Here is a 142367-nt window from a genome sequence, read left to right as displayed (position 1 = left end):
CCCCTCAGTTGTGTCTTCCCCTGCTGGTGCAGACCCCCACCCTGACCGAGGAGAGCCGCAGACTATCACACACCCCTCTGGCAAGCTCACAGTCTGCGACCGCTTCTTTTCACCTGCCAGAGACGAGGTCTCACAGAGAGCAGTACCGCACATGGAGATAAAAACTCCTCGGTTCGAAACTCGACGTTACCACCTGTCGACTGGGCGCCATCTAGCGGGCGTAATTGGCAGTGCCTGCAGCAGACACGTTTCTGCTAGGGCGGGATGACTGGACTATGTGGGCGGATAGATTGGCAGATAGAGAGGCGCCTGTGCAGAGTGCATGGGTGAAACAGGGTTCCGCTAGGAGCTGCGCATGGGTCAGAGGAGGCGTGAGCAGCAATATACCCACCTCACCTGCAATCAGGGATCCACCAGCTGCAGAAGACAGATTGACTGATAAATTGGGAGAAAATGCAGAAATAAATTGGAAAAAACACTCACGGTGAACGTTCCGGTTCATCCCAAAAATCATGGATTTTATGCACCTCTCAGCTGTACTATTGACCTGCTGGTCGTCCACACAGACACTACCGGCTGTGTCTGAGGAGGGATGGTTGCTGGCTGGTCTAAGGTGGTTGGGGGATGGTTCTTTCACGCATGGCAGTGTCTGTGTGGACGACTGGCCGGTCGATAGCACCGCTGAGAGGTGCATAAAATCCATGATGTACAAAACCCAGACCTCAACCTCACCGAGCGTCTTTGGGATGAACTGGTACGTCCACCGTGAGTCCGGCCTTCTGATCTCCTGTTGTTTTCCACGCCGTGCAGTTTCAGTATCTCAGTGAAGCAAATTCGTGATAAATTCTGGATAAATAAACACAGAAGTGATTCAGGCTGTTTGCTCGTGTGTTGTTTCTGTTTCTAGGTGATTCACAGGAAGTCGTGTAACTTTATCACTGAGGAGGAAAAAGTCCAGCGGTGCGGCGACACTTCGTGTCCTTTATCGTCCACTAATAAATGAAAATCAAACCCCCGTCTGATCCTGAAGCCTCGTTCTGCTCTGACTCACTTCAGTTCAGTGGACTTTGTCCAGTCCAAGGTTTTATATAAAACAGAGAACAGCCGGGAGGGACTGAGGGACTAAAGGACTGAAGGACCCGTCGTAAAGCTACTCAGATTAAAAAAGGCCTGACTTCAACTCTTTGAGATGAATTAGAATGCCGACTGCAAGCCAGGCCTTAGAAATTACTAAAAGGCCACACATTCTCACAGACACAGTCCAAAATCCCATGGAAAGCCTTTCCAAAATAATAGAAGCTTCCTTAATTGCAAAAATGAGATGTACGACAAGCTTCTGATCAGGTGTCCACATACTTATGGCCATGTAGCGTATGATGAGAAGCTAGCTGTTAGCAACCCCAGTGAACACCTTTGGGATGAATTGGAACGTCGATTGCTACAAGCCTGGCCCCCTCGTTAACATCAGTGCCTGACGTGGATTATTAAAAAAAGAAGATTCGAGTCTGTTGATGCATGCTCAATAATCCAGGTACACAAATCCACAAAGTTGAATCAGTTTATCTGGACACAAGTTTGTTGTAGAGGTACGTTTCATCACTCAATCCGAATGACTTCTTCAGGATTCTAGTCCCAGTGATCCAAATCTCAGTGATTCCAGTCTCAGCAATTAAAAAGCTCAGAGATTTGAGTATCAGCTATTTGAGTCTCACTGGTTTAAGTCTCAGCAATTCAAAACTCAGATATTTAAGTTTTAGAGATTCTAGTCTCAGAGATTCAAGTCTCAATGATTCAAATCTCAGATATTTAAGTATCAGAGATTTGAGTCTCAGAGATTCGAGTCTTTCTGTGTGCTGTTTATTTACTGTGAAATCCAGCTTGTAACCTACACCACATGTAAAAAGCTCTTTTTATTGTCAGGCACCGATGTTGGATGAGAAGACGTTCCAATTCATCCCAAAGGTGTTTCATGTGGCTGAAACCACCACAAATAATGTCATGCTGGTAAAGGAATTGAAAGCATTTGATGTATTTTATATACCTGGTGTTAGCTATATATATATATAACTGAAACAAGAGTCCACATATTTTTGGCCACTTTTGAGGTTTAGTTGAAGCAGAACGGCTTATGACACACAGCAGTAGCTCAGTTCCTCATTAACCTCGCCTCACATTTCCCTTTCTCATCAGCTCTCAGTTCCTCTATTACCACCGACCTCCAGCCGGTCTGAGCCGGATCTGAGGGCGTGGACGCCCGTCAGCTCTTCGCCTCACCATAGAGACACATACAAACTCTGGGAGCGAAGCAGGAAACGGGCGGAGTGACAGCAGACGAGTGGACGAGGCAGGAGGACACATTCGGCTGTTCCAGTACAAGACAATCTGAGACGATCAGAGATGATCTGACTGCCGTAAAAGGGCATAAGAAAGAAATGAAAGCTACACAAGGGCACAAATTCCCACACACACACACTCCAAAATCTTTAGGAAAGCCCTCCCAGAGGAGTCGAGGCTGCCGTAGCCGAAAGAAGGAGCCAGTCCAACGTGATTATAGTCAAGTGTCCACATACTTTTGGCCACATGGCAGACTGAGTATCTGACTATCTGACTTCCATAAACGGACATAAAACAAAGTAAATAAAGGCTAGACTTGGAAAGATATGGCCAAAAGTATGTAGACATCCCTGATAAAGCAAGTTGGGTGTGGCTCATTTGACTAAATGGACACACATTTCCCCACACACTCCAAAATTTTAAGGAAAGCCTTCAGAGAAGAGTCAAGGCTGCTGTACTCAAAAGAAGGAGACAGCCTAATGTGATTATAGTCAGGTGTCCACATTCTTTTGGCCACATGGTTTATAATAAATAGCAAAAAGAGACAATCAGTGACTATCTGACTTCCATAAAAGGACATAAAAAGAAGAAATAAAGGCTAGACTTGGAAAAATATGGCCAAAAGTATGTGGACATCCCTGATAATGACTCACAAAATGCAAACAGCAAGTTGGGTGTGGCTCAATTTAATTATATGGACACAAATTCCCCCAAACACACTCCAAAATCTTTTGGAAAGCCTTTACAGAAGAGTCGAGGCTGCTGTAACCAAATGAACGACACGTCTGACAGATCATAGTCAGGCGTCCACATACTTTTGACCACATAGTTTACATTAAATAGCAAAACTTGTGGTTTTGGAATGGGACGTCCATCATGATCACACTCAGGCGTCCACATACTTTCGGCCACGTGGTGTACACGGTCTCGGTGCTAAATGTAACCTGTACATGACGTTCACTGTATTTCAAGGCGGTCAAACGTTCTTCTTCTGTGACTGAATTGTTTGGTTCTTTTGCTGAATGGAGGCGAATCCCCACAGTCATGTTCCACAATCTATGCCTAACAGAAGAGTCTGTGCTGCACTGTCGTAGTGGGTCAAACTTCTCATTAATTAATGCACGATTAATCCGGTCCGAATGAGACGTGTGAGAAAGGGACAGAGAAAGCAAGTTAGCTAGGTCGCTAGCCCATGACGACTGATTAGCGGTGAAGCTAACGGCTAAAAATGAAATAGAATTAGAAATAAGAGTAAAAATAAAAGGTAGAAATATTAAAAATAGGTCAAACACATCACAGGAGGAGGAAATAAAGCTCCAGCAGGTTTACTTTAGACCATTTACTCCACACGATAAATATTTATGAGAAGCAAATGACTCAGGTAAATTTCGTCTCCTCTGGCGGTCAGATGACGCATTTAAAACCGCCCAGAACCGGTTTGCGCCGGCCGAGCGGCCACCGAAGCGACCGGCTTAGCGCTGTCCGCTAATCCTCTTCTAGTGTTCATCACTCGGGCTCTAATCCCAAACTAAAGCTCAGAACTGAGCTCACAAACCTGAGCTGGCTAATCATTAGCCATAGCAGCTAGTGTCATGTTAGCTGGTTAATATGTGGGAACTAATGCATAAATAAATCCCAGTTGGCCCACTGTGGGCTTCCTGTGGGCGTCCTGTGGGTTTGGAAGATCCTATACAAACCCCACAGAGCTTAAGGGACAAAACTGCACCACAAAGCTGCAACACCTACACACATAAGCAAAGTGCTAATGTATTAACATGTGGCGTCCAGGTACTTTCGACCACTAAAAACATTCTTTAGTTCAGATTCAAAGCTACAAAAGTACGTCAAAAGATATAAATACATTAAATATATCAATCTGAAGCAGCTTCATGCGCTGAAAAAAACACAACATTGCCAAAAGTACATGGACACCGCTTGTAATGACTTCAGCCCCAGCCAGGTCAGGTGTCCACATACTTTTTTGGCTAAATAAAATATTAAATAATTATATTAAATGAAAAAAAAAAAACAATGTAAAATAGTTGCTTATTTTCACTGTACGTATTTCATTTAGCGGCTCATAAAACATTAATTATCATTAAGTGGCTCAGTAGGAAGTTCTGAGGTAAAAAAGTCCTCACAGTTAGCCTCAGTTAGCTTCCTGCTAACTGGTTAGCACCAGTCTGCTAGTCTCCATGTATTAAACAACAAAAACTGAACTTGTTATTGCTTATTTTTGCTGTATGGATTTTATTTAGCGACTCAAACCTATGAATCTAACTGGAACTGAATGAACTATGATTATTGTCAGGTGTCCACATACATTTGGCCATATAGTTATATATATTAAATAGCTAAAACCAAAAAAAATTTTAAATAGTCGCTTATTTTCGCTGTATGTATTTTATTTAGCAACTATTTATCATCTTTTTACCTCAGGAAGCATGCTAACCGGTTAGGACCAGTCTGCTAATCTGTACCGCAGTTCTATTATTTTGAAGGCTGAACCCCAACAAAAGAAAGCAGATCCTCCTCAGTTAGCCTCAGTTAGTGCTCCTCTCATCGTGAGCGAGAACAGCAATGAAATAAATACCCACAATCCCACAGAAACCAAACAAACAGCAACGCTACGCTGACGTTAGCGCTTCAGTTTTCAGCCCTGCTAACGGGGAACGTCCGTACGGTTCTGAGAAGCTTCGGCTCTAAAGTTACAGAAATAACGTTTCTGTTCCTGAAGCGCTCCGGGAACCTGAGGAGTTCATGAGCAAACACATCGCACGGCCAAAAGTATGTGGACACCCAGCACGAAGCATCGTGTTCTTAAGCAGATGATTGTACACCGAGATTAAAAGGACTGTTTTAAAGTCGTGTTTTTTTTTTTTATTTATTATTTATTTATTTAGTAGGAAGGAACCGACACTAGTGGCAGTAAAAAGATTCTGTGGAAGAGTTCAGGGTTCGAGTAAAAATTCTGTTTTGACTGGAATAAAATGCAGTAATTACTGTTTAAAATCTGTATTTATTTATATTATATTTATTATGTATTTAAGTATAAACGTAATGGCTGGTTTAATGCATGATGTGTCCACATTAAAGACATTATACACTATATGGCCAAAAGTATGTGGACATGTAGCATTAAGCATCATATTAGTATTGTTGGTGTAATTATTATTATTTATTGTTATTATTATTATCATTATTATTATTATTATTATTTATTGTTATTGTTATTATCATTATTATTATTATTTATTGTTATTATTATCATCATTATTATTATTATGATTATCATTATTATTATTATTATTATTATACCTGTTATTATTATTATTATACCTATTATTATAATAATAATAATTATTATTATTATTATTATACCTATTATTATTATTATTATTATTATTATTTCAATTATAATTATTATTATTATACCTATTATTATTATTATTATTATACCTATTATACCTATTATTATTATTATTATTATTATTTCATTACATTACATTACATTTTACATTTTCAGCATTTAGCATTTAGCAGACGCTTTTATCCAAAGTGACTTACACAATGACCTGAACACGATGAGCAATTGAGGGTTAAGGGCCTTGCTCAGGGACCCAACAGTGGCAACTTGGTGGTGGCGGGGCTTGAACCGGCAACCTTCTGCTTACTAGCCCAGTACCTTAACCACTGAGCTATCACTGGCCCAATTTCACAATAGCTTTTATAGCATTCCAGCATTAACAGGAGCAGCTCAGATGTTCCCAGAGTTCAGCGGGTCTTTATCTCGACCGCGTGTCCGTCTGAAGTTCCTGAGCTGTTTCACCATGCGTGAAGAGGACACGATGACATCAGAGCCATGATGTAATCCAGGGAGCTGCAACCATGACAAAGGTTGTGTCGGTTTACCACACGCATGGGCGCGTCGACGGCAGAGCCTGCGCTGAGTAAGACTTTCTGATTCTGCAAGGTCCTTTAGGGTCGATTCATCAGCGCCGTCATCATTAACTTCGTTTACTTTTCTGGGAAGCCTTGTTACAAGACTTTGGAGTGTGTCTGTAGGAATTTGTGCCCTTTTAGTCAATAGTCAGTGAGGTCAGGCACTATTGCTGGAACAGAGTTGTCTTGTCTTTGTAAACCTTGCTTTGTGCTTGCTGTAGGAGGAAGGGGACTTCCCCAAACTGTTCCCACAATGTTAAAAACTTATCATTTCCTACACACCTGTAAGCAACTAAATTCAATCATTAGGTCGTGTAGATTCTATATGGCCAAAAGTATATAGACACCCCACCTGCTATGGAAAGGATTTCCACAATATTTTGGACTGTGTCTGTGGGGGTTTCAGCCACAGCTGTTGGACAATATGCCTGGATGGCAAATGACATTCCAATTCATCCCAAAAGTGTTCAAAGTGCAGGGTACAGGGTACCATCATGTTGGAACAGGATGAAGCCTTTCCAAAGCCTTTGCCCCAAATGTATAAGCTTTTATTTATAGAATTAAATGCTTGTTTTTTTTGTATAATTATAGAATTATGTACAGATATTAACAGCAGGTTTGGCTGAAACACTTGAGCTCAGTAATTAGGAGGGGTGTCCATGTACTTTTGACACTATACTGTAGTGTATTTTGTACTAGTTATGTTCCAAATATTATTAATATTAACTTTTAATGTAGACTGCATATTTGTTTTAAGAATATATTGACTATTTTTACACGAAAATAAATAGATTAATAATTTTCTTCTCTCTTCTTTAATTACACCTGTAATAAATAATAAGCTCATATTATTATACGGATATTTAATGTAAGTCAAAGAGGTGGTGAATATTAATTAAACTGACTTTCAGCGCTGCAATAATAATGAATAAATATAAATATTATTGCATGTGGCTTGTGCTGATTTGCCAAAATGTTTGGACACCCTTTAAATATAGAAATCGTCTACAGGGGGACAATTATTCTCTAAATGTTGGTGTGCACTGGTTTTGTTAAATTACCATAATTGTGCACCACAGTGTGCAGATGTGCAGAAGCATGTTTTTTGGACCAGGGGTGTCAAAACATTTTCACAACCTTTAAATACAAAATGCATTTAAATAACAAGGAACGAGGCAGCAATTTAATTTAATCGTTTATTAAAGATAATAAATGCATAAGTGCATTTAAATAAATATCAATGACACAAATACTTCATGTTGAAAATGTCCACCAGTCCAGAAATGCATCTGCATGCAGTCCTTGCATCTGTGTGCAATGCACGTGCAGGAAAAGTTCATTCCGGTGCTGCTGCTGCTGCTTTGTTCTCCACGTGCGTGGCATCATCGTGGCATCGACGTGGCATCATCACGGCATGGAAGTCGACGGTTATCGAGCGCCACAGTCACTGCGTGCGCGCTCCATCCCTGTGCGACCACTTCGTTCCAGAGTCTCGGGGGTTCGGTGTCCCGCGTCCGTGACCGTGTCTGGGTGCGTGTCACGCGGCTCTCTCCACCCGGAGCCGCCGGCATGCGCTCGGCGTTCAGCGCACGTGCAGGAAGGTGCGCACGGTGCGGATGATCTGCAGGAGCTTGTCCTTCTTGCGCTGGCGCAGGGCCATGAGGGCGCGCGCCGTCTCGTCCGGGTCGTGCGCGCACGAGAAGATGCTGCGCACGCGCTCCTCGGCTTTCTTGTCGCCCGCCTTGCGGAAGAGGCGCGCGAGGGACTCCTCGCTCACCTGCTCGAAGATGTGCGGCGAGGCGCGCTTGCGGCGCGCGCTGTCGAAGCGGTTGGCGCGCGGGCTCGGACTCACGCGCCTGCTCTCGGTTCTCTGCGCCATGTCAGACAGGCCGGGTCTTCCTCGTTCTCTTGGTGTCTTTGTGGTTTGTGTCAGTGCGGCTTTTCCTCGCCAGATCGCTCGTGTCCGCTGGAGGCTCGCGCTTCTCCGGTTGTTTGAGGATGAGCGAGCCGGCTCCGGTATTTATAGCGCGAGGAGCCTCCGCCCATCCACCCCCCCTCCCAAACCCTCTATCCAGAGTCCTGCGGTACATGGTGTGATTTAGGAAACTGATGGAATGCAGATCTGTTGCGGTGGTTGTTACGCTTTTATGAAGCCAGTTTTTGTTAAATATCAAATTATTTTAGGATTTTTAAGTTGTGACTCATTTATTAGTGCAAAATTACAGATGCAGATTTTTCTTTTATCTAAAATATGAATAAATATAATAGATTCATATATCACTCACTCACTTTCTGAACCGCTTATCCAATCAGGGTCGTGCTGGAGCCTATCCCAGCTTTTCAATGGGCGCAAGGCACACAGTGACACCCTGGACGAGGCACCAGTCCATCACAAGGGAGACACACACACACACACACATTCACCTATAGGGAAATTCAGTGTCTCCAATTAACCTGACTGCATGTTTTTGGACTGTAAGAGGAAACCCACGCAGAAATGGTGAGAACATGCAAACTCCACACAGAAAGGACCCGGACCGAGGACCTTCTTGTGAGGCGACAGTGCTACCCACTTAGCCACCGTGCCACCCTATGAATTTAATGTAAAATTATTTATAATTAATTAATTTATTAATGGGGCGGCACGGTGGCTCGGTGGGTAGCACTGTCGCCTCACAGCAAGAAGGTCCTGGGTTCGATCCCCAGGCGGGGCGGTCCGGGTCCTTTCTGTGCGGAGTTTGCATGTTCTCCCCGTGTCTGCGTGGGTTTCCTCCCACAGTCCAAAAACATGCAGTCAGGTTAACTGGAAACACTGAATTGCCCTATAGGTGAATGTGTGTATGTGTGTGTGTGTGTGTCTCCCTTGCGATGGACCGGCGCCCCGTCCAGGGTGTTACTGTGTGCCTTGCGCCCATTGAAAAGCCGGGATAGGCTCCAGAATCCCACGCGACCCTGATTGGATAAGCGGTTCAGAAAGTGATAATAATTAATATTATTAAATTGTTATAAATAATATATTAATTAATTAGAAAAGAATAATAATATTAGAAAAGAAACGTCTGCTGTCAGTATAAAGGGACCCAAAACTAAACCTTGTGGGATGCCTTTATTTTACAGTGTTATAATGTGTGTTTTTTATGTAATAGTTATATTCTGGGTGGCACAGTGGTGGCGCAGCAGGTAATACAAGGGTAGCACAGCATATGATTTAATTAAATTAGATTTTATACACCTGTTAGATGGGAGTGTATATATTTTTTGACCATATTGGGTATTTTGAGGTAATAAGGGAATGTTTTCGACTCCAGGACCAAGTGGGTCAGAGTTCGAGCTAAATGTGGTACCTGTGATGAGAAAATAGTTCCAGTTGAACGAGGGGAGCTATAAATACGTTAAGCGAACGTTAGGCATAACTGCTCAGTTCCTGTCCGCGTTTTCTGTAATAAGCGCCTCTTTATGCTAACGGGCACAAATATGGGTGCGACTCGGCCCCTCTGGCCTGCAGCCGTCTGACTGATATAAACAACATTTAATTCACCTCTCAGGAACTTCTGGACTTTTGGCTTCTGGACTTGCCAGTTGACGCTGCCAAGTGTCGGGGGAGGAAGGAGGCGGGGGGGTGTTTGGCTGCATGCTGTCCAATTTAATCTGGCAACCGCAATCTAAACAGCTGAGCGAGGAAAACAGCTTCAGCCAGATGTTTTGTCATTTCCACAGAACGACTAACGGACGCCCTGCAGCTGCCCGAGAAATGTGCCATTGTTGCAACAACCCGAAGGAACGCGTGGCACTCGCCATCCATTGTCCAAGAAAAATTCTAAACACGTTGTTCTGCTTTTTATCTGCCCCGAAAACCCTCGTCTCCCCCCCTTACCCCCCACCCGGGCCCATTTACAATTCGTCCTCAGCCCTGTCCTGCTCTCCTGCTCTGACCGGAAGGAAACGCTGGCGCTCAGCTTGTGAGTCGGAGCCAAACGGCTTTTCATTAATCATAACAATGCTCGCCACTAAATTTAACTGGGGTCAAGGGGCACGGCAAAGAGGCGTCGCAGATCCCTCACAAAATTGTGTCTCTATTAATACAATTTAAAAAATCCGCTCCTGTTCCTTATCTACGTCTGAATGATTAACACAAGGGTTTATTATAGACCTGGTTTGGTCGTGCCTATAACACCAAGCCAGAAGCTTCACAGTGGGAAAGTCTAGGAAGCTCAGATCAAAGTGCACTCACTTTACATGTACAGGTCATCTCTAGAAACCACCTTCTGTAAATTTAGACGCATGGAACAGTGGTAGGTCGGACAGAAAACCTAAACCGTGCCTAAACCTTAAAGGAAACTGGGTGTTCCACCAAAAACAGGCCTGCCAATCCATTTCCCTCCCCTGTTCTCCCAGTTTCCAATCCAAACTGGCCACAGACTAGCACATGCACTCTCTAATACATGTGAAATTGGTGGCTTCTTTACACCAGCCGGCGGTGCCTTCTCACAGAGAGCTGTAGCTAGTCGAATCATCTTATAAAACCAGAAAGGCCCTTCCCCATACTGAAGCATATATATAACAGTTGTACCTTACCATGGGCTTGGAGGACGCCCCATAGGAACAAAGCTCCTGCTCCAAAATCAGCACCATAAGGGTCACCGAAAGTCTGCTGTTGATCACATGGACAAGGATGAAGCTTGCTTGACCTTTGGACAGCATCACTCATGTTTAAGAAGCTTCAAATTCATGACGGACCTGTTTTTGGCTGGTTCTTGGATTACATCTGACCATCTAGCCAATGTTTTTGCTCAGTATAAGACGGCAGTTTGGCTTTTCCTTCCAACCTTGCCAAGGAGGCCATGTTCAGCCAAACTAGCCCTATTTATATGAGTCAGCCATAGTCATATATGAGGGTCTTCGAAGCCCAACCATTCAGAACACTTGCAGAAATCATCACCACCCAAACACCCTCCAGCTGCAGCGATGCGTAGCGTGAATCCGAACCCCTTGCCAGAACCCGTCAAGAAAGCTCCTGGCGATCCCGATTAGCCGGATCAGGTGTGTTAGATTAGCGCCAGAGCTGAGCCCAGCAGGGGGGCGGCTCCTTGCCACACCATACGGATGTGTGTACCCACCGAGCAAAACAACAACAAGCCCTTACCAGAAAGAAAGATCGAAAGGGGGCAAACAGGAAACTGCAACATAACAAGTCAGAAATGTGCCCGTCAGGTAGGAGTGGGTGCAGGGATTTCGGCTGCACAGTCACCGCCTATAATTTCCTTTTACAGGAAAATATGAGGCAGGAATCCTAATGAGGGTTCTGCTCCGGGAGACGCGGCGGGTTGCACAACCTGAAGTACAAAGGGTTGTTTACTGAGATTTAAAAAAAAAACGCTGTCTACAACAAACAGAGACGAAGTAGCTTCACCGAAATGAAGGTCCTGAGTACAGAGGTGCTGTGAGAGGAGTGGAAGGTAAAGACCTTTATCAGGACCTCAAAGGGACCCAAGGGACAGGCGGACATGGGGTTCATGGGGAGATTCCTAGGAAAAGGGTCAGGGATTATTCAGTCAGGGGGTTCCTATCTGACCCCTCTTATAAAGGTCTACGATACATGGTCAGAATTAAGTTGACGCCTCTTTAAGATACAATTGGGTAACTGGATCTGACTAGATTGGGAGAAAACCTTTCCATATAAAGCAGCAATGGGACCAACGTTGTGTTAATGACCTTGGTGGGACCTTGTAACGTTTGCGAGTTGGGTATCTCTGACCTTTTGTCCATGTACTCAGCATAGATGACCCACTTATAGTAAGAACAATTCCGGTAAAACAAGTCCTACAGAAGAGCAAAGGCATCCAGCCAAGATGATTCATCAGTTATTGAACCTCATCCAGACTGAAATGCCACTCGTACTCATCTTGAGGTTTTGGGTTTTGGCTCAACACCAGGCAAAGTGAGTCTAGTCTGTTCTGGGAAAAGAACCCCTGTAGACATCCTTCTTCATACATTAACCAAGCTCTGTGCAACCGTGGAAGCGTTTGATCAGGTTTAATGTTTTGCTAAGGTGCCGTCGGGTAAACCTGGTAAAAAAACGGCAGCAGGATGTCTCACGGTTTACCGGAGCGTCCTGAAGTTGTTTAGGAACGTGTGATTAGGGAGATGGTTGTCATCCACGCGACGACCGCAAGAGATCAACAGGAATGCCGCCTGATACCGTGGGTCATACTGATAGGACAGCGTTCCGTTTTTGTTTTGTGTCACCGTCACGAATGTTGATGGGAAAGCAAAACAGAAGTAATCCTCCTCTCATCTCAGACCTCGCATTAGCGTCAGACAGATGGCACGAGGGTCGACAACACACGACAACATGCTGTCACTTGAGCCGCGGGTGACTTTTGCTCTCAGCTGGCTTATCGGATCTAGAAAGGTCCGTGCGGGCGGATTAAGTGATGCATTACTCTGCAGCTACTCAAAACAACCGCTCAGATAAACCAGTCTGAACTGGCTACGGTGACAGGGCTCCCATCATCTCTCAGCTTTCGTAGATACTAGAAACCTTCTCCAATGTTTTCCACTCAACTAATTACTCAGCAGAGCACAAGCTGTGTCACTCCACCTTTGGGCGACTGTTCCAGCAAGGGGTTAACTGGAGAATTCAATCAAGTCTTAGTCGTCTTCGTAGATACTAGGTGGTCGCAGATTAGAACCTTTTTCAATGACCTTCTACTCAACTAGATGGAGAACCCAATTAAGTCTTGGTTGTCTTCGTAGATACGAGACGGTCACAGATTAGAACCTTCACCAATGACCTTGTACTCAACTAACTGCTCTGCAGAGCACAAGCCGTGTCTGCCCACCACTGGGTGACTGTGCCAGCAAGAGGGGTTAATTGGAGCACTCAAGTCTTGGTCGTCTTCGTAGATACTAGGTGGTCGCAGATTAGGACCTTCTCCAATGACCTTGTTCTCAACTACCTGTTGTGTCTGCCCACCACTGGGCGACTGTTCCAGCAAGGGGTAAACTGGAGAATTCAATCAAGTCTTAGTCGTCTTCGTAGATACTAGGTGGTTGCAGATTGGAACCTTCTTCAATGACCTTATATTGAACTAACTCCACCACTGGGTGACTGTGCCAGCAAGGGGTTAACTGGAGCACCCAATTATTTCTTGGCCACCTTGGAACTTCAATCATTTCTGCAACTGTTCTTTTTTCCAACAATCCAAACAGGGCTTGTTTAACTGCCCCAATTACAAAGCACAGTGGCCTTTAACCACTGTGGACCAAATTGGACCCAAAGTGTCTAACCTTAAATTTCCCAAGCTACGCAGAATAATTACGGGACACCCAGCAGTTCTGTCAGACTCACACAATGTACTGGCAGTAAGATGGTACGCTGAGTCAGCTGGCAGAGCCAATCACATTCTGTTACAGTCTGTATTTACGTGCCCTTCAGGGATTCCGACTCTGTTTTGTAAACACGAGAACATGCCTCGTCTATGCTCGCCCCGCTCTGTTTGTCTCCATGGCATTATCGGAGCGTGGGTACTTCTGGTGCTGGAACTCCAGCCACTCTGACCTCAACCCACTGATCTGGCACCGGACCAGGATCCCTTCTGGTCACCAGTACTAGACGTTGACATTATCGTAACGCTGGGGCAGCTTTTCTTAGCTCCTAGGTGTTGTAAACATGACCTTTGCAATGGCTGCTACCCAACTACCTCCCTGAGAGTCGTGTTTCTGGTGAGAATCTTATGCTGGAAAGATCAAAAACAACATAAATCAGATCCCGCAGCCCCACCGCAGCCTAACTCTGAAGTCGGAGTCATTCAACAGCGACCCCTGGTGTCTGGTCTGCTGACTCCACACTGCTGACTCATTAGCCACCTCAGCTAATGACTAAGCTCACTGGCTCAGTGACCTCACTGCCAGTCAAAGTAGGTGGTACCACGATAAGTAAGGAGTCTGAAGTCTGGAGTCCAGAGTTAGCTTGTTGGCGTAGATGGTTATTTAGAAGTGACTGCTTAAAAAAGCACCACCTGGCCAAAAGTATATGGACACCCAACAAGGTCTATGAATCTTGTGATAAGTCTTAGTAGAAGACTGAAGTGATGAGTGTTATAGACGTATTCATGAGCATGGTTTTGGAATTGGTTGTCCAGGTCAAGGTCAGCTGTCCGTAAACTTTTGGCTACACAGTGTTCATCTGCTGATAAATGACAGGAAGAGCCTGCAGACAGCTGCCAGTGCTCTCCTCCCCGGACTGAACGGGAACTCCCTGAGCTTTGTGAGTTCTATTGTCTCTATCTGTCTGGCTGGATCTCCGAGCGACTCCCTCTCGCTCCTTCCAGAGACTTTGGGAGCGACTCTGGAGCCAGAGGAGCTATTGTACACCCCGGCTGGCAGGGGATCAAGGTCAGGGCTTTAAGGGCCGGCCAGCGAGTTTTGATCGAGCCACACGCACACAAACTGTCAGCGTTCAGAGACTCGAGCCAACGGACTGTTTAACGAACTGCCAATGCACAATGCTAATGCTACAAGCAGTCAACTGGCGTTATCGAGTGCCCGCTATGTTCCCCCTGCAGTGGCTGAGAAGATCCATCTTGTGTCTGTGGTCTGGGCTTGCACTGAGCTCTTTGGGATGAACTGGAACGTCGACTGTGAGTCAGAGCCCGACCTCACAAACGCTCTTTGTACTGAAAAGCACAAGTTCCCAAAAGCACACTCCAAACCCAAAGCCTGACCACGCCCACTGTGCAAAGTGATGCGAATGGCAGGTATTGTGTGTGTGTGTGTGTGTGTGTGTGTGTGTGTGTGTGTGTGTGTGTGTGTGTCAGAAAGTGAAAGTACGAACTCCAGTAACCCTGCGGCTGGTTGCAACCGGTCAGTGCTGCTGGAACCGGAGAGGAAGTGATCCTTTGGTCAAGCCAACACACACCACACACACACCACACACACACACACACACACACACACACACCACAAAGGGACTTTAGATTTCATCAGACAATGAGGACAGAGGGTCAGAGAGCAAAACTCACAGAACATTACCCACACACACACACACACACACACACACACACACACACACACACACACACAGACTTATTACTACATAAACAGTTGTTACTACACACACACACAGATACACACTTATTGTTAAACACACACACGGCTACTTATTACACACTACATACACACACACATACACACGCACTGCATACACACCGATACACACACACACTTATTACCGCACGCACATACACACGGCTAATTATTACTACATACACACACATAGATACACACACACTTATTACTACACATACACACACACTACATACACACTTATTACTTCATACACACGCATAAATACACACACACTTACTACACATGGACATACACATGGCTACTTTGTACTACACACACACACATTCACAAACACACTACATACACACAAATACACACACACACACACACAGCTAATGATTACCTCATACACACACATAGATACACACACACTTACTACACATGCACAAACACATGGCTACTTATTATTGCACACACACACACACACACAACACACTCTTATTACCACACACACACACACACAGCTACTTGCTACTACATACACATACACACACACACACACGTCTTCTTATTATTACAAACACACACACACATACACACACACATACAGCTACTTCTTACTACACAAACACGGATACACACACTTATTACTACATACACACACACACATACACACAGCTACTTATCACTACATACACACACATGTATAGGCACACACTAATTACCACACACACACACGCACACACACACACACACACACACGCACACACACACACATGCACACATCATAAAATAATTTTAAGATTTTATCAGACACTGAGGACAGAGTGTCAGAGAGCAAACTTACACAACAAATACAAAACAACACACATTTACAACTTAGGAGACACAGACACACACACACAAGTACTTAGTACTACACACACACACACACACACACACATTAGAGACCAGAGCTCGGTGCAGACCACTGAAGTTCCTAAACACACCCAGCTCCTCAAACCATGTCATGGACCTCACAATAATTAGAAGGAGTGTCCACATACTTATGGCCATGTCGTGTTCGTGTCTTTTATGAGAATACTAAAGTCTGTTCGGAGGTCTGACAGATCACAGTATTGTGCTTTATGCAGTACAATGATGTCATACTATAGAGACTTTACACTTATGATGTCATAAAGGAGGTCAACATCAAAGGAGCTCAGTAAAACACAATACAGTGGATTGAAGCGCCAACATCAAAGGCTTTGTGTGCTCCCGTACACACACTGTGTTGGCACCAGAAGGCCTCATTGTCTGCACCAGTGCTTTTTAACTCCTGTGCAGGCCTCCCACGGTGGCGCAGAGGAACTACTAGGGAGCTACTGGGGAACTACTGGGGAACTTCCATAGCACCAAATAAATACACATAAATAAATAAAAACCCAGTCACAGACACAAACACTGTCCAGGGCTGAACATGCAGTGCATGACTACACACGAGCGTCTCTGGGTAATACCAGAAGTATCAGGACTGGATTTTAGAGTCAGAAGGACCTCTAGTGGCCAAAGCGATTAGCACATTTAAAAATTTAAAGGAAATTTACAGTCCTCTTTTATATTGGCAAATCTATACACACAGTCTAAATACGACCAAAAGTATGTGGACACGTCTTCTGATTATAACGTTCAGGTGTTTCAGCATCAATTATTGCTAAAAGATCTAAATCTAGGATTAAAACAATAATAATATAGACAGAACGCCTGTATTGGTTATATATACATATACAATGTACAGTACTAGGACATTTCTTTCAAACTCCTTTGGAAGCTGGGGTCAGACAGCAGGGTGAGGCTTAAGGGCCTTGCTTAAGGGCCCAACAGTGGCTCTCAGTCTTTCAATTAATAGCCCAAAGCTCCACCCACTAGGCTACCACCGTCCCAACCATATGCCAGCAGATCCACGATGAGTTTGGCATGGAGGGTTTCACTGGCCTGCACGGAGCCCTGACCTCAACCCCATAAAACACTCGTCCGATGACTTACTGACTTTATAAAGTTCTCCTGACTGAATGGCCACAAATTCCCACAGACACTCTAAAATCAGACAGAAAAGCCAAATTCATATTAATATTCCTGGTTCTGGAACGGAATGTCCACTTACACACACATGCCTGCAGAAATGCATTAGAAGCTGCTGAAACACAGGTGACACTGTCCACAGCCAAGCAAGCTTCATGCACTTGGAGACTGAACGTTTAAGCTGCCATCCGTGACGTTTGAGGTTCTTTTGGATATAAATATGAGGTAAGACAGAGGTTAGGCCAAAGTCATCAGCATGAGATAAAATTAGGTCTTTCCACCTTGAGATTCGAACCCAGGTCTTGGAGTTTCATTTAAAAGCAGATGCTTTTATCCAAAGCACAGGGTTGAGGGCCTTGATGAGGGTCCCAACAGGGGCATCTTGGCAGTGATGGGGCTTAAACCAGTCCAGTACCTTAATAGCAAGTTAGTAGTCTTTTTTTTTTTTTTTCAAATTTGAAGAATAAAAATGAAATTAAGCCAGATTTTCTACCATTCGCATGTTTTCTGGTACAGGTATTTTTTCTGGTAAGTGTGCGCCACCTAGCGTTACATCCCGACCACACCCAGTGTTCCTGAGCAGGACACGGTATAAAACTGCCACATTACTGATCTGACAACAGGGGGCGCCAAAACCTCATCTTTCATTCATCACTGACAAGTACAGCAACACAATGTAATCAGCAAACCGCTGGATACAATTAGCCATGAGCTAATTATTAGCATTTCTATATGTGAGTTTTAAAAGCAGCGTGAGGGACGAAGTTCCAATTAGGCCAAAAAAAACGGGAAAATTATAAAAAGTGTGTAAAAATAACGGTAGCTCATCCAACATGAACCAACAGCTTTAGCAAAAAGCAATAGTTGTCACCAGTAAATAATAGTGCACATTAGGGCTGCACGATATTGGAAAAAACTGACATTGCGATATTTTTTTTTCCTGCGATTATATTGCGATATTAAAAAAATGCAGGAATTTTCACCACATTATTAATAATATTAATAATGCATGTATCTTACTCTAAATAAGGGGCTCATCTGTGAAAAAGCGTGGTGCCTACAAGGGATACAAAAGATTATGACCAGCTACATCTTTGTACTCGGTTGAAACTGAGCATTAAACTAAGGAAGCTTCAATATCACATGAGGGAATTAACAGGATTGACAAAATTGGTCATTTAAAATTTTATTTCACAATCAAAAACTCTTCAAGTAGTAACATTATTTTAAAAAAACTATACAAACAAAAGAGCAGCTGTACACCTGTTCCAAATCCCAGATTTCTTAGTTACTTAGATGCCTTAGTTACTAAGCACAATGCTGAGGCAGAACGAGTGAGACTCGAAAGCATCCTTAGTGATGAAGTCAATCCCAGAATACACTGCGGCATCTCTTCTCTCAAACGTAAATAAATAATTATTAATTTTTAACGAGTGTTTTTCTTTGCAAGTTTGGGCTTGTCAGCAAATGTAACAGTTTTCTGTACACGAATCGAGATGTTATGTTGACATGTTAGCGCCGTCCCACCTCATTCCATTGGTTTTAATGGCAAGATGCTAAATGCTAAACACGAAACCCGATGGAATCGGGCGCGTTCCAATAACCTGCCTTCTAAGTCATTGACTTATTAGGATCCTCTCTACTGTGGCAGCTACCTATGTAGGTAGTAAGACAGCGAGGCAGCTCACTAGGTTGTTGAACACACTGGTAGATGTGTCATGGAAAATGTGAACGGTGTGAATTTTCGTTTTGTGTCAAGCAGCGAAAAAGTTTTAGCATGACGTATTTGATTTAATTTGCATTAAGTGACATCGCATGTCCTGCGATGTGACTATCGTGCATGCACACATCGCGATGTCGATGCTGAAACGAAATATCGTGCAGCCCTAGTGCACATTAACTTACCAAATCTAAAGATTTAAAGCAAAAATCAAGGGCCACAACCCTTCCAATTCCGAATTTCCGATTTCTCCCCCTCAGACAACTTCACCGGTATGAAACACCCTGTTTTTTGTTGGATTGGCAAAGTTTTTTCATGCAACCATGTGGCCGATTTAAGTACTTACTGGTGATGGTGGATAGTTTTTCTAAATGGGTACGAGCCTTTCCTACTGCTACGAAATAGCCGAATAGATACCTCAGTGAAAATACTAGCACAAGAAATCTTTCCAAGCTACGGACTACCCACATGTATTGACAGTAATCAAGGTACTTTCTTCACATCACGAGTAACTCAAAAACTCTGTAAATATTGACAACTAAATTAGCATTTTCACATTCCTTATCACCCGCAGTCTTCTGGTGTGGTGGAAAGGATGAACAGGACCCCAAAGGAGAGACTGTGTCTCAAAAAGCAATGTTGGAAAGTGGAAAAACGTGGCTGCCAGCAGCACCGGCAGGAATCAGAATGATCACAAGTGTAACCACTAAACTCTCTCCTTTTGAGGTTATCTTTGAGAAACAATTGCCCTGTCTGTTAGGGAAGGGAACTGACCAATTTTATTCCCCAGGTGATCTGGGCATGGCCATATGTGATGATTGATAAGTGAAATGATTTGCAGACTAAAGTTCGTACTTTTTTTGCCTGTTTCATCAGAAAACCCAGTGACGAAGTGCTGCTCCGAACCCTTGGAAGGTTGGCGAGGCACGGTGAGAGCCGTCAACCTCGGTGGATTCACGCATCTCGACTGAAAAAGAGTCTAAAGGCTAACACCCACGCTCATGGCACCTCTGTGCCCAACTCGGCCTGCGGGACGAGCTGCGAATGCTGTTCAGACCCAAGACGAGAATATTGATGATGATGATGATGATGATGTTTAAGACCTTCTTACATCATATTTCACACACATACTGTATTTAGTCCATGATCACATTAACACATCAGCTTAATATCTTACTATTCGTGTCTGACATTACACTCAACCTCTTGTGATCCCTCAAACTATGGATGCTCTTATATTTAAGAGCGTCTTCACACACTCACACACACACTCAGGTCATGATGCCCTCTGTACTTACACACACATAGCCAGAACAGGAAGCTCTGTCCTGTTAACAGTTACACACACAGACACACACACTCATCCTCAGCCTTGCTTATCTGTTAGCTCCAAAGCACAGAACTGTTTTGGTTTAAGTTCTGTTCTTCATCATGCACTTTTGGTCTGTACAAACCTCACACACGATCTCTTTGTACACCTGTGTCTCCAGTTCTTATACAGGTTCTTCTTCTTACGGACTCATTGTTTGGGTAAACTGCAAACAGCCGATCCAACAGCCACCGTTAACAAACAAGCCTATTGAAAGCTGAGGTCATATCCTCCAGCTCTTCAGAAGTTTCAGCAAAACGCTCACACGGCTGTTCCAAGTCGTCTGCGCTTTTGAGTCTGAGCAGCTAAGAAATGCCTTTCTAACCTTCCCAGACTAACATACTGCACATTTTTCCTTCTGAATGTAGGATGGTGTTCCTGTGGGAACTTTAAGGTGACTGCTTATTTTGTACTAGGCACTCCAGGTAACTCCAGCACCGTAAGGAAACCCAACAAGCTGCTTAATACCATGGGTCGTTTTAACATTTTCTTCACAGGATGTTGCAGGATTCGAACCTACCACTAAACATTCCCACGTTACGCTTGCAGTGTTGCAACATCGTCCAAGTTTCACAGCTGAAGCAGCGGTTCACCATGAAGCGGAAATCAGACTCGAGTCGCCTACTGAAACTGAGGAACTTCCACGAAGACGTGATGATATCTGACTTATCACAGGACGTCAGCAATCAGGCCTGATGTGACGCTCGGCAGATGTAAATTAGTGTATTTCTGGAACCGAGGCTCACAGTCTGACTCCCAATGAGGTTTCAATTTACACCAAAGTTGTTATTTAACAAAAGTATTGGGACATCTGACCATGAACTTGTTGGACATCCCATTCCAAACCCCCCGCCATGTCTTATAACTTCATAATTATACTTGGCCCTCGGTTGGCCTCCCCATCTAAGACTCCAGACCAACAACATGGGTGTTGAAACCTTGACCTTCTAAGGGGGCTGGTGGTAGCCTAATGGGTAGAGCTTTGGACTATCAAACTAAAGGTTGAGAGTTCGAATCCCAGCCATTCTGCCACTGTTGGGCCCTTGAGCAAGGCGCTTAACCCATTCTGTGCAACTCTTTGTACGTGATAGGTCTGGCTTTGGTAGTCCACCACTGATGGGTGAAAAGAAGCAGCCTACGCTACAGCTGAGGAACTGTAAGTGGAAATTGGCAATGACTAAATTGGGAAAAAAGGGAGGACACCCTAACACCCCCCCATAAATAAATAAATAAATAAATACATGTACATTTTTGGCATTTATTAGACGCTTATAACCAGAGCGACTTACAGTATACAGTACTAAGCAATTAAGGGTTAAGGGCACAACAGTGATTACCTGGCAGTGGTGGGCTTTGAACCAGCAACCTTCTGATTACAAGTCCAGTACCTTAACCACTAGGCTTAACTTTTGGCAGCATCGTGGTTACATTTTGTCCCATAATTCTAAGGCGGTATTTGCCTTGTGGTTAAGATACTGGACTAGTAATCATAAGGTTGCTGGTTCAAGCCCCACCAGTGCCAGGTTGCCCCTGTTGGACCCTTGAGCAAGGCCCTTAACCCTCAATTGCTTAGTACTGTAAGTCACTTTGAATAAAAGCCGGACGCTCCTGCCCAAAGGGTAATGATGGTCTCGCTGTATGTGGACCCCTCCTAATTATTGACCTCATGTACTTCAGCCACATTGATAATTACCTATTCAAATGTGCCGGACAGTTTAGGGAAGACCTTTTCCTGTTCCAGTATGGCCGTACCACTGTACACAAACCAAGGTCCGTAAAGACGTGGTTTGAGAAGCTTGCTGTGGAGAAACGCTGGACATCAACCGCAGTGAACGACTTTGGGATGCATTGGAACATCAGCACCTCACGAAAGCTTTTAAACTGGCCAGTCAGACGTCAACACGAACCAGAGAACGACCTCCACGCTTCGTCTGCACCTCCAGCGCTGTGTGGTGACGGAAAACCCTCACAATGGACGTCCTTTCATGGCCCTCGGTGCTCCGGAGGGCTGAAGAATGCAGAGTGGGTGAAAGTGCAACAGCTGTGAGGTTCAACATCTGTAACGTTCAGTTCAGCTCAGCTCAGTTCAGACGTTGAGGAAGGAAATGACAACATCTGAGCTGTGGATGTGAATCAGTCGTGAGATCAGACTGAGCTGCGCGCCTGATCGGATACGAAGCGCCCAGCGTCCGCGGGGAGGATCGGACAGAGCCGAGAGGGACCGGATCGGGAGGGGGTCTCACTGCACAGGTAAGCACATGTCAGGCTCTCAGACAATCACAGGAAACTAGCGAGTAAATACGTGAACAAATGCAATAAAACTGGCGCACTCTCTAGGAGTGTTCCTTCCTGCACCAAGTGCTTACAGGTAGTCCTGGTCCCACTGAGATCCTGACCAGTCTAGGGTCCAGTTTTCTGTTTACTGTTGACCTGTTGATTTGTCTTGTAAGCTGTCTATCCAATCTGTCTGGCAAAAACCTTTCCATCCCTTTTGGTCTTGGACTGTGTGTCCATTTGTCCTTCTGTCTTCATGTCTCCCTGTCCAACTATGTGTCCATTTTTGTCTGTAAAATTGTCCATCTGTCCCCCTGACCAACCATGTGTCCAGCTATCTGTCCTTGTCTGTATATTCATCTGTCTGTCCCCCTGTCCAACTATGTGTCCATCCTTCCATCCTTGTCTGTATACATGTCTGTCTGTCCCCCTGCCCAACAGTGTGTCCATTGTATCTTGTATGTGTATATATTTGTCCATTCAATGCTGTGTCCAAATACATGTCCATCTCAGTCTTTATGTGTTTGTCAGTCCGTCCCTGGTCAAACTACCTGTCCATTCTTCTACCTGTGACCGTCTGTCTTTGCGTCCATACTTCTGTCTTTGTCCAACTGCTTTTATTGTCTGTTCAATTATCTGTCCACTATCCACTATCTATTTTTGTTTGTCTCTCTGTCTGACCTTTTTTTTTAGCTGTCTGTCTCACTGCACAACCCCTCTGTCCCTTCTGTCTTGGTCTGTGTATCTATTTGTCTGTCCATTTCTCTGTCCAACTACTTGTCCATTATTATGTCTCATTGTCCAGCTACCTGTCCATCCTTCTGTCCCTGTCTGTCTGTCTTCCCGTCCATCCGTCCTGCTGTCCATCACACCGTCATGCATCCTTAAGGTCATTCTGTCTGTACCATGAATCACCGAATCAGTGAATCACTGAGTCACTGAATCACAACATACTGTATCTTGTTCATGTTAAGTGCGAACGTGAACGTTACATCTTGGCTGAAGGTTCAGGACGTTCCCTCAGAACAGAAACTCCTCACCGAGCTGAATATTCTGTGGGAGTGTCCTTCACCGCGGTGTTATCAGGAAGCACAAGCGCTGGGCGGCGTTTGTTTACGCCGTCACTGCATACCTGCACCGAGAGGCGTGTTATGACAAGGCCGTGCTGAGCTCTTCACTTCCTCGTAGGCAGATCGCTGGAGTCTCGGGCGTGGCTTGGAATTCAGGTGACCCATAAAGGGCCGAGCTGAGGACGGGAGGAAGATCTAGTGTTTCAGTGGACATGTGTACACCAGCGATGGCAGATGTCAACCTCCTGCCGTGGCTCCTGCTCCTCTCTGTGTGGACCGGACAGTCAGGTAAGACACTGGATACCCAGTGAGATCAACAAACTGGTTTATTTATCACCTGCTGCTGCTGTAGCTGGTTTATTTATGGGTTTGTTTACCAGGAGGTTGTTTAGTTTGGAACTTGATGGTCTGAATGATGAATGTCTGGCAGTTGCTTTGATGTGAGCTTTTATTGTTAATTTAATGGAGCAGTTGAATGATTTTTGGATTATTCTGGATCTAAGTGTGTGGAAGACGGACCAATCCAAAACCACGAGTGTCTGTGGCTATACACACAATCTGTGGGAATTTGTGCCCTCCAGTCAAAGCGTGTCCCTCACAGGTGTATGTAAACTTTTGACCACGTTCACACTTGGGTTTTGGCGTCCGGGCCCACGGTTTACACGGTTCGAACGGGAAATGAAATATTCATCACGTGTTAGTCAACTGACCACCTCATTTCGTTCCACCTCCTGGCCGTCGTACCTGAGTAAACAAGATAATCCGTTATCAGTCTGGACTACCAAGCAGGAAAACAGTGACACGCCCTTTTTTTACCTGCAATAAATCTGAAACAGTTTCACCATGCGAGTGTTTACGACCTTAAAAACACTCACGGCTTCAGCTGACTGACCTTATATGGCCAGAGCAACTAACTGAGTTCCTTGAGGGCCGAACAGCGGGTGCCTGGAATGCAGACGACAACAAGTGGAGGTTTAATGCAATGCGAGGGATTGGTGAGACTTTACAGGAGAGGTTGGTGTAAGGAACACTCCTGGACCCTTGAGCAACTGATAGAGAATACACTACATGGACAAAAGTATTGGGACACCTTATCTAATTATTCATTTCAGATATTTTATTTACATTACATTTACATTTTTTGCATTTAGCAGACGCCTTTAAACAAAGCGACTTACAGTACCGTGACAGTATACAGTCTGAGCAATTGAGGCTTAAGGGCCTTGCTCAAGGGCCCAACAGCAGCAACCTGACAGTGATGGGGCTTGAACCAGCGACCTTCTGATTACTAGTCCAGTACCTTAACCACTAGGCTACAACTGGCTACACCCATTTACTATCTACACCATTGCGAACAGCTCTGCATCTCTGCCCTACTAAACACATCTGAGACGAACCGGAACATCTACTGTGACCCAGGATATATTATAGTTCCTCTTTTTGACTAATTCGGCCAAAGTTCCTTTAACCTCATCACATCTGAACAGTTTTGGGATGAATTGGGACGTCTGTTGAGAGCCAGGCTTTGCAACAAGCATCGGAACCTGACCTGGCAGACGCTCGTTGGACTAAATGGGCAAAAATTCCCACAGACATGCTCCAAAATCTTATTTATGAAGAAGAAGTGCCTACGGAATGTAAACGTCCAACAAACTCAGGTGTCCGTATACTTTTGGCTGTGTAGAGTGCCGTTTAACATCCTTATTTGGATCCGGGAATTAAACTCTACCTCACAGTCTGCACTCCAGAACTGACCGAACCTGGTGATCCGTGGAAGGAGCTCGTCTTCATTCTGGCATTTGCACCATAGGGTGCGCCTGAGGCCGCGACCATACGAAGCTACGACTGGAACTAATGGGTTCCAAGAAGTCTCTTACAAGACTTTGAAGTGTGTCTGTGGGAATTTGTGCAAAAGCCTCAGGCGATGTTCCAGTTCATTCCAGAGCTGTTGGGTGGGGCTGAGGTCACTGCAGGACACTGGAGTTGCTCATCAAGGAACAGGAAAGGGCCTTCCCTAGACTGTTGCTGCATGTTAGAGGCATATAATTCCCTCTTTATAACTGATTTATTACACCTGGCTGAAAAACATGAATTCATAATAAGAACGGGTGTCCTAATACTTTTGTCCATGTAGTGTATTTTTTCAGTTGCTCAGGGGTCCAGGGTTTGTGTTCCTTACACCAAGCTTCCAAAACGTCTCCTGTAAAGTCTATCAATCCCCCTGAATTAAGCTTCCACTTCCTTGTAAGACCGATGCGTCTGCATTTCAGGAACCTGCTCTTTGGCCCTCGCGGATCTCCGTTAGTTGCTCTGGGTTGCAGATCGAAACCCGATTGTTCTCGATCACCGAATGAAGGAAGTTCAAACACAAGCCGATAAATCAAACCTCCAGCACATAAACGACCGTAGTTAAACATTTCCCAGCATTAACCACAAGTACGCAGCGTGGTCAAAAGTATGCGGACGCCCTCCTGTACCAGTGTACACAGAAAGTCTGCGAAACATGAAGATCAAAGCAAACTTCAGAGGCACTTTGAGGAACACGTTCTAGGAAGAACACGGAGTGCTCAGGACTGATCTCTGATCTCTTCAGGAGTGAGCGTCCTGCCAAGATCACAACAAAAACACGGCACTGTTACTTCAGGTAAAAAAGAACGCCTCACATTCTCACATTCCAAAAAAGGGGCGTCGCCACAGCACCTCGTTCTGGTCCTCATACCACACTCGGCGTCTGTGGACCTGCACCGATGAGCGCACCTCCTAATGGCTAGATAGTTTCCATCTTCCTTTTTCTTCTCACAGACAGTCAATCGTAAAAGTGTGTACGCCCTACCGGACGATAGCACTGCCACCTGAGATTCGAATAACTTGAGCGCTAACTGTTCTTCTCCACTGCAGGTTCTACAGGTTCCTTCACCCTGGACGGAGTGAAGGTCTCCGAGGTGGTTCGACCAATCAGACTGCACGACCTTCATAAGAGAGATATAGAGGTGAGATGGCCTGGCTCACAATCAGCATTCCGATTCATCCTAAAGACGTGTAATGGGTTGGGGTCAGGACCCACCGCAGCAAACTGGAAACTTAATAAAAAATATAGGGTGTCCACATACTTTTGGTCTTAACTTTTAGTCCTCATTGCAAGTTTTGACCTTTTTCTTTTGTCTTTTTAGTCCTCCAGGCCTCAGAAGGTGAAATATGCCATGACGCTGGGGGGCAAAGACATCGAAATGCATCTAGAGAAGAACGAGTAAGTATGATCGCTCATTTATAGAGTATAAAAAATACCTCCTTGTTTCTACACTCACTGTCCATTTTATCAGCTCCACTCACCATATAGAAGCACTTTGTAGTGCTACAATTACTGACTGTAGTCCATCTGTTTCTCTGCATGCTTTGTTAGCCTCCTTTCATCCTGTTCTTCAATGGTCAGGACCCCCACAGAGCAGGTATTATTTAGGTGGTGGATCATTCTCAGCACTGCAGTGACACTGACATGGTGATCTGACTGTGGTGGTCCTGTGGGGGTCCTGACCATTGAAGAACAGCATGAAAGGGGGCTAACAAAGCATGTAGAGAAACAGATAGACTACAGTCAGTAATTGTATTGTATTGGTGTATTTTCCCATAGTTGCCCAATAAGCTCAGCGTCAGGTGTCCAAATACTTAAGTATATAATGTGTTTAAACAAATCCTGCGGTATCGAGTCCGGAAGTGAGAATATGTCGCAACTCGGGGGTTGTTTCGTTTCCTCAACCACTTACTGCTGAACATCATTTATGACACAAGACACTGCGGTTGTTTCTGCCTCAAAAGAGCTGAACAGAGTCGGATTTTTAGGGAAAAATGTTTTGTGTTTTTATTTTATAACCTGTAGTGAAAAATCAAAGATAATCGTGATAATTCAGAGGCAGCCGCTGTCCTGTTGAGGTGCTAAAACAAGTAGCAGGGCATAGTGTAACCCACTGTGAGAATCCACCGCTGGCTGGTGTAAAGAACTATTCAGAGGGGTGGACGCTGGTCATGTCATTGGTCCATTTGTTCAAGGCTTTTGCTCATGGTACCACACCACGTAAACCTTTTGGTTGCTTTGATCCTATACTGGGACCTTTGGTTCTGAAACTGGTGCATTTGGTAAAAGATCTGAGCAGAATTGAACCCTTGGTATTCGAATACTGCTTTTGGAACAGAACCCAAAGTCTGTGATTCCATTAGGATCTTGGGTGCTAAAGGTGGTGCTTTAGAATGAATGTTAAATTCTTAAGTGTGAGCTTTTGGTAGTGGAACTGGAGAAAAACACCTGGCCTGGGTTCTGTGGTACTTGCTTCTCCTAGAGCAGTGGTTCTCAAACTGTGGTACGCGTACCACTGGTGGTACGTGAAGCAGCACGAGGTGGTACGCCAGATAATCTCGGAAAAGTGCACCGAAAAAAAAAATTATAATAATAATAAATAAAAAATAACAAAATGTGTAAATTACTAATAAAATTCTTATAATTCTGTTTTAATAAAATCAGTTGAATTAAAACAAATCGTATTAAAACTAATGTGTTATTTAAAATATTCGGGGCTACGCAGACACCGTACTTCATTACGTCTATACTTCACGTTCGCGGTTTCCATCTGGAAATTTCCGAAACGGTATCAGTAAAGTTATCAGTAAAGTTATCAGTAAATCTCTCGCTTTTATCAGATCAGATCTGCGTTTGAAGCTCACTGATCTCGTTCCTGGCTGCTCCGCTAAACAGACGCATCCCATTAACTCACATGCCGATTCTATTGAACGGATCTTTGAAATGAACGAAAGGAGCCGAGTCTTTTATTTCTGCACAATTCTTATCGGCTGTAATCCACCCATTCAGCTTCCATCAGTAAAGGGGAATTAATCGTAAATCGTAATAAAGGCTGTGTATTGTCGATATTCAAATCCGAAACACTTTCAGTATTGCGGAGAACGAGACACACACACACACACACACACACAGAGAGAGAGAAAGAGAGAGAGAGAGAGAGAGAGAGAGAGAGAGAGAGAGAGAGAGAGATAGTAGTATAATTACAAATAATTGAGAAATAAACTATGAACTTGTTTAATTCTGTTAAATCTGATTATTTCATTGTGCTTATGTTTTAAAGCAGAAACAAACACAGTCACATCTCTGTACAAGAGAGGATTTTTCTGAAACTTAATGAAATGCAACCACAGTCTGTCTCTTCCCTGTAGTTTTTTTGCTTTTTGAAATGAATCTTTCTCATTTAAGTGATGTTTGAATTAGGCCTACATTTAATGCAAATTTGATGTTAATATCGAGGGTGTCTTATAGTTTACCTAGTAGCGTGAAGTCACTTTTTGAACGGCTCCTTGAAAGGAAAAAAAAGATCCAGCTCCCGTCAAGAAGCCATAATTCCCATCACTAATATATATATATATATATACACACACCTAATTAATGTGAGCCTTATGTGGTTCTGTGATGAGAAACATAGGTGGTACTTGGAAGTTTCGATTTGATAATGGGTGGTACTCGGTCTAAAAGGTTTGAGAACCACTGTCCTAGAGTAATAACTAAAGAGCTCCTTGGGTCGATAGATGGATCCATTTCTCTAACATTTGTACCTTTGTTGGATTCCACAGTGATTTCTTAACGAACGACTACACCGAAACGTTTTATCTGGATGATGGAACTCCTGTGACAACCAAACCTGATGAGCTGGTACGAGAACTTCCTGCATTCATGACATTTTCCCCAACACACAGCTTCATTAATCTGACAAGGAAATGTCTTGCTGTTTTAGGATCTCTGCTACTATCATGGAAGGATTGCGAACGAAAGCAGCTCAATGGTCAGCGTGAGCACCTGCGATGGGTTACGGTACGTTCACGAGATGTTTCTTCTCTACAGGACATCATTGTGTGTTTACTGGAAGTTCTCAGTTCCAGGGATTAAGTGACGTCGCGTGTATATACAGGGCCTTTTATGGTAAAGGGCAAAACAAGACAAGACCAATGACCATAACACACTACACAAGAACAAAACCAGATCCAACTTCAACCAAGATGAGAGAACAAGACCCAACTAAAAGCAATAATCAGACCAAGACTTTTTATGGTAAAAGGCAGGACAAGACAGGAACCAAAAGACCAAAGACCAAAATGTCAACCAAGACCAAGACAAGAAACCAAAACTAGATCCCATTTAAACCAAGACAAGAACAAGAACCCACACCAACCAAAACCAATAATGAGACCAAGACAAGACCAAGACTTTTTAATGGTAAAAAGCAAGACATGACAAAGGACCATATCAACCAAAACCAAACCAAAAAAAGAATCCATGTGAACCAAGACCAGAAAACCAATAACAAACTACACAAAGACAAAACCAGGTCCCATTTAAACCAAGACCAAGACTCATACCAACCCACACCAACAATCAGACCAATCAGACTAAAGACAAAACCAAGGACCAAACCAACCAAAACCAAGATGACCAAGACCAAAACAAGAACCCATATTATCCAAGATTAAGACAAGACCAGAACCCATGACAAACTACACAAAGACAAAACCTGTTATCATTTTACCTGAGACCAAGACAAGAACAAGAACCCACACCAACCAAAACTAATAATGAGACCAAGACTGAGATCAGTTCCTATACCAAGCTAAACCAGGACAGAAACAGGGCCTATACTAGCCAATACCCAAACTTTTACTGGTCAAAATCAAAAACCAAGACTGCTGCAGAATAAACATGATCTGTCTTTAAGCATTTTTATTAAGTCATCACCACCCCAAAACTACAACAATAAAAAACTATTTGATGTTACAGGTTTGAAAAGTGACCATTCCAGAGCGAGAACTGATTTAGGCTGCGTCCCAAACTGGTCACTATTAGTCAAAACTAGTTAACCTCATTATTTAGTCCCTTATGTGTGGTTTAGTTCAGCCAGCTACTTTTTAAACCCAGTTGATGCGACTGGACCCGGGATTCCGCTCATCCCACAGCACGTTGTTTTCCAGGGGCTACATCCAGACGGCGGAACAGAGGTTCCTCATTGAGCCTCTATCTGAGGACGGCGACCACGCGGTGCTGAAGTACGAGGACGTGAACGGAACTCCAGCTGTGTGTGGGGTCACCAACACCACCTGGGACCTGACGGTTGAGGATCTTCCTCGAATCAGCAAGTCCAGATCTCGCGCTTCAGTAAGAAAACTTTGATATTGCTGATAAATTGTGTAAAGTGTATATGGCCAAAAGTATGTGGACACCCGTCCTTATAACAAGTCCAAGTTTGACAAAATGTACTAAAACAAATGTCCTAATCCATTGTTCTTTTTCCCATGATCAGGGGCCGACTATGCTTCAGCGGAACAAGTACAACGAACTGTTCCTTGTAGCCGATAACAGAATGGTACGTAATCGCCTGAAATACGATCCGCACCCACTCAAATTTCCTTTAATCTGGTGCTAAATTCCACCTGTGGCTGAAACTCTGGTCCAGTGGGTGAATAAAAAACAATAGTGGAACCACAATGGAGGCCACGTTAATGCTGCTAATGACCTATTACATCACATTTTTCACACATGATGATTAGCGGTAAATGAAGCTGGGTTTTAATGCCCAGTGGCGCAACTGGCTGCTCGAGCGTCAAACAGTCATGGACAATTTTAAAGTTGTGGTTAAATGTGAGAATGATTAACCACACGGCACTTCGGTATCAGGAAATAAACCGCCGCTAGTTCAGCACGTTGTGGTTTAATCGTCAGGTTTCAGTGAACTCTGGATCACCTCCTGTTTCTGTTCCGACAGTTTCTGAAAATGGACAGCGACGTCAACAAAGTGAGAAACAGAATCTTCGAGATCGTCAACTTTGTCAACCTGGTGAGTCACAAAGCTCATGTTCAAACATCTACTCGTGATTCCAGTTAAGAGTCCGAGATTATTAATAAAAGTAAAAACGTCAACACGAAAAGTGAGAGAAACCAAAGTTAGCCAATCGTTGTTCATGCTGCCGCCCAGCCCAGTCGGAAAGGCAGAGCTGAGATTCGATACGATGTATTCGAGACCCCAACTCTGGTGTGCAAGCGTACTTTACCGCTGCGCCACCTGAGCGGCTGACAAAATCCAACATTTGAAAAAGTTGCAGGGACAAAGGTTTAGGGGACAAGCTAAGTATTTCAAAAGTAAATGTGGGGACAAAACTGAGCCTTTGAAAAAGTTGCAGGGACAAGATTAAGCATTTCAAAACACATTGTGGGGACAAAACCAAACCTAAATGTGGGGACAAAACTGAGCCTTTGGAAAAGTTGCGGGGACAAAGAAGATCATTTTAGTTCTGAGGACAAAATCTAACATGTGAAAAAGTTGCAGAGACAATTAAAAAAATACGTTCAGGGGACAAAACCAAACCCCTCAAAAGTGAGGGAAACCAAACCCTTTATTTACAAAATGTTCAGGGGACAAACTAAGGATTTCAAGAATAAATGTGGGGACAAAACTGAACCTTTGGAAAAGTTGCAGGGACAAAAAAATCATTTTAGTTCTGGGGACAAAATCCAACATTTGAAAAAGCTGTGTGGCCAAAATTAAGCATAAAAAAACCACATTGTGGGACAAACACCAACACATGAAAAGGCTGCAGGGACAAAATGGGCCATTAAAAAAAAAATGTTCTGGGGACAAAATTAATTGTCTGAAAAATGCTGAGGGGACAAAACCAAACCCATCATTTAAACAGTTAAACAGTTAAAGTTGCCGGGACAAAATGGACTGAACATGAAGATGATTCACGGTGTGAAACAAATCCCAGTCTTGATGTCTGCTTAGCAATTAATCCTCCGAGCTAACGCGAGTCCCTCCACAGGTGTACAAGCCGCTGAACACCTTCATCGCCGTGACCGGACTGGAGGTGTGGACGGACGCCGACAAGATTCTGGTGACGCCGCCGGCCGGCGAGACGCTGGACAAGTTCACCAAGTACAGGAACGAAAATCTGATGAAGAGGAAGAAGCACGACAACGCTCACCTGCTGACGTTAGTAATGTGCAGTATCACATGACTGAGGATGAATGAGAAGGCCAGGCTCACGGTCGGCATCCCCGTTCATCCCAGATCTGTGTGGACCCTTCAGATGTCAATCGTGAGCCTGGCCTTCTAAAACACCCAGGCTCAATATTTAAGAATGATGTCCATATACTTTTGAAACGTATGGAAAATAATCATGTTCCTTGCTGTCAATGTTTCAGTGGGATCGATTTCGAGGGTGCCACCGTGGGCCTGGCGTTTATCGGCACCCTGTGTACGGGCCATTCAACTGGCGTCATTCAGGTACCGTAATCCCAGAAAGCTTCTCCATCTCATCCTGTTTGTGTGATCAGATCTCACGTTGGTAGCAGAAGTGCCAGTACAGCTTGTTCATGCCAACGTCTACATGCAACTTCCTGTATTGGTTAAAAACACGTTACACCACGACAGTGCCGTTTAATTTAACGGATGTTGTGGCTTAAAATCAATTCCTCTGCAACTTCTGGAAACCTAGTATGGTGTGTTTAATGGTGCTTTGGCTTAATTATAATGGCAGTGCAATAAACCATCATTTGGACTCTATATGGCCAAAAGTATTTGGACACCGGACTGTCAGCTTGTCTTCTAGCTGTTTTATCCCAGTCATCCTGTGCAGACCAAATTTGAAGTTGTCCACCCTTAGACGGATTGAATACCAGGAGGAAAGCCATGTGGACACGCCAAACTCCTTACTGAGGAGGACTTATGCTGCCGTATGCCATTAGCCCTACCAGCTGTGCCATGGTGTTATCCATAGACTTTGACTTAAAGCTGCCCCTACCCCTGCACCCTCAGTCCAGCTTTTGGGGACAGAAGGAAGCTGGAAAACCTGCTGTGTGCCACTGCCGTCAGCTGTGCCATCCAGTTACTAACCGAATGTCTTTCATATGTAATTGTCTGTTTAAAGCTTCTGCCATGTTCTACAGTAATTCCAAACTCAGTGTCCACTGTTGTGCTCCTCAGAATCACAACCCTCGTGTTATAGCTGTAGGTGCCACCCTGGCTCATGAGATGGGCCACAACTTCGGTATGAACCACGATACCAGCTCGTGTGTGTGCACTGAAGCCAGCTGCATCATGGTCGGTGCCCTCAGGTAAGTGTTCAGCAATCAAGTCATCTTTGATTAGTTTACCTTTTTCCCCCCTTTTTTAATCAATACAGTCATGGCCAATTGGAGTTTATCGCTCTCTGCTGATCACTTATTTTCACCTGCCAGGGAGCGGGGTCTCATGGAGCGCAGTATCGTGTGGGGAGAGCCACGCACTGCCATCCGTGATGAGCCTCCCCCAGTGCAGACGCTTCGACTGCTCAGCAGAAGCTGCACTAGCATGAGAAATGAAGAACCCTGTTTTAGTCCTTGTGTCTCCCCAACAGGACTAGCCTGTTTATCTTTGCGTTTCTTGCGAATTTCCACCAAAAACTGTGTGAACAATAAGCATCGTTAACTCCTGTTGAGAAGTCCTGGCACTTCGGTTTCCCTCCACCTCCCAAAAATACAGAAGATGGACTGGCTGCTTTTAAATGCCCCTAGGTGTACGTAATGAAGTAAAAGACCCTGTGCCCTGGCCCGGATTTGTCCCGGTTTGCTCCCAGAGTTTCCGGGTGACACCAGACCAAGAGAATTCCTGATCAGAACTAATAAAACATATTTTGGTTTGATGGAACAGGCGATGGACTCAACACCACAATTCTTGACTTTTTGTTGCCTTCATGTCCGCAGTTACGCCATCCCACAGCACTTCAGCAGCTGCAGCATCGCCAACTTCGAAACCTACCTGAACACCCGAAACCCAGAGTGCCTGCTGAATAAACCCCAGCCCGAAGAGCTGCTCACGCTTGCCGTGTGTGGGAACGGATTCAGAGAGAAGGGAGAGAAGTGCGACTGCGGATCTGTGGAGGTATTTAGGGACTTTTCCAACTGTAGGCTGACCTCTCAGATCCCCCATCTCTAGACAGTCAGAGTTTATCACGTCCCAATCGACTTGTAGCGTCCAATGCTGATAAAACCTTGCCAACCGCGCCATACTGAGGACTTTAGCTCCCCGATCTTCTACATTTGGCCTTATGCAGCATATACACTGATCAGCCATAACATTAAAACCACCTCCTTGTTTCTACACTCACTGTCCATGTTATCAGCTTTACTTACCACTTGAGTGGATCAGACACAGCAGCGCTCCTGGAGTTTTTAAATACCGTGTCTACTCACTGTCCACTCTATTAGACACTCCTACCTAGTCGGTCCACCTTGTAGATGTAAAGTCAGAGACGATCGCTCATCTATTGCTGCTGTTTGAGTCGGTCATCTTCTAGACCTTCATCAGTGGTCACAGGACGCTGCCCACGGGGCGCTGTTGGCTGGATATATTTTTGGTTGGTGGACTATTCTCAGTCCAGCAGTGATCAGTGCTGCTGTGTCTGATCCACTCATACCAGCACAACACACACTAACACACCACCACCATGTCAGTGTCACTGCAGTGCTGAGAATCATCCAACACCTAAATAATACCTGCTCTGTGGTGGTCCTGTGGGGGTCCTGACCATTGAAGAACAGCATGAAAGGGGGTTAACAAAGCATGTAGAGAAACAGATGGACTACAGTCAGTAATTGTAGAACTACAAAGTGCTTCTATATGGTAAGTGGAGGTGGTTTTAATGTTATGGCTGATCTGTATATAGTAGAAGCTGGAAATATGTTCAACCTCCTAGCTGGGTTTGTTTGGACAGGCCAAATATGCGCTTTACTCAAGAAAGAATTTTTCCCCTGAAAAAACCAAGAAGAAGATGAGGCGTGTCCCATCATGCCTCGGAGATAAGCTAATTCAGCGTGTGGTTTAAATCAGTGTGGTTTAATGTGCAGTTTAGATCCCAGAGGGCTTAAAAAAGCGAATTGAAACAGGCTGCTAAATTTGAGAAGTGCTGATCTGGAGGATCATGTTAGTGCAATCAAAACTGTGCTGTCAAGTATCACGTCCAACAAGCTATCACGAGGGCAAAACCACAAAGAGTCTTGTCTGGTTGCTGGCCTGTTGACAAGGTCTGTTTCGCTACAGTAGACGCTCAGGTGGCGCCGTGATCTCCTAGGCTAGCTAGTCCACCACCGGGACTGAGTACAGACTACTACACTGAATACAGAACAAGCCTTGCTCAAGAGCTTAATAGTGACAGCTTGACGGTGATGCAATGTAAACCCTTGACCTTGTAATAAAAAGTCAAGAGTCTTCATCGCCAAGCCATCACCGCCCTGATGGTGCTTGCACAAATGTAAACATGACCTGACTCTTGTAAGGCTTAGTCATATTTACATTTCTGCATTAATCCCGAAGACTAGCAGTCGAGACAGAATATAATCCGAGTAACTAAGGGTTTATGACCTTGCTCCGGGGACCAACTGTCACAGTGTACCCTGGACACGTGTCAAACTCAAATCCGGCCCGCTATGTCATTTTATGTGGCCGCGAGAGCTCGCCACTAGATGGCAGCGGTTCCACATCAGCATTTAACTGAGGCAGTTTTCCAACAAGTGATGCTGAGAAATATTTACAAATCATCTCAACATGTACAAGAAAAGAAAATTGAAGCAGAAGGAAAAAAATTTTGTGCTTTAAGAAGAGAAACCGGTGCGTCTCTTGTGTTATGAGGCTGTGTCTGTGGTAATGGAGGACAATATAAATGTAGATATACATTATCAATATACAGAATAAATTTGACATTTTGACACCAAACACAGAATTTAGCCTCCCAGAAAAACAACAAATTGTCCAAGTCTTAAAAGGAGACTGCAATCACAGCAGGATACGTTACAATCGTGGGCCAAATCCGGCCCGCCGTGTCATTTTATGTGGCCGTGAGAGCTTAAAAGACGTATATTTGTCTTAAAATACGCTGTAAAATCGTACATGAACTGCATCCCGCCACTAGATGGCAGCGTTTCCACATCAGCGTTTAAATGAGGCGGTTTTCCAACAAGTGATGCTGAGAAATATTTACAAATAATCCCAAAATGTGCAATCGGCCCTTTGAGGGCCACCGTAATGCAGATGTGGCCCTCTGTGGAAATGAGTTCGACACCCCTGACCTAGGACATTCAGATAGAAGTAAATCTGAAGTCAATTCCAACTCAATTTCAGTCACTAGACTATCAGAGTAATAGAAAAGTGTGTTCCCCCGTTTCCTCACATCACACCCCTCATGCACCCGAAGTGATGTTTACTGATGGGTATCTGTCTGTATTTGGGCAGGAATGTACCAACCCATGCTGCAACGCCACCACCTGCGAATTTACTCGGGGCTCGCAGTGTGCTGAGGGAGAGTGCTGCCAGGACTGTAAGGTAAGACCACGGTTTTATCGCTCATGCCAGTAGGTGAACCATAAGAGGTTTTAACACCGATGTAAACCTCACTCGCACCCCAAAATAAAGCCAATTCTCTCGGTAGATTGTCGACGACACCCACATGTGCCGCACCAGAGTGGACGAGTGCGACCTGCCGGAATACTGCACGGGCAAATCCAACTTCTGCCCCGAGGACATGTTTGCTGTAAACGGTGGGCCATGCAAGAACGGTAAAGGTTACTGCTACAACGGGCAGTGCCCACAAAAGGAGGAGCAGTGCGTTAAAATGTGGGGTTCAGGTACGTTTCGTTTCCCAGGATGATAAATCGTCATTATTACCACACTGATTTATTAAGTTTAAAAACCAATAACTGGTGCTGATCTTAGGTGCTGTGGTGGGAAGTGACTACTGCTACAACCAGAACTCGAGGGGAACGTACTTTGCCTTCTGCTCGCGTCCCACCAACGACCAGTACATAGGGTGCCAGAAACAGTAAGACCCCAAGAATTTTGCATTAAACTCTGCTCAGTCCAGCTGAAGCTATTTCTTGCCATTCAGCCCTAATTTAATTCTATTTTTTGCTTGTAGGGACGTAATGTGCGGTAAGGTCTTCTGCGAAAACGGCCAGGGCGATCCGAACTACGGACGCCTGGTCACGTTCGGCAAATGCAAAGCCACTTTCTACGGTGACCGCGAAAACGACTTTGGCCAGGTGGACACCGGAACCAAGTGTGGTGATGGGATGGTAAGCTCTCACGCTTTATAGGAATAGTTATAACCCTAGCTTCCATACACGCCCATGTCTGTTGCATTCATGCAGCTCATCTTGACCAGAAGCCTAAAATAGGTCATTAATAAACGTTTGGTGTGTGAATGGTTTCCCTGGGTAGACCCTGGGTAGATCCTGAAGAAATCTAATACTCGGCTGTTTCTCAAATGCAGGTGTGTAGTCAGAACCAATGTGTGACCTTGGATGATGCCTACAAGGCTACCAACTGCTCAGCCAAGTGCCAAGGCAATGGGGTAAGTCTGCTGTCTACAAGTTCTTGGATCTTGAAGCCAACCCATTAATATTGAATGAGATAAATCAGACATGTTGGAGTGAAAAGACACTGTCTGGGAACTGGAACCACAGCCAGGCAGTAAACAATGGCATTCTTAATATACCTTGCTCAAGAGCCTAGACGTGAGATACAGCACCCATGGCTATGGTCATGACAATGACGACTATATTGTGTGGCTCTTTCAGGTCTGCAATCACAAGCTGGAATGTAGCTGTGAGCCTGGTTGGCTCCCACCTGACTGCAAGAGACCATCTAATTCTGCCAACCTGCCACCTATTGGTACGTAATACCTTTTTTTATTTATTAATATTGTAGACTCTAGGTACAGAAACATCTAGATACCCATCTCTCTACCAGTCTACAGAAGATACCAGTCAAATTGCAGTCCCATAAAAGCTATAGTTCGTAGCTTCAGATACCATAACAGAGTTCTAAGGTCTTAGTTGTGTTGGCAATCAAAGTGCAACCCACATCAGCCATAACATTAAACATTAAAGCCACCTACTTGTTTCTACACTCACTGTCCATTTTATCAGCTCCACTTACCATATAGAAGCACTTTGTAGTTCTACAATTACTGACTGTGGTCCATCTGTTTCTCTGCATGCTTTGTTAGCCCCCTTTCATGTTGTTCTTCAAAGGTCAGGACCCCCACAGGACCACCACAGAGCAGGTATTATTTAGGTGGTGGATCATTCTCAGCACTGCAATGACACTGACATGGTGGTGGTGTGTTAGTGTGTGTTGTGCTGGTATGAGTGGATCAGACACAGCAGCGCTCCTGGAGTTTTTAAATACCGTGTCCACTCACTGTCCACTCTATTAGACACTCCTACCTAGTCGGTCCACCTTGTAGATGTAAAGTCAGAGACGATCGCTCATCTATTGCTGCTGTTTGAGTCGGTCATCTTCTAGACCTTCATCAGTGGTCACAGGATGCTGCCCACGGGGCGCTGTTGGCTGGATGTTTTTGGTTGGTGGACTATTCTCAGTCCAGCAGTGACAGTGAGGTGTTTAAAAACTCATACTCATCCACCACCTAAATAATACCTGCTCTGTGGGGGTCCTGACCATTGAACAACAGCATGAAAGGAGCCAACAAATAATGTAGAGAACCAGATGGACTACAGTCAGTAATTGTAGAACTACAAAGTGCTTCTATATGGTAAGTGGAGCTGATAAAATGGACAGTGAGTGTAGAAACAAGGAGGTGGTTTTAATGTTATGGTTGATCGTTGTATATACTACAGTAAACCCCAGTTCTAGTCTCAGATACCAAACAGATCAGTCTGGATGAGTCTGAAACAGAGATCCACGTGGATGAAATTGCACCTTTCAACCCTTGTCTTTCCTTTAGGTATTATTATAGGCATCAGCATGGGGATCTGCATCCTAATAGGAGCTTTTCTAGTTGGATTCGGCATCTTTTTAATGAAGCGCCGAAAGAGTCGCCCACAGCAAACTTGGTACGCATGAATACGCCCATCTGCATTTTTTTTTTAACATCCAGGACGATGCCATGCATTTCATTTGAATTGTAAAACACGTATTCTTGTTCTTCAGGATTCAGAGCCAGGTTCCAGCCCCCGTCACGAGCGCTCAGTTCAGCCAGCCGAGAGCAAACCCTCACCAGCAGAGCACCTTCACGGTAACTCTAAACCTCACTTCTCTTTGTAATCTTTGTAATGTGTAACTTATTCATGTTTCTGTTATAAGAGAGTAATAATTTACATTAACAGTGATGTATTGTTCTTCAGGGAATTCGCCCCAAAGGTCCGCCACCACCACCTCCTGCTAAAGCATCCGCCCCACCCAAAACCCTGCACACTGACTTCAGAACAGCCCAAAAGGTATCACCTGTTTTACGAATGATCACATGCTGGTGGTGTTGACTAGAATTAATCATTCAGCAAACATGCTACAACACACAATGTTAAAAATAAACATACAGCAACCTGGATTTCTACCGTGGTGGTGTCGAAAGTTCCATAATGTCGTTTACCTTTGGGGCATGGCTTACATACTTATATACAGAGTCCACTGTATATAAACATGGCTAGCTTGACTGCACCTATTACAAAGCATTTAGAATCTTGATCTCCTGCTAAGGTTGTGGGGGAAAAAACCATGGTCATCCTGTGCTTAGAAGAAATTTGTTTAAACCATCACAAACTGGTCACACCATAGAAGCTTGAGGAACATAGTAAGCATGGTCCACAGTTTGCCATGTGCTTAGATAGGCTACCATGCATAAAGAAGGCATCTAGTAGGTCTTTTTTTGCACAATAGCCTGTGAGCCCATGATGAGTTTAAGCTCAATACCAATATCAAACGTTTACCCTAATCTGATACCAATCCTGCCATGTGTTTTTCTTCTTTTAGGCTCTTCGACCAGTTCCTCCTCTCCCAAAGGTGTGAAAATCGAACCAATTTGGGAGGGGGACGACTATACACAACCAGCACTGAACATGACTTGAAAAGGACGGATGCTAGCTTCTTCAAATCTACTGCTCTGAAGAGAGAGGCTGGATTTGACCGTATTCATTTCAATACAGTTTTATTCATTGTGCTTGCTGGAGAAAGCACTCATCCTAGACCTAGACATCCCTGTGTTCTGTTTAAAAGGCTTGATTGCCCCCCTTAACTCTTTTAAAACCAAAAATACTGAATATCTGGACCTGAAAGCATCTTGCACTGGTTTGGGCGCCAGTGGGTTGGAGCTAAACTTCATCAGAAGAATCAGTCACCAAAGTTTTTCTAATGGTGCCCTCTATAGACCGACTCATGAAGCACAGCTTACTGTTTATCAACGAACAAAGCAGAAAATGGACCAGCCTTCACCGAACACAAGCCTGGCCTGACTTACTGGATAATACCGTACTGTAAATGTTGTTATTGTTCAGTTTGGAATAGGACGTCTTGAAATTGGTGGTGAATGCCAGCTAGTTTAACAGTGAGCTCAGGGCACTAAACCCTGCTCAGCAGTATATTATTTTCATAAGATCCTTGAACTGTATATAGCTTTTTTAAATCGAATTATTTATTTTTATATGATGGAACAGTGCCATGAATAAGTGAGTAAATGGAAGTGTGAATGCTTTTAATGATTATGATGTTTTCTTACGTTACTGAATATAGGTGGTAATAAATTGCTTATTTGGTTCATATTTTGCCGTCAGTGAATCATTCATTATCAGGGTTTTTCTTATCTTACGATGGTTACAGATTAAATGCCAAACAGAGGTCGAGTTAAATCGTATACATTCAGTTTAAACGAAGCTCTGTGACGCTGTTATTTAACATTTAGGGGAAACTGAGTCTTTGCCCTAGTTACTGTTGCCTGCGGGAAAAGTTGTGACGTAATAACACAACACGATCTAAATGCACTGACCTAAAACAATAAAACTGTCCAACTTCTACAGAACATTTTTCGAAAATGGGACAAATCCAAAATCTGATTTTCACTTTCGAGTCACTTTAAATCCAAATTTCGTGTTTCAATTAAAGTGAAATAAACTGCATAGCTTATAAAATAGGTTGTTCACTGTTTAGGAATCGAATCTTTGCCCAAGGCACCTGACTGGCACAATCCATCACAGAGTGCTTGGCAAGATTCTGTTGCAGAGCAAGATTTTGACTTAAATTTGGTCATTTTGCCAGCAAAAAGGAAGAAACCTGGAACTGAAAAGTAGTCAAAAAAAAAGAAAACCTTAAATAATCCATTAATATTTATTAATTTACTCATTTCTGTAAATAAAATCTGACCAAAAATGGGCAAAAAAAGACTTTATATAGACTATAAGAAAAACATACCATTTTTTGTTTAGTTGTTGTAAAGAATAGTATTTTTTTATATTTTTAATGTCACTTCAGTAATTTATTTAGCAAGAATATGAATTTAAAATTAAATTAATGAGTGGCACAGCAGTAAATTACCGTAGCCCACTACTATTTGGATCCAGTGTTTAAATCCGTTGCTGTGCTATCAACCGTTCTGGCATCTATATACAGACAAGATTGGCCATGTCTGAGAAAGGTGGGGAGGGAGACAGCAGTTCTACCGTGACCCTGACCAAGATAAAGAACATAAAACAAACAAACCAATCATAATTTTTAATGTTTCATGAATTTTATTTTATTACTTTTATATATATTTTTTTTTTCAAGTGACACATCTACATAAAATCAATACTTAGTCAATAGTTGTGGCTTCACAAGTACTCCACATCAGGATTCGTTTATATTTATTTAATATATTTAAGATTTTAATCTCGACTGTGTAAGACTCTTGGCTTCCAACACTTCCTTCATCCTGCATCCTGTAACTAGATGCATTAGCGAACATTTAAACATGACTAAATCCTCTACATGCACAATTCATCAGAGAGAACAAACCCAACCCAGTTACAAATCAGATGCAAATTCGAATGGTCCTAGGAGTACAGAATCAAGGGCACCACCAGCACTCAGACTTCTAATACGATCCAGTCCTGCATGATAAAACCTCTCTGACTTACAATGTGAACTCACCTGGAACTGTATAGGTACGTGAAGTGAACCATGTGGAACTTCAACTGGATCCTGGTCATAAAATGTAAAGTTGCTGTAAATTGTCAGAATACAATACGACCAAATGGTGGCCAATAAAAAGACACCTACATATGTACTCCAGGGTATACACCGATGAGGCATAATATTATGACCACCTTCTAACTGACTGGACTGTGTATTCTGACTCCTTTCTATCAGAACCAGCATGAACTCCTTCAGCAGTTTGAGATACAAAAGCTCGTCTGTTGGATCGGACCACATGTGCATCAATGAGCCTTGGTCGCCCATGACCCTGTCGCAGGTTTACCACTGTTCCTTACTTGGACCACTTTTTGATAGTTACTGTGAATACCCCACAAGAGCTGCAGTTTTGGAGATGCTCTGACCAAGTCGTCTAGCCATCACAATTTGGCCCTTGGTAAACTGGCTCAGATCCTCACGCTCGCCCATTTTCCTGCTTCTAAACAGTTGATTAAAGCAGCTAAAATGATCAGCTGTTTCACCATCCATTCTTCTGTACAGATCTGAAGCGATTCCCTCAGCCCAACAGCAGGGAGAGCCACCACCTCATTTTCCAACCAAGTACTTCACAAACATGCTGCGTTTCAGACCCATCAGGCGAACTCCCCAAGTCATTTATAACAAGAACAAGGTCAACCTGCTCTGTTAATGTTTCACACAAATTCCACATTTTAATGATAAACCACAGATTCCCAGCTCCTTTTCCCAGTCCACTAATGGAAAATACTTGAGGCAGGTATCTGAGTCTTTACACAAAGAGGTACCTTTGTTTAACATTCAGTAATCCGCTTCCTATAAAAGCTTTACTATGAGTTTCCTGGATCCCGTCACCAGAGATCAGGAGGAGATTCTAAGTTTGGCCATGAAGGACGCCAAACTGAATACTTAAATGGAAAATAATCAAACAGATATTGAACAGTTGGCGATACAGAAACACTGAGTCACTGTGTGGACCATGCTATTGTACATAGAACACCTATGCTAGCTTCTGGACTTACCTAAGCATTCCTGCTGACTCACAATGCTGGCCACTTTAACCCATCTACTCTACAACCAATGTTTCCAGACACCCTGGTACATATACATACAGTTCATTTTTATGGGTACCAGCCAGCACAAATGAAGGTTTGGGATCTCGGATCAGTGTGTTTAGTTAAGGCAAGGGTTCTAGTCCCCTGGGACCAGTGATGCATCAATGTGAGACCTGCATTTTTGTGCAAACCTGCTTTTGCCCTATCATATGTGTGACCGGGAGTTAAAGGTCCTCTTTTGCTCTCAGAACGACAGAAATATCACTAATATAACAAACGAAATCTAGGTGAAAGTGAAACACACTCAGCTGTATAGAAGCAAAACTGTCCAGAACTAGATTTGCCAAAACTAAAATATACCAAAAGGTGAACCCTGTGGCACACCATCTAGTTTATCTTGTTTAATAGCAGGGAAAAGCTGAGAACGTGCTTCACCTGTCTTAAAGGAAGCATGTGTTAGCCCTCACCCTTCTAGGATGGTAGATCATAGGTCATAGGAACGTGGAAGGTCAACATGTAAAAGAAAGTCATCATTATCTGATCAGTACCTCCCACCTTTACATACGACCCTAAACTTAAACATGGCTTAATAACTGTGGGACTATTTCAAAGAAAAAGGGAACGTGGACGTTGTCCAAACCCAGTCCATAGTTTAAAACACTGCTATCACGTACACTTAATACATTTGCTTTAAATAGATAAAATCTCTCAGAGGTGAGTCTCTCTCTGGACTCATAGAGTCGCACGTCCTCGGTCCTCCCTCGCAGCAGGGGGCGTCGCTTTCGTCTGTACAATAGAGCTCGGTGCAGGAACAAGCAGGCCATCTTATGCCGCCCCGTCGGTTCCGTTCTTCCCGTTGGCGGCCGTGCCGGTCCCCTTCTGGCTGTCCTTGCGTGGCGGCATGCGCTCGTTTATCCGGTCGAGCCCACGCGCCTCCTCGAAGTTGCGGATCTTCCGTGTCGGGGAGAAGCCCTGGATGGCTGTTAGAAGAAGGAAAAAGGGACCCGGGGGGGGGACAAGGTAAGAACAACTAAGAGACAGAGGTTTGTTTAACTGGCTAAGGGGGCATCCTCGGGTAGACGTAAGGGTTAAACTACAGTCGGAGTCTTGGAACACTGGTGTCTCAAGTTGGCACATAAGAGAAGCAGCACATTTACTAATCTCAGCTCCAGAGTAGGAAAAAGGTTCACAAAAATGTTCTGACCGTCCACAGTGGCCTAAAATGCGTCCCAACTTCAGGTGCACCAGTGGTGTTATGATTTGTATTTGTTTTAAATAGAAGAGAACTGAACACGTAACACACAGAGACGTTCACACAGCACACACGAGCGAGCCACAAATCACGACGACGAGGGGATTCTTGCACAACCGGCGGTATTTTTATCCTCCGCCAGTCTGGCGCAGGAAACCGTGAAAAGCAACCTCCATATTCTTCCACACACGCTTCCACGCCGAGCTGGGTGAGTCAGAAGCCCCCCCGCCGTGGAGCACTTAACACCCCGACGCTGTGGTGAAGTGTGCGGTAATCGGCTGCGCGTTCCCACCTCGGCGCGTCAGCGTAGCAGGCTCGGAAGCTGAGAATATCTGACGACGGAGGGCAAGAACTAAATCATCCAATCATTGAGAATTCGCCCTTTGCCATGCCATGCCCCCCACAACAGTTCTTGTGTGCAAGAATACCCGTTTTCTAAAATGAAGTCTGTAATGAAATCACAGGGAAACAGTAACAAAACCAAACACCACAATGGAACGAAAAAAAATAAAGAAATAACACAACATGAGGGACTCGATACGATACACAACAGGACAGAATCCACAGGGGACTGGATTACCTTTGCCCTCCTTCGCCAACAGTGTGGCTGTCAGCAAAAAGACCAGAATGAACAGCATGTTATTAGAGGTGGACACATACCAGCAATCTCCCACAATCCACTGCAGGTTCACAATACAGCGTGTCAACTTTAGCACCCATGTCACCACCCTACTATTATCAAAAAGCTTCATTTCTAGTCGTTCTCTTGCTGCAGTTAACTTGTCTTAAACACTCTGGCTATATCTCTGACCTTCAGTGACCTTTCTTTTACCCCCAGACCCCACAAGAAGCAGACGGATCGATGCTGGTTCTCCAACTTGCTCGATGGGATTGACATGAGATCGACCATCGACCCACTGCGGGATCAGACAGAGCGCGGAGTGAAACGGCTCTCTTTACTTCATTTACATTCCTTTCACTCGCTCCTGCATGGTGTGAACCGTGGCCGGCGGTGTTTATCACACACGGCCTGAAGTTTCAGCAGGATGTGAAAAGGCCTCGAGGAATCTCGCTCAGCAGCGAGCAGAATGTTTACATGCACACATACGTCCAACAGGAGAGAGGCTGCGGCAGCAGAAGGCACCGAGACTTGACAAAATAGTAATAAAGTGTGCTGCTGTCTCGACTACATAGTGATGTCATAATAATAACAGTGAGATGCTCTCGACTACATTGTGATGTCATAATAACAGTGAGATGCTCTCGACTACATTGTGATGTCATAATAACAGTGAGATGCTCTCGACTACATTGAGATGTCATAATAACAGTGAGATGCTCTCGACTACATTGTGATGTCATAATAACAGTGAGATGCTCTCGACTACATTGTGATGTCATAATAACAGTGAGATGCTCTCGACTACATTGTGATGTCATAATAATAACAATAGTGAGATGCTCTCGACTACATTGTGATGTCATAATAGTAACAGTGAGATGCTCTCGACTACATTGTGATGTCATAATAACAATAGTGAGATGCTCTCAATTACATTGTGATGTCATAATAATAACAGTGAGATGCTCTCGACTACATTGTGATGTCATAATAATAACAACAGTGAGATGCTCTCGACTACATTGTGATGTCATAATAATAACAATAGTGAGATGCTCTCAACTACATTGTGATGTCATAATAATAACAGTGAGATGCTCTCGACTACATTGTGATGTCATAATAATAACAATAGTGAGATGCTCTCAACTACATTGTGATGTCACAATAGTAACAGTGAGATGCTCTCAACTACATTGTGATGTCATAATAATAACAACAGTGAGATGCTCTCGACTACATTGTGATGTCATAATAATAACAATAGTGAGATGCTCTCAACTACATTGTGATGTCATAATAATAACAGTGAGATGCTCTCGACTACATTGTGATGTCATAATAACAATAGTGAGATGCTCTCAACTACATTGTGATGTCACAATAGTAACAGTGAGATGCTCTCAACTACATTGTGATGTCATAATAATAACAATAGTGAGATGCTCTCAACTACATTGTGATGTCACAATAGTAACAGTGAGATGCTCTCGACTACATTGTGATGTCATAATAATAACAGTGAGATGCTCAACTACATTGTGATGTCATAATAATAACAACAGTGAAATGCTCTTAACTACATTGTGATGTCATAATAATAACAGTGAGATGCTCTCGACTACATTGTGATGTCATAATAACAGTGAGATGCTCTCAACTACATTGTGATGTCATAATAATAATAATAACAATAGTGAGATGCTCTTAACTACATTGTGATGTCATAATAACAGTGAGATGCTCTCAACTACATTGTGATGTCATAATAATAACAATAGTGAGATGCTCTTAACTACATTGTGATGTCATAATAATAATAATAATAACAGTGAGATGCTCTCAACTACATTGTGATGTCATAATAACAGTGAGATGCTCTCAACTACATTGTGATGTCATAATAATAACAATAGTGAGATGCTCAACTACATTGTGATGTCATAATAATAACAATAGTGAGATGCTCTCAACTACATTGTGATGTCATAATACTACCACATTGCGCAGTTGCCCTAACTACACTAAGACACAAATATGATGCACTTTCATCCTAGCTACTTTGTTGACAAAATAGTAAAACGTCATAATGTCATAATAACAATAATAATAATAACTCTAATTACATTGTGATGTCATAATATTAATGCAAAGCGCTTTTGTCCCAGCTACACTGTAGTTATGTCCTAGTAATAATACAGTGAGCGACTGTATTAACTACAGTGTGACGTGATAATACAACAACATCAACAGCAATAATAATAGTGAGATGCTCTTAAATACACTGTGATGTCATAACACTACCACATTGTGCTGTTGTCCTAACTACACTGGGATTTCGTAATACCAATACAATAAGCTCTCTTACTAGCTGCACTGTGATGTCATAGTACTAATACGATGCATTGTTAGCCTAACTACTACTTATACAATGTGCTGTATTGGAAAATATTGATGTCATAATACAAATATCAATACATTGTAATATTTTTCGAGAGGGTAAAAAAGCAGCTGCCCCTTGTGGTTGAATTTAGATCACCTTAACAGTAGAAAAAGGTTTTTGGACAGATCATTAATAAATCATTAACGATGTTTTAAGTCACACAAAATGAAAGGAAAGTTAACCTATGAGTTCAGCTAATACGTTCACCTTCACCTGTATTTGTTTGTAGGTATATAACCTCTGGCAGAGCTGCACAGACAAGTTAAAGTAACGACCAAGTGCACTTTAATTCAGTAGATCAGTCGTTTGCTAATATTAGTGGCTGACTGAGATGAAACCAGATAGCTCGAGTTCTACAATTTCATCACACACACGCACATACACACACTTACCGTTCTGTAAAGTCTGTTTGCCTCCGGAGAGCACGCCCTGTGGTAGCGTCCCGGTCGGGGTGAGTCCTTTAAGAGTCAGGACACTTTCGCTCTCCTCCCTGTGTTCACACACACACACACACACACACACACACACACACACACACACGGATAAGCCTTACAGGTTCTCCATCCTATACTATGTCCTAGTAAGAATACAGCGAGCTACTGTATTAACTACATTATGATGTGATAATACAATAATAATAATAATGATAATAATATTAGAGATGAGATGCTCTTAACAACAGGAGACCAGATCTGGAACGTGGGCGGGGCTCTCCACCGAGGAGATATATCTAATGCAATTAATCCCACAGCCATTTCCACTCATGACTCATCCCACTTCATTAAAGCTGATATAAAAGCGTGTGGGCGTGTGTTCAAACAAAGCCGCATTGTCTGAAGGTCTCATCTCCTCGAGAGTGAAGGACGCTCATGTGTGACGCCGAACGTTCAAAATAGTTCAGGGTTTTCATTTTATTTTGGCTTGAGAGAATCGGCGACCCACCTGAGCACGGAGAAAACTCGGGCCATCTTGCCGATGGCGCGGATCTTGTTTCTGATCACCTCCTTACGGGCCGCCGGTGCTCCACCTGTACACACACATACACACAGCGATACGATGATACAGGGTTACCAGCTTTCGACCGGGAAACAAGAATTCAATGTATTTACTGGCATTAACAAAGCTAAGAAATTCAATTCAGATTACAGTGACAAATTAGCTTGTCGCAATAATGGGGTTCCGATTTGAACTCTTTCCTCCTGGCGAACTGGCTCATTCTACAAGCATTTAAGGATCCCACTGATGGACTCCCAATTTAGAGTAGTCAATCTGCAGCTGGGGACCCCTAGTGTTGCCCAAGGAGGGTGCGCAGTCTACTGATCCCTTCTTATACCCCCACACATCGGTGGAGAGCCACACCCGGCCTTTGCGCTCCTCCACTTCCGTGCAGGCGCCCTGTGCAACCAGGGTCCTCACAGAGTCCCACCCCTCTGTTTAATCCGGTAATTCCCACCCTAGCGGACTGGAATCCAATTGTGCCAGCTAGAGGGCGCCCAGCCAACCGGTAGCAGAGCCGAGACTCGAACCTGGGAGTTCAGAACCTCAACGCTGGTGTGCTAGTGACTTATCATGCTGCGCCACCTGAGTCATGAACTATTTTGGCTTCACGTTTGGGGTCCAGATTGAGTTTCTTCACCTCCGATGTGTCCCAGCAAATTGGCTTAACTGATGACATGTATTGGCTCAGAAGAAGCTCCAGATCATGATGCACCCACCACCATACTTCACTGTGGGTTGGTTTTCTCTGGAACATATTTATACGCAACAATCTTTTCCTCCAAACATGACGTACCTTCATACGCGTCGTCTGCTTCGGACATGAGTTCGTCATCGGAGCAGATGTTGAGAACATTGACCAGCATCTCGGTCACTGAGAACATAGTAAAACATCCATAAGAGACCCTATAGAGACGTCAAGACGTCTATAGAACAAATAGTGTGAAGGCCTCACAAATGAGGTGTAGGTGGGGTCACTACACACAGAGCATTGTTCCCAGTGCCCATGTGTCCCAGTGGAACTGGACCCAACACACACCGACCAGGATAAACCCCTAGACTACGGCGCGCCGTGCTGATACCTTTCTCGCCGACGAAGGGTAGTGACCACGTGAAGACGTCCATGAAGTTGGGCAGCCAGTACGGATGAGGGGAGCAGTTGAACTGCCTGATGTTCATCACGTTGTTTTCGTACTTCAGGACGGCGGCTGGGGGGCGGCAGAGACGCAGAAGATCCGGGTCAAGATGCTCTTAACTACACTGGAAACCAAAATCAGGAGAGTCGATTGCCTACCTTTGTTGTTGTACACGTCCAGGTAATTGGGGGCAGAAAAGATGGTGATTAGCGAGGGGAAGCCGGTCGTCTGGCTCTTCCTGTACATCCTGTACCTGCCGGGGGAAGAGACGAGCTGATTCGGAGGCGCCGACACGCACCGGAGGGTCACATAAATATTTAAATCAGATACAAACTTCGCATCCAGATGTTGATGGTCAGCTCAGTTCTGTATTTCTGAGCATACACTATATAAACAAAAGTATTGGGACGCCCCTTTTATTTTTTAATTCTTGTGTTTCAGATAGAACAATTGCTAATATAGGATAGAAGAAAAGCTCGGTTTAAAGAAACTCCAGTGGCGGCCAGCACAGAGCCCTTTGAAATGCTTTGAAATGAACTTGGACATCAGCTGATCATCTTTTGACTCAATGGGCACAAAGTCTTGTAAGAAGCCTTCTCGGAAGAGCGGCCGTCATTCTACATTTACATTTTCAGCATATAGCGACTTACAGTACTGTGACACTACAAAATCTGAGCCATCGAGGGTTAGGGGCCTTGCTCGAGGGCCCAACAGCAGCAGCCTGGCAGTGGTGGGGCTTTAAGCACCAACCTTTTGATTGCTAGTCCAGCACCTTAACCACTAGGCATCAAGTGCTAGGTGAAAAGATCACATAATGGTCTTTGTTTTTGGAATGGGATGCCCAACAAGCGCATGGTCAGGTGGTCAAATACTTTTGTTTAACCCCTTGGTGCACCGATCTAACATTCGTCCAGAGCTTAAACAAAATAATATACCTGGACCTTTACAAGCACGGTGCTGAGGCTCTCGGATGGAATGAGGAATGTTGTGCTACATCAACTAGGGTGACAAACTGGGGGGGGGATCCCAAACCACTATAGGATGAGCATCAAGGGATTAAAATCGACAACTTACCCAGCGTCCTGTGCTTCATGTGCTCTAATCACCGACAGCAGGTTGTTGTTGGTCAAAAAATCACAGACGGCAGGATAGCTGAAAGACACGGACAGAACAGAAGTGTTGGCGTTCAGTAGAAGTGCTTTAGCCCAAGCTTAGCTTAGATCCGTCAGGCAGGTTTTGTTGCCTGATTCGCCAGCCCACCACCGCTGAGAGCTCGCCAATGTCCCCAAGGTCAGATCCCAGTGGTGCTATCGACCTGGCCAGTCAGGAGTCACTGAAGCAGCAGCGAGAAGGTGATCTGTCATTCGGCTTCACTTCACCCGGACACGGCGAATCACGTCCCGAACTATAAACTATAACGTTTAGATTTTACTCACCTGAAGAAGTAGGAGCAGCCCCGGACGGAGTTGTGGTTAAAGTGCTCGGAGGTTTTCTCGCTGCCGTAGTCTTCGCCCGGATCGGCCCAGATCAGATCGCACATGGGACCGAACGCCGGCGGCTCCTTGAACCGGTCTAACTGCAGAGAGACGAGAATTAGGTTCCTTTCAGCCTGGAACGCCAATCCCATAGAGCGGAAATGTACAGCCAGTAGTATGTGGACACCCCTCGTGACTATTTAGCTCAGGTTTTAGCCTCTTCCAGTTCCAGAATGGTGGTGCTCCAGTGCTCGAATTGAGGACAAATTTGGTACCGAGGAACTGCACGGAGCCCTGAGCTCCACCCCACTGAGTATTTTTGGGACGAACTGGAATTTCGACTGCGAGCCAGGCTCACTCACCCAAATCAGTGCCTGACTTTACTAACATTGACAGGACACTCACAGACACACTCCAATAGTTTGCGGAATGCCCGTGGTTTTGGACTGACGTGTCCAACAAGCTCACAGCGAGGTGTCCACATATTTTCGGTAAAGCTGCTTGACCCGTATGATGGTCGACTCACTCTCCTGATGTCGTCTAAGCAGTTGATTTCGGGCGACAGACCTCCGTGAACACACAGGAACTGCTGGTTGAGGAGGGCGGCCAGGGGCAAACAGTCGAAGGCGTCCATGCAGGCGTCGTACACCCGCTCCGAGTATTTTATCTTACCTGACGGGACAAAGAAATTTTATCTTCACCAGAAAATAAAAGTAATTGCTTCCTTACTGATGGTGGTAGGTAGCGATGTAACGATACACTCTACCCACGATGCGATACGATTCACGATACGATTTTCCACCTTTTTTTTTTTTAAGACAAATTATGACGTTTCCTGTTAATAATTCTATTTAAATTAAAATACTGTATTTGTGCTTATATTCAATTAATCTAAATAATGAATGTCCTTTTATTTATTAGATAGGTGCAAACTATGCAAAATAAATGCTACATTTCCCTTGTTCTGTAATAAAATATATAGCGCCAGCGCCCTCTGCTGTTAAAAGTGAATATCGAATTCATCTTAAACGATTAACCGATTCAAATCGCGGCACATGCGCACCGATTTTTAACTGTCTTCCGGTGCACCGTTACATCCCTAGTGATAGGACATTTATAAGGCTCTAGGACTCCACAGAACCACAGCGAGAGCCCAAAAGGGGAAGCCAGAAGTAGAGGCGATTCTACCCGTGAATGTCCAGCCTGCTGGATTTGACCTGGGACCTCTGCACAAGATGTTTTAAGGCTCTAGGACTCAACCGGACCACTGTGAGAGCCATTCTCTCCAAAGGGAGAAAATCTCAATCTTAATTCTCACTTGGACCCTTGCCCTGCTCATTCCTAGCTGTTTAGATGCTTACGTTTTAGAAGGAGAAGTATTTTTCCCGGCGAGCGCGACCGGAGCCGAGAGCTGCTCTCTAGAGTGGGTCTCTTTTCAATCTGGCCCAGACGAGCCTAATTAGCCCTCATTATGGGTTATGTGTGCGCTCCTCCGTCGGCTTATTAAGCTTATTATTGTTGTAGGGTCCGCGCTGGCGTTCGGAAGCTCTCGCTTTATTCCGGTTTCGCCCACGAGAAGGTCAAGCCGAGAGCAAAGCTTATTGCCATGCGGAGTGCTGCTGTTGAAGGATAACAGCGTTCGTCTGCCCTTTCCGCACAAAGCTTTATTTATTTCTCTTTCTGGATGAGCCGAAACATTAGGACCACACGACTAATATGCTTGACAAAACATCTGAAGGAGACCTGTGGGTATCTACTGTGGGTAAACTACTGTACTGTAAGGTTCTTCCAATGGTAAACAATACACATGTGGCCTTCTTCCACAGTCCCGATGCCTCGGAGCAAAACAAAATGCCAAGCTGAGGCTAAAACAAAGTCTATGATGCTACCCCACCACTGCTGAGTCTCAATTCCCTGGTTCATGTCTGGCCTGAGGAACGGACCTCCTTGCTGCTGCAAAAGTGACTCCTACTGACTGATCGAGGTGTCGGGAAGAGTGCTGGAAGAGTACTGAAGGGGGTGACACGGGGGAGTGAACCTTATTTGGGCAGTTTACTTCGATTGGGTACCTGGTGTGGTGCACTCACTCACACTCCTGCTTGAAGGTGAAGTACTCCGTGAGGTGCCGGCACTCGTGGTTGCCTCTGAGGAGGAACAGTGTGGTGGGGTGGTTGATCTTCAGCGCCCACAGGAACAGCACGCACTGTGGAGACGAGAGAGGAGGAAAACGAGTGAGAGCTGATTTCCACGGGTGCTTGGTGTTCTTTACAGTCCTTGTATTGAGACAACTGCTCCACTTCTCATTCATGCAGCTTAAGCTTTGGTTTCAACCTGACCTAGATGCAGGACGAATCCTAAATGACTTAATAGTGGCTTTACACAGTTTACCATCTAGGGTATGTACCAGCATGGAAGGATTCCAAAGACATTTAGAGGGTTCTAGGACTCCACTGAAACACAATGAAAGTCTCCATATAGGAGAACAACTTGCAAGAGGGGAAAATCTACCCAGTAGTGGTCAGCCTGCTTGAACATATAAAGAGTCCAACCAGCGGTGGTGGTGTGATAACGAGGGGGGGTACCGCAAAACTGCATCAGGACCGGGCATCTGCCAGTGTTTTGCTTCCTTTCCCCTTCGTCTAGTCTCCCATGCTGCAGCATGTGCTCCCGCCAACACGTGTGCAGTCATGCAGGCACATCGACCAAACACCAGAAGTCTCATTTGCACCAAGGAACCCCGCCAACCACTCCTCCGTCAGGCACGGCCAATTGTACTTGTTTCCGACTTCCAAGACACGAACCCGAGAGCTCAAGTGTACGTGGGCTAACGCGTAGACCGCTGTGCAACCCTGCGAATGATGTTTGGGCCCATTGGGAGCCCACTCATCGTGATATTAAATGTCTTTTCAAGACCAGACGATGGTCGGCTCCATATTTTAATTCAAAGAGCCCAGATGTTCATTGTATGCACGAGAAACGGCAATAAAAAATAGACACGCCAATTCATCCCGAGAGAGCACTACGCTTCATTTACACATCTAAGATTCACAGACCTCCTGACAAAACACTGGCTATAAGGACGGTCCTGGCTGTTCTATATTACAGTACACACACACAAAGCCTACGCCAGACTCATTAGCCTTCTATTTAGCATCCTCTTGTCCTCCTATTAACATGCAGCTCGCCACGCTGCACTCGAAGCGTCGAGAAGGGGCCGCGAGGTAACCAAGGACGGCAGGTGCACACTTAAATGCCATCTGAAATAATAGACAAGTGTGTGTGGGTGTGTGTGTGTGTGTGGGCAGAATGACACCCACGCCTAAGAAGAACGAGCAGAAAATTGCAGGTAACGGTGGCCATGAGCGAGTTCTCTCCTCCCAGCGAGAGCGACAGGAAGGGGGTGAAATTGACAGCCGTCTCCAGCGTGGGCGTGAAGCAGAACGCCAGAGTCGAGACCGCTGTCAGCCGCGCAGACTCCACTCGCCAACCCTGGGTTTAAAGCCAGTGTGTAGGTGTAAGAAAGTGTGTATGGGGGGGGGGGACCAACAACTGTGAGACGAGAGCTGGGCGCTGCAGCAGAAACGGGGAAAGAAATTGACTTCTTACACAGCGCTATTACCCACCGCCAGGCGCTGGCACATTAGCATTCGTCAAGCGATCACGCCGAGCAGGACCGCACGCGTTTACTGTACGTGGGCGTAAAAACACAAGCGCCGCAGAACATGCAGACAATAACCAATCGTCTTGATGATCTGTGGAGCTGAGATCAAAAGTTTTGCTGGGGTCAAATTGCATCAAGTACTTCTAATACATCTAATAGTACGTCCATCCATTGACTATTTTATAAGCCACACCTACAGATGAACATTGTGGCTATACAGTTACTGACCGTACCCTATTAATCAACCCAAATGGACTTCCATAGTACTCCCACTGACCTGGTGATGCTCGCATGGTGGACGCCTTCTCAGCATCCTTAGGGTTATGACAAGAGAGAGGTGCAAGTGCCACGGATTTTCAATAGGGAATTGGAAATGACTAAGTTAAGGGGAAAAAACAGATCAAGCGATCACACCAAGCAGGCATAAAAAAACGGAAGAACACGCCGTCAATTTCCAATCGTCTTGATAATCTACGAACAGCTGAGATCAAAGGTTTTGCTGGGGTCATAAATATGCATCAAGTACATCTAATAAATCTAATAGTACGTCCATTCATTGACTATTTTATAAGCCATACCTACAGATGAACTTTGTGGCTATACAATTACTGACTGTAGTCCATCTGTTGCTCTGTACCCTATTAATCAATACAAAAGGACTTCCATAGTACTCCCACTGACCAGATGATGCTCGCATGGTGGACGCATCCTCAGGGTTAATACAAAGGGTTTGCAATAGGGATTTGGAAATGACTAAGTTAGGGAAAAAAACAGAGGTAATGAGAGGCGATTCGGACCGTTTTTAATTTTGCAGACAGCCTTGTGCAGATCAGACAAAACAATTCAGACTAAACAAGGACCCTTCAGGCAGCCACTCCAAAACCCAGATGGATCCCTGTTTCCATTAGCAATTTCATTAAAGGCTGAATAGGAATGGAAGTCCTTGGTGTTTTCAATTAGAAAAATCACAAAACACACAAAAACTGTGGCTGCCAATTCATCAAGACGCAACGTGGTCAAGAGTCTGTGCAATTTCCCACATCCTGAAAGACTGAGGTCCACTAAAGATGAGCAAGGTCAACTAAACCAGCTGTAAAGAGCATGTCCATTCCAAAACCATGGACTTTAATCCAACCTTCAAGCCAATCTTTGCAGCTATAACAGCCTCCACTTTGAGGTAGAGGTCATGACCCTGTACAGGCCTTTGAGGCTTCTTCTAAACAAATCCATTCAACCAACAATCCAAGTACAATTAAGAAGTATGTCCACATACTTTTGGCCATATAGTGTCTACTTAGATTCCCCAAATAGTTCAGCAGATCTAAATTTTCTCTACCATGGTTGGTTCTTTGATAGGATCAAAATCTGAGCACTAGGGGGGACCATGGTCCAGACCTCAACCTATTTGATGTTTGACATTTCAAAGTTCATCCTGACCTTGATCAAAAGCTCCCAAAGGCCAAAGACTAAGGTGATCAATAATGGGTCAACAAGGTGGTTCTGACCATAAAGACTGGTCCTCATCGAACCTTCTAGTACCCCACTTCACTTTACGTTTGTAGACTAGAGGTTTATGGTAGACCTTGGGGACAAAATTGCTCCAGTGGTACTCCTGTACATTTCTGATTCCTCAGTAGCTTCATGCACCAGTTGATCACCAGTGAGTCTGTAAATCGCTCTTCCAAACTGGGAAAAACCAATTTCATTAAGGAGTCCCTGCTTACCCAGTTTGGGAGATTTCCCAAGGACCACGCTCCTGACCACAACCACTACTGTGGCCTGATCCAAAACCGTGATGAAGAGCAGATACTTACCTCGATACTGAAGTAGCCCCTGTCGACGTAGTCACCCAGGAACAGGTAGCGCGTGTTGTCGGGCGACCCTCCCACCTCGAAAAGCTTCATGAGGTCAAAGAACTGCCCGTGGACGTCACCGCATACTGCAAAAGATTGATCAAAGCAAGGGTCTTCAATAGGGACCCCCAAGAGTGGGGGCCATTATAGGTGGGAAAAATAATGCTGCTTCATGATCACATCAATGATTTTGGAATTGGGTGTCCAACAAGAACTTGGTCGGGTGTCCATGAACATTTTGCCATAGAGTATATTACAAGTGTATGTATGGATTGCTGTGTTCATCACCTGGCTAACTGCTTAGGATTATGGTTAGTTCTTTACGAGGGAAAGCTTTTAGCATATGCCAGATAGGACACGACTGTCAGCCTCCAACGTCCGAGAAAGAATTTCTCAAGGGTCGATTGATTAGACATCGTTTTTGCTGGAGACTATTAAAAATCATAAAGGGTAGCAACAGTAGATCATGGGATTAAAGCTTCTCCATGAGCGCTTATCCGAGTCTGCATTAAGCAGAAGTGTGTATAGAAAAGCATCGGTGAAGACTTCCACCTCCGCACACCTTCTTACATCAAGGATAGTGATGAGACTGCCACTGTCACTTAGCAACAAAGGTACTGAAGGAGAACGAGCCTCACATCTCAATCCTCTCACACTCTCAAATCATCATACACATCACTAAACGATTCACAGGGGGGCGAAATGAGAAGAAATACCCAACCACTCCCCGCACCCCATTGTATAACCCACTCCACCAAATCTATCACCTCAACCGTTTGCTTCCAAAAGCTTTTAGAGATCAAACAGGGCTCGACTCCAGTTCATAGAGGAATTAGATAGATGGTTGGATGGGAGAATATTTGGACAGCAGATGGATAAATGGATGAATAGTTCAGGATTATTACAAGCTAAACACCATTTGATTCCATTCTAAGCATCTTGCATGGACTCCAAATCGTTGCCAGTTCAAAGAAAATGACCTTACCAGTGATGGGCGCATCCACCTCGAGCATGCACTTCTCCTGCCGTAGGATGCCGGCACCCTTGTTAATGACGCACAGGGCGACCTCCTCCTCGAGGCGACCCTCCTTCACCAGGTGGCTCTTCAGGAGCTCTGTGTCAGGCTTGCCGTTCACGAACAGCTCCTTCATGGTAAGCCTTTGGTGAGGGGGCAGGGGTACCGCTGCAGAGGGTACACCAAAAAAAAAAACAGACAGGTTTCGAATGAGAAGAAAAATATGGAAATGTATGTTGTATTTTGAGAAGCTTAAACACCCTATAGAAAATAAATAGAACAGTGGTCTCTTTGCCAAGGTTGGGATGAATCATCATCTTATGCTGAGAGAATACGGGTGTTCCTGAGAAAACACTGATTGAAAAATAAGGTTACTGCAGCTAAATAAGTGCTAAAGTTGTTTTTTGACACTTTTCAGAAGAAGCTGACGTTCATACGGAGCCATCATCTGCATCGTGACTCTGGGAGTCATGCGAGAGCAGACTGTTGGACAGCTTTTCCCTACATTGAGTCAAATCAATCCAGTAAATCATGCAATCAATGTGTTGTTTACGTTTACAGTGACCTGAGCTTCAGACGTCACTGTTACACACCATCCCAGACGAAACCAGATTCAGACAAGATCAATTAACGTGTGCACACCTTCCCGAATATCAACTTACACATGTAATGATCATGGCTGATTTGACGCAGGATTATATAATGATATGTATGATAGACATGTCCACTCTGAAGGTAGACAAATAGGTGAGGGTCAGAGGGTTAATGGGAGACGAGATTCCAAAAACAATGCCAGGTAAGACGCTACGAACATTGATGAATGTGCCCCAGAGCCAAGTGAGTCCCAAGGGTTGGTGGTCTATCAATGCCTTATTGAGATCTACTCCTTTATTGCTTATAAACAACTACTACACCCAGCTTCAGATCAACATACCTCTCTGTCAAGTCGTTGTTAAAATGTCTGATTTTATTGTTGACTTTTCTTATAAAGTAAAAAGTAATGCTAACTATAAGCATCAGGTTAGGTAAGGTTTTCAGTTGTGTAAGCTAATTACTAGGTGTAGGCTAGACATCATAAGTCTTAAGTGACTTCCAGTAGCATCACTTATCTGACACGTCCTTTTGAAAGTCATCCTACTTCTTCTACACCGTGCTGTAAATGCCTGTTATTATTTCCATACCTGATGGACTAAAATAACCGAAGTAGTCGGGTATTCATCAGATCACACCAATCTAAGTCTTCCAAGCTAAAAAGAAACAACAGGGTGTTGGTGGAAGAAGTTCATATCTGGAGATTTTGTACATTTCAGTTCTGTCTACAATCCAACCAACATCTTTAGAGGCCTCTGAAAGCTAAATGTTACCCCAGGGTGAGAGACTCTCTAGGCAGGAAAGCCAATAGAAATTCTGGCCCCCCTGACAGGATAATGCCATAGTAATAGTTTCCACCTCACCTACCCCCTGCATGAATTCATTCTGGAGAGTATTCCCACCACTCCCTTCCAGTCTACTGGGAGCATTTGGAATCCTAAGAGTCGTTACCATTCCATCCAACAGGCCACCAATCTTCACGAAAGTAGTTATTTTTTATCAGACAGGGATTTACCAAGAGCAGAGGAAGTGTTTTTAAGTGGTATGCCAAGAATTCTCAGCATTCCAAACAGCGTCGAATGCCAAAGCATTCTCCCACAGATCTCTGTCATATAGTCCGTGGCTGGCCAAAGCCTAAATTTGGTTAAAGAATCTTGGTCCAAAAAGACATGACCTCAGGCCAGGTCTCAGTGTCTAAATGCTGCTGGATAAGAACCAAAACATCTCGAGAAGAGTGTTATTAAATAATTATTGGTTGAATTTAATGTTTTATGACAGATTTGTTTGTTTAATCCAACATTTTATTCCATACAGATGTTATGAAGCATTCTTCCTGTGACTAAATGTGAAAGAAATGCAAGTTTCACAACATGAGACTGCTTAAAAGAAGGTAACACCAATAAAAAGTAAAAACACAGGTTGGTGAAGTATCAATAATGAGTCCACATGTCTTTGAGAGATAACCTGCCAGCTCCCTCCACCAAATGAACATGTGACCTACTATTACTAACAACAGATCAAATTGTTGAACAGAAAGCACCTCCAACTGCCCAAATATCAATCACTGAGCATGTTATGTGGGTACATCTTTAAGGGCATGGTCACATGGGGTTATCCCTTTATATACAGCTATACATTTATATACAGTGCAACCATAGGACACTCCTCACTCAGGGTTCTACCCCTCTATGAGAGTAAGGAACTGTAATCGGACCACAGGGAAAGCAAAAATAAACAGAAAGCAGTTCTGATTCCACTGGGCAGGCTGGGAAAAGTGACAGTAAGCTGAGTATGTTCTCTTAGAGGAGATTAGACAAAGCCTCTATTAGCTGGGGAATCCAGGTTTAGAGTCTGTTTATTTAAAGTTCTCACACTGCTGCAAACAAGATGCTGGGCTTCACAAGAATACATGGAGAGCTAATCGACAAAACTAGCTCAGTAAAAGAGAGCTGGCAAAGGTCTGATGTTGAGATATATTATAGGAACGCAATCAAGAACTAATTATTATATTGTTATTAAAAACCTTGCTTAGTCGAATAGTTTAGGTTTATGTAATTTCCTTCTTAGTTCAACCTTGCTCACCTCTTTCACACCTGTTTAAATACTCAGCATTTTATTCCGAATGCATTTGCAAACCCAAGAAAAGGTTAAATGTGACAGAATGCCTGTGGAGTCAAGACCGTCTTCTGGAAACCAACTGGAGTATCAGAACCATTCTGCATTACAGCCTGCCAGATTTAATAATGTCCAAATGGGACTGGTAAATGAGAGCTGCTAGCCAGAACACGGAAATAAACCATAAAGTGAGAGGAGGAGGAAGAGATGTTGCTGTATACGATGTAGGATAACAATTTTAAAGAATAAGTACAGTGGTTCATTTATGTGTTTAGTGACCAACCAACTCAATGGATTCCAAAGGTAGCAATTAAAATGTGAAACACTGAGAAGCTAGATTGGTTATGCAACAGTAAAGTGGTTTCTTAACATGTTTACCTTACAATGGCCCTTTAAACCTAACAGTTACTGTGTTAAGACTAATCAAATTGTAATGTTAAATTTAGTTGAGAACCGTTTTCTTGATGTTCCTTAACAGACATCTTGAAAAAGTCAACAAAATGAGGAGAAAATGTCTATTAAAAACACATCAGGATCATTTTCTAGCAATGTCCAAGCAGTAAACCAAAATGTACTCTTTCATTTAAAGTTTTAGCCTGGTTTTATTTTATTTATCACATGTATGCAGATTATATAGAGAGTATTCCTATTTTCTATTTAAAAATCCAAACCTGGGGTGACAAGAGCGCTGTAACTAGGAAGACAACCTAATCAACACCTACAGCTGTAATTATGAAGACAACCTTTGGCAGCTCTAGATGTGATACAATCCTGAAGAGAGAATAAATGAAGAGGAAAGTCTTTGTTTTCTTGGAATTCTGGTAACTTCGCTCATTATTAATTATTTTTTAGATACTTATTTTCCAGATAAGACCAAATAGTGAAGCCAGTGGTGCCTGTAAATGCCTGTTTAAATACTCAGCCCTTTATTCCGAAAGCACTTGCAAAGCCAAGGAAAGGTTAAATGTGACAGAATGCCTGTGGAGTCAAGACCGTCTTCTGGGGACCAATTGGAGTATCAGAACCATTCTGCATTACAGCCTGCCAGATTTAATAATGTCCAAATGGGACTGGTAATTGACAGAGCTGCTGGCCAGAACACGGAACTAAACCAAGCAAGGGAAACAGGTTTTTCGATCTGCGCACTTCTAATGTCAAGCTTTAAAGCCACTTATGTAACAAGTTTTAGCAAGTACGATCAAAAACAATACCTATTTTTCAGTCAAGACCGAGTAGTGAAGCCAGTAGTGCCAACAAACAGTCCTGTCAGCTTGATATTAGTTTAGAATTAGCAATAATATTGTCCAGCATACAGGTAATGCAGTCCTAATAGTTCTAATATTGTGTTGGCCCCTCTTTTGCAGCCCAATACACAACAAACTGTGATGCTGTGTATTATAACACCTTTCTATCAGAACCAGCGTGAACTTCTTCAGCAGTTTGAGCTACAGTAGCTCATCTGTTGTGCATCGATGACCCTGTCGCCGGTTTACTACTTTTTGATAGATACTGACCACTGCAGACCGGGAACACCCCACAAGAGCTGCAGTTTTGGAGATGCTCTGACCCAGTCGTCTAGCCTTCACAATTTGGCTGCTCAGATCCTCACGCTCGCCCATTTTTCCTGCTTCTAACATCAACTTTGAGGATAAAATGGGCCAGTGATAGCTCAGTGGTTAAGGTACTGGACTAGTAAACAGAAGGTTGCCGGTCAAGCCCCGCCACCACCAAGTTGCCACTGTTGGGTCCCTGAGCAAGGCCCTTAACCCTCAATTGCTCATTGTGTTCCGCTCACTGTGTAAGTCGCTTTGGATAAAAGCGTCTGCTAAATGCTGAAAATGTAAATGTAAATAAAATGTTCACTTGCTGCCTAATATACCCCCCCCCCCCCCTTATTATTTCCTTTTTAAAGAGGTTCTAAACTAGTTGAACTAAAGGCTGAAACGGCTACATTTATTTAGAAAAGTGAGCCAGTCTTGAATACAGGTGAGTGGAACAGGTGTAATTTAGTCCTGTCAGTATTTAAATCCTATTACTGTTATGTAACTATTCAAACTCAATGTAACGGTTCACCTGTGAAGGGAATTTAAATTCAAATTCAAATATCAACCGTCAACGGATTGTAACGGCTGTCAGGAAAATGGAAAATGTCTGTTTTCTCGAAAATATGGTAACTGTGCTGATCATTAATTCTTTTTTGATACTTATTTTCCAGACAAGACCAAGTAGTGAAGCTAGAGATGTCAACCAACTGTTTTGTTGTCTTAAATTTCAAGTGTCAGCTTGATATTAGTTTAGAATTAGCAATAATATTGATCAGTTTGGTCAGCAAAGCGAGTCCAGCATACAGGTGACAGGAACAGGTGTAATGCAGTCCAGACAGCATAATATGAATATATTTTTATTTAATATTTGAATTAAAATGGATTCGAGTTCAAATAGATTCAGAAAAGTGAGCCAGTCTTGAATTCAGGTGAGTGGAACAGGTGTAATTCAGTCCTGTCAGTACATAAATCCTATTACTGTTATGTAACTATTTAAACTCAACGTAACGGTTCACCTGCGAAGGGAATTTAAATTCAAATTCAAATATTCAAATATTAACCGTCAACGGATTGTAACGGCTGTCAGTTAAAACCCAAACAAACTTACTTTTAATGATGCGCTCGGTGGTGGGCTGTTTCTCTTTCTGGTCTTTGGCAGACATCTTCTCTTTTGATTGATGACAAAAGTCAGCAAAAAAAAAGAAAGAAAGAAACAATGAATTTTCTTAGAAATGAAGTAAGTATTTTAATTATTTTCCAGGTATCGATTTGCCAAGCGAGTACAAGCGAGTGGTGTCAACCAGCTGTTCTGTCAAAGTGCCTCGGATCTGAAGCGTGAGCTCGATGTCAGTCGAAAAATTGTCAGGATAAAAATGTAAAATTGCCGTCATGGATGAGAGAAAGTCCAGAATATGGGTGAGAGGAGCTGCATAATTATGTAGACAGTCTAATTAGCGTTCCACGTATTGGAGTATCGCGTGTTCTCCGTCGATATTGAGGTAAAACTGTCACGGTAAGCCAAACGCGTCCCAGATGTTACAGACGTGTAGAAATCAATAATATCAGACGCTCCAGTTTGTATGTTTATATGTGATAGATCGACACTAACTGGGTGATTAGGCTCGCTTGACTCCTGGAGGATAATCCGATTTTCCACTCAGGATGTAACTCGTCCATAAACTCGTTCAGTCCGACATATAAACTCGTCTGTTGCAGTGTGGGGTTTTTATCCACACGGCTTGTTGGAACAGCAGCTCCGTGGGTCGGTGTATCGAACCCTCCCACTTCCACCCTGGCTCAATGACTGACTGTATGGAACTCGTCCCTCCCAGCAGCTTGCTCACCTCCCAAGGCAACGGATTTCCTACAACATGGCGGAGTCGGAGCTCCCCGTGTAGTGACGTAGAAACGCCGTGTTACATGTGGACTAGCTGAATGCTAAACCTGAGGCAGAATTAAATCAATTATTGCTATAATATATGGCTAATTAATGATGGAAACCCTCGTAGTACTTGCCAATGAGTCAGTTCAGCAATATAAACCAATTCCTTTAGCTCTCAAACGGCACCTTGTTGCTGTTTTTTTATTCATATTTGTATTTGTTGATGAATTAAGACTTACTGATTCATCCTGGCCAGATAAATATATTGTAGTTTTGGTAGTGGTGGCTGTGGTAGCTCAGCATTTAAGATACTTGACTGGTATCTAATTGCTGGTTGTCAATAGTAAGGCTGTTGGTTCAAGCTCCAACAATGCCAGGCTGCCACTATTAAGGTCGCTGGTTCAAGCCCCAACAATGCCAGGTTGCCACTAGTAACAACACATAACAACAGTTTAACACATAACTCGTTTGTTGGTTTTATTCTGTTAAAATATAGACAAGCAGAGATGCAATTAATGTTAATTGGGTTTGAGATGAGGGCTCTGGGCAGACCACTGATGCTCCTCAACATTAAACCTCCTACCAGTTTCAAACATTACAGTAGGCAGACTGGCTTCTTTTATTTACCACTAGGTAGGTAGCAGAGTGTGATGCCCAGAAATGGATTAGCACCATGTTTGGTGTGTGTGTCCTCTATGTGCCAAGTGTTCTTAACGTACCCCTGGTCAGGACAAAGCAGTTACTGCAGATAAACTAGGTACTCTAGCAACTCTGTGAATATGAACTTAGTATACTGCAGAACCATTTTGAAAGCACTGCTCAGCCATTGAATAATCATTCTTGCACACTAGAGGGAGCCACAGTCATTGTGTTTAGCAGTTGATGCCATATAAAATCTACCCAAACATCAGCGACGTGTCCAGATAAAATCAATAAAAACTGTGTGACACAAATCCAAACTTTTAATTTGCTTTATTACTTTTAAAACAGCGGGTCAATCTCACAATCTGTACCTATTCTCCAACATACATAGGCTAATAAAATAAAATATACCAAACTAGTTTGCATCGAAAGTGTACAAGGACAACTTTTATCATCAGCCGTATTACACTGAAAATTAAAAAAGAAATTAATCAAACTAACACATATGCAGATTCGCAGGCTGGGGCAATTCTGTCTCTTTCAAAATTGCATGCAAGCCTTTAAATAGATCATTGGCAATTTATTCCTATTTATTTATTAAGACCATTAATTAGACTTTTCTATTTAACACAAAAATCTTAAAATAATTGTTTTAACAGGCTAAAAAAAACATAACAAGTGCAGGTGCTTCTACACAGGTATAACAGCATGGTACACCTAAGCGTTTACAACGTTCCCTCACTCTGTTATCTGCAGAGCCATGGTGACTGTAGGTCGTCAGTCCAGCCAAGCAGCATCTTCACCTGATTTGACTCGTTTAATCAGGTAGTCTAGTCTTTAAACGACTAAGACGATTAAAGACCTGTTGGATATTTTTAATGTGGAAGTGTGATGTGTAGGACACCAAGTGAATGAAGATACTTTGGAAGAATGTTGTTGAATTGCTTTAAAGAATTGATGCCAAGGCAAAAATCTGAACATACAGTGAACATGGACCTAAAATAAGGACACTTGAAGATAGATATGGTGTCATGTTTGCAGCAAGAGCAGTGGTCACAGATTTATGATCCAAGTTTGTATTACAGTGGGTGATAAATTGAAGGCTTGAAGCAACCATGCTGGCCACAGTGTCCAAACCATTAGGCACTGGGAGGTTACGGCATCTATTACTTATCAATTCACAGCACCAACTGCAAAGCTCAATGAGATCCAGGAGAAAACGGATGAACCGTTCAGTCTTGTATAGGAAGGGCTAATAGTGGGCTAAAACTGATACAACTGAGAAGTCAATTGAAAACAAAGACCAACGATGAAACCTGGTTGGGGGGCCATCCGAGGGGATCTCTCTGGCACTGGTGTGGCATAGTGGGGCATGAAAAGGGGAGAGTACCCAGCCTGGGGTTGACTTGCTGGGAGGATTCGGAGGGGGCCGTCTCGGCTGTGGGACTGCACAAGCATCGGGCTCTCTCAGTCAATTGAAAACAAAAACCAACTGATTAAACGGGAAGTCCAGGTCTGGTTGGTATAAGCGAGCACTGCGGGATAAGATTATCCAGAAGAGCACCTTCATTTGAATAAACATTTGTGAATTGGAACATGCCACTTTAGATAAACAGATATTAACATTTAATAACAATGTGCTAGTATGGCTGTAAGGAAAAACAGCTAGCTAAATAGTTAATATTTACATTCTGAAACAGTAATATTTAACTTAGATGACAACTATCTGCATATTGTTACTGTAAATAACAAAACATTGTTAAGTGTTAGCTTTAGCTGTCAGAGTTAGTACACATCAATAAGACAGTGCATCTCTCACAGTGAGCGATTAATTCCAATGTTTTCCCACCATGTTTTTCCATAATTCACTCAATCTTACTCTCACAGATGGAGTGTCAGTTTTTATTCCTGTCCACACATTCTGGACAGGGAGCCAGTCAATGGGAGCCAGTACGGCATCACTCACCTAAACCAAGGGGCGTTTTACAGTAAATTAAAAACGAGAGATTCCTCCTTATTCATCTCAATTCATCTCAAAGCCCTTTGACAAGATCAGGTGAATTGAAAACATCTTTGGCTGCAGGTTGCTGTAAACATCCTGAGACGTCTTTAGTTTGCATAGGATTCAACATCACCTCCATTAAGTATGGACGCAGCTTCAGATATGAAATGTTTACAGATATAAACGTGGATTAACTGATGTTACTGATCCATAAAGATACACAAACAACAGAAACCAATGAAATCAACCTGCCAAATCTAGCCAGACTTGCTAGATTGGACAACAATAAGTACAATGTAACAAAACAAAGGAAGCACTAAGTCAGGAGTGACACACAAGATAACCAGACATCTTGAATTCAATTCCAAAGCTAGGAATTACTCTAAAGTGCAAGTTTGAACAAAGGTACCATTGAAACGCCTTCACAACCCTTACGTCAAGAGATAATTAGCACAGCACATTATACTCCTTGGACTGAGGGACCTTTAGAAAATTTGGGTGGACATCCAGTGCATACATTGTTCCTTCCTGTTATAAATAGAAAGTCTAACATCACTGTACGATGAAACCTGGTTGGGGGGTCATCCGAGGGGATCTCTCTGGCACGGGTGGGGCGTACTGGGGCATGAAAAGGGGAGAGTACCCGGCCTGGGGTTGACTTGCTCTGGGTGGAATCGGTGGGAAAGGAACATTTGGGTAAGAGAACATAAAAGCAGGCTGAGCTTGGCTTGAAACGGGACTTCTGCTGGGAGGATTCGGAGGGGGCCGCCTCGGCTGTAGGACTGGGGCAGCGTCCGGCTCTCTCTGTACAGGAGTGGACTTTGGGGGGAGACTGGGGAGTGGCTGAGTGGGAAGAGGGCTCTGGAGGATATGTGGTGACTTCAGCACCAGTTCCTGCAGCTTCTCGATCTTTACCCTCCGTAGATGAGCCAGTTTGCGCTTGTTCTGGTACTCGTCGATGAAGGCGTCCATGGACACAGCTCCGTCGAGGAAAGCGTCAGCCATGTTCTGTGTAAAGAGGAAAGAGGTTACGAAAGTTTCAGTATATTGTTATCTCTCTATACTTTCATAGTGTCTTCTTTGAACTCTACACCAAAAATGTCTCTGGATTAATCATGACTCAAACTCTCTATAGCCTAACAATAAGGAGCCTGTTTAGCATGGTTTACCACTTTTAAGCTGATAACAATGACTTTTAGGCGAACCACACAGTATGGTTGATGGTCATATGGAGTCAGGACTATTGTATAATACAGTACTCATCAAAATCCAGAACTGTCTGTGCTGTATCAAATGCCCCCTTGTCCATTTCTGATTGAACAAAGGTACCCATTATAGTAGGAGTAGTCTAAAGGTGAACCTTCTCCACCAGATACTAAGAGCAAATATGGCACAATAACTGTCAACAATGGCAGCACCAACAAGAGCATGATTTTTGCTTTGCCCCATTGGGGTAGTTGTAAGTCTTTATAACCATTTTAATAATAGCTATTGCTGTTAGGTGTGAAATATAGCACTTGTATTGGCATCCTAAGGCGAACTGGTCTGTTTGACTGGTTGCTTGGGTTTGCTTACTCCCCAATTTTGCATGGGTACAGCACAGGCCACTTGGCAACAGAATCAACCACTGATTGTGGGATCACTGAGGAAAGTCTCAGCACATTGTGGTCAACTGCTTAGTGGTTACCTCAGATTCTTCCTCAATTTTGGCTCCCTCTGCTTGCAGCAGGGCAAGTAGCGTATCCAAAGAAGAATTTCCAGACTTGTGATCTGTGAGCAAAAAAAAAACATCACCACAAATCCCGAATTATTAAGATGATTAAAATTGTATTTTACTTCAGCGGCTGTTTTTTATCCATTGTGTACAGAAGTACATCCTAAGTAAACATTTGATTACTCCACTACAAGTAGAAAACAGTCAAAGACCACAAATTTGTTAGGTCAATGTTGTGGATTCATTTCGTAATAAGAAGATATTAGTAAAAGCAAGCAGACAACAAACAGAAATGATTAGTGTGTTTAAATTTTCTGCTGAACAACTGGAATCCAGCTGATACCAGATGTCCCTGGTGCTCTACCACAAAAATCTGTTCCCCGTCTCTTTCCAGTCACACCCAAACCCAAGAGCAAGTAAAATACATCAAAGTGGGGTTTTAGTGGAAATACTTTGACTTGAGATGATGATAAGGCTCGAACTCGGATTCGACAACACCTGAATGGGAATTCTAACTATCCATGGGTGATTATTAAGACATAAGACAAAAGAGTTAGGCCTGTATGGATTTCCCTGGCTGCAGAGGATGGGATTTTCCCAAGTATTGTTAAAGGAAGGGGGAGTGTAAACGGAGTAGGATGTTTTCATGAGCACTAAAATAATCCAAAAACTGCAGAAATCTGCTCAGTAGCACATTATTAGCATTAGTAAACTTTAAGGTTTTTTGGATTTTGCCCTCAGACTGGAAATTTCCTGGAAACATAGCAATCTAAAAGCGAGTCAAGAATAAGACTTAGATACAGTATAATGCGATGACTATTTGGCAGGATCTAAACCTCGTATTGTCTCAAATCATCGTTCAGTCTGGTTAGGCTAGCACACTGAGTGTATTATATTAAGACCCCAGTGGCCATAAAGGGGGGATGGGTACATCAATGCTCACAAAAGGAGCCTTACAATCCAGCCTGAAAAACACCCTTCCTTGTTGTGGGTATGATCCGTCGCTTAGCTGTGATCGCCTGCAGATCATTTCTAATCAAGCCAGGAGGAGGATGAAGATTATCTACAATTACCTACAACTACAGATCTTTAAAGACTTCGGAAAAAATAATCACTTTTTATATTCTCACGAAGGCTTTAAGTACATCTGAGAAGCTGACACCCCCATGGAGTTTCAGCTATCCGTTACCAGAAAGCAAATTAGTTGTGGGCGCATGTTAAATGATTAATGCTTAAGCTAAAAACAAACTCCCTCTGCATGTAGATCTGTTAATATCATCAAGGCTAAAAAAGGACTACTGTGTTACAGCACGTTGTTCGAGTCGGCTCGCCTAGCGACGCTCGCGTTACGCAGGGCGATCACGGACAGCCTTCTTATTCATGACGCGCTCCAGTACAAACGCTCAGCGGGGCGCAGCGGACAGCCGAAAACACCACGTTTGTCCGATCTGTACACAATCCCGGCTCTCAAGTCGGACGCGCCGACAGAAAGTCATCAATAATGCCCTATTAGGGCCAGACACCAAGAACAAGACACAAAAGATTCTGTAGTTTAGAAGGTTCATGTTCTGAAAGATCTGAAACCAGAAAAGCCAGTTCCGTGTTGTGATGAGTAATGTGCGCTCGAATGTACCAGGTCTGAAGACTGAAGTGTTTTGCTATTTTTACCCCTGACAAAATTAGTAAATGCATCATTTGAGGGCTGAAACATGGTAAAATAAAGTATTGGGGTACAACCAGCAGAAAATGAATGTTTCTTTTGGTATGTAGGGATGAGAATATAAGTCCATAAGCGCTTCTACACTTACAGTTGTTTTCTTTTTATTTCATAGCTGGTGCTTAAGTTATCAAATTCATATCGTTGAATTAAATTGTAAAATTTAATAATAAACTTCTAGTCACTACATGGCAGGTAAAAAGCACCCATCCAGGATTTAATACCCAATAACACAAACAGGCTGGTGAAGGATTCAGGTTCAGAACAATATGTGCGAACTGAAAGGTGGAAACACAGACGTCACAGTGTGAGTCAGCGCCGGAGAGATAAACAGTAAATTGTTACTGTGGGTAACAATGAACCAACAAGGACGTTCGAGAGGTGAGAACAGTAAAAGGTCGATATCTGTGTGTACCACTCACCTAGCGTGGACTTCCGCAGCTGGTAGGACTCGAACCCGTCCTGCAGGCGACGGTAACGCTCGGTCAGCTCGCTCTTCCTGCTCTCTAATCCGGGCTGCAGCTGCAGGTTCTGCTCGGCGAGGTTCCGGTTACCGGTCAGGGTCGTCTCCTTACTCTGCTGCAACTCCTTCACCTGAACACACCCAACATCAGCTTACATTTCAGTTGTGTGGAAAATAAGGTCACGTACAGCAGCAGCAGAATTTACTGGTCGGCATCAGGGGGGCACTGAACTAGTTAGTTGTTGGCTTAACTTAGCAAAAGAACAGGCATAAGGGTGGCACAGCGGTCGAATGGGTTGCTGACATTGCGAGTTCGAATCTCTGTCATGCTATCGACAATTAACATTAATGCAAATCTTATCAGCTCAGCCGGGAGGTCAGTCTTTAACAAATTCTATCTCCAGACTAAGTGTGTTGTGTTGCTTTAAACAAATACTGCATGCTGAAATTTACATAGATATGAAATAACACGACCTAAAGCCAAACTGAAAAGCCAGTAAATGTAGACAGAATATTACATCCATCATAAAGAAAGCTGGACAAATCTAGACCAGAGATTATTTAAAGTTTACTAAAAAAAAAGGACAGGTTAGCCTTAACAAGCATCCCTTCAAGCAGCTTAGGTCTAAAGCACTATGAATTTGAGACACCCAGAGCCAGACGTCCCTTCAATCAATTCAGATCTTTAATATAGTAGATATACTATAAACCAAGATATTAGATGCAAGTCTCTTAAAGCCTAGTTTGGTTGGAGGCATGTTATAAATTTGGTAAATATCTGTACAGCATGTTTTAACATCAACATCAATGGGAACAGCAATAGAAAAGTAATTCGGTCGATAGGCTGGGCGGGTGCTGTGCATCCAGTGGAATTGAAATGAGATATGATGGAAAATGCTATAACAAAAACATTCTGTTGTGTTCACGTCACAACCATGTGACTCGAGTGTGGTTTTGGCATTAAAAATCATTTACACAGTCAGAGGAACAACACGGAACTGAAACTTCATTTCATCGATAAGGGCAGCAAGTAAACCTCAAGTTCGTGAGTGAAAACCACAAAGCAGAAGTATCACAGACATCTCATAGATGCTTTGCAATTGTGCAGTACAATGCGCAGAAGGTTCCTCCATAAATGTAAACCCATGTTTCAGTTCAATACTGTAGACTTTAAAAACCCAAAAGAGAAGCTACAACATTGGCAGCTTCTTGCAGAGCGATCATGCTCGGTCATGTGTATCTCTTGGTCATTTTCTGTCCACCACTTGTTATTTATAGGTGAAAGGGGAGAAGAGAGTTTTCTGAGGATCAACAACCCTGTGAACTCTGGTTCTAAAACTCCTTGCTCAGATATTTGGACTAGAACCAATTACGTTTGGTGGAAAGCCCACAAATTTATAAGCTTTCCCAACAAGAAACATACACAGAACAAATATGATGCTGTTCAAAGAAGATGAGTCAGAATTTGGCAGAACCTAATTTTAGACAACAGAGGTCTAAAAACTGGAATTGGTTCCACTGGGATTGGTTCTTTACAATGCAAGGTTTGGCTCCAAGCCTAATCTAACAAAAAAAAGTCTGGAGCTTCTGATCTTCGAGAAGAAACCAGGTGTATCATAATGAAACTTAACTCTGGATGGTGAGGTTGGACGGCACTAAATTACGAGGCATTATAGAGGTTACACCAGTGTTTGTTAAGCTTTATCACACCTAGTTCAACCCAGTACTGGTTTGATAATTAACTAATGAGTTGATACGAGTGTGACACGCTAATAACTGGAGTTCTGAGGTGTTTGTTATCAGGGGAAAAGTCATACAGAGAACATTTCTCCCATTTCCTTCAAGATTATAGTATCTCAGATCTTGTATGGGGGCCAACTTGGCTTAGCTTGCTATCAGCTACTCAAAAAGGAGACACAAAGTGGCCTGCACAGAGCCCTGACCTTAATCCAACTGAACACCTTAAGGATGAACTGAAATGCTAGTTACAAGCCAATCCTTTTTATACATCAGTGCCTGACGTGACCTGTCAAAAATGCTTTTTTTTTTTTACTGAATGGGCCAAATTTCCCCACAGACACAATACAAAATCTAGTGGAAAGGTTTTTCAGAAGAGTGGAGCCAACATTAATGCTCATGATCAAGGGTCCACATTCTTTCGGGCTTTTCTTACAAATGTTCTCACAGGCACCGTCTCTTCCCTCCAGAAGTCGCTGACTAATTTCACAAGCCATTCATGAATAAACGTCCTCACAAAAACAAGGACACACAGGAGGTCTGTGTGTCCTGTAAAAGAAGAGGGTTTGTTTAGAACTAAACTTGTGCTGTTCACTTTAAACTGAACTGAACTGCTCTTGTAAAGATTACGTGGATAAATAACGGCCACAAAAGAGGATCTTGTGCTGATGAAGTTCCACACATAGTTTACACGTTCTGCATCTCGTGAGCAGACGATCCTGTTTGCCAGCTCTTATTTACCGTGTTTTTATGTAAATCGTTGTGGTCGGGTCGCTTCGTACCGCTTAAACAGCCCGTAGTGTGTGACTGCTTAAAGCTGGCATGTACAGGCTGGGCACTCGTGGACTTCGGCGTTGATACCGAGCAACACCCTCTACTAAATAATTAACTCCTCACAAAACTGGGTTGCCTTGTTTGGTCACACGACTGACTAAGACACCCAAATCCAGGGCTGGACTGGAACAGCGGTAATGATGTCCCACCTCAACACTAACCAGCTTTTGTTTGTCCTCTGTGACTGTGACTTTGTGTTGAGCTCTGGTTATCAACCTAGCGGCCAAGGGAGCTCGTCAATTCAATTTAAAGCAAAATCAAAGCAAGTCAGGAGTGTCACACTGAGCCATCTGTAACAGTTTAAGGTCAGAACATCATAGAACAACAGTCCATAAGTACAAAGTACATGGAATAGTGGTTCTGCCAAGAGGAAATGTGTCTGGATGGTCGGATGTCGTCCAAGAATCGCTAAAAGATCTGCCAGATTGCGTGAAAATTTGTGATTTGTTTGTTGTTTAACGCCATGTTTACACATTGGTTATTCTCATGGCAAGATAGGTACCTAACAGTTGTACAGTTTATTTATTAATGTTCTTTGTCTACTGTATTTTCTGTGTTTAGTTCTAGATGTGTACTATCAGTCCTGTATTTTTCAAAAAATTTATCAGTGTTTCTGAAAATTCTAGACTCTAGACGCAGCAGGACAATCACCCCAATACCTCTCAAATCTGGTTTTAGAACAGCTCATTCAGGCTAGAAATATCTGGACCGTACTGGAAGATCAAGTCAACTTGACCACTTATGCCAAGTAGATGTAAATAATCCAAGCAAAGTGTCTGACTGACATAAACAGAGCTAAGGAACATCTAACCAGAGACGTGTTCCATACCTATATGTGTTCTAGGCATCAAAGTCAAAATGTGTTTAACAAAATACAATCAAGTCTCTACCGTGATTAAAAGCCAGGCCGTTATCTACCACAATCTCTGATAAACCGGCATACCGTTCCAGTCTGATCCAGAATAAGGTACAGCAACTACGTCAAAGACTTAGCGTTCCGCCCTGAACCAGCGTGTAACGTGACTCTGCAGACAGACCTCAGTCTGTGCTATGTTTGGCAAGCGGAGCTGCCTGTACTCGAATCTTCGCTTCTGCAGGTGGGCCCCACGTCCCAATCCCTAAAACACAAACACACGAGTATTTCCGAAAGCAGCTGAAAGTCGTTTGAGGAAAAAACCCAAGCGTGAAGGAAGGCACTCCGGGCATCAAAGAAAAGTACACTAACCCGTCAACACACTACGTCAACTGGAAATTCTCAAGCAACGGCAAAGAGGAACTCTGATTGATTGATAGTCAAAGCCTTCAAAATTACAACTGATGCACGACATGGTGTACGGAACACTAGACCTGGACCCCTAGCGCAGGAAAACACATCATGCGGTCTGAGGATGTCTTGCTTCTGAGCCCTATAGTGTCTATTTCAACTGGTAGGCTCAGTTAGACTTGTAACAGTAAGGCAGATTCAAAAATTGCTCGCCAACAAACATAATACATGGGTGAAACATTGTGGACAACCCTTCCAGTCGCTAATTATGTCAAATAAATCATTTGCTTTCAACTTTGAGGCAACCGTCTGAGCAAGGCACTGTCCTGTTTTAGGACGACCTGTCCCCAGGGAACAAGGCCAGGTCTATAAAGACAGTTTTGTGAGTTTGGTGTGGAGGAACTCCAGTGGCCGGTACAGAGGCTTGGTGTCAAGCCCATCAAACACATTTGGGATGAATTGGAATGGTCAAACACTAAAAATGGATGGATGCCCGTGGGCAGGTGTTTGAGAACGTGAGCTTGTTGTTTGAGATTTTCAGTTGGAGCACGCCCAGTGGAATCATGAACACGAAGGTCAACCTGCTGATTTCTCGCTACCTGAAGACACCAGTCATGTCACAACTACACCCATTTCCTCAGAAATGAAACCGAAACTACAGTTCAGAAGGGGGTGAGAGGATCAAATATGGATACCAAACTATGATTTCTGCCTCTGATGACTGGAACATCTACTGCTTTAATCCAAAAACATCATGTGGTGTCAAACACACACACAGCAGATGGAGATGATTGTTTTGCTGGTGCACAACGTTCTACAAAGTCATTTAACGTTCCCAACTCTTCATTCTAGTACACGGAACAGTGGTCTCTTCATCCTTCGTCAAGGTCAGGAAGACGATCCAAACTGTCACCTGATGCTGACATGAAATAAAGTCTGGCAATCTGGTAGCACTAGAAAAAGGCTTGTGATGAATTAGAGGCTAACGGAAGACGCGTGACTCTGTCCCCAGTCGAGCAGGTTTGTGCCAACCTCAATGACCATGGCCAAGTAAAGCTTGCTTGACTGCGGACAATTAGAGGCTAAAAGGAAGACGCGTGACTCTGTCCCCAGTCGAGCAAGGTCATGCCGACCTCAACGACCATGGCCAAGTAACGCTCGCTTGACTGCGGACACCTGATGCTGAAACGAAACTAAGTCTGCCAATCTGGTAGCACTGGTGATGCTGACCTCAGTTGAGCAGGTTTGTGCCGGCCTCAATGACCATGGCCATATAAGCTCGCTTGACTGTGGACAGTGTCAAATGACAGTGCAGAACTTTCTCCATTAGCAAATTAGTCATTCTAGGTTGATGTGTGTTTATTTTGGACCCTGTATAGTTCAGAAAAGTTGTTGTTTTGTTTATCAAGGGTTTTGAGTTCCATCATTCAGTCACAGACAAAGAACAGTGGCAGCAATCATCGAGTTCCAGATCTGCCTTAAAGACCAATGAGCTCAGAAGTCTGTACATGTTTACTCAGAATGAGAATCCATTTGTGATCTAGAGTCTGTGCTGGGTGGAAATAACCAGCACGACTTATTTCTGACATGTCGTTCACTGAGAGCGTAAATAAACGACTTACAGTGACTGGGTTCGAATCCGCCACATGTCAAAGTGATACTCAACGTGTAAAATCAGAACAACTGATAAAGTGTTTAAGAACGAAAAGATCGAGGTGTTGGTGGTGCAGGCACGACTTGTCGGATCGAGTAAATAAGTCGTTACCTCGTCCAGGTCCAGCACGATCTGCTCGAGTTTCTCATCGTCCTCCAGCAGCTCCGACAGCTGAGAGATGGAGTAAGAGCTCAGACTGGCACCGAAGCGAGCCATGGCTGTCACAGCGGCTCTCCTGCACCTTCTCCTCGCCTCCTTTAGTCTCGATTGTTCGGGGACTCAGACCGGATCAGACCGCACGATCCTCTCCGACCGGAACATAGTAGCAGCAGCAGCAGCAGCAGTCTGCGCTCTCTACAGCCTCAAACCACAAACTTCCGCACTACGCTGCGTGTCACAATAAGACGCGCCCTTCAGTCCCTCAGGGTCCCGGATGTAGCGCTCACTATTGACTCATTCGTCAATAATAAATAGAGAATTAAATAGTAATAATAATGATGATAATGTTAACAAAAACATGGTTTATTATTCATCTTGTTCTTGTTGTTATTATTATAATTGTTTATGTTGTTGAAGTGGTGGTAGTTTTATAATGATAATAACAATAATTATTATTATTGGTGATATTATTAGTTCATTATATTATTATGTTTTATCATTATTTATTGTAATTATAATAATTATTATTATTGTTAGCAATATTATTATTGTATTATATTATTATCATTGACGTACTATTACTATTTATTGTTATTATTATTATTATTGGTGAAATTAGTATTTTTAATTATCATTATTGTTATTTAATATTATAAATATTTCATGATACTATTGTTGATTATATTATTAATTTTACCGTTGTTATTATTATTATTGGTAAAATTATTATTATTGTTATTATTATTTTTATTTTTATCATTGATGTATTGTTATTATTATAAATATTTCATATTATTATTGTTGATAATATTATTAATATTACCATATTATTATTGGTCAAATTAGTATTTTTATTTATTATTATTAATTATTATAATTGATGTATTGTTATTATTTATTACTGTAAATATTGTATAATAGTATTATTGGTGATATTATTAATATTACTTATTATCATATTATTATAATTTATATATTGTTATTTATTATTATAAATATTTTATGATATTGTTATGTGATATTATTAATATTACCTATATATATTATTATTATAACTGGTGAAATTAGTATTTTTATTTGCTGTTATTATTATTGTTATTAATTATTATCATTGATGTACTGTTATTATTTATTTTTATAATATTATTATTTAAATTTTATAAATATTTTATAATAGTATTATTGGTCATATTATTAATGTTACTTATTATATTATTATTATTATTATTATTATTACTATTACCTCTGTTGCACCAATCCATTACAGGGCTGGTTTGGCTGCACTTATTACAACACACATGGAACAGTGGTTGCTTACTAAGTCCAGGAAAAAACCCCCAAACTGTCAGCTCAGTCTAGGAGGAAATTTGTGGCTCGTCAGACCATCTAAGAACCACATACACCAGGTTTACCGTGAATTAGAAGCTGCTGGAACACGGGGCGACGACGCTGCTGCAGTCATAAAATACAAAGGGTTCACATACTTTTTCCCAGCATGGATGTGAAGAAATAATCAGCCGACACCAATTCCACATACAGTGTATCGTCTTTATCATGTACAGTACAGGTGTACAAAATTAATAATATTAAATAAATAATCCGCTTTCAACAGTTTGGGGAAGGCCATTTTTGTCCCAGTATGATTATGACTGTGTGCACATAGAGACTTGGATTCATTTTGAGTTTGGTTTGGAGGATGGAGCCCTGACCTCAGCCGCCCTGAGCACTTTTTGAGTGAATTAGAATGCTGAATGTGACTCCGCCCTTCTCATCCAATGTCACTGTCTGACCCAACAAGCTCTTCATTCTCTTGGTCACACTCCAAATCCTTGAGGAAAGCCCTCCCAGAAGAGTGGAGGCGATTACCTCTATACTAATGCAGATGGTTTTGGAATGGGGTGTCCAGATACTTTTGGACATATAGTTAAAGATGCTAAAGCTTTACAGCAGTTAAAAGAACAAAGAAACGAGGTAGGTGTGCGTTTCTCAAACGCAGCGATCAAACAGTTCCAGGATCTTCAGTATCTCGGGACGTCTTCATCTCCGCTGCCCTCCTGCTCTTCCTCCTTCTGACTGGGCGGCGCCTCTATTGCCGGACGGGGCGGTCCGCCGTTGCTCTCGAACCCTAGCATCTGCCTCTGGACGAGTCTGTAATAGAGACCCTTGAGGTCCATGAGCTTGTCGTGGCAGCCCTGTTCCATCACCACACCGTCTTCCAGGACCACGATGGTGTTGGCGCGCTGGACCGTGCTCAGCCGGTGGGCGATCACCAGGACCGTGTGGTTCTGCAACACGGTGTCCAGAGCTTGCTGGACCTGGAACGAGAAAAACAAAATCCAGCATCACCCAGAAGCACCAAGTCTTCTCCTATAATGCTAGATGAATCCAGAAGAGGGACTCGATGGCTCTTCTCCAACACAGGCCAGTATTCCATCCACCTACCACGTGCTCACTCTCGGCATCCAGTGCACTGGTGGCCTCATCCAGAATCAGCACCCTGGGGTTCCGGATGAGGGCTCGAGCGATGGCTACTCTCTGCTTCTGTCCTCCCGAAAGCTGAGCTCCTTTCTCCCCAACACCTGAAACGAGACACACAGACGTTTTACCATAGTGTGGTAGAACCTGACCATTTCAACAACTGCTCTGGCCAAGGAGGGCCACAGACTAGCAGTATGTGAGGTCCCTCCAACGTATGTGAGGTCTCCAGCCACCTCTATAGACCAGCCAGTGCTGGATTCTCTACTACTTGTGCCGGCACGTCAACCAAACAGTTGGAGCTGACCTTCCAACCTTCAGAGGATTGTGCCTGTTGGAAGCTGGCCAGGCCAGTAGCACCATCAAGACCTGGACTCACTTTTAGGGATTTGGGAACCTCGTTTGGAAATAATGTCATTGCTAGCAACTATACACCAAATAAACAGCTAGTGTTGGCTCACTGTTGGTTGGAATCTCAAGGGTTCAAGGTGGGATCCTTGAGAAACCCTTCATTGCTTGGATTGTAAGTCACTTACAGTTACACTAGTAGCCTAAACATCTTGTACCCAATCCAATATGGTGACTAGAACTATTGAGCGCTCCAATCAAACCCAAATCAGCGCAGGAACTTAATCATCAAGTCATCAAAGACGTTCAGGTGCTTTTTGGCAAATGTTAAATGAGCATCAATGTTCCTTGGTTAGCATGATAGATTATAGATGGTATAGATTGTGGCACAGTGTTCCTCTAGAAACCTTAACGTGACTGAAATCATGCCTAGTCGACTAAACTCGATTAAACGAGTAACCAACGGGGCGACGACTTTTCCCCAACACTGAGTGATATGAGTGTTTTCTAACTTTGGTCCTTCTATACGTAGATTGAAACGCACCCGTATCGTAGCCCTTGGAGAGGCCGCAGATGAAGTTATGAGCGTTGGCCTTCCTGGCAGCTGAGGCCACAACCTCTGGAGGAGCATCTGGAAGGCCGTAGCAGATGTTCTTCTGTACCGTACGAGCGAAAAGGACCGGCTCCTGTCCAACCAGTGCGACCTGAGTACAAATAATACAACTCTGTTGGACAAACACTGACCTGTTGTGGTGATTTAATGGCTGCACTCTGTGGCCAACAGTAGATGGACACCAGACCCCAATTAATAAGCATTAAACCTTACAGATGGGCCTACAGATGGAGCTGACCTCTTAATTACTGGAATTAAGGTCTTCAGACCTCGTTTTGTACCCAGAAGAATTTGGAAACAACTGGACTCGGTGGTGTCCACATACTTTTTGGCTATTGTTTAATGACTCGTTCGAACCCTCCTCCATGACAGCAGCTCACCTTGGAGTGAAGGTAGCCGTGCTGGTACATCTGAACCGGTCGGCCGTCCAGCAGCACCTGACCATGTTGAGGCCAGTAAAAGTTCTCCAGCAGGGACACACAGGAGCTTTTACCGCTGCCTGATGGACCCACCAACGCCGTTACCTCTCCCGGCTGGATTCTGAAGGACACGTTCTAGAGAATAAACAACACATGGGGTCATGATCATCTCCAACAAGATTAACAGTCTGGAGACACTTTGGTCTGCACCAGCGTTGGTGTAGTTACACACTACGTAGCATCAAGAACGTCCACATAAAATCATGGATAAAATTCACTGGATTAATTACATATTAGCACAGTTTGGCTTGGGTTGTCACTGTTGGGCCCTTAAGCGAGGCCCTTAACCCTCTGCACTGTAAGTCTTTGGATAAAGCGTAAACATAAATGTAGCAGAACCTTCAGCACGTTGGTCTCTGGCCGCGTCGGATAAGCAAAGGTCACGTTCTCAAACTCCACCAGGCCGTGAAACGTCTCTGGAGCTTCCTGGCCATCGAGGCTTTGTTCGGGCTTCCTGTCGATGTACTCGAAGACCTTCTCGGCCGCGCCCACGCCCTGCATCAGGCCGGTGTAGACGGACGAGATGCTCTGCAGGGTGAAGCGACAGACGGGACACGTGAACGGACACGGGGCGGCAAACGGCCGAGCACTCTGCGCATCGTAAAAAAAACGCGTCTGACCTCCAGGCACTCCCCCAGCTCCAGCTCGTAGATGAAGAAGGAAATGAGAGCTCCGCCCGTCATCTGGTCCGTCACCACCAGGTGGCCCCCGTAAAACAGGATGGTGACCTGCAGCGCCAGCTCGGAGATCTACGACAAGAATAATGGGCGTGGCATAATCAAGAGATCCGTCGAGTTACTGGTTACACCGTTTGTTGAATAAAGAGACTGGTTAAGGAGAGCCACGGACTAGCACATGCCTACAGAGACAGAAGCGAGAGCTCTACAATATGTGGAGGAACATGCTACGCCTTCTGTATTCCTCCACCTTCCATGACAACACCTTGGCGTGCACGTTGAGCGCCTAACCTAGTGACCCGCCCTGCTCCCTACACCCTACCTGATCAGCTGCCTCAGTAGAGAGGATTCATAAGGCAGATTATTTAGACGCACTACTATTACGTCACCGCAGTTTTAGCTTACTAAGCTAACACAGTTAGCTTCAGGCTGTTCAAACCAATGCTAGCACGCCAGCTAACGTCTCCCTCCGTGTACCGAAAACACAGAGGGGTTAAACCGCCCCTGACGCCCCAATTTACGAATAAACGACACTCGTATAATTACACCTTTATACAGATGAAACATCAACGAGAGTTTATTTACATGTGAAAAGAACTCTGTTGGTTGCTCCACATTGATTCGTCCGCCATGTTTGTAGTTCTTCGTGAGATACGTCGTGCCGCACTGAATGCTGGGATTGCCCTCAGCGCTGAGGAGGCGTCGGACGCTCCCTCGTCATTCAGTCAGATCGTCACTCAGAATTAAGGCGCCTCAGTAGGAGCATTTTAAGGGATCTAAGGATTTAGACACGCCCTCTTCTCGGGAGTGTAGGATGATGGGAAATGGGTCTATGTAGAGAGAGAGCGATAGGTTTTCGAACAGACCCAATGAGCCAATCATGAAATCCTTGAGTGTACCGAGTTTTATCGATTGTTATATTTAAATATGCACAGAACGATCCAGTGCTCCAGTCTCTGGTGCTCAAATGTGGCTCCCATGGTTACATCCTCCCGGAGCGGCCGTCTATATCAGAACTGAAGTTATGTTTCAATATTTATGTACACATTTAAGATGACCGTCTCTCAGAGACGCTGGACACTCACACAGGTGGACCACATGAAGCAGGCGAAGGCCACGGCTTGCTTCTTGTTGAGGGCGAACACCTCCTGCAGCCGGGCGTGGTACGACTCGGCCTCGTGCCCCTCGCCGGCGAAGCTGCGCACCGTCTTCATGGCGGAGATCGTCTCCTCCGCCACTTTGTTGGCGTGAGCCAGCGACGTCTGCACCTCCTTGGTCAGTTTCTGCAGGACGAAATGGGAAAGGGTTCGGCGTGAGGTACGAGAACGAGGGTCAAGTGGTACCGTGATATTTAAATACACCTCATGGCCAAAAGTATGTGGACACCTGAACCTGACCACAAGCTTGTTCCACGTCCCAATTTAACGAAGTTTACTTTTAGGGCATATAGCGTCCTTTATCCAAAACAGTATACAGTCTGAGCAATTGAGACTTAAGGACCTCGCTCAAGGGCCCAACAGTGGTAACCTGGCAGTGGTGGGGCTTGAACCAGCAACCTTCTGATTACTAGTGCAGTACCTTAACTGCCAGGCTACGGCTTGCCCCAGTTGGCCTCTCGTTTACAGGGAGTTCCTTTAGACCAAACATGTGGACACCCCGGTGTTTTAGCCACACCCATTGCAAATAAGTAATAATTTTTTTCTGTCAACAGTTTAGGGAAGGCCCTTCCTGTTCCCTGTTCCTGTTGTTCTGTTGTTTAGGGAAGGCCCTTTCCTGTTCCCCAATTGATAAATACAAGATTTAGAAGCTTGTATCAGTGTCTCACACGAAGCCCTGATTTCACCCCCACTGAACCTAGAGATGAACCAGAATGTCCATCGAGAGCCAAAACAAATCCGAATGTCCAGGTGTCCACACACTTTCGACCACGCCGGCTCCAACAAGCGCAGGTCAGCGGCCTCTCGCCTTGTAATAGTCGCCGTAGAGCTTGGAGAGCACGGCGATGTACGGGAAGCCCAGGATGGTGACCAGCGACAGCTTCCACGACATGCTGAACATGAAGCCGAAGAAGCCCACGCCCTTGACGAAGCTGCGCAGGAACAGGTTGAGGTTCTGCGAGATCAGGTCGCTCACCTGCGTGGTGTCAGAGGTCAGCCGCGACGTGATGTCACCTGAGTCAAAACATGGTATGAAGCTTAATGAAGGTGCAGAGGAAAAGTAATCGCCCCCCTCGTCCGATTGCTTCTGATATTTAATGTTGTTACACTAAAAATATAAAAGGATGAAAAGAGTGAAACACAAAATAATCCTGACACGCTAAATCCACCCGCAGTTTCATAAAACTGAGCAACACCGCCGCCTAGTGTTCACTTCCAAACATTTCAATCCTCCTGCAGAAGGCCAACACCAAAAACTGGTGCAACATAACCAGAAGCCTTCTTTCTTTCTTCTCTTTCTTTCTTCTCTTCTTTCTTTTTTCTTTTTATTTCTTTATTAATTAATTTATTTATTTTTTCTTTCTTTATTTCTTCTGTTCTTTTCTTTCTTTATTTATTAATGTATTTTTTCTCTTCTTTCTTTCTTCTTCTCTTTCTTTATTAATTAATTCTTTTCTTTATTCATTACTTCTGTTCTTTATTTTATTTATTAATTAATTTATTTATTTTTTCTCTTCTTTCTTTTATATTTTTTTATTTCTTCTGTTCTTTTCTTTCTTTATTAATTAATTTATTTTTTCACTTCTTTCTTTTTTATTTTCTTTCTTTATTTCTTCTTTTCTTTCTTAATTAATTAATTAATTTTTTTCTTTTCTGTCTTTATTTCTTCTGTTCTTTATTTTATTTATTAATTTATTAATAATTTTTTTCTTTATTCTTCTTTCTTGATTTATATATTTCCTTTATTTATTTCTTTTATTTTCTTCTTTTGTTTCTATATTTCTTCTCTTCTCTTCTTTTCTATAAATAGGTTATTACTACGAGTTATTTCAGTGATGCACGTCTTTATCGACACCAAGAACGAGTAAAAAAAGAAAATTTGATCTTGAACATGGGAAATTTAACCCAGAACAGACGTCCGTTTCTTGTATGTTACAGTAGCGTAGTAGCTTACTGTACTGCAGCCCTCAGAGAGGGGGTAAATACTTTTTCACAGCTGTAACTGATGTGCTGTAACTGACCGTGAGCTCTTGCAGTGGAGGCCGGTTACAGGAATGAGGAACTTTCACATAACGGTTCTGTGTTGTGTCAGAAACGGCCGGTAGTTACCACAGAAGTCTTAGTTAGCTGACCGCGTGCGGACGCGTCGACCCACCTGTGTGATTAGCATCGAAGAAGCCGATCTCCTGCTGCATGAGCGTTCGGAAGAGGAGGTTCCTCAGGCGAATGTTGAGTCGGGCCAACGTCAGCGAGAACACGCCGCCGCGGACCCCGATCGCCAGGGAGCTGCAACCACAGAGCACAGAGCGTTACCGCCAATCCACCTGCCTACACAGAGCTGGGGGGGGGGGGGGGGGGGCAAACTTACCGCAGTCCTTTGCCCAACACGGACTCAATCCCACTGCTGGCATGATATACGCTGTCTGGCCAAAAGTATGTGGACACCTCTATTCATCTCCCTAATCAGCCCATTGTTAGCGGGTGCATAAAACCAATTCTTATCTGAAGCTTTGAGATGTAATGTAATATAAAGGCGTCCACATACTTTTGGTCACATGGTTTGCACTACGAGTGTATGTAAATGTGTGTGACTCACCTGACGAGGGCCAAACCGGACAGGACGATCATGGGTTTGGTGAAGTACTCCATGCTCTTATGGATCACTATACCGTCGATGGCTTTTCCAGTGTAATAGGGGATAAACGCTTCACCTGGCAACCCCAAGAACAAACAATTACTATCGAACCATGAAAGAGCAGCTCAACATGCTTGCAGGAGAGCACTAACCACCTTCTTACACATGTATAACCCCACAGATATGCTCTCCTGGACTCCTGGTAATAGGTTTGAGGCATTATACGAGTTCAGACTGACTGCTGCCCACGATACTTATTATGGTCCAAGAGCTTTTGTCTGGTGTCCACATACTTTTGGCTTTATAGTGTAAGATTTAACGTGAAGCAAGGTTGCACAACCTGCTACTAAGGAAAGCCTTGAAGTGAAGCGATAAGTGGAGCAATAAAGCGTTTACTACAGAAATGTGCAATACAACCACAAACAGTCGTAAACTGAATCATGACCTTCAGGTACACGGATCAAAAGTATCCGGACGCCCCGACTAATGATTAAATTCACGCGTTTTAGTCACGACAGTCGCTAACAGGTGTAATAAATCAGTTATAAAGATAAGTTTACGCTTCAAACTTTGCAGCAACAGTTTAGGGAAGGTCCTGTCATGTTCCTGTTGAGCTCTGTAAAAAAAATGAACAGCTCTGGAATGAACCGGAACGTCAACTGAGGCTTTCAATGCCCAGCCATACAAATGCTGTACTTCTGACTGAATGGGCACAAATTCCCATAAGGTACTGGACTAGTAATCAGGAGGTTGCTGGTTCAAGCCCCACCACTGCCAGGTTGTCACTGTTGGGCCCTTGAGCGTGGCCCCTAAGCCTTAATTGCTTAGATAATACTGTATATTGTACTGTAAGTCGCTTTGGAATACTTTAAAGTCTTGTGAGAAGCTTCTCAGCGTTTGTTTTTGAAATGGGATGTCCAACAAGCTCATGGTCAGGCGTCCAAATACTTCTGGACTTCTTTGGGGTTCTTAATATTTAGTCGGGCAAAGAATTGGAAAGAAAAGTCAGAACTTACAGACGGCTGAGAGGAGGAGGAAGAAGAAGGCGAGGGACAGAAGCCCGGCGTCCTTCTTACAGTAGTACAGGAGACGTCCAAGGGTGGCCCCGGAATTCACCCTCTCCTTGTCCCCCGTCCCCCTCGTCCCATCTTCATCCTCCTCGTCCCCTTCGTCCAGTCTCACTCTCTCTCCTCCGGCTGCTCCGCCGTCCGTCCTGCTCAGGAGCTTCCACAGGACCATGGTCCCCACCGAGGACGCGCAGGTCCACGAGAACAAGCTGAGGAACCACGGGTTATACATCAGCCTGCCAATCTCCGAGAAGATCAGCAGCTTGGTCAGGGCGTACGTCAGCATGACCAGGCTGACCAGGACCACCAGGGTGCCCAGGGATGCCACCCGACACGGCCCTTCGGTCCTGTTCACCAGGATTCCAATAGCAGCGCCCAGGAGGAGACAGGAACGGACCATGAGCGTCGCCCAGAGGTCCAGGATGGACTGGTAAATGTTGAAGTCCTCGAGGTCTTCTGAGAACGGATTTGGACCTGAACCCTGGATGTAGAAGACGGTGGAGAGCACCACGTCCACCACGACAAAGGTTACAATGCAACTGACCACCACGATGAGCCTCATCCTGGAGTTCTGGAGGTGAAATTAAGCAGAACTCTGACTGTCCACCAGAAGCATGTTCTAGATCTGAGTTTAACCTGTGCTGAGACCAGAACTGTCAGTGATGCCACCCGCAGTGAGCAAGAACATCCTCCAGTGTGCCAACATACAGAAGAGTTACACAACCAGCCTGAAGATCAGATCAGATCTGCCCTCCGGACACTCCTCAGCTCTCAGTCTCTCCTGATGAAGCTCCAGATGATTCCAGCGGTTTGTGATTAACAGTTCGGGATTAATTAATCCGCTTCATTAAAACTCACATTAATGTTAATGCGGGTACCGGCGGACTGAACTCAACACGGAAGAGAACCTGAATGAGCGGGATAAGCCCCGCCTACATTACACACTGACCAATCAGAGAGAGTCTCCCCAGGACAAACCCGCCCACTCTCAAAATTATTATTATCTTTACTATTATTATTATTATTATTATGATCTTTATTATTATGATGATCTTTATTATTATTATCTTTATTATTATTATCTTTACTATTATTATTATTATTATTATCTTTATTATTATTATCTTTATCTTTATTATTATTATTATCTTTATCTTTATTATTATCTTTATTATTATTACTATTATTATTATTATCATTAATGTTGATAATAAAACTAGAAACATTCATTTATTATTTATTATTATTTTATAGTGCTATTATTATTTTAAATGAAACTATATTCATTATTTTTATTATTATTATTATTAATGAAACTAGAAACATTCATTATTATTTATTACTATTATTATCATTATTATTATTATTATTATTATTATTGATAATAAAACTATAATATTCATTATCATTATTATTATAAACATTTATTATTATCTATCATTATTTTATATTGCTATTATTTTTCATTATTATTATTATTTAAATTATAATATGCATTATTATATTTGTAGTACATTATTATGTAGTACAACTCTTATTACATTATTATTTGTATTATTATTATTATTATTGATAATAAAAATATAATATTCCTTATTATTATTAGTATATTATCGCTATTATTACATTATTATTAATAATAATATTAATACCATTTAATCATAATTATTTTTATATAAATTTTTAATAACTTTTGATAATTAATAACGAATATTTAACATTATTATATTATTATTATTGATAATGAATCTACAATATTTAATATTATTATTGTTCATAATGCTATAACAATAACATATTCTATATTATTACATTATTAATAAAACTATTATTACATGTACTATCACAATATTATAATTGTTGTTTTATTTTTAATATTATTTAATTTAAAAATACGTAATGATTATCTTAAGTAATATTATTATTATTGTTTTTACTTTCTATTTAAAATGTTGAATCATTTTGTGCAGATTAATATTATTCATCATCACTATTATTTCTATTATTTTAAATGTATTTGAATAAAAAAAGCACATTGTTGCTCAGATGAATTATTATTGTTTTTATTTTATTAGTGTTATTAGATTCATTTATGTCCCAGATTACTATCAGTAATATAATTAATAAACCCCCCACCATGGGATCAAATCTCAGCTGCGCTATCAGCCAGTCGGGCATCAACACAGTCATGATTGGTTATGTCTAAGGAGGGAGGATTGGCGCCCTGTCCGAGGTGTGTTTCTGCCCTGCACCCTGTGTTACCAGGGGAACCGGACCCACCACGACCCTGACCATTATTGCATTTCTATCATTTAAACTTATTTAAATAATATATAAAACACACAAGAGCTGCAGCTTAATGCTCAAATATCAGCATTTATTATTAAAAACCAAAATTTTTAATGGTTCAAAAGGAAAAACAATCAAGCAGAGTGCATGATGGGTAATTACTGTACCAATACTGTACTGTCACAATTATATCAAATGATCTTGATTCTCTGGGTAAATAAAAATATACATTTATATTATTTATAAAGTCTGTAAACCCGTTTAGAACAGTAAGTGGTGTCGGTGCCACACAGCTCCGGCGACTCCGGGTTCGATCCTTACCCCCGGGTACTGTGTTGCATTCCTGTGCATGCCATGACTAAGGATCTAGGACTCCACTGAACCACAACGAGAGCAGTTATTCAAGTGATTAATGATCCAAAATCATTTATTTGGACAAATCGGCAGTAACGGGGCGATCAGGAGGGACAGAGCTGTGAAAAAGTAATCACGCCCCTCCTGGTGGCCTCTGTTACCACAGTAAATGAAAACGCTCGGCGCATGTGGGCGTGGCAACTTCAAAACCTCTTCGCAAACCCACATCAGTTCAAGATTGAGTCTCTGAATCCACGTGTCCGTCTGACCCCGACCTGGACTTCTGACCTCCAGCCTCCGCTTGTACCGCACCGATCACTGTCTCCACCGGGAAGGTCAGGAAGAGTTCGTTTCTGAGCCTCTTGGGCGCGGGCGAGGCCTCGGGCGTAGACGAGGGCTCGGTCAGGGTGAGGGTGATGGTGGACACGCCCCTGCTCCGCCGTTTCACCCTCTTCTTCTCCTGCTTGTACGAAGCGTTCATGTTGGAGAAGACCTGCAAGAAGCAGAGGTTCATTTACTTTCACTTTCAAGGTGTTGGTGGTTCTTCAGGTTTGACCGGATTTGACCTGTTATAATTATAGTCTGTATCTTTGTGCACTATATGGCTGAAAGTACGTGGACACCTGACCATGAGCTTGTTGAGACATCCCCCTTTCCCTTTCCAAAGCAATGAGCAGTAATACTTAGTGGGATCGTCCTTGCAGCCACTTCTGGGAAGGTTTTCCACAAGGCTGTAGAGTGTGGAACAAAAGCCACTGATCCCAATCAACATTCCAATTCATCTCAGTGGTGTTCAACAGGGTTGAAGTCAGAGATCTTTGCAGACCACACTAAACTCATCAAACCATGTTTTCATGGACAGCGCCTTCCACAATTTTTGGGCAAATGGTGTACAAGTTTCCCCTGCAGATGTTCAAAAACCCCACAATAAATATATATGTATAAATATGCATTTTACTCCCAATTTATCGTAGCCAATCTGCTGCTGGGGACCCCCATGGCGTCTAAGGAGGGTGTACATTCACCTGACACACACCCCCTTCAACGTGTGCCAATCTCTAGTCCACCAAACCCTTCTTATGTGCATGTGGTCGGCTTCGAGTATGGACAGCCAAGCCCCGATCACGTCCCTGGGCAACCAAGGTCCTTACACAGCATTGATAACCTCGCCCCTTAGTCCAGTCTTTTTCACCCAGCAGACTGGAGGTCAATTGTGTCTGATGGCGCCCAAGCCGACCGTTAGCAGAGCCGTGATTCAGGATTCGGATGCAGAAATGGTTTAAATCCCAAGGTTGAATTATGCATCAAGTGTAGTTTTGTTGGTACCGTCTGTCTGAGCTGGTTCTGCTGGTCCTGAACAGATGAGAGGAAGTTCATCTCGGCCTCTTCGCTCAGGGAATCCTGATTATACCGCAGTAAATCCAGCTTTATCTGGTAAACATCAAATAACAAAGAACAGAACGTTAAAAAGAGTCAAAAATAAAACAAATTTGTGATTGTTCAATGAAAATAAATGAAAACGTCTGAGTCTCTGGGGTTTGGTTCCCAAAAATGTTCCCAAAATGTGAGCACGGAAGTTCCAGGCCTCTTAGGAAAAAATGGAACTGAAATGGTTCCTAAAAAGAGTAAAATGGAACTAAAAAGGTTCCTGAAATGGTTTCAAGAATTCATGAGAATTCACTGGGTGTCCACATACTTTTGACCGTACAGCGTATGACCCCACGCTCCTCTCTCACCTCGCCGGGGCCGCTGGGTTTGCGGTTGAACATCAGGCAGTGGGGTGTGAATCTGGTCGCGGGGTTCACCGAGGTCCTGAACAACGATAACACCGGCTCGATGAAGTCGTCCCACTCCGCCCGTCTCTCTGCTACCACCTGCTTCACCGTGTCCCTCAGAAGAGCGCCCGCACGGTCCGCCAGGAAGGTGTGCTGGACCTTCGGCGCTAAGCTCCAGCGCTCGCACAGCACCGTACTGACCTACAACACAACGTAACACACCAGCGCATCAACGGTGCGTTCTTAATGTGACGTCACAGGGGCAGAACTGTGTGCAGATCTTCAGCAACCAGCAATGTTCAGTTCCTGAGTTCCATGGAATCAAAGTTAAGCTCTTGACCAAGTTCCTTAGGTTCTAAAGTGTTCCTAACTGGACGGAATCCCTCAAAAGTTCAATTCAAGTTCAAGGAACCCAGGAACCTTTCTCAAAAACCTTTCATGCTACAGGCAGAGAGCTTTTTACCTCCTCACAGAAGTCAGAACTCTGACAGCAGAGCAGAGTTTTTATCGAGCCGTACCTACGGAACAAAAAAATATGTCATGGTGAGATAGATGTTCTGATGATCCCACATCTCATCATAGAAAACAGAACCTCTGAACGCCTGGGCTGAAGTATATTTCTGAAGATCTTCCCCAATGGAAAACACTCGGACCAACCAGGAGAACCAGGAGCTTGGACTAGTTTTCTCGGCTCATGTTGCTAACCTGACCAAATCATCTTGGTTCCTCCTTGAACATCAGAACAATTCAACTAGTTCAATTCACCCCATCAAAGTACGCCTACATTACATTACTGCTGGGCTTCCTTTACTGGACCTCCAAGATCAGGTTTAAAACAATGATGCTTGCCTATGAAGTCAACAATATTTGGGCCCCCAGCTACATGAAAGTCTTTGTTGAACCTCTTTTGAACCTTGTACCCTTCTCGCTACAACGCTGACTCAAGGAAGAAAAGCATCAAGTATCAAAAACATGGAAGTCAACATAAAATAAATATACAACATGTATTTACCGGTAAACGGTCGACGAAATACATCTGGCCACGCAGAGGGCGTCTTTCTTCTGGACAGGAAACGCCTCCACCCACTTACTGTAATAATCCGTGACGACGACAACGTATGCGTTTCCTCTCAGAGTGCAGGGGAACGGACCTGGTTTCAAACGTGCACACGTTAGCTACGTATAGAGTAAAAAACACAGTGCATGGTGCGATTTGAGAATCATACCCATAACCTCCACGTTGGCGATATCCCAGGGCCCGCTGACCTTCGAGGGTCGTGGCGTCCTCGCCATGTTTTTGTTCCGTTCTGCCAGCTGACACGGTTCGCACAGTTTAATCTAGAAAACAAATACACACAGTCCAGAGACTCAGACGTGCGCCGTACAAGCGCCAACCATCGTGCTGGAAGACGAAGTCACATGGTCAGTACGTACCCAGTCCACTACATCTTTAACGATGCCCAGCCAGTAGTACTTGCTCTGGATGCGGTGCACGGTCTTCTTCTGGCCCAGGTGATGACCAAGCTCGTTGAAGTGACAATCCAGGAGGATCTGGTGCCTCCGCTCGGCGTCTATCACCACCTCGCGCTTCTCCTCCTTCTTCATGCCCACGTAGTACAACCTACCGTCTGCAAGAAGATCGTGTAAGGTGTTAGAAAGACCAGATCATCAAGTAAGCAGGTAGGTTGGTCTAGATACCTAAGAGGAGTGTGTTACGCAAGTTAGTTAGATCAGTTGGTCATTCATGGGGTCAGCTGGTTGGGTAGTCTGACAACAAAACCCGTTTGGATCTCCTCAACCTCCTACTGAATGAATCACCTACAGAATCAACATCAAGGACTTTTTATAGACCAAGATCCATAAAAACAGGCTTGTAAATAAGCACGATGATTTAAATCTATCTTCCTAGACTTGAAGAAGATGAATAAAGGCGCCAATCACGTCAACTTGAGCTCCCTGAACTGAACAGATCTTCAGCAACCAGCAACGTTCAGTGCTGCAAGTTCCACCCATGAGTTCCAGATACAGAGAAGGAACTACGACCCAGAAACTAAACAAATATTACAATATTACAGATCCTAAAATATGACCAGTGCAGATATAAATAAGATTAATGAACCTCTGGAAGGTTTCTGAGTTTCTAAAGTTCCTTAAATGGTTCCTGGTCCTGAAAGGTTTCTAAATTCCTAAATAATTTCCAGAAGTTACTAAATTAATGAGAAATGTTCCTGAATCACATCATCTTGATCTTCCTCACTTGAACTTCTTCACTTCATTCCCAAACTCCCTCTGATGTTGTGATGTGGATGATGGATGATCGTGGCTCACCGTCCATGACGAACTTCTGGGCGTATCTCCTCAGGTTCTTCTTGCGGATGGGGCTCATGGACTGTGGGTACCGACCATCTGCCAGCAGAGTGTAGATGTCCTCCAGACGGCTGGAGCTGGAGTCCTCAGACGCCTCCACGACCACCTCCTCCACCACCACCTGCAGCGACTCTGCACTCAGCATGTCTGCACATTACATTCTGTTATACACACAGTACCCGAACCCTGTCCAGATCTCACCTACAACCGCACCACCAACAAAACACTGCACTCACAGACGGACCGGGAAATGTACAGGTCCTGTCCCAAATCACAGCACATTCTATATAAAGTGCACTAGGTATGGCATTCAAATCAGGGCCTGGAAAACTGTCGCAGTGCACCAGGGTCCTGAGGATCCACGTATTTTGGTTTCCTCCTACCTCTCAAAAACATGACAGTAGGTGGATTTGCTGCTTTACATTGCTTATATATTAATTCTATATAAGTAAATAAATATGTGACTCATTCATGAATTGACACCCTATCCAGGCCACCTATTCTAGTGAGGATCACAGTGGATCCAGAGCTTTATAGCAGCCAATCCACCTAATTGCATGTTTTTAGGAGATGGAGGAAAGTCAAATGGCTCAAGTGAACCCATACAGACATGGGAAGAATGTGCCACAGGGGCTCAAGGGCACAAACCCAGGTTCCTGAGGCTGTAAGGCACCAATACTCCATTTCCACTTAAGAAAAATAACGTTTCATTTATTATTACTGAATGTTTTATTCTGGTCAGGGTTGCAGTGCCACCAGCCAACTAAGGGACAGTTCAGTTAGGTCATTCTATCATCAGAATGTTTTTGGAAGGGGGGAAATGTGACAGAACACCCAACTAAACCCCCCTGACACCACCATTAGACTATTTACAGTCAATGGAAATAAAAATCGAACCAGATCCTCAGGATCCATGCTGAGTCGTAGCACCCACACTCTTACCAGCTGTGCCACCAAATTTATTTCAAAAGACTGATTGCTTATTGAGATAAATATATAGAAAGAGAATTTGGAATTTGAACAGCCCTATGTAGTGTTTATGGTGCGATTTGGGACACAGCCATGAACAAGACCGCAAACAGGAATCAACCAAACGTACCTTCTGTGATTTATTAAATAAATATATTAGATATCACGCAGTAAAATAGTATGTAAAATGTACATTTAAAAAGCCAGACGCAGAAATGTATTAAATTCAAAATAATAATAATATATTATTTTAAAATAACACTTTTACTTGTCAATGTTTGAGAATGTGTTTCCGTCCGGACGCATTTAGTTGCCGGATCAAAACAAACCAACTTTCATTTTGGTTAAAACTGAATACACACACAATTCTCGTAAAATAAAAAATAATTAATTAATTTATAGATTAATAAGTCGCGGTGTGATTGATACTTTAATGTTAATAACGTGTATAAAACATTAGAAGTCAGAATGCAGCAGTTCTTCACCTGCAGCTGTTATTACACTGATAATATTTTTCTGCCTCAGTATAAACTGCATGTCAGATTCATCACCGAACAGCAGTTTAAAAATGACTATCAACACGTAAGTACGGGCTGTGCAGAGAACCAGGGTCGCGGTGGGTCCGGCGCCACGCAGAGAAACACTGGACGCAAAGGCAGGACTAGAATCAGGACAGGGCGCAAGTCCACTTACACCAAGAGACAGTTTAGAAAGTGAGAAGAAAACTGTATTATCAGTCAAACTCCTTACATACAGTGACCATAGGCGAGGATTGAACCCAGGGCCCTAGGGCCCATGTTGCTCTGCAGCACCCACCCTACCAGTTTTATGATATTTATGAATAAGGTTGGGTTAAAGACCAAATTCTGTTGTTCTTAAGTTAATGTGCCGTCCCCCTATGACTGCATTTTCTCTAAGTACTTTCAGAAAAGTGGTTACCTCTTTAAATATGCCAGTAGGTGGATTTGTTGCTCTGAATTGCCCCCATGAGTGAACTTGTGATTGTACAGGGTGTAATCCTGCCTTGCCGTCCATGCTTCTGAGTAGAACCGGACTGATGATTAAATAATTAAACTCTGGATCAACTCATGCCTGTAATCCTGTCGCCATTCTAGATCCTCAGGTCTCTGGGTTGCACCACTGACGCCCAGTACAATTCTGTACTTGAAAAAGTGAGTAGATTCTGGAAGCATCATGATGCTCAGGCATACGGTGGAACGTTGTAGCTGTACCCGAGCTGTACCTGTCTGTACCTTCAGGTCCAAGCTGAAGTGGAGAGACGACGGAATCTGGCGGTTCAGTCGGCACAGAGGAAGGCGGTCATCAAAGAGACGTACGAACCTCTCCATCAGCACGTCTACCACCTACAGGTGAACCTGCCCACCCACGCCCACGCCCACAGCACATAATGAAACAACAGGTCCAGGTCTGAGTGACCAGATTGTTCAGGAAAACATGGTTCTTTCCACAGGAATCCTTCCTAGCTCCTGAGTTTGTAGAAATAGTGAAGTACTGCCGGACAGAAGGCGCCACCGAGGAGGGTCTGGTGGAACGCATCACCACAGAGGCTGGTATGAGTTGTGCCAGTTTATACTTACAATCTTACACTAAATATTTGGAAATCTGTCATGCACTATATGGCACCCGATCAAGATCTAGTTGGACATTAATATAAAACAGCCTCCACACTTCTGGTAGGGCTGATGGTACTGATGTTGGATGAGAAGGACGGGCTCGCAACAACATTCCAATTCATCCCAAAGGTGTTCAATTGGGTCAAGATCAGAGCTCTGTCCAGGCCACCGGAGCCTCCAAACCTGTCAAAGCGTGTCTCTATGATCCTTGATTCTTTTCGATGTCGTACATTATCATATACAATCAGGTGATACAGCGCACCAATCAAGGTCTTCGTCATTTTGATCTGCATGAATGTGTTTGCAGCTCCGAGGGTGTTCCGCCTCCCGGTCTTCACCAGGGAGTTCTGCAGGGATCTGCTGGAAGAGCTGGAGCATTTTGAAGAGTCCGGCGCGCCCAAGGGCCGTCCGAACACCATGAACAACTACGGGGTAGAGTCTAGTTCAAAATGAACGTGTCCTTATGGTTACAGGTGTTTGCACATTTGTTACCTATGATTCTAACTATCTAGATTTCTCCTTTTTGGTCCAAACACAACGTCTATGAACAATCTGAAGTCCTGCCTTGTTTTATAGAGTTTACATGTTGCTATCCATCACAGAAGCAGGACGATTTTTAATTTAGTGCCGTCTCAAACTCAGTTTTTCAATAATATCATGACCTGTAGGGGGTAACATTTTCAAAATCCTTGTGATTACTATTATGGGAATGTTATTATTAAACTGTTTGATTATTCGCTGATGCATGATTTCATTTTTTCAATCCCGCCCAGATCCTGCTGGACGAGCTGGGGTTCGACGAGGGTCTGATCGCTCCTCTCAGGGAGCTGTACCTGAAGCCCGTGGCCTCCCTGCTGTACCCGGACTGCGGCGGGAAATGGCTGGACAGTCACAAGGCCTTCGCCGTCAAGTACAAGCTGCAGGAGGACCTGGACCTGAGCTACCACTACGACAACGCCGAGGTCACGCTCAACGTGGCGCTGGGGAAGGACTTCACCGAGGGGAACCTGTACTTCGGGGACATGAGACAGGTGAACAGAGGGACACAACACGATCAGATCTGAAGTTTGACATTTATTCATGTTCACATGATACAAGAACGACACACGACTAGACGCACATCACATGACCAGAAATATATACACACCCCTTCTAACCACATTGTGTGTGTGTGTGTGTGTGTGTGTGTGTGTGTGTGTGTGTGTGTAGGTACCCATCTACGAGACCGAGTGTTCCGAGGTGGAGCACCGCGTCTCCGAGGGCGTCCTCCACCGCGGCCAGCACATGCACGGCGCCCTGCCCATCGCCTCAGGCTGCCGCTGGAACCTGATCGTGTGGATGCGGGCGTCACGGCAACGCAACCGGCTCTGCCCCATGTGCTCCCGGGCGCCGCGGCTACAGCCCGGCCACGGCTACGGAGACGGGTTCACCGCCGCCGACGGCGACGCCCGCTGCGCCCTAACGTGATGCGAAAGTATGTGGACGCCTGGCGGTTAGCTAGATTCCAAAACCACTTGGGCTCCCTGTGTTTGTGTCGTGTGCCCTGATGTTTGACAGGGAGGGCTGGCTCCCAGTTGGCATTCCAGTTCATCCCAAAGCTGATTTGTCACCATCGCATTTGAGATGAACTGGTGGTGGTTGAACTGGCGAAGTCACATAGAGTCACACCAGAACAAGAAGGGGCCTTCCCCAAACTGTTGGCCCAAAGTCAGGATTGGGATTTAGTATGAATTAGTAAGAACAGCTGATTTCAATCGTTAAAATACTTGTTAGCGACAGGTGTGGCTAAAAATTATGAATACAGTAGGATTAGGAGGGGCGTCCACATACTTTTGGTCACATGGTCTACGTACGGACGTTTTTATTAAGTCTGTACAGCAGAAACTCTATCGCCAGGCCAGCCGTCGTCCTTTCTGACGAGATTTAGCATCTGGGGAACGTCTTTAAAGCACCCGGCTACGAACGGCACTGAAATTTGGCATGACCACGCCCACTTTTTATTTTAAAATAAATAAAACTGGCAATTTTTTGTCTTACGAGTGTCGTTTATAAATGATAATCTGGAACAATGATTAGATTTATGTTTGATATCACCTGAATATCAGAATTTTTGCTGCTTGTGCATTAAATACAGCATGGCTGTTGTAAGCAGATAAGAAACACCAGTTAGCACAGAATGGAGGTTCTAACGTCCAACATGATGTGACTACAGCAGTATAAAGGGAGGCCCACAGTTCTGTTCCTTGTTCTTCAGCTATTCCACTGCTGTAAGAACCCACGACTGTGCCGATAAATTCTTCCAATCCAGTCGACTGTAATTGTCATTCAGTTTTCATTTATCATCTCACCTTATTTTACCACGACAGTGATTTATTGAGGCGTAATTGAGTTTCATTTTTACTTTAAAGACTCTTAGTTCCAGCCCACCTTAAGGACGAAATCCCTCCCACAATTCCCTAAGAATATCTCTCTAATGGGAAGTCTGGCCTGGCGACTTTCACCCGAACTGGTTAACCAACACGCGTTCATCTACTAGAATATAAAATACACTCTGATCTGAAGTAAGAAAATATGGCTTAGATCTTTTTCATTAGCGTGTAGTATCGTTTGAAGCTAGCTCTGTCAAAACAAGTCTGTAAGCGTCAATGCTAGTCGCTGAGCTAGCGGTCCGTGCTGGCAGGAGGTCCTCGAGCGGCTCCGTCACCTACAGCGTGGTCTCGCTGCCCACGTCCCGCGTCCTCCCCCGGGGCTCCGCGTCCTCGCCGTCCTCCTCGTACTCCGACTCCACCTCGATCTTGAGCTGCGGCACCGGGCGGCACGACCCGCCGCGGGTGACGGGCGACACCGGCGACGACGGGCACGAGATCTTCAAGTGCAGGGTGATGCTGCGGAGCGGCAAGTCGCCGTTACGGGAGGAGGAGGGGGGACGAGGCAAAAGGTCGAGGGTCAGCGGCGGCGCGGCGGGAGCTCTGCAGGCGAAGAATAGGCCTGCGTTCCAATACGGTTCTTTTAAACACTGGTAGAACAAAGGGAGGGCGTGGCATTTCGGGATTTTTGGAACCTCAGAGCAGCACGAGTTCCGCCGGACGGTAGTGAAGCCAGAGGGAGATTTATTAAAGGGACACAGATGTGAGGGACACGGATGTCGATGCTTTTTTGGAACTGTTCTCCTTCTTACTGAATGATTGGAACACACACACTGCATGACCAAGAGTATGTAGACACCCACACTTATTCCCAGGTGGACTGTTCTGGGTCCTTTCTGTGTAGAGTTTGTATGTTCTCCACATGTCTGTGTGGGTTTCCTCCGGGAGCTCCGGTTTTCTCCCACTGTTGGAGATACAAAATTGTCCATGACTGTGTTTGATATTAAACTTGAACTGATTAATTATGGGTAACTAGTAACTACCTGTCCTGTCATGAACATGACGATAAAATCCACTAGATGGCGCACTCCAAACACTATTGACTATCTTTTATAAAGCCGAGTCGATACTCTGGTAAAGAAGGGTGATCAACAGCACTGTTCTTACTGAAACTGAATAAGGTAGGTAGGTACCAATCCCCCCCCCCCCCAAATCTGCTACTGGCCCGACCCAGTATGACCCTTGAACCAAAAACTTTGCCCACCCCTGTCCTACACTCAAAGCACGGTACAAAAAGAATAAAAAAATGACCAGGATCCAGGGTTCAAATCCCCAGCGCTGCTATCAGCCGGTCAGGCTTCTAAATACAGACATGACTGGGTGTGCCTGGGGAAGGGAGGAGGGGATTGGTGCCCTGTCCGAGCTGAATTTTTGTTTGGGGTAAAGAAGTAGGTGTTCCAAGCACCCAATCACAGAACAGGACAGTCACAGAGATCTCGAAAAAGCAAAACCCTGGGTCGCAAATCTTGGGTGGGTCGTGAGCCAAAAAAAAAGGGTCATAGAGAAAAATAATAATGATTTAATTAACTAATTTTAACTGGCACATAAACACGGAAATAACTTGTACAAGAGCACCCCCTTGTGGAGGCTTTTCGTTACATCTTGTAAACCACAGTGGGACCAGATTGCCACCAGTTTTATTAATTAATTATATTTCGTTTTGTGTTTCATTTCATTGCGGTAAAAATCATGAACAAAATGTGGGTCGCTTGACAAAAAAATTCTAAATGCTCGTAGGCTGAATGGAAACGAATTCCAGTAGTCATGTTCCAAAACCTATAGGAACGTTGTTACAGCATCTGACGTCTACATACTTTCGGCAGTGCAGTCGTGCGTGTGCGTGTTTACAGAAGTGCGTGTGTACGTGATCGAGAGTGAATGCGCCGGGTGGCGTCTGTGGGTCAGCGGTAACAGGTGCCTGGCTGGCATCGTGCTGCCCACTCCGAGCCCGGGTCGGGCGGCTCTAACAGGTCTCGGTAGGGAACGTGCAGTTTGAGCACACAGTACCTGCGGTCCACGTCCAGGTCTGCGGGGGCGCAGTCCGAGTACGGGTGGAACCTCTCCTGCGGGCGGAAAAACGACAAGAGGAAACGCTGAGAACGGTTTAGATGCTGGACTAGTAATCAAAAGGTTCAAACCCCACCACTGCCAGGCTGCCACTGTTGGGCCCCTGAGCAAGGCCCTTAATATTCAATTGCTCAGACTGTATACTGTCACAGGACTGTAAGTTGCTTTGGATAAAAGCGTAAATGTAAAAGTGAGGTCCCACCTCCCAAAACATGCAGAAGGTGAGTTGGCTGATCGAAATCACCCTTATATAGATTCCATATTCATGCCCAATGTTTCCAATTGGCGCCAGATGCCACCCTGACCCGAGAATAAACCATACAGGCGTTTGAGCAAATGACTTTAAACCTTCATGTGGTGAATCTGGAGCTACAGTGGGCACAGGTTCACTAAAACTGGCCTCTCAAGTGGCAGGTCAGAATCCACAAACCCAATCTGCCACTTAGTGATGTAATGCACCCCTAATACCAACCGGGCGTGGTTTGAGAGCAACTTGGTGACCATGTGCTTCCTCTGTCCAATTTGCTCAAAATGTCCCCCCTAATATACTGATCCAGCACCTTGTGGAACCCATGCCAAGAGGAACTCAGGATGTTCTGAGAACGGAAGCAGGTTCCACCCAGTATGAGCACGGTGTTCCTAATAAAGTGGGCACTGGAACTGGTTTGTGTTTCTAATAATGCAGCCAGCAGAGGGCAGCAGCGGTGCATGGAACGGAAGAAATCTGCTACATTCAGGTGTTACACCTAAGTATGTGGCCAAAAGTATGTGGACACGGCTCCTAATGATCGAGTTTAGGTGAGTAAAAGTCACTTCTAGAATCACTTTTGGGGTAAAGCTCCTCCCTGTACTTCAGACGGGGTTCAATGGAACTTCATTCAACTCTGACACGAATCTGGAACGAATTGGAACGTCAACTGTGAGCCAGGGCTCCACCAGACACACTCCAAAATGGAGCACATGAAGTCAGTTGGGAATGAGACATCCAACAGACTCACGGTCAGACGTCCACATACATTTGACCACACTGAGCACGTCCAGCTCTTTACACCGTATGAGCACTTACGTCGTCCTCGCTCTCGTCTCCGCCCCTCGTCCTCTTCTTGTCTTTCCTGCCTCCGTCCTTCTTCTTGTCGTCCTTCTTCTTCTTCTCCTTCTCGGGGAGGAGGTCGTCCAGCCAGGCCAGGTCGTGCTGCGAGAAGACCATGTCCAGCATCTTCCGCACCAGCATCAGGCCCAGGATCTGAGATGTAGACCACACGTGTACTGTTAGTCGCCACTAGGGCAGTGCCACTAGCTCCCCCTTGTGGGGAAACTTCCACCTGCTAATCTTGGGTTCAATTACAACCTTGGATCACTTGTGTAAAATTTGATATAAAACATAATTAAAGCGAAACTGAGTTCCAGAACAAACAAAAATGTAGTGTAGATATGCTAGCCCACCCCCACAGAAGGTTCGAGCTCTTGAGTTCGAGTCTAAGAGGTGCTATCGGCCTGGCCGAACTCTTATCCCACCAAGTCGGAAAACAGTTTCTATACTCAGAGACTCCAGCATGAGTAGTGGAGGAACACCAAGAGCATAGCATGACTCTCGTGAGACTCCACCACCTCCCACATATCAGAGGGACCCAGGGGCAACGTAGAGCAGCCAATCCACCCTTTGCATGTTAGACAGGCGAACACACAAACATAGCATACTGTTCACAATGTCCACATAGAAGACTAACTAACTACATGCTAGTGTCGCATTTTTTGGGTGGCACTGTGGTCGCTAGACCACCACGGATTGGGATATCAATCGGCTCTGTCTGGCGAATTAGCGACCTCTGTTGGCTGGTCGAGGCGCTGCACAGAGACGATGAATAACGGAGAGCAGTGCGTGACTCTCCGTATGCAATACTGATCCCTGTGTGATGGGGAAAAGAAGCACACACATGTCGGAGGGTGTGTGTGTTAGGAATGGCCCTCCTCGGTCAAGCTCAAGGTAACTGGATATGACTAAATTCTGGGAAAAGTGGGAGGAAAAAAACAGTAAACTCAGACCATGATGGGGAAGATGATGGCGAGGAAGGTGGACTTGAGGACCCAGAGGACGGCCAGGCAGATGATCTGCAGCAGCGTGAAGAGATGGACCTTCCTGAGGGGCACGTGGCGCAGGTAGGCGAAATCAGGCTGGTGCTTGGCCGGCATCAGGAACAGCTTGACCCTGTCCCAGAACTACGGCAGAAATAGACAAACGCGTCGGTCCAACGGGTGCAGACAAACCGGCCTCTACGTTTGAGACGGTGCGGGTTCTTACCTGGATGCCTCCGAGTGAGGCAACACCCATGTAGAGGAAGACGCCGTACAGAACTGGCATCGGGATGAACTGAGGACAGAGAACGAAGCACAATGACGGCAAGGAACACAAGGCGTCAAGAGCAAGGGACTGTGGAGACTAGACAAAGGATGCCTTCGACCCAAGAAAGTGGTGGCGCTCCTCGAGAATGTACCTGCAGGATGGGAGCCAGGAAGATGGAGACTCCAGTCAGGACAAAGACGAGGATTCCCGTCAGCCGCTGTTCCCTTGGGGTCAGGAAGACGTAGGAGGAGCCAGGAACACGGGAACATGCAGAACAACAAGATAATTCAGTCAGAAAACGGGAACCATGTTGCGTATCGGTCCAAATGATATTTATTTATTTATTCCATATCGCCGTTGTGCTTCCTGTAACTTGGTTAAATCAGTTGAGCTTTGGGGTGAGAACTCTCTTTCTATGTCTCTAGGACTCTATCGAACCACAGTGGGAACCCAAGCAGAGAAAAACTCTAACTGTTGTGAATCCACCTTGCGACCTGACCAGGGTGTTTCCTCCCTTTCACCCAGTAAACTGGATCACCGTCACCCTGAATCCACCCAGGGTTGTGAGGTGGCCAGCCTGCTAAAACTCCAACAAGAGCTCGGTATGTTCTCGATCTTGACAAGGTTCCAGACAAACGTCTAAGGAACTGAAGACGTCTTCCGTCTCAGATTAGTCCTCCTAATCCAACAGGAAGGGTAGGTGTACTGTATGTGGACGCCTGACCATGAGCTTGTTGGGCATCCTGATCTAAATCCATTGGCATTACAGTAACATTTAAGGCGACAACAGCCTCCGCTCCTTTAGAAAGGCTCTCCAGGCCATTTTGGAGTGTGTGGGAATTTGTGTCCATCCATTTTAAAGAGCATTTGCCAAGTCAGGCAGTGATGGATTGCTACCGATCCTGTGGAACTACGTCTCTCTGGACCTGGACTTGAGTACGGGATGTGGCGGAACCACCTGAACTGCTCAGTTAGAACGTGGTGTCCATATACTTTTGGCCACACTGATGGTCGTGTAAGTGTGTGTGGCGCCTCAAGAAGTGCAAGACTTGCGTTCTGAACAAATTGTACTGGTACCATCATCATCCATCTCAATCGAGCCAGTAAAAGCACTCCAGCAGATAGTCAAGTACTAAAAAAACCCATCGTACCTGACGCCCAGGAACTGCGGCTGCTCTCCCGGCGCGTTGGACTCGCTCTCCATCTTCAGAGAGTCGATGTGAGCGATGGAGATGACGGTGGCCGCCACGTACCACGGGAGGCCCATGAAGGAGCAGGCCACCATCAGGACGCCCACCCAGAGCAGGTCCAGGTGGTAGCCGCACCCTTTCTGTTCGGTCAGGGGGACAAGAAAAGAGATTTGAGATTCACTTTCTGACCGAGCGCTCATGAGCACTACTTAGTCTACCTTCAGCTTGTTCTCTTTGCGGTTGACGATAACGGCGCTGATCTGCTGGTCCATGAAGAGCAGGATGGTCACCAGGAGCGCGGGCACAGAGCTGGCCAGATACACCCACCACGGGTTCTTCCCGAAAGGCATGACGATCCAGCCGCGGTCCGGACGCGTGGGCTACACGGCGAGAGAGAGAAAAGAAAGAAAGAAGTGAAGATTCTCTGAGGCCTTCGTACTATTTGCTCTAGTTGATGCAAATAATGTTACGTAGAAAGACAAATAAAACTGAGCTCCTTCTACTACGTTGGGTTCCACTTTTCCCACAATTCAACACTTCCAACCTTACACATTTTGTCATGTACACTATACGGCCAACAGTATTTGGACACCTGATCATTAGCTTGTTTACCACCTCACTTAAAAAACAAACACTATTAAAATCGAGCGACCTATCTTTATCCAGAGTGACTTACAGTTATGACTGAATACAGTCGTGAGTGTTAGGGGCCTTGCTCAGGGGTCCAACAGTGCGGTGGTGGGGCTTAAACCGACAACCTTCTGATTACTAGTCCAGTTCCTTACCAATGAGCTACCACGGCCCTTTCATATAGAACGACAGAGTCTTCTAAGAAACATCAGGCTGCGCTTCTCTGGAAAGGCTGTCCACATCATTTTGGAGTGTGTGGGAATTTGTGTCCAAGAGTATTAAAGAGTATTAACTCAGGTAGTGATGGACTGCCATCAGCGCTCTAACGTCTCTCTGGACCTGGACTTGAGTACGGGATGTGGCGGAACCACCAGAACTGGTCAGTTTGAACGAGGTGTCCATATACTTTTGACCATACTGCTGGTAGTAGACCACTAGAACAATTTTAACAAGACTTCTGGAGTGAGTCTGTGTGTGGGAATTTGTGCCCTTCAGACAAAATATGACAGCATTTGTACGGCTGGACGCTGGTGTTATGGTATGTTCCAGTACCACATAGTGGTAGCACAAGTCACCCCAAACTGGTTCCATTAACGTGACCATGAGTTACATGTTGTTCAATCGCCTTCCCAGTCACCAGACCTGAATCTAATAGATCACCTTGAGTAAATATAGCTGAGTGTTCCTAATAAAGTGGCCGGGTGGGGGCATGCACGTGTACGTTTACCTTGAATTCGGTGGGCACGATGAGTTTGGGCGTCTTCAGGCCCATCAGCATGTCCAGACCCACGAACGTCATGATGGACATGAAGATGGAGAAGTCGCTGATGAGCTTCCTCAACTGGACACGCACAGATTTAAAGATATATATAAAAATGTATATAATAAATACGGCAAGTTATATAAAAATAGATCATGTGGCCCACAAACACTATATGGCCAGAAGTATGCGGACACCTGATCACGAGCTAGTTGGACGTCCGGTTCCAAATCCGTTTACCTTCTAGATTCTTATAAAGGCTGCCCACGAGGTTTAGGGGTTTTGAAAAGAGTTGTGCCCATTCGGGTCAGGCACTGATGCTTGAGGATGAAATATAGGTCGCACTCAGCATTCCAATTCATCCCAAAAGCCTTTCATATATACAGTGTATCACAAAAGTGAGTACACCCCTCACATTTCTGCAGATATTTAAGTATATCTTTTCATGGGACAACACTGACAAAATGACACTTTGACACAATGAAAAGTAGTCTGTGTGCAGCTTATATAACAGTGTAAATTTATTCTTCCCTCAAAATAACTCAATATACAGCCATTAATGTCTAAACCACCTGCAACAAAAGTGAGTACACCCCTAAGAGACTACACCCCTAAATGTCCAAATTGAGCACTGCTTGTCATTTTCCCTCCAAAATGTCATGTGATTTGTTAGTGTTACTAGGTCTCAGGTGTGCATAGGGAGCAGGTGTGTTCAATTTAGTAGTACAGCTCTCACACTCTCTCATACTGGTCACTGAAAGTTCCAACATGGCACCTCATGGCAAAGAACTCTCTGAGGATCTTAAAAGACGAATTGTTGCGCTACATGAAGATGGCCAAGGCTACAAGAAGATTGCCAACACCCTGAAACTGAGCTGCAGCACAGTGGCCAAGATCATCCAGCGTTTTAAAAGAGCAGGGTCCACTCAGAACAGACCTCGCGTTGGTCGTCCAAAGAAGCTGAGTGCACGTGCTCAGCGTCACATCCAACTGCTGTCTTTGAAAGATAGGCGCAGGAGTGCTGTCATCATTGCTGCAGAGATTGAAAAGGTGGGGGGTCAGCCTGTCAGTGCTCAGACCATACGCCGCACACTACATCAAATTGGTCTGCATGGCTGTCACCCCAGAAGGAAGCCTCTTCTGAAGTCTCTACACAAGAAAGCCCGCAAACAGTTTGCTGAAGACATGTCAACAAAGGACATGGATTACTGGAACCATGTCCTATGGTCTGATGAGACCAAGATTAATTTGTTTGGTTCAGATGGTCTCAAGCATGTGTGGCGGCAATCAGGTGAGGAGTACAAAGATAAGTGTGTCATGCCTACAGTCAAGCATGGTGGTGGGAATGCCATGGTCTGGGGCTGCATGAGTGCAGCAGGTGTTGGGGAGTTACATTTCATTGAGGGACACATGAACTCCAATATGTACTGTGAAATACTGAAGCAGAGCATGATCCCCTCCCTCCGGAAACTGGGTCGCAGGGCAGTGTTCCAGCATGATAATGACCCCAAACACACCTCTAAGACGACCACTGCTTTATTGAAGAGGCTGAGGGTAAAGGTGATGGACTGGCCAAGCATGTCTCCAGACCTAAACCCAATAGAACATCTTTGGGGCATTCTCAAGCGGAAGGTGGAGGAGCGCAAAGTCTCGAATATCCGCCAGCTCCGTGATGTCGTCATGGAGGAGTGGAAAAGCATTCCAGTGGCAACCTGTGAAGCTCTGGTAAACTCCATGCCCAGGAGAGTTAAGGCAGTTCTGGGAAATAATGGTGTCCACACAAAATATTGACACTTCAGGAACTTTCACTAAGGGGTGTACTCACTTTTGTTGCCGGTGGTTTAGACATTAATGGCTGTATATTGAGTTATTTTGAGGGAAGAATAAATTTACATTGTTATATAAGCTGCACACAGACTACTTTTCATTGTGTCAAAGTGTCATTTTGTCAGTGTTGTCCCATGAAAAGATATACTTAAATATCTGCAGAAATGTGAGGGGTGTACTCACTTTTGTGATACACTGTATATATATATTTGTCAGACCATTTCCACTTCACCTTGCTTTGTGCTCAGGCAAGGTTGTTTTGAGGTTGAGGTCAGAGCACAGGGTCAGCTATTGCTCAAGGGTCCAATAGTGGCTGCATGGGTTCCTAGAGCCCAGATTCGAACCCACACCCTCCCGATCAACAGCCCAAACTGAACCCCTGTTAGACCTTTCAGTCGAGGTGTCCACATACTTTCTTTTTGATATTTTTCCATCGCAGTCTTGGGTCCCACCTTGGTAGGAAAGTAGCGGCTGAACTTGAACTTCTTGAGCGAGACGGTCATGGAGTAGGTGCCGAAGAACAGGATGAAGGACATGAGCGCCAGGTCCGGGACGTACCCGCAGGACTTGCCCACCAGCGCGCCGCCGTACTTCACGCACTCTTTCTTACTGAGCTGCGTCCAGTCCAGAGCTGTTACGTTCATCTGGGAGCCGGAGAGGGACGCGGGGACGGGACGGGACACGGGAGGGAACAAATAACCGGTGAGAGGAGGGCGACGGGCGTCGAGGTGGACGTGAAACAAGTCGACATGAAAGAGGATTTAAAACTCCGGATGAAAGATTCGATCCACTTTTATTCTGATGCCCTTCTGCTCCATTCAGGACTCTTCAGATCTCGTCTGAATATAAATGAGTCGTTTGAATGTGTGAACCAAGTCAAGGTGAAACTACAACACTAGAACTTAAGAACACTTTTTTTAATGCATTTTCTCCCGATTTTTGCACGTCCAATTTTTGACCCAATTGTGTTATGCTTCCTCTCTACTGGTGCTGACCCCCGCCTCTGATTGAGGAGAGCGAACTGACACACGCCCCCTCCGACACGTGTGCAGTACCCGACTGCATTTTTTCACCTGCACGATGCAATTTCATATGCCGATCAGCCCTGTGCACGGAGAGCCACACCCTGATCAGCATTATTCCTCTACTCTGTGCAGATGCCATCAATCAGCCAGCAGAGGTCGTAATTGCATCAGGTACCTATCTGGCTCCCTCCCTGGATGAACAACAGCCAATCGCTGTTCATGTAGCGGCCCAGCCCGGCCGGATGGCGGAGCCGAGATTCTATACGATGTGTTCGGAATCCCAGCTCTGGTGTGTTAGCGTGTTTTACCGCTGCGCCACCTGAGCGGCCTAGCACCTACGCTCCTGAGAAGAGGGCGTGTCTAAATCCTTAGATCCCTTAAAATGCTCCTACTGAGGCGCCTTAATTCTGAGTGGTGATCTGACTGAATGACGAGGGAGCGTCCGACGCCTCCTCAGCGCTAAAGGCAATCCCAGCATTCAGTGCGGCACGACGTTTCTCACTAAAAACTACAAACGTGGGGGACGAATAGAATGACGGAGTTCTCTTCAAACGTAAATACATTCTCGCTGATGTTTAATTTGCATAAATGTGTAATTACACAAGTGTCACCGGGCTAGTCAGGGACAGTTTAACCGCTTTCAGGACACCGAGGGAGATGTTAGCTTGCGTGCTAGCGGGTTTTGCTAACTAAGGCTAACTGTGTTAGCTTAGTACGCTAAAACTGTCGTGAAGTAATCTCTAAGTAGAGCGTCTAAATAATCTGCCATATGAGCTCCATGTCTCATTAGAATCCTCTCTACTGAGGCAGCAGGGCGGGTCACTAGGTTTTCACACACACCGCTCCACCTGGGAATCGAACCCAGGACCTTCTTGCCAAGTGGCGAACCACCGTGCTCCCCTAAATATGTTGTTTTCTCAAGTTTTAGTTAATAGAACTTTGAGAGGATCCAAAAATCCTAATGAGACCTTTAATAGAACCAAAATTCTATAAAATTGAAAGCACTTACACCAAAGAGAGCAGAAGTGTTATCCGGAACGGGAACTGCACCCCCCAACATCAGCAAAGCCACTGAGGGAACGCGCCGGACGAAAGAACACAATCAGAATAAATTAATTACAGACGGAAAACGACGCCTCACGGTCAGACTGAAGCACATCTGTCAACACGAGAGCCGACAGATGTGCACGGCCTGGCAATTACAATCTTAATTATAATTACGATTTAAATTCCAGGGTTCAACAAACAAGCACAAGACAAAAACAATAAACAATACGTGCGTGATTAAAGACACACTACGAGGAGGAGCTGATACTCACGCGTGCACAGCGGCGGCCATGTTTGCAGCGGGAACGAGCACAATGCAAATCAGTTAAAACACACACAGCTGGTACATCCACGCGTCGTTACAATAAACAGTGTGTTCATTTCAGGAGTTTCAGCCACACCCCCTGCTGGCAGGTCGCAAAACTGACCGTTATGACGAGTTATGAGCGTATCTTAAAACGTCCGTCAGACGAGGACTTTGCTAGCCTCTCAAGAATAAAAACATCCCTAAACTGTTGCTCCTTATATAACTCATTTATTACACCTGTTAGCAATCGTTGTGGCTGAAACACACTTAATAAAAGATCAGAACTGGCCGAGGCTCCCAGAACGGACTCACCCGGGTCGGGCGCGACGCACTCGCACTTGTAGGACGTGATGTAGTCGGGCTGGAAGTCGGTGTTGATGGGATAGTAGCTGAAGGACCCGGCCATCTTCTTGAGGGCGTCGGAGATGAAGATGAAGGAGATGAGGCTGGAGAAGCCCTCCTCGGTGAAGCGCGTGATGTACTTGATGATGTAGCTGGCGTCGGTGGCCACCAGGAGGAGGCACTGGACGCACGAGTGAATGCCGATCCAGAGCCTCAGCTCCATGTAGTCCATGCCGCTCTTCCTGGGTCACAGGAGACGCTAGGGTCAGAGAGCTCGCTGTGGACTGAGTAGCTCGTTGCTTGATGTCCTCTGTGTTGCTGTTGTTCCTGCTGCTTTCAGGTCATCCTGCAACCTTATGACTATTCTTATGAAGAGCACCAATCAGACGCACTACTGAGTACAGTAGTGTGCGATTTGGGACGCAGCTTTTTCGAATAACTTCAGCTCAGCCAAGGCTGCCAAGGTTACAAATCGGGAGCCGAATTAGTCCCGGCTGAAGGACCACAGTGGCCGCCTGCTGATGTAGCCACTCTGGTGATTGATCTACACCCCGCCGTGTTCACTAGCGCGCTACCAAGCAATGATGGCGGCACTCTGGCGTAGCAGAGGTGACAGGAAACAAATATGGCGCCACTGCCAGTATTAATGGTCAGAATAAAGAACAGGCGAACGGAGGCAACCCGGGCAGATCCATCACCAGTGTCCTAAAACACGGCGGAAACGAGGAAAACAAACGAGGTCGCCAAACCGGAGGGTGTTGGAGTGTGGGTGAACGGGCTGGGATGACGACAGATCAAGACCCAACTTAGAACTTGGATGAAGTTCCACAAGTGGAGGGCAAAATGGAAGAAGCGATATGGAGTTTGGGACCATATTGGGAGCTGGGAGAAGAGCTCCAATGAAGAGCCACAAGGAAAGGACACTGCACTACTGTTCTGCTAACTGTTGTTCCTGCTGCTTCCTGGTCATAACAACTAGGTTTCTTTTCCATTCCTTATTGTCAGTCTTGTGTGGTATGCCTGTCTGGGGACGATTTATGGTTCCACAAGTGGAGGGCAAACAGAAGAGGCGATACAGAGCTGGGAGAAGAGCAGACTGGAAGCTCTGAAGAAGAGCTGCAGGGAAAGGAACTGAAGAAGGAACCGAGTAAAGCAGGAGAACCAACAGATGAGAACTGAAGAAGAGTTGAAGGAGAAGCTGAGAAGAACAGGAAGGGATGGAGCCCAAAACGAGAGGGAGTTGAGTCGACGTGGGAGGACAACTCGGAGCAAAAGATCAGGAGCTGAGACAAGAGGAGGAGGAGGAAGAGCCAGAGGTGCAAGAGGCGATGAAGGAGCAAGCTAAAAACAGAAGGAGGATGATAACCAGCCAGCCAAGGAGCCAAGCCAGGAAAAGCTAAGGAACAGGTCAAGTAGGATGAACCACAAAGGCATCAAAGAAGCGGGTAAGGTTCTACCAGAGATCTTACTTGCTAAACTCGTAGAGAAGCTTCTCGAAGATGAGGATGGGTCCGGTGGAGCTGAGGATGATTAACGGCTGCCCTCCGAAAAAGCAGAAGACCGTACCGGCCAACGCCGTCCCTAGGAAACTCTCCATCACCCCCTAAGTAAAGGTTTTCAAGCTTCCAGCAAACCGCCGTCAAACGTCAAATGAAACGTCTAGCATCGAAGGGGTCTGAACGTACCTGGTAGTTGTCGGTGGCGTCTCCCAGCAGGCCGCCGAAGGTAATGGCGTTGGTGATGCAGCCCAGGTAGATGAACAGCACGGCCGAGATGGACTGGATGTGGAAACCCTCGTAGAAGTCGCTGGGGTACCAGGGCAGTTTCCTCTTGATGTCCAGAAACAAGCCTCCGCAGAACCTGGACCGAATACACTCGGATTGTTATGATTCCATGATGTTGCTCCTGCTGTTTTCTGGTCATCCTGCAACAAACTACTCGGTTTCCTTTCCATTTCTAATTTGTCTGAGAGTCTAGTGTGGTTTGCCTGTCTGGGGATGATTTACGGTTCAATGATTTTGCTCCTGCTACTTTCTGATCATCCTGCAACTGTGTTCAAACAACTACTTTTTATTTACATGTTTATTGTTAGTCTGAGGGCTTTGTGTCATGCATCTGTCCGGGGACGATTTATGGTTCTATTATGTTGCTCCTGCTGCTTTCGGGTCATCCAACTAGTTTTCTTTTCCATTCTTTATTAGTCTGGTCTGAGAGCTTACTTGGTGCTCCTGTTTGAGTACCATTATGGCTACATGATGTTGCTCTTGCTGCTTTCTGGTCATCCTGCACCTGTTTTTTCTATGGGCCAATCTTGCAGGGCGCTGAAATTAGTCCAATCCAGAACAAGCAGTCTCACATTTGAAATAAACAAGTCGAATCTCACCTGCCGGTGTACGCCAGCTCTTCGCCGAGCTCGTGAGGCATGGGCATCTCTTCGTCCTGGCCAAGGCCGCCGCCTCCTGCGCCCCCCGTGCCGTTCGCCTGTCCCAGCTCGTTTATTGAGAACACCGACTTCCTGTCCGGGGAATAAAACCAAGAGCTGAAGTCCTCTTAATGGTCAAATGTAATCCAGGCACCACCATCACCATCAAGAAACTTAAAAAAAGCTGGATGGTGTCCACAGTCAATCAAGCTTTACATTACAGCAAAGCTCAATGACCTTATGGACCCTCCCACGACACCAAATTATATTTTTGACCAGAAAAGCCAAATACTTTGGCCCCAAACCCGGTCCTTCTGACTGTTTATAAACTCGAAGCTCGAGCTCTCAGGCGCTGGCTGCTTTTACTGTGGCTATAAATTCCTTCGCAGGAATAATGGGACGCGTTCTCGATGTGGCCCTGTTAGCCTCCTGTAGAGTCACGAGGGGGCTTTAAAAGGATAAATAGCTCACGGTAACGTTTCACAGAACCATAAAACAGCCTTATAAGGCAGAACGTCGCAGTAATTAAACTTTAATAAGGTCTAAATGTGTTTTTCCTCCCAGTAAAATTGCTTTTATTAATATGTGAAATGAAAGAAAAAAAGATTATGATTACATACGTGAGGTGGTTCTGAGTCAAAGGAATCAGAGTCCTTCCATTTAGATGTTTTATTTGCAGAGCAGTTCACACAGACTACAGGAACAGGGACGTACAGAAACTCAGTGTTGCACTGCTGCTAACTGTTGTTCCTGCTGCTTACTGGTTATCCTGCAACTGTTTATGAACAACTAGGTTTCCTTTCCATTCCTTATTAGTCTGAAAGTATAGTGTGGTTCTCCTGTCTGGGGACGATATATGGTTCTATGATGTTGCTCCTGCTTCTTTCTGGTCATCCGGCAACTGTGTTCAAACAACTACTTTTCTTTTATATTTCTTAATGTTAGGCTATGGGTTGTTTTGGTACTTCTGTCTGGGGACGATTTATGGTTCCATGATGTTGCTCCTGCTGCTTTCTGGTCATCCTGCAACTGTATTCAAACAACTATGTTTCTTTTTATATTATCATTATAAGTCTAAGAGTCTAGTATGGTTCAATTGTCTGGGGACGATGTTGTTCCTGCTGTTTTTTGATCATCCTGCAACTGGTTTAAATGGCTGTTGTTTTTATCATATTCCTTATTGTTAGTCTAGAGTTTAGAGCTGTTTGAGGGCACCTGTTTGGGGGCACCTCTCCCAACTTACCTCTGGTCTGCAGACGGGACGCTCTTCGGTGGCTCGATGCGGATTTTGGGGTCCCACTCTCCAGGTGGAAGCACGGTCACCTCGTCCAGGAACTCGTCAATCCCTGCGATCAGGTCCTCGCGGTCCCGGGCTTTATACGCCACGTCGCTAAAAAGCTGGAAACAAAACGTTACTCGTCACCTACACAAACATCATTGGCTATGTCTGGTGGAGGGGAATGGCTATCATCCAGGGTGTTCCTGCCTTGCACCCAGCATTTTCTGGTGGGACTGGTGCGTAGTCCACCAACCCCTTCTTATTCTCCCATACTTGGATTTGTGCGTGAGGTCAGCTTCGTGTACGGAGAGCCAGTGTAAATCAATATCTGCTCAGGTATGGAGATGGTTTTTCATGCTTACATCGTCCACCATGAGCGTAGCGATGGCTCGGCCAATTTCGTTGTAGGACTTGGATTTGCCAGGAGGACCCAGGAGCACAAACAGGAACCTGCGGTAAAAAAATTATAATAAAATAACAAGTCATTTACTGGGCAACAAAGAGTAAAATGCCTCGTAATGGTATGGTAGGCACCACAACTTGAGTAAGGACTAGAACTGGTGGTACCTGGTGGATATAAAAATATAAGAATGGGCAAACTGGTGAGAAATACCCTGAACGGGACACCAATCTATCGCAGGATCGTCCATCACCAATCCCTAGACCTTCTCAATCGTCTCCTTCTCTTTGTAGACGTCTGGTTGACTAATAGTACCTAGCGTGATGGGCTACCAAAACAGACCTTTGATTCTGGTACCTTTAACTCCTTCAGAAATGCCTGAAGTTCATCAATCTGATAAACTGTGCTAGTATGGCACCAATTTTTTTGCCAGCTAGATAGAAGACACCAGTTGACACCAGTGGTGGCATGATACTTCCCAAAAATCTATGATAATGATACCTAAAGTGGTTAAGGACCTCACTTTCAAGACTCTTGGTGGATACCAGGACCAAGGTCTGCTCAAGGTTTTGGTAAGGATCGATCACAGGGGTACCTGGTGGGGACCGGGACCTCGGTGAGGCCTCCCAGCGTGGTGGCCTGCGCCAGCCGTACGAAGGCCACGAAGGGCTTGTCGAGGAAGTCCACCTCGCCCACCAGCACGTTGGAGGCCTCCGCGTCCCTCGGGATCTTCTTCATGAACTTGTTCTTGAGCTGCGATGAAAATAAACATCATTCATCATTCAACAGCACCAACAACAGAGCAAAAGGGAAAAGCTCTTCCTTAAACTATTAGAATAAATAACCACACAAAGGTCAGATGGACGGGGGAATGGTGGTGGAACAGGAGAAATCCCCTCCCCAACTGTTTTGTTTACATCTAATGGCTTTTAGACACTTATTTGAGAGGCGTCCACATACTTTTGACCCCCTAGTGTGTGTGTGTGTGTGTGTGTTCTAGCTAACACACAATAAAGGCACGTTGACCCACCCAGTGCTCCGGGCACGTGAACCAGAGGCACGAGGACGAGCTTCGGGGGAACGTCTATTCCCTGCTAGTCAATCGATACTGACCCAGATAACAGAAACGAGAGGGAACGTGTCTGTGGGTGGGGGCGGCCGACGGGGAAAATACAAAACGGCACAAAGTAATAAACATAAACAAAAAACCATGATACGTTGTGCCAGCTACTCAATCCACCAATGTGCGACGCTCTAGTTTCCGGAAAATGAAAATGTAAAGGAACTTGGAACACCGTCGCCTGACACCGCTTGGATTCCCTGGGAGAGCCACAGCGCCTTTGCAAACAGGGACGAGGTTTCACCTCTCATTAAAAAAGTATTGCCCCCCCCCCCCAAAAAAAAAACATCCCAATAGCAGCTCCAACACATGCCAAGGTGTTCTACGGCAGACTCATCATGTACCTCAAGGATAGGGCCTTCCCCAACATGTTGCCACAGTCGGAAGCACGTAGTAAGCAAGGCGTGGCTGTAACATCTAAACATCATAGTAACATCATACTCAACCCTGTAGCAACAGTTTGGGGAAGGCTCTGTCCTGTTCTAGCATGACTGTAAGGTCTGCTTTGACGAGTCAGGTGTGGTGGAACCAAACTGGCAGGTGCTAGACCGGCCTGCCTGCAGTCCAGAGCGTCTTCCACTGAACATCAGTGGTGCACTATGAGACGACGGAGATCCAGAAGTGTTTTATCAAGCCCTGTCCCAACTTTTTTTGATAACATCCATACAATATCCACTACGTTTTATTAATTAAACTGTAATTTTTAAACTGCAACTTTTTTGGAACAGGGGTGTGATTGATGCACTGTATACAATTCCCACAGTATCTTACCTGGTCTGTACTGGGCGTGTCTGAAATATCGTTCATACTTCGGCTCTGGGCGTAACCTGTAACACAGTCGGCACACGTACAGTACACAGCCAAAAGTATCTGGACATCCCTGCTAACTACTAATGACTTATTTTAATCGTATCACCCGCTCCTATTGGTAAACGTTGTATATGTGTGTATATGTCCGTTTTGTTCCGGTTGTGGCGTAGTGGTGTATGTTTGGATGAGAAACAATAACACGTTCAAACCCAACAACAATGTACCTACTGTTACAATCACTTAACTCGTGACGCTCAGTTTGTCAGTTGATACGTACGCAGGCGGCCGTAGTTGGCCGAGTGTTTGCTGTGCAGATCCTCGATGGAGCGATTGAAGTTGGGCGTGGCTGCCGGACTGCGGGCAGGACTTCGGCCTGAAACACACATGCGCATTAGGAATGACGTATCGATCAGAAACTAAACAGCCAAAAGTATGCGGACACCCTTGCTGATTGTCAGGTTTGAGTGTTCCAGCTACCGTAAAGGAACCCCAGTTGCGACAAATTCCTATGGTCACATTACAGCCAGCTCACGTTTAGGTGTCCACATACTTTTGGGCGTACCGTGTAGGACGAGGTCACTTCCGGGGACTCACCGGGGCCGGAGCCGCCCTTCCCGATGTCGGCCAGTGAGCGGTGGATGGGCTTCTTGGTTTGGTGCCGGTGTTTCCGTAGCAACACGAAGCTGATCTTGTCCCTCAGCTCTGGACTCACCGTGCCCTCCTCGATGTGGCGCTCGATGATGTCATCTACATGAAAAAAAAACAAGGGTCAGTTTAGAAAGTACAAAGACTGGACGGTCTTTCCGGCTACACCGCATGGCCAAAAGTATTGGGACCCCCCTTTAGGCCATACTGTTCTGAAACGTCTGCCTCACCGACGATCTGCGGCAGCGAGTATCCGTCCAGGTCCAGCATGACCACGCCCGTCTGCAGGCACGTGCGCAGCTCGAACAGGCTGTGCAGGGACAGCGTGGAGACGTGAGGTTTGCTCCAGCGCTCGCCGCCCTCCTCCACCTTCTCCTCGAACTTCACCCACCTGAGGAAAAGAGGCACACAGTCATCATTCATCGAACCCTCGTACATTTACATCTGCGGCATTAAGCTGACCGAATAGTTCAAGCGACTGAGGGTTAAGAGTCTAAGAGTGGCAACTTGGCATTGGTGAGGCTTGAACTGGCAACCTTATGATTATGACTAGTCCAGCTCTTAACTGCCGAGTTACCATATGTCAGTGCCAGAACAGTCCAAAATCTCGACTCTATATGTCCAATCAGCTCAGATGCAGGTGTCCGTATACTTTCGGCCGTGTGTATAGTGTTCATGGGTGTTTGCGCTCATACCTGGCCGACTCTCGCCACTCCAGCTCGTCGCCCTCGTGCTGGAGCGTGTCCATCTCGGTGAAGAGTGTGGGCGTCGGCCCGGCGTCCTCATCGTCTCCCAGGATGTACTTCAGACGCTCTGCGGCGGGAGACACTTCGCGAGACAGGAAACGGAATTATTAGAATATAATCGCTTTGTTTATGCTCGCTAATTTAAATGACGCTAATTTGTCGACCTTGACATCCTGAGACGTGTCTGTGGTGAGAGAGTGACCACACGGACGTCCAGGAGATCTGATGAAGATCCTGCTTCAGCCAAAAGCTACCAATCATGGCAGGTCTGGTTCGTCCAGACTTAAGGAACCAGCAGTGGCTCTCTGGCTGGCCGGGGACCTAAACTCACAACCTTCTGTTCTGGTGTCTGCCAAGACAAGCTTGCTTTGGTAGCCGGTAAGTGTGGGTCCAGCTGATTAGCAACTATTGGAAAGCCATTGGTGACGCAGGTCAGACACCTTGGTACGACCACGTGCGCCAAGTACGAAACACCGCCTGTTCTTTCCAAACGCAAATTACCGGCTACGACATCTGGTTAATAAAACCGCACGGAACAAAAGCCAGCAGGCAGGTCCAAAAAATGGCTCCTCTACAGGTAACCACGCTAACAGACCGTGCGCCGGGTCTCAGCTGAAGTGAACTGGCCCGTCGTCAAGCCCAGAACCGGCTGGCGCGGTGGCCGTAAAGCCCAGAGCAGAGCCGGAGCCAGGCAGAGCGCCGGAGGGGGTTTTTAACAAGAAACTGCAAATCTTTGGCGCCAAGAAAGCAAAAGTACGGCGGCCAAATCTGAGCGAGTTCTGGAGGATAAAACCTCTCGAGGTGGACGGCAGGAAGCTTATAGTTTCTGCTCAAGGAACCGGACCAAAAAATGATATTTTATAAAATATTATATTATTTAACTGAAGAGTCTCAGGGCCAAAATCCTTCCTCAGATTCCTATCCTGCATGGTCATCGTCCAGATCTAGACGTTCCATTAGAAGACTTGTGGTCTGTCCGTAAACCTCGTGATCTCTCTATACAGACGCATTTCCCTCATCCTACACTCCCGAGAAGAGGGCATGTCTAAATTCCTAGATTCCTAAAAGTGCTCCTACTGAGGCGCCTTAATTCTGACTGATAATCTGACTGAATAACGACGGAGCCTTAAACCCCAAATCAAACCCCATGCTGGTTTTGACCGTCGGCTCCCGACAGGTTCCTAAAAACTCAGATCTGGACACTCACTGATGCGACTGACGTCAGGTGGATGGAGGCCGCGCCCCGGCTGCTCGTAGTGCAGCTCGTAGTGCTCGGTGTCCTCGGACTCGTAGCGCTCGTGCCGCTGGGGATCCCGGTGGCCCCCGCGCTCCACGTCCGTGCCGTCGTGACCCGAGAAGGACAAGCGCCTCCGGCGGCGCTTGCGGCGGTAACCTTGTGGCATCGGCACCCCCATGTACAAGGACTGCTGGTCTGAGGGCAAACGGGGGCAAGAACAGACGGTCAAAGTGTTTTTTCTGTATTTTATAATTATATGAAATAATTTATGTGTTTATTATTATTATTATTATTATTATTATTATTATTATATAAAATAGTTCATGTTTTTATTATTATTATTAGTAGTAGTAATTAATATTATTATTATTATTGTTATATTTTATTACTACTATTATTATTATTATTTATATTATTATTTATATTATTATTTATATTATTAATTATTATTTATATTATTATTATTATTTATATTATTATTATTTATATTATTATTATTATTTTTATTGTTATTATTATTTATATTATTATTATTTATATTATTATTATTTATATTATTATTATTATTATTTATATTATTATGATGATTATTATTATTAATATTAATATTATTATTATTATTACTGTTATTATTATTATTATTAATATTATTATTATTATTCTGTAAAATTGTTTGTATTTTATAATTATCTGAAATATTTCATGGCAACAGTTTGGGGAAGGGTTATTCCTGTTCCACTTTATTGCAGCATGTTTACGCCTCTGTGTGAAACAGAACGTCCACAGATCTCACAGTCGGGTTCCTTCATGTATAAATTATGATCATTATTCTGCTCGGCCTGATGCAGCCGGATCTAAGCGCTGTTTTCCTGTGACGTTTTTATTAAAACCATCCTCGTCCAGCGCTCACGGTATCGATTCTGACCCGTCGACGTGATTTCATGCTGAACACGTTCCGCTGTAGATAAGGACTTCAGTTCACTTCAGAACCGGGGACGCCTCCTCTTATCTGGCTTTACAGCGTAATTACCCCCCGCTGGAGTTATTACACATAAATAAAACATAACGCAGCAGGTGAAGCCAAGAATCCACAAAAAAACAAAACAAAACAAAACAATAAACACCGGTCCGGATCGGTTCTGAAGGAGCCGGGAGCACCGAGAGTCTCATTAATCCAGATGTTTGTGTTTCACATCATGAGGAAACTGTAGGTGAACATTCGGGGTGGGGGTGGGGGGGAGGGTCTGTTTATTTATTTAGTTACGCTGTTAACTATTGATGTGAAGCGGTAATGAGCATAATGAGATTAATAGCAATAAAACGGAACTGCTCACCCTCGTCTTCATCGTAGCGACAGCGGCTGCTGCTCATCTCTCGACCGTGATCCATCCTGAAACATAAAATCTGTTATAAAGATCAAAAACACACTGACCCCCGAATTAAGGGACAAACATTTTATTTTGGAGTGAACTGTCGGGCATGAAGAGAATTCCAGAACGAATATTTGCTGGCGGTGTAGCTGAGGAACACGAAGCCCCGGCGGTGTCACGTACGTGATCATTACCTCACTAATATCAGGCCTGTAATAAACCCCTTGTGCTCTGGGAGAGGAAACGGTTCGGACGGGAGAATAATTGGAGGCCTCGATGATCCGCGGGTGATTAATGACTCGGTCGGCGCTGTAATTATCGCTCTCTGTTGTACGTGTCGAATATTTGGGGTCCAGAAAGAGGCGTAACTTGTGATGATGGGTTCTGTCAGGGAAGGGTGTGTGTTCTGTTCTCTGTGAGGATGCAGGATGCTGATCAGTGATGGAACTGGGTGGATTTTCCAGTGTGTAACCGAGAGCCGAGTGATGATGCTACAACCACATCCTGGGGTCTGTGTCAGGACTGTTCGGGTTAGGAGCAGGACTCTGATTGGTCCAAAAGTCTCCAATGTTGTTGGGGTCATTTTCATACTATAGAATTCTAGAATTCAATTAATAGCATACCAAGAATTCTACAATTCTATTCTTAGTACACCTAGAATTCTACAATTCTATTCTTAGTACACTGAGAATTCTACAATTCTATTTTTAGTACACTGAGAATTCTACAATTCTATTCTTAGCATGCCGAGAATTCTAGAAGTCCACTGTTAATAGAATGAGAATTCTAGAATTCAATTCATAACATACCAAGAAGTCTACAATTCTATTCATAGCTTACTTAGAATTCTACAATTCCACTCTTAACATACTGAAAATTCTACAATTCTACTTAGTACACTGAGAAATCTATCATTCTATTTTTAGCATACTGAGAATTCTAGAATTCTATTTTTAGCATGCTGGGAATTCTAGAATTCTATTTTTAGCATGCTGAGAATTCTACAATTCTATTCATAGTACACTGAGACTTCTACAATTCCAATCAGAATACACTGAGACTTCTACAATTCTATTTTTAGTACGCTGAGAGGTCTACAATTCTATTGTTAGCATACTGAGAATTCTAGAATCACATTTTAGCATACTGGGAATTCTACAATTTTATATTTAGCATACTAATAATTCTAGAATTCCATTGTTAATATACAGAGAATCCTACAATTCTATTCTTAGCACACTGAGAATTCTACATTTTTATTTTTAGCGTACTGAGAAGTTTACAATTCTATTTTTAGCATACTGATAATTCTACAATTCCATTGTTAAAACTCTGAGAATTCTACAGTTCTATTCTTAGCATACTGAGAATTTTAGAATTCAATTCATAGCTCACAGAGAAGTCTACAATTCTATTTTTTTGCATGGAGAGAATTCTAAAATTAGATTTCTAGCATGGACAGAATTCTAGAATTGTATTCTTAGCATGTTTTGTAATCACGCTCGTAGCATAGTGAAATATTAAGTAATATTCTCTGTATTGTGCAGCATCGATTCTGACCGGCTGTACGACTACCACCGCCACACTTCACAGTTCGGACGTAGTCTGTTAAAGTCCTTAGTTTGGAAGTAGGATGTTAAACAAGCTTGTGCTCGGGTGTCCAGATACTTTTGGCTGCATAGTGCGTTCAGAACGGGGTCATGTGGATGAGCGGCCGCGCTCAGGGTCCTCGCTGCGCACCTCAGTGTAATTACACCAGTATTGATGGGTGAGTGGCAGGGGGCCGTGAGGCAGATCGATGGAACAGCCCGGGCCGTTCCGATTCAGATCGACCGCGTGTTAAAAAGTCCGGAGCTGCTTTTATTTATCAGTTATTATAAATATACGGTTTTCACTCTGTTGTTTGGATGAAGTAAAATTAATGTCCATTTCGGCAGAAAAGATAAGCAACATGTCTGTCGTAAAGCTGTTATAAACAGATAAGAAAAACAGTCAGCACAGAATGGAGGTTCCAAAGTCCAACACCTAATGTAATGTGACTAGAGCAGTATAAAGGGAGACGCACACTTCTGTTCCTTGTTCTTCTTCAGATACACTGCTGTAAGAACCCACAATCGTGCCAATAAATTCTCCAATCCAGTCAACTCTAATCTTCGTTTTCATTTACCATCTCACCGTATTTTTCACGAAAATGTATACTAGGAATGCGATTCTAAAATTCTCAATACATTAGGACTACGACTCTAGAATTCTGAGTATGCTAAGACTGTGATTCTAGAATTTGTGAAGGTTGTTCCAATCATTCAGTCACAGATAAAGAACAGCTGCAGAAACCACGGAAATGTTTTTCTCTAAAGGTAAATGGAAACAATTAGAAGTAAAACATAAAAACAGGAGTCGTTTGTATCGTTGTATGTAAAACTTTGTTTTCTTTTGGCTCCTGTTTTAAGTGGCTGACCCCTGTTTTAGGCGTGTTTTGAGGTCCCCACAGCGCACCTCTGAGATTCGAACCTGGGTAACAGCAGTCGTGGGCTAATACTGTTGTGTTGTTAATACTGCACCACTCAAGCGCCACTTTTTACTTTCACATTCATTATAACTCTAGTTTCTGTTTAGTTGCATTATTTAATTTATTTACTCTCAGTGTTTTGATGGTTTTTCTGCAGTTTTGTCACTTCCTTTACACCAAACTGGTCAAACCAGATCTTTGTCCAAACCTCGTCTAGAACAGAATTCAGAAGGTCAGAACCCATGAAGATAAGAAGTAAAGAAGAAAAGTTCTCACCTGCTTTCATCTGAAGGAACCTGGATGTGGGAAAAAAAATCTCTCTCGCTAATCAAACGGATTCATGAATGTGTGCGGCTGGAAGCGAAAGTGAGATGCTGGAGGTCCAGAGGATGTGAAGTGGATGAAGAATTCATCTGTAGAACTAACACACACACACACACACACAGGCTGTCAGTCAATGATATGGACCGGAGAATCAATAGCTGGACAACTGGGGTGCAGCCAAATAGGCCACTGAATGTGTGTGTGTGTGTGTGTCCACTGTTTTGTGAGGTTGGCATCCTTACGCCAACATGTAGACGCCCGACCTGCTGATAGCACCGCCAGAGATTCGAACCCCTTGATCCCAGAGGTAGAAGGCTAGAGTAATTCTCCACAGTTTGAGGAAGGATGCACAAAGTGAAGACCTCAATCCCACTGAACACGTTTGGGATGAATTAGAAGGTCGACTGTGAGTCAGGTCTTCTTTCCAGCTGAGCCCAGACAGACATGGTCCAGAAGAGTGGAAACGGGTGCATGAGAGGCGTCCACATACTTTTGGGTCACTGGATGGATTCTTATTCATCTCATTTATGGGATACAGATGATTGGTCGATGAGCGGATACATCCTGGTGGCCTCAGGCTGCTTGTGCATCATGCCGGAATATGGATTGTCTGGACAGAACGGTTAGCTCTTATCGATCATGGACACTCAGGACCCATGTAGGACATTTGTAGCCTATTTTATTTGTTAATGAATGTACACAAATTCCTACATACATGTTCCAAAACGTCCAACCAGCTCACAGTCAGATGTGGACACAAGTATCGGGACGCCACTTCTAATCTTTTAATTCATATGTTTCAGCTACAATAATTATTAACAGGTGTAATAAGTCAGTTAAATAAAATAAAGGGAATCATACGCTTCTAACTTTGCAGCAACAATTTAGGGAAGGTCCTTCCCTGTGCACAAAGTGAGCTCTATAAAGACACAAAGTTTAAAGAAACCGAATTCAGCTAATCAGATAGGAGCTTTAAACTAGAGGACAAACCAGCTCCTGGGGTCGAACCTCAGCGGTGCTATCGGCCAGCTGGGCTTCCACACAGACATGATTTGCTAAGCCCCGTGATGAATTCTTTCTAAGCTGAAAAAATAAAACGAATGCTTTTTCGGTTAGGAACAAAGCCACCGAAGGCAGCCGCTTCAGGCAGCAGAACAAACCCGCCCGGCTTCGGATTTTTCACTCGAGTTCGGCGTAATTTGCTCGCGACGAAGGCCGAGAGGAAGATGAGGACGCAAACAGAAAGGAAGCGGGCGCTGATAAAAAAGCCGGCATGCAATTCAAACCCATTTTCTGCCAATTGCGCCGGCCTGGGGCGTAGCCTTATTATCCCGTCCCGTTTATTTACCCGTGAGCCTGGCGCTCTCTCTCCGTCGTGCTCTCCGCTCGTCACGGCGGAGTGCCGGGGTCGACCCGGGGAGCGTGTAATTGAGGTTCTTCTGAAGCATGGGTGTCATCTCGGGAAGCAGACCTCCAGAAACTTCAGGCAAAGTCAAGGGGTGCAAAGTGGCACCCATATTAAGATTTAGCAAGCTGGGAAGGGGGGAGAAGGAGTCCGGGTCCGATAGGGGGGACCAAGCAGTCTGACTTTTAGGTATTAGCTGTAGAAGAACTCAAAATCGGCGAGAGGGCCGGCATCCACGTACTTTTGGCCACACGGCGTATAAATTATTCAGTAAATGCATAAAATGTGAGAGGCTTTAACTCGGAGCGGCGTTTTATTGGCGTCCCTCCAGACCTCTGCTCTCTGCCGCGTACCCTTCAGCACCGAGCGCCCCGGCGAGCCAAAAGCCCGAGCTGATCTAAAATAATTGCCCGTCAGTATATCTTGTACTGGCCGGGAAACAAATGTGAGTGGGACAAGTTTAATGTGACTTTATTGGCAGGAACCGTAGCGCTTTTATTTTTTTATATAAGGCCAGCAATGTGGACGAGCTCCATTTTCAGCAAAAACCATCAAAAAGAACCTCTGGAACCGCAGAACCGACCCCAGTCCTATATATTTTTAATACTTTAGGCTTTTTTAACAGTTTTCTTATTCTGGTGGACAAGTAATGAAGATTATATCAAGGAGGAACGAGGTAGAGATGTACATGGCCTCGACATGATCAGTATAATCTAATAAACTACACAATTGAACCCAAAGTGGGCACTCGGGGTGCAGGGGTGAAATATGCAAGCCCATCAGTGCTGAGATCTCAAGCTATTACACTAAATACACTGTGGACTAAGACTAATTCCAATACATTACCGGATGCCTCATGCGAGGACAATGAGGATATATTACCCGCCAGTCCAGATTGTATTTGGTGCCCCGTGTGAGGACACTAAGGCAGACTATTATAGTAAATACAGCAGGGACTAGGAATAATTCCCCTACATTAATGGACACCACGTGTGAGGACACAAAGATTAATAAGAGCAGATGCTAGTCATTTTATTTGGTGCCCCGTGTGAGGACACTGTATGTGAGACTATTATACTATACACAGTTGGGACTGAGGACAGCTTCTCTACATTAAGGAATGCCCTTGCAAGGACAATGATGATTACCAATCACTAACTAGTTTAGATTGTATTTGTTGCCCGCTATAAGAAGGCTATTACACTAAATACAATCAGGACTAAGAATAATCTCCCCACATTACCGGATTAAATACAGAAGGGGACCAGGAATCATTTCCCTACATTACCAGTCAATCGATATAAGGACACGAAGATTAGTTTTACCAACACAGGTCTATATTGTATTTGGTGCCCCGTGTGAGGTGACTTTAGGGAAGACTACAATCGAAGATACACCAGGGACTGAGGCTAATTCCTACACATACATGGTGCCCGTTTGAGAACAATGATGATAAATAATAAGACCCACAAGTCTACTGTACTTTGTATTTGGTGCTGTGATGGAGACTATTATAGTAAAAACAGTAGAGACTAGGAATAATTCCACTACGTTAACAGATACCCCCCAAACACTAGTCTAAATTTTATTTGGCGCACCGTGTGAGGATACGGTGAGGGAGACTTTTATACTAAAAACAAGGACAGTGATGATGGCTAATCACTAATTAGTTTACATGCGAGGTGCCCCATGTGAGGACGTGTAGGGTCACCTCAAAGAAGACTACAGTGAAGATATAGTAAGGACTGAGGCTGATTCCTCAACATAACGGGCGCCCCGTTTCAGAACAATGATGATGAATAATATGACCCACTAGTCTACATTTTATTTGGCGCCCCATGTGAGGACACTGTGAGGGAGACCATTATACTAAACACAGTAGGAAATAGGAATGATTCCACTACATTACCGGACAATCGATTTGAGAATACAAAGATTATTTGGCGCCCCGTGTGAGGACACTGTGAGGGAGACCTTTATACGAAATACTGCAGGGACTAGGGACAATTCATCCATATTAGCAGGCACTAGTCTACATTGTATTTGGCGCCCCGTGTGAGGACACTGAGGAAGACCACTATCCCAAATACAACAGGGACTAAAGACAATTCCCCTATGATAACACAGTGCCGCACTGTTGTAGGCAAGAAGATTTTCAAGTGCCCACATTCCAACACGCCCGTCTTTTGTTTTGAAGTCTTTTGCTTCTGGAATTAATCTTAAACGTTTTAAACACTGTTTGTTATTAAACACAACAAAATATAGTGATAAATCACCTTTACAGTATGTAGCTTACAGCCTCCCAATTTAGAAACCACCACATTAACTTATGTCCTGCTTAAAGGAAATTAAAATGAACATTAGCAAACACTAGTCTACATTGTATTTGGTGCCCTGTGTGAGGACACCGTGATGGAAACCATTATACTAAATACAGTATGGACTAGGAATAATGTCCCTACATTAAGGGATGCCCTTGTAAGCACAATGATGACGACCAATCACAATTTAAATTTTATTCGGCGCCTCGTGTGAGGATACAGTGTAGTAAAAACGAAGGCTGTTACAGACCAAGTCTTATTTACATAAACAAACATGCACTCAAAATCACAGCGTAACAATCAACGAAACACAAACAACGGAACGATCGAACTGTGCATCACCAGTTACGTTTCAAGTACAATTTTCTTTCTGATCAGATTAAAAAAACAGCATTTAAAAAGCCTGAGGTATTTCGGACAAACGTGTTCGGGGTGACTAAGGCAGCGAGTCAATTTCTACCCTCATGATTGTAAACATTAATCGACAGCAGCGTCCAATCACTGTACAGACCTCGACCTTGGCATATCCGACATGTCGTTCATTTATTCATCGTCTGTTTTGGACTGACTGATTAGGCGAAAGGCAGGAAACGCCCCGGACGGGTCGCCGGTCCGTCACAGGGCACACACACAGAATTTTCAGTAGCTCTGATCTGCACGTCTTTGGACTTGTTGGAAGAAAACCGGAGCACCAGGAGGAAACCCATGTGGACACGGGGAGAACATGCAACCTCCACACAGAAAGGACTCCAGGGAATCAAACCCAGGTCCTATGATTCCCACGATTAAAGAAAAGAGTTTTGATGTCATAATTATGTCACTCAGATATTAAGGCCACACCAGTGTACTTTTTAATTAAACGCTGATACACCCCCCACACCCACAGTCCAGACTTTGACAGAGCTACCTGGTTGGTACAGCTACCCAAAATAACTTGGGACATTATTAAACTAACCGTTTAAAAAGTGTGAACTTTGGCTGCTCAGGTGGCGCAGAGATAAAATACGCTACCACACCAGAGCCTCGGCTCTGCCATCCGGCTGGGCTGGCCGGCTACATGAGTCGAGGAATAATGCGATCAGGGTGTGACTCTCCATACACAAGGCTGATCTGCATATCAACTCACCTCGTGCAGGTGAAAAGATGCAGTCGGTACTGAGCACGCGTCGGAGGGGGCGTGTGTCAGTTCGCGCTCCTCAATTAGGGCGGGGTCAGCACCAGTACAGAGGAAGCATAAAAATGGCATAGAATTAAATATTACAGGTGACTGAACAGTACCAAGCTTCTCTACTGAGTATGCATAAATACACATTTATTATCACTCCGCCGGAATGGTAAAGAGTTTTGAGTCATGTCCGATTCCGCAGAGCTCGCCGGTGGAGCAGTGGATTGTCATAGTCATGCTGTCCTACGTGTGGTCCTTTTTCAGTAGGAGTCGCTGTTGCTGCGTTGATGAGAAGAAACCCTGTCAGACCTTCCCTCCATCAGCTCCCGGCCAGGCTAGAAACTAGAAAGCTCAAACTCTTGGCGGTGGTGGGGCATTCGAATGCTTTTACCTAGAAAATTCTCATTAAAAAATGATTAAAATAAAAAAGAATCATATAAAAATAATAAAAAACAATAACCATTCATATAAAACAAGGGCGAATCCAACTCGACCCACTGAGTAAAATAATTAACAATTAAAAATAACGACAGGTACAACTAGCTAAACCCCAAATCCATAAAAAAAATCCATAGAATTCCAAAGAACGTACAAATTATTTTAAAAAATGCTACTAATTATAAAATAAATAAACGTCCAGTGTTCGACAGCTTAGTGTAAATGTGATTCATTTTTAAAGTTTCCTCTTTGCTGACACTAAAACCGCTACGTAGTGCAAATTACGTCGATAATTAAACCAAAACTAATAAATAAAATGAAATGAAATTGAAATAGAATTCCCTTTCTGAACTCTACACCAGGTTGTCCACTTCGTCCGTCCCGCCCCGGCCGGGCTCCGGTTGACCGAGGATTATTTCGGCCCGTGTCTGGTCCGGCTCGAGATCTGAAATCCAATCCGGCTCGGGACTTGTGTGTGTGGCTTCTTCCGGCTCTGGTTCCGAGGCGGGTATGGGCAGATAGCCGCCGTCGCGGGGCAAACACATGCACCAGCCGGCGCCGGCCAGGTCCAGCTCGGTGTACTTAAAACCGGCGTGTTTGAGCATCTTGAAGTCGACCATGTCCATGGACTCGCTCATTTCCACCAGGAGGTTCCAGAAGACGCAGCTCAGCAGGATGCCCAGCAACTGCAACGGGAGGATCATCAGAACCTTAGATTAGTTGTGTCTCAGAGCAGTGCTGCCACCACCGTATTTCACAGAGTCGAGTAGTTTTTAGCACATAGGAGGCAGCGTTAGCTCACCAGTGAAGGTACTGGACTTGGGATTAGAAGGTCACTGGTTTAAGCCCTACCACCACCACTACTACTACCCTTGGGCCCCTGAGCGAGGCACCTAAGATTGCTTTCATTCCATATGCATATCCAGTCACAATTGTAGGTCACTTTGGATTTCTGAACTCTACACCAGGTTTTCCACCTGGTCCGTTCTACCCTGGGTTACTGGGTTCCTAAGACGTTCTTGCTGTTCATGCCAACAGGTTTCTAATTGGCGCCCAAAACATTTAGGATCACAGTGAAGGAACATAAAGTTCCCACCCAGGAGTTCTTGTTCTGGAATTGAACATAAATGTCTAGAATCAAGAGCATAAAGCTAAAGTTTCCAAGAGATTCTAAGGTTCCTGAAGTCCAGTGGAACCACGAACACCTTCTAAATTCTAGATTCCAGGATCTAGCTGTGGAGACTCCAGAGATGCGCTCTAGTCCAACGTCCTTATTGAAGTCATGGCCTGTACACGAGATCCCAGAACTCCTTATTAGATTGGGTTCCTAAGATGTTCTCGCTGTTCATGCCCACAGCACTGAGGTTCCTAATTGGCACCCAAGACATTTAGGATCCTGGTGAAGGAACCCTAACAGACTGGTGCTGAGGAAACATGCCCAAGACGAACCTAAATGTCTAGAATCAAGAGCATAAAGCTGAAGTATTTCTAAGGTTCCTAAAGTCCTGTGGAACCATGAAAACCAATCAAACCCTCTAAATACTAAGCTTCTAAATTCCAGATTCTACGACATTTAGGTTTGTCTCCTTATTGAATTCATGACCTGTATACAAGATCTCAGAACTCCTGATTAGATCAGAGGATCATCATCATAAAGGATCATTTCCGAAATGAGAGCACGGCTCGGCGTGACTCGGCTATTTTGCTCCTGTCAGGACGGACCTCGTCTTCTGAACGGATCGACCTGGTGCCTCTAATAAGGGCAGCAACAGCGAAGTAGGGATGAAGGGAAGCAGCTGGAGATCTACCCCCTACCCCCCTTTTTACTCTTTCTATGGAAGTGGAGAGAGAACAGAGGGAAGGAAAATGAAATCCTGATGAAGGAGGTGAGGAATGTGGGAGGACGGAGGGAGGGGGGCTGCAGCATGAACGGATTAGCGTAAATGAGAGGGGTAACAAGTTCCCGGAATGAACTGCGAGAGTTCATGAACCTTCTGCACCAAAGGCCACAACGCAACGAAGAATTCCTTGGAGTAAAGAGCTCAATCTCTGGATCCATGAGCAATAAGCGGGGAGAACATGCAGGACCCGGACCGGTCCACCTGGGAATCGAACCCAGGACCTTCTCACTGTGAGGTGACAGCGCCACCGTGCCGCCCTCCATGAGCAAGTCCTGGTCAAGTCAACATTTACCATCGTTTCTAGATCTAAATGCTAGATCTAAATGCTAGATCTAATTTTAGAACGGGGGGGTCCAAGGGGGTCGTATGACAGCCAACAAACATAAGATAGATTTCCAAAGCCAGGTGAACCCTATGGTGCAAACAGTTGTTCCATTTTCGCCATTTAGTGGACGCCTTTATCCAAAGCGACTTACAGTACTGGGACAGTATACAATCTAAGCAACTGAGGGTTAAGGGCCTCGCTTAAGGGTCCAACAGTGGCAACCTGGCAGTGGTGGGGCTTGAACCAGCAAGCTTTTGATTACTAAAACAGTACCTTAACCACTAGGCTACAGCTGCCCCTCAGCTGCCCATTTTGGTGATAACCAAGCTGAGCTCAACAGATTCTAGAGGGCTTTTAGATGACGGTCAGGCTTGGCGACCAACCGGACGACCATCTGACCAGCTGGTGTGAAGATTTAAAGTAAGGTTTAACAGGGTTCTAACTTCGCAGCGCTCTATATGAGCAGGCGTACGTGCAGCCGCTCGAGCTGTAATTTATCGCTAGGCGGACGGGACCGGAGCGAGGCGACGGGCACGCAGCGAGCTCCGTCCGACCGAGAAGAGGAATCACGCGAGTAAAAGCGAATGAGTCAGACAAAGAAGATCAGTTTTAGTAAGTGGCATCTCGGAAAGGTCGGGGCCGGAGCGGTTCCGGGAAGCGGCTAACACGGCGCGCCATCAAGCTTCACTTTAGGGCAGCGAGCGCTCGTTTTATTAGCGGCGAGTTCCTTCACAGAGCAGGATCCTCGTTGTCCCGTCTTTTACTGATGGGAAAGAAAAGCTTTTACGTTGCGCCGGTCTCTGCTCGGGAGCCGTCGTATTTCTCCCGGTAATAAAGGACACGTCGCACAATAAAATTTACATTCATGCCATTTAGCTGATGCTTTTATTCAAAGTGACTTGCAATTGTGCTCAGGGGCCCAACAGTGGCTCTGATTACTAGTCTGGTACCTTAACCGCTGAGCTACCGAGGGGCAATTACTTTTTCACAGCACTGTTCACTTGTACATTACCCAGGGACGCTGTGTGCTCAATATTTTATCATGAATATCAATAGAAATTATAAAAAACATTTGAATTGATCCCCTCTATCTAACAGTCTAGAACCTGTATGTCTTCTATACTAAACAAATTAAATTAGGGCCGCTCAATAGCATAAACAATGAATGGGAAAATGATAAAAAGGGTTTACGATACAAATAATTCAATAAATAAACTGGCCAGCATCCGAAATAGCATCTACAGCTCTACACGAGAAGCCACTGTGTGTTTTTTTATAATAAACGTATAAAATTAGGGCAGCTGTAGAGCATAAACAATGAATGCGCTAGTAAAATTGAAGACTAAAGGAGAGAAACGACTTTATTATAAGTTAATAATTTAAATAATAAACTGGCAAGTGTCTGAAATAGCATCTACAGCTTTACATGAAGAGCTACTGTGTGTTTTCTATAATAAACGAATTTAATTTAGGGCAGCTGTATAGCATAAACAATGAATTCACTAGAAAAATTGATCACTTAAGGGGTAAAACGACTTTAATATAAGTTAATATTCTAATTAATAAATTGGCCAGTGTCTGAAATAGCGTCTACATCTTTAAACTGGGACCTATTGTGAGTTTTCTATAATAAATGAATAAAACTAGGGCCGCTGTATAGCATAAACAATGAATAAAAAACTGATACAAATGGGTTTACGATATAAATAATTTAAATAATAAATTGGCCAGTGTCCGAAATAACGTCTACATCTTTACACTCTGAGCTATTGTGTGTTTTTTATAATAAACTAATAAAATTAGGGCAGCTGTATAGCATAAACAAAGAATTTGCTAGTAAAATTGATCACTGAAGGGGAAAAACAACATTAATATAAGAATAATAAATATTTTAGGTAATCAAGTGTCAGAAATGGAATCTAGACCTACACTAATGTCGCTAACTAGCTAGAGATGCTGACAGTGCGTCATGCTGTGCAAAATTAATCCAAAACCGCTGACTAGGCCACTCAAGGGTCGAGGTTGGGTCCATTAATTGTCTCGGTTGGTTACCTGTGGGAGCCCCAGAGCGCAGCAGATCCCGATGGTGGCCCCGATGTTGTCGCCCATCCACAGATTGACGGCGTGAATGCACCCGCGTACATGAATGACGTCAGCCAGGTCCACCCGCTGCACACAGACCCGGCAAAGAGAGAAATTAGGTGGGGGGGGGTTTAGGAGGGGTGACAGCACAAAACCATTTCAAATTGATTCCGTTAAGGTCACAACAATTTGGGTAATGGAGGGAATGAGATGGGAGGGATAGTGAAGCTACAATTTGTCTAAATAAAGAGCCGCAGAAAAGCAGCGCGGAAAAAATAAAAACGCAGAATGATGGTGCCTGGAGAAAATTGATGCCAAGCAGGTGGCATAAACAAAAACTCCACGGGAGCCCCGCTGGTCTTTATATTCGGACTGGAATCGTGCGTGTTCTCTCGGGACCTGGGCTGAAAAATCCAATAATTCTTCTGGTGGATGGAAAAAGAATTCAAAAACAAAGTCGTTTCAGGCGGAACAGCTTTGGGATGAACGTGAATGTCGACTGGGAGCCAAGCCAGCTGCTAGGGCACAAATTCCCACAGACATACTGACAATGCTTGTGGAGAAGCCTTCCTAAAGGTTGAAGGCTGCTGTTCTAGCTGATAAATCAGGGACACCATATCGACGTTCCATATAAGTACAGAACAGAAAGGGCAGTATCTAATCAAAACTAACTGAAACAGATGATGCTACCACCACCATATTTCACAGTAGGGCGTGGTGGTGTTTTTTATAGTAGGCGCTGGGGTGGCAAATCACAGCTGTGCTATCAGTCGGCCGGGAGTACACACAGACATGACTGGCTATGTCTGAGGAGGTAAATCGGCACCTGCCAGTGTTCCTTGTGGGAAACTGACCCACCGTGACCCTGACCAGGATGAAGTGTTGAAACAAAAATGAAATGATATCTTTGTAGGGTTGATTCGTGAACTTCCTTTACACCCAGAGTGACAGTGGGTGTCACAGAAGCCACTGAAACAAGTAAAAGTTGCCTGACCTAGGCAGCAGGGTTGTGATGTCACATTTGTTCATGTTTTTGTGATGTCATATCTTGGCTTGAACGCTTCTTCGGATCTGACTTTTTCTAAAGGCCCCTTTAAATGTCAGAATTTAAATTGATTTGTTGTGTGGACGGCGTGTACCATACTGCTAGACCTCAAATAGTTGTATAAATAAGGGGAGTGGGGGGATACTTTCATACCTCCTGTGTGAGAGTCTTGTAGCCACAGAGTGTGTTCACCACTTCTCCAGCCTGTATGAAAGAGAAAAGACAGAACAGAAATGAATTCATCCATCACGCCTTGGTAACCGCGGCATCCTGGTCAGGGTCGCAGTGAGTGCTTATTTTAAGAGGTAGAAATCCCACTGAACAATGTAGGATTTTAAACCTGGCGTTTATTTGTGGCTACTGGAAACCAAACGCTGGGCGTGGTCGGGACTCACCTCTTTTTTCCAGACGCAGCAGGTATGAGGAACCCCGCAGGCCAGGGGCCCGGTGCCGTTGCAGAAGTGGTACTGGTTCACCTCCCAGTCCCTGTACTCGTCACCGCCGCAGCAGGAGAACTGCAGACAGACAGACAGACAGACAGACAGACATGTTTCACATTTACATTTCTGCCATTTATCCAAAGCGACTTACACTACTGTGACAGTATATTGGCTAAACAACTGAGAGTTAGAGGCCTCGCTCAAGGGCCCAAGAGTGGCTGTGGGGCTTGAACCAGCAACCTTTCGATTTCTAGTCCAGTACCTTAACCACCTTTTTTACACCAGACTGTTCAAAGCGTCTGACAACTAAACCCAAGTACAGTTTGAGCAAGTGAGGATTAAGGGCCTTGCTCAGCGGCTCAACAGTGGCAGTTGTGGGGATTGAACTAGCAACCTTCTGATTACTAGGCCAGTACATTCACCACTAAACCACTACTCAGAAATCATGGTCAAGACCAGTTTAATGTGGAGGAAATGCAGCAGCGGTGACCCAACTGAACAACAGTCTTGCAAAACAGAGAAGAATAATCAGCTGTCCCAACTTTTTTGGAATGTCGTGGAGCCATCACATCTAGAAGCTGCATGTATAGATTTTATACATTCCATTAAATACAGGTCAAGAAGGATTAGAAGGTCATGACTGTCCCAACATTTTTGAAACTTGGTTTGTACTTATTAGGCATTATTAAGGAGTTGCTATTACCGTTCCAAAAAAATTGGGACTAGGGAATATGAGACATGAATAGGCTACACCGAAAGGCTCAGTCTTTTATGAGTACGGATGGGTTGAGGGTCAAACCTATGCAAAAAAAACAACATAACCTTTCTCAACGCACAGCTGCAAGGAATTAAATGGGTTCTCCATCTACAGTCCATTATATTATTAACAGATTCAGAGAGAATGCTTTGGAAAACCCTCGTCGGTAGACACAGTTTGCCGCTGCACTTACAAATGCAAGTTAAGACTCTTAAATAAAGCAGAAGCTGTAAATCAACAACATCCAGAAATGCCACCAATGTTTTCTGGACACTGGTCCACCTACATGGTATGAGGGACAAACTGCTGGTTGTGTCCCAAATCGTATGTCAAAATTAAACAAATTTGGGACACAGCAGGAGCTGTTTTGAGTAAATAAACAACAGGACCCTAAATAAACCCAATCGGTCAAGGTTCAAACCTTCTGCTGCACGTAGTCCAGGATGTTTTTGAAGTCCAGATCATCGTAGTAGTGCTTTATACCCTCGCGGATGTTCTTCTGGAACAGTTCGGAAGTCTGGAGAAACAGAGGGACGGAGGTCAGCCGGGCCACGGGACCCACAATGCACAGCGTCCGGAGAACGGACGGTCACTCACCGTCTTCTCGAACAGCAGGGCGACGATGAGGGCGACGGCCTGGAGCGCCAGCAGGACGGACAGCACGCACAGGAACTGTAAAACACCAGCGGCACTCAGTACAAACATCTGGATTACACCGACGTTCACCGGCCTCTGGACTCACCATGTGCAGGAGGGTCTTGTTGTCGCGCAGGGAGCCCACCATGCCCACCACGGACACGGTGAACATGACCAGGCCGAGCAGTATCAGCACCACGGCCGGCGCCAGAAACACGCCCTCCAGGGTGCGGTTCTTCTGACGCTCCACCTCGGCGTAAGCGCCGATGCACAGCACACACAGGCCCAGGAACTGATCACACACACACACACACACACCAAACAGAGACTGTGTATGATTATTATTCAGGGAACAAAAGCAGGTAAGGTGAAATACAAGAGCGAGGAAGGAAAATCAATCAGCAAACAAAGAAGAGCGAGGAATACAAATAGAGACGCAAAACAGCACTAAAGCAAACACGCCAGACAGAAAAGCCTCAGAGCAATAAAAACAGAACACGGAACGTTCCTAATAAATTAAAAAAGAACACAGAGATAATAAAAAAAACACACAGAGATAATAAAGCAATTTCATACCATCAAAATGCAAAAAGACATCAGACAAAAATAGAAGGAGAAATGGAAGAACATCGAGCAGCCATTACATTTAGAAGCTGAATGTATAGGTTGAATACAGGTCAAGAAAGATTAGCATGTCATGACTGTCCCAAAATTTTTGGAACATTCCAAAGAATCTGGGACTGGGGAACATGACACATGAACAGGCTACACCAAAAGGCTCAGTCATTTACGAGCAAGGATGGATCTCAACATACAGTTGCAAGGAATTGAATGGGTTTTCCATCTACAGTACATTATATTATTAACAGATTCAGAGCATCTGAAGAAATATCTGTGCATAAAGGGCAAGCTCCAAAACCAATGACATGCTTCGGTGATGATTATAGCCACGTGGGTTAAGAAATGAGCATAAAGTAAACTAAATATCCAAATATCTACAATTCAACAACAACAAAATAAATAAATAAAATAATAATAATAAATCTAATATTTTAGGAGCAAGTTCATAAAAGAAAGAAACCCAAGAAAATGTTCTGACATTTAAGAAATTAATTTCCTCTAAAAAAAAAAAAACCAGTGTTTTGGAAATAAAGTCCTATGTTTTAAGAAATCATAACATCAAACATATCTATTCTCAGAATTAAATCATCATTTTTCCACAAATAAAAGGTCATATTACAACCGTAAAAAGAAAACTGAGACAGCTATGTACGTGTTAACTTAAGACAATTCCAATTTATCAAAAAATGATTAATTATTATTGTAATAATACTATTGTAATAATAACACAGCTGTACCTTGTAACTCAACGTCCCCTAAACTCAAAATCTTTGAAACTCAACGCCCTTCGTCGTGAAATTTCTACCCTTGAACTTTTTTTGTCCCTTAAACTCAACGTGTTCGGCGCTCGGCTTGAGCGGTAAAACGTCATCAGTGTGTTAATATGAGATGAATCTGCATTAGTGTGGAATAAGCGTCAGATCCAGTGTTACAGCTCCACATGTTTCTGTGTTTATCTGGATTTTTCTCCCTGTTTCACTTTTAAACTTGTGTTACAGCTCGAGCTTCTGAGAAATTGTGAGAATCAGAATCAGCTTTCTATTTTAGTGTGTTTATATTATATTTGTGTTATTTTCAGTGTTTAAGTGTTAAAACAAGTCAATTATTTTACATGAGTAAAATATCTGCAGCTCCACGGGACCATGGACGCATTAACAGGTTCCCCAAACATCCTCATGGGATCAAATACCTCGAAACTCAACGTCTTTAAAACTCGAAGCGCAACTAACGTTGTCAAGGTACCGCTGTAATTCTATAGTAATAATATTATTACTGCTGTATTATTAGAGCAGAATGTAAGTGGTGATTCCTTTCTTTTGTCCAGACAGAAGTGTAAAGAGTTCAAGAAATATTCTCAAACTGTGACCATCAGCCGAGAAACTGAAACCAAAAGCAAGCGGTGGCTTTTACCACAACAACAATCCACCTACACCTGCTGTACATCAAGCCCTCGAATATCACAAACATGATGCACAAGATGTGAGGTGTTTACGTCCAACGATATCTCACAAAAACAAGAAGTGGCTGGAGCGTTCACCAGCCTGAAGTGTTACTCAGTACCAGTCATGCAGCAGTAAAGTAAAGTCAAGTCAAGTCAGGACAAATGTATTTGCATAGCGCTTACAACAGACATCGTCTCCAGGACCGACAGACCAAAAAAACCCTGCTGAGCAAACCAAGGGCGATTGAGGCAAGGAAAAACTCCCTTAAAATTAGCAGGGACGCCCGCCCTCCTTGGGTAGCCTGAAGAATAAATTGAATTTAAACTCAAACTTATAATTAGTGAAAAGAATAACCAAGCAATCTGAGTTCTTTATTATTAGTAAAGCACTTTAATCCAGTACTGTTGGGATCTGAGGATCCAGAGAGATGGAGGCTTGTTATTGGGAGGTGCGCTCTCGGTGCCGGTCCCAAGCCCGGATAGAAAAACGTCAAAAAGGGCGTCCGATGTAAAACCAGCAGCCAAAAAGGAAACAAATTGTGTATTAAGATCTAAATCCAAAGATTTGAAGTATTTTTTTAATCAGGGCTGTCAGTACTTGCTTATTAGTGTAAACAGTATAGCCCAGGAACAGGTGAATGCTGATAATAACATTACACCAAGTCTCAAAACGGCTTTTTCATCACGAAACACTGCAGCCTGATAAAATAGAAGTTGTAAAGCTCTAAGAATAAAAGGAATGTTTAATAGAAAGCAACTTTAATTTATATTCAATGTATGTTTCTATGTAAGAGTGGGTTAGCTAAGGTTGCTAAGTGCTAGCTCGGTTATGAATGGAGATGAACGGCGGTGAAATTTAAAAAAATAAAAATAGATTTTTATTTATATTATCAGTTGTGATACTTACCGAGAAAAGCATAGAATAAATATTTAACGTGAATTTAATAAAATAATAAAAGTGAAGCGTTTTCTTCCATTCTTCATACGAAGCCATGATGAGTCTCACTGCTCAACCATTCATAAAATAACCACTAATAACCGCCTACTGTACAAATAACCTCCCGAAATAAAAAATAAACAATAAAATCTAATTAAAAACCCCGAATCTGGACATTATTGCTAGTTTTATTGATGTTTATTTGAGGAGAGACGGTGTGTAGCTACAGCGCTAATATGAAACTTGGATGTAAACAATGACAGCTCGATTCTGTCAAGCGCCATTTAAAGTGCCAGCAGCACCATTATCATCCAGCGCAGATTTACTGATCAGGGTCGCGGAGGGGGTATCTTAGAAGTACTGGGTGCTGTCCAGAAGTACGCCTGGGTCACAAAGACGATTTATTAATAGGCAGAACACATTAGCAGGAGTGGTAGCTCAGCTGTTAACAGGCTGGACTAGTAATCGGAAATTTGCTGGTTCAAACCCCACCTTCGCCAAGTTGCCACTGTTGGGCCCCTGAGCGAGGCCCTTATTAGGTCACAATTGTAACTTGCTTTGGATAAAAGCGTCTGCTAAGTACTTCAAATATAATTCTTGCGGCAGTTACTGCACCTTCCACTTCTTCAGAGTTGGTCAGGGTCACGGTGGGTCCCCGGACAGGACGCCAATCCATCAGGGAGCCTCAACCGCTCCTACCCCCCACCCCTAGACAAAGCCAATCATGTCCTGGTCAGGGTCGCGGTGGGTCCACGGACAGGACACCAATCCATCAGGGAGCCTCAACCGCTCCTACCCCCCACCCCTAGACAAAGCCAATCATGTCCTGGTCAGGGTCGCGGTGGGTCCACGGACAGGACACCAATCCATCAGGGAGCCTCAACCGCTCCTACCCCCCATCCCTAGACAAAGCCAATCATGTCCTGGTCAGAGTCAGAGCTACGCTATATGGTCATAAGTATTTAGACGACCATGAGCGTGTTGGACGTCCAACTTCAAAAACAAACGCTATTAAATAGAACAACCTCCATGTGATCTTATCAACCTATAAGTAGGGCTAAGGCTTTTTACCAGACTGTATGGGAATTTGTGCCTATTTAGTCAAAATTTGAGCCTTTGTATGGCTGGACGAGAGCCTCAGTCGATGTTCTGGTTCATCCCAAAGCTCTGTACAGGCAATTGCCGCATTTAGCTGATGCTTTAATTCCAATTTTTATCTAATTATGTCTATAAACACTTCGGTGGTGGTGAGGCTTGAACCAGCAACCTTTTGATTTATGGTTTAGTACCTTCTAAGATACCCCTGACCTATGTAGTGTAGCGTTTCAGCCGTAGAGCTCGTCAGCTGGTCCACCAAAGGCTGCATGAATGGATTACAGCTGTGAAATTGCTTCATCTTCTACATGAACTTCTGCAGATGTTTCTGTGACCTGATGTTACATAGAAATGCTTCAGTAGGACGTTCCTGACATTCCATCTATTATTCCTCCCTGTGAGATCTGTTTAGAGCTCCCTAGACTTCCCACCATGATGCTTCTGGTTGTGTTTAATGCTTGTGATGAAAGCAGCCATGTAGTCAGGCATGAATCAAGACATACGTGTTCCATTCGCTCGAACCCGAGGCGTCTCGGAGGGACGTGAAGCAATCAGACAGGTCTCGCTCCGAACAGACAGACGTCACGCGAGCCACCACGACCTCAATCTTCTTCATGATTGTGCTGATCAATATAAATGACGTGTGATTATACTGCGGGGCCCAGATGGGGCCGCGGTAACCAGGTGTGAGATAACGAGGTCACATGTTCCCCAATTAGCATGTAAATCGAATTACAAGCTCTCGATATGGTGCCGAGATCCGTCATGGACCCGAGCCGTATGGCCACAAGTATACGGACGCCCATCCTAATTAGCTTTTAATGCTTTCAGCAGTTTGGTAAACGTCTCGCTTCTCTTCCAACACGACCATGCTACTGTGAACAGCGGTTAAGGTACAGGACTAGTAACCAGAAGGTTGCCGGATCAAGCCCCACCACTGCAAAGCTGCCACTTTTAGGCCCCTGATCAAGGACCTCAAATAAATGTGAACAAAGTGGCGTCTGTAGAGATATACTTTACCCAGCCTCACCTCACTTAATACTTTTGGGATTAATCCAACAAACTCAAGGTCAGGTGTCCACATACTTTTGGCCATGCAGTGGACTAGCGCTGAGACTCAAACCCAGGAGCTCAGACTTTCTGCTGAGACTCAAACCTGAGAGCTCTGACCCTCCACTGAGACTCAAACCCTGGAACTCCAAACCACCACAGAGACTCAAACCCTGAAGCTCCGACTTTCTGCTGAGACTCAAACCCAAGAGCTCCGACCCTTCTCTAAGACTCAAACCCAGAAGCTTCAATCCCATGTAGGGACTCAAACCCAAAAGCTCCAACCTCGCACTGAGACTCAAACCCAGGAGCTTCAACTTTCTGCTGAGACTCAAACCCAGGACCTCAGACCCTCCACTGAGACTCGAACCCAGGAACTCCAACCCTCTGTTGAGACTCAAAACCTGGAACTCCAACCCTCCGCTGAGACTCAAACCCAGGAGCTCCGACCCTCCACTAAGACTCAAACCCAGAAGCTCAGAACTTCCGCTGAGACTCACCGCATGTTGATTTTTAATGAGCATTAAAAGAAAAAATCAGCATTAATGTTGTATAAATTTAATCGGCGCTGCTGTTTGTGTTGGTGCTCGACACTTTAACGGCCCATAAATCCCCGATCTGTCCGAACCTGGCCCCGTCCCCCAGTTTTAAGCATGACTAAGTTTGTTGGAGAGTTTGTCTTCTGGCAGGAAGCCGAGAACAAAGAGACGTCTGAGAGACAGAATTATAAATCCTAACCTAAGGTCGACCTGCAGAACAAAAGAAATCATGAATTCATTTTCTCTAATCCTGAGATGCCGTTCCAAAACCATGCTCGTTAAAAGGGTGTTGCTCCATCCATTGCAGCTATAACAGCCTCTTCTCTTCTGGAAAGGCTTTCCACTTCAAGATTTTGGAGTGTCTGTGGGAATTTGTGCCCATTTGTGAGGTCCCCATCAATCGTGAAAGGTGTTTGATGCCGAAGTCGAGGCCTTGTGCAGCCAGCTGGATTTGCTCCACTTTAAATTGGGACAAACCACCTTGTGCTCAGGGTGCAGACCAGTGGCGATTTCTCTAAGACTGCAAGGGAAGCTCAGCTTCCCCTAAAATGTCCCAAATTAAATGGTCAAATATGTACAGTTGTGTTAACATTTCATTGACTACAAATGCGTTAGAACACGTTAGAACACGGACGCTGAGCTTCTGCAAGATGATTGGAGGATTAGTGGAAAGGCTGACTCAAACTCAAAAGAAGCTTTATTGGCATGACAAATAGGGACATTCGTATTGCCAAAGCAATACACTTCATTAGTCACTTAATCACTAGGAGCTTCAGTCCCATCGCGGATTTTGCGAGTGAAGTCGAAAGACAAACTGCTGCAACCCATTTCAGGCCATTTTCCAAAAGGAACAGAGGGCAGAATTTATGTGTAAATAAATCGACAAATTTTATGATGTAAGCCGACAATGAGCTTCCCCTCTTTGAAAGACCAGCAGACATGCTGGTGACACTGGTGCAGACATGCTGGAATGGGAACCGGGCTAGAACAATAATCTAAATCATTAGAGGGGGTGTCCACATATTTTTGACCTTTTTTAGATGTTTTCCTGATCGCTGGCTCTTTCTCCCGGTCGTTTATGGAAATGCAGTCGGGACGTGAAATGAAATGTTCTGATTCCTCAGCGGGGATCAATTTGTCGAGGAAAGGCTTTTCCGCTGTGTGAGGTTGTGTAGCGCAGAAAATGAGGGACATAAATAACAGCAACCGGAGTAAAAATACACAGTAGGGACAAAAGTATTGGGACGCTTATTCTAATGCAGGATGAAAAGCTTGTTTTTTCTTTTTTATCAACTGAGACTTTCGCCCATGCTAGGCACAAATCCCCACAGACATACTCTAAAGTCTTGAGTGGCTCGTTCTGTTTTAATAGCATTTGTTTTTGGAAATGGAACATCCGACAAGCTCACGGTCGAGCGTCCAAATACTTTTGGCCATCTGGAATGGACCAGAACATCAACTGTAACTGGGCACAAATTCCTACAGACATACTTCAAAATCTTGTCTCTGACTAGCTCACGGTCAGGCGTCCGAATACTTTTGGCTACATGGTGTTACTATTTTGGTCTGATAATCAGAGACGCTTCAGATTTCTGCGCGTGTGGCTGACGAGATTAGCTCTAAAGCGCTAACGCGTATTCCTCTGCGTGCGGCAGCATTAATCAGCGCTCGACTCCATGCTAATGCTAACGTCGCTCCCGGATCGATCACGGTGCGAGTCGAGGAATAAATCACCTTTTGAATGGGGGGGGCGTGACGATGTGCGCCACTCACTCCTCACGAGTGCTCAGATAAAGTGCTTAGCATTGAAGGTACACTAACTACTTAG

The 142367-nt window shown here is 44.3% G+C and overlaps 9 protein-coding genes across 14 annotated transcripts; 2 read left to right on the top strand and 7 right to left on the bottom strand.

The window, feature by feature from the left end:
* Positions 1–7458: 7458 nt before the first annotated feature.
* Positions 7459–8283, bottom strand: tcima (transcriptional and immune response regulator a). The gene has a single exon (XM_063017897.1). The coding sequence runs from the start codon at positions 8153–8155 to the stop codon at positions 7859–7861; it is 297 nt and encodes a 98-aa protein (XP_062873967.1). The 5' UTR covers positions 8156–8283; the 3' UTR covers positions 7459–7858.
* Positions 8284–24066: 15783 nt separating this feature from the next.
* adam28 (ADAM metallopeptidase domain 28) lies at positions 24067–41440 on the top strand. The gene is made up of 22 exons (XM_063018344.1): positions 24067–24127; positions 26738–26829; positions 27010–27086; positions 29468–29546; positions 29629–29705; positions 30857–31040; positions 31186–31248; positions 31648–31719; positions 32702–32871; positions 33084–33165; positions 33865–33995; positions 34623–34800; positions 37147–37236; positions 37343–37538; positions 37627–37732; positions 37829–37985; positions 38183–38263; positions 38490–38583; positions 39662–39770; positions 39868–39952; positions 40062–40154; positions 40687–41440. Exons 1-22 carry the CDS (start codon positions 24067–24069, stop codon positions 40720–40722), a joined length of 2313 nt encoding a protein of 770 aa, XP_062874414.1. The 3' UTR covers positions 40723–41440.
* A 970-nt stretch (positions 41441–42410) lies between these two features.
* ppp3cca (protein phosphatase 3, catalytic subunit, gamma isozyme, a) lies at positions 42411–63863 on the bottom strand. 2 transcript variants are annotated; one of them, XM_063017773.1, is made up of 14 exons: positions 63719–63863; positions 58331–58528; positions 57307–57431; positions 53923–54034; positions 52358–52503; positions 51793–51932; positions 51431–51508; positions 50515–50609; positions 50303–50428; positions 50017–50094; positions 49167–49251; positions 48617–48714; positions 45740–45766; positions 42411–44887 (listed from the first exon to the last, which is right to left on the bottom strand). In XM_063017773.1, exons 1-14 carry the CDS (start codon positions 63771–63773, stop codon positions 44733–44735), a joined length of 1518 nt encoding a protein of 505 aa, XP_062873843.1. In that variant the 5' UTR covers positions 63774–63863; the 3' UTR covers positions 42411–44732. The 2 variants fall into 2 exon arrangements, with proteins under 2 accessions (XP_062873843.1, XP_062873844.1); XM_063017774.1 differs by lacking the exon at positions 45740–45766.
* A 1584-nt stretch (positions 63864–65447) lies between these two features.
* Positions 65448–76874, bottom strand: vps37ba (VPS37B subunit of ESCRT-I a). Its single transcript, XM_063018141.1, has 4 exons — positions 76631–76874; positions 70990–71161; positions 68824–68906; positions 65448–68144 (listed from the first exon to the last, which is right to left on the bottom strand). Exons 1-4 carry the CDS (start codon positions 76733–76735, stop codon positions 67689–67691), a joined length of 816 nt encoding a protein of 271 aa, XP_062874211.1. The 5' UTR covers positions 76736–76874; the 3' UTR covers positions 65448–67688.
* Positions 76875–78212: 1338 nt separating this feature from the next.
* On the bottom strand, positions 78213–86782 carry abcb9 (ATP-binding cassette, sub-family B (MDR/TAP), member 9). 3 transcript variants are annotated; one of them, XM_063017445.1, is made up of 11 exons: positions 86079–86782; positions 85024–85138; positions 84583–84713; positions 83236–83441; positions 82356–82553; positions 81214–81342; positions 80933–81121; positions 80495–80668; positions 80046–80205; positions 79121–79257; positions 78213–78993 (listed from the first exon to the last, which is right to left on the bottom strand). In XM_063017445.1, the coding sequence occupies exons 1-11, from the start codon at positions 86689–86691 to the stop codon at positions 78697–78699; spliced, it is 2349 nt and encodes a 782-aa protein (XP_062873515.1). In that variant the 5' UTR covers positions 86692–86782; the 3' UTR covers positions 78213–78696. The 3 variants fall into 3 exon arrangements, with proteins under 3 accessions (XP_062873515.1, XP_062873517.1, XP_062873516.1); XM_063017447.1 differs by lacking the exon at positions 80933–81121; XM_063017446.1 differs by lacking the exon at positions 81214–81342.
* Positions 86783–88194: 1412 nt separating this feature from the next.
* zgc:113436 (uncharacterized protein LOC503528 homolog) lies at positions 88195–93105 on the bottom strand. Its single transcript, XM_063017833.1, has 8 exons — positions 92876–93105; positions 91982–92175; positions 91774–91885; positions 91560–91698; positions 91011–91065; positions 90509–90748; positions 90099–90203; positions 88195–89265 (listed from the first exon to the last, which is right to left on the bottom strand). The coding sequence occupies exons 1-8, from the start codon at positions 93057–93059 to the stop codon at positions 89005–89007; spliced, it is 1290 nt and encodes a 429-aa protein (XP_062873903.1). The 5' UTR covers positions 93060–93105; the 3' UTR covers positions 88195–89004.
* An 867-nt stretch (positions 93106–93972) lies between these two features.
* ogfod2 (2-oxoglutarate and iron-dependent oxygenase domain containing 2) lies at positions 93973–97553 on the top strand. 2 transcript variants are annotated; one of them, XM_063018067.1, is made up of 8 exons: positions 93973–94009; positions 94409–94465; positions 94999–95055; positions 95143–95253; positions 95355–95454; positions 95825–95949; positions 96291–96548; positions 96727–97553. In XM_063018067.1, the coding sequence occupies exons 1-8, from the start codon at positions 93977–93979 to the stop codon at positions 96982–96984; spliced, it is 999 nt and encodes a 332-aa protein (XP_062874137.1). In that variant the 5' UTR covers positions 93973–93976; the 3' UTR covers positions 96985–97553. The 2 variants fall into 2 exon arrangements, with proteins under 2 accessions (XP_062874137.1, XP_062874136.1); XM_063018066.1 differs by lacking the exon at positions 93973–94009 and having other exon boundaries at positions 94352–94465.
* Positions 97554–98221: 668 nt separating this feature from the next.
* On the bottom strand, positions 98222–119527 carry slc4a5a (solute carrier family 4 member 5a). 2 transcript variants are annotated; one of them, XM_063018064.1, is made up of 25 exons: positions 119473–119527; positions 118109–118333; positions 116851–116983; positions 116386–116546; positions 116105–116257; positions 115788–115883; positions 115472–115527; positions 114176–114333; positions 113543–113630; positions 113145–113299; positions 111863–111994; positions 111165–111339; positions 110949–111082; positions 109450–109721; positions 108793–108854; positions 107211–107402; positions 104899–105012; positions 103760–103921; positions 103503–103681; positions 102503–102575; positions 102310–102378; positions 102054–102227; positions 101077–101253; positions 99951–100006; positions 98222–98486 (listed from the first exon to the last, which is right to left on the bottom strand). In XM_063018064.1, the coding sequence occupies exons 1-25, from the start codon at positions 119525–119527 to the stop codon at positions 98222–98224; spliced, it is 3516 nt and encodes a 1171-aa protein (XP_062874134.1). The 2 variants fall into 2 exon arrangements, with proteins under 2 accessions (XP_062874134.1, XP_062874135.1); XM_063018065.1 differs by lacking the exon at positions 119473–119527 and having other exon boundaries at positions 98222–98402; positions 108793–108827; positions 118109–118334.
* A 6720-nt stretch (positions 119528–126247) lies between these two features.
* On the bottom strand, positions 126248–137919 carry zgc:110329 (uncharacterized protein LOC550500 homolog). The gene is made up of 8 exons (XM_063017701.1): positions 137826–137919; positions 134963–135148; positions 134818–134892; positions 134642–134737; positions 133419–133538; positions 133177–133227; positions 131949–132065; positions 126248–128356 (listed from the first exon to the last, which is right to left on the bottom strand). The coding sequence occupies exons 1-8, from the start codon at positions 137910–137912 to the stop codon at positions 128024–128026; spliced, it is 1065 nt and encodes a 354-aa protein (XP_062873771.1). The 5' UTR covers positions 137913–137919; the 3' UTR covers positions 126248–128023.
* Positions 137920–142367: the final 4448 nt, after the last annotated feature.

The sequence above is a fragment of the Trichomycterus rosablanca genome, chromosome 21 (genome assembly GCF_030014385.1).
Source record: "Trichomycterus rosablanca isolate fTriRos1 chromosome 21, fTriRos1.hap1, whole genome shotgun sequence".
In the NCBI taxonomy this organism is placed as follows: domain Eukaryota; kingdom Metazoa; phylum Chordata; class Actinopteri; order Siluriformes; family Trichomycteridae; genus Trichomycterus; species Trichomycterus rosablanca.
This window is presented reverse-complemented; position numbering and strand designations above follow the sequence as displayed.

What these genes read in the sequence shown, in the direction of transcription:
- abcb9 (XM_063017445.1), bottom strand. Translation starts at nt 86,691, where the DNA reads ATGAGGCTCATCGTGGTGGTCAGTTGCATTGTAACCTTTGTCGTGGTG. An exon ending in CCTCCTCCTCTCAGCCGTCT is followed by an intron (nt 85,139 to 86,078) that starts GTAAGTTCTGAC and finishes TGGGGTTGCCAG; the next exon opens with GTGAAGCGTTTATCCCCTAT. An exon ending in CTCCAAGGGCTACGATACGG is followed by an intron (nt 79,258 to 80,045) that starts GTGCGTTTCAAT and finishes GTCTCGTTTCAG; the next exon opens with GTGTTGGGGAGAAAGGAGCT.
- tcima (XM_063017897.1), bottom strand. Translation starts at nt 8,155, where the DNA reads ATGGCGCAGAGAACCGAGAGCAGGCGCGTGAGTCCGAGCCCGCGCGCC.
- ppp3cca (XM_063017773.1), bottom strand. Translation starts at nt 63,773, where the DNA reads ATGTCTGCCAAAGACCAGAAAGAGAAACAGCCCACCACCGAGCGCATC. An exon ending in CTTCACCTTCAAGCAGGAGT is followed by an intron (nt 52,504 to 53,922) that starts GTGAGTGAGTGC and finishes TTGTCCCGTCAG; the next exon opens with GTAAGATAAAATACTCGGAG. An exon ending in GTTGGCGAAGGAGGGCAAAG is followed by an intron (nt 44,888 to 45,739) that starts GTAATCCAGTCC and finishes TTCTTCTAACAG; the next exon opens with CCATCCAGGGCTTCTCCCCG.
- vps37ba (XM_063018141.1), bottom strand. Translation starts at nt 76,735, where the DNA reads ATGGCTCGCTTCGGTGCCAGTCTGAGCTCTTACTCCATCTCTCAGCTG. An exon ending in TCGTGCTGGACCTGGACGAG is followed by an intron (nt 71,162 to 76,630) that starts GTAACGACTTAT and finishes GGGTGTGTTCAG; the next exon opens with GTGAAGGAGTTGCAGCAGAG. An exon ending in GCTGCGGAAGTCCACGCTAG is followed by an intron (nt 68,907 to 70,989) that starts GTGAGTGGTACA and finishes TTTTGCTCACAG; the next exon opens with ATCACAAGTCTGGAAATTCT.
- zgc:110329 (XM_063017701.1), bottom strand. Translation starts at nt 137,912, where the DNA reads ATGGCTTCGTATGAAGAATGGAAGAAAACGCTTCACTTTTATTATTTT. An exon ending in CCCTGCTGTTCGAGAAGACG is followed by an intron (nt 134,738 to 134,817) that starts GTGAGTGACCGT and finishes CTGTTTCTCCAG; the next exon opens with ACTTCCGAACTGTTCCAGAA. An exon ending in TGGACTACGTGCAGCAGAAG is followed by an intron (nt 133,539 to 134,641) that starts GTTTGAACCTTG and finishes GTCTGTCTGCAG; the next exon opens with TTCTCCTGCTGCGGCGGTGA.
- slc4a5a (XM_063018064.1), bottom strand. Translation starts at nt 119,527, where the DNA reads ATGGATCACGGTCGAGAGATGAGCAGCAGCCGCTGTCGCTACGATGAA. An exon ending in TCGCTACGATGAAGACGAGG is followed by an intron (nt 118,334 to 119,472) that starts GTGAGCAGTTCC and finishes GTTTGCCCTCAG; the next exon opens with ACCAGCAGTCCTTGTACATG. An exon ending in CCTCACTCGGAGGCATCCAG is followed by an intron (nt 102,228 to 102,309) that starts GTAAGAACCCGC and finishes TTTCTGCCGTAG; the next exon opens with TTCTGGGACAGGGTCAAGCT.
- ogfod2 (XM_063018066.1), top strand. Translation starts at nt 94,352, where the DNA reads ATGCAGCAGTTCTTCACCTGCAGCTGTTATTACACTGATAATATTTTT. An exon ending in AGCACGTCTACCACCTACAG is followed by an intron (nt 95,254 to 95,354) that starts GTGAACCTGCCC and finishes TTCTTTCCACAG; the next exon opens with GAATCCTTCCTAGCTCCTGA. An exon ending in ACTTCGGGGACATGAGACAG is followed by an intron (nt 96,549 to 96,726) that starts GTGAACAGAGGG and finishes GTGTGTGTGTAG; the next exon opens with GTACCCATCTACGAGACCGA.
- zgc:113436 (XM_063017833.1), bottom strand. Translation starts at nt 93,059, where the DNA reads ATGCTGAGTGCAGAGTCGCTGCAGGTGGTGGTGGAGGAGGTGGTCGTG. An exon ending in CCAGAAGTTCGTCATGGACG is followed by an intron (nt 92,176 to 92,875) that starts GTGAGCCACGAT and finishes ATCTTCTTGCAG; the next exon opens with ACGGTAGGTTGTACTACGTG. An exon ending in CGCCAACGTGGAGGTTATGG is followed by an intron (nt 91,699 to 91,773) that starts GTATGATTCTCA and finishes GTTTGAAACCAG; the next exon opens with GTCCGTTCCCCTGCACTCTG.
- adam28 (XM_063018344.1), top strand. Translation starts at nt 24,067, where the DNA reads ATGGCAGATGTCAACCTCCTGCCGTGGCTCCTGCTCCTCTCTGTGTGG. An exon ending in TTCATAAGAGAGATATAGAG is followed by an intron (nt 26,830 to 27,009) that starts GTGAGATGGCCT and finishes TTGTCTTTTTAG; the next exon opens with TCCTCCAGGCCTCAGAAGGT. An exon ending in TCGTCAACTTTGTCAACCTG is followed by an intron (nt 31,720 to 32,701) that starts GTGAGTCACAAA and finishes GTCCCTCCACAG; the next exon opens with GTGTACAAGCCGCTGAACAC.